General features: G+C 43.4%; 2 protein-coding genes, 1 non-coding gene and 1 pseudogene across 8 annotated transcripts; 1 reads left to right on the top strand and 3 right to left on the bottom strand.

The window, feature by feature from the left end:
* Window positions 1-3,398: 3,398 nt before the first annotated feature.
* ANKK1 (ankyrin repeat and kinase domain containing 1) lies at window positions 3,399-15,647 on the bottom strand. The gene is made up of 8 exons (XM_090265955.1): window positions 15,375-15,647; window positions 9,974-10,268; window positions 8,656-8,807; window positions 8,361-8,410; window positions 7,597-7,752; window positions 6,843-6,961; window positions 6,173-6,209; window positions 3,399-5,456 (listed from the first exon to the last, which is right to left on the bottom strand). The coding sequence occupies exons 1-8, from the start codon at window positions 15,554-15,556 to the stop codon at window positions 4,150-4,152; spliced, it is 2,298 nt and encodes a 765-aa protein (XP_090122081.1). The 5' UTR covers window positions 15,557-15,647; the 3' UTR covers window positions 3,399-4,149.
* On the top strand, window positions 12,727-12,791 carry LOC150018942 (small nucleolar RNA SNORD58). The gene has a single exon (XR_016509480.1). It is a non-coding gene; the product is annotated as a small nucleolar RNA SNORD58 (small nucleolar RNA).
* A 19,032-nt stretch (window positions 15,648-34,679) lies between the features above and the next one.
* TTC12 (tetratricopeptide repeat domain 12) lies at window positions 34,680-82,225 on the bottom strand. Of its 6 annotated transcripts, XM_090265948.1 has the most exons (22): window positions 82,093-82,206; window positions 81,817-81,889; window positions 71,960-72,123; window positions 71,401-71,422; window positions 70,553-70,630; window positions 69,633-69,754; window positions 62,298-62,357; window positions 58,550-58,621; window positions 54,319-54,379; window positions 53,699-53,884; window positions 52,442-52,511; window positions 51,557-51,645; window positions 48,888-49,056; window positions 43,945-44,037; window positions 42,889-42,949; window positions 41,972-42,109; window positions 41,379-41,477; window positions 40,872-40,940; window positions 38,394-38,495; window positions 37,055-37,154; window positions 35,898-36,123; window positions 34,680-34,834 (listed from the first exon to the last, which is right to left on the bottom strand). In XM_090265948.1, the coding sequence occupies exons 2-22, from the start codon at window positions 81,872-81,874 to the stop codon at window positions 34,759-34,761; spliced, it is 2,115 nt and encodes a 704-aa protein (XP_090122074.1). In that variant the 5' UTR covers window positions 81,875-81,889; window positions 82,093-82,206; the 3' UTR covers window positions 34,680-34,758. The 6 variants fall into 6 exon arrangements, with proteins under 6 accessions (XP_090122074.1, XP_090122076.1, XP_090122077.1 ...); XM_090265950.1 differs by lacking the exon at window positions 40,872-40,940 and having other exon boundaries at window positions 82,093-82,223; XM_090265951.1 differs by lacking the exon at window positions 41,972-42,109 and having other exon boundaries at window positions 82,093-82,219.
* An 8,436-nt stretch (window positions 82,226-90,661) lies between these two features.
* Window positions 90,662-91,576, bottom strand: LOC150018939 (serine/threonine-protein kinase MARK2 pseudogene; annotated as a pseudogene).
* Between the last annotated feature and the right edge of the window lie 32,934 nt (window positions 91,577-124,510).

Raw genomic sequence — 124,510 nt, 5'->3', positions numbered from 1 at the left:
GCCCCATCCTACAGCTGTACAGGGGTTGGCAAAAGTAGGCTTACAGTTGTGAGCAAGCAAAACACATAGCCTTGTATTATTATTTATTAATGACTATTATTTTTCCATATGAACAACTGTAAACCTAGTTTTGCCAACCCTTGTATTCATCCTCCCACCCTTCTCTGTGCAGGCTGAGCCCTCACACTGACTTTGCCCATCTGAAGGCAGCGCAAGGTCCAACATCAGCCCTGGACACTCCCCTCCCCGGCTGGATGCACACACGGCCGGCCACCTTGCGTTGCTAAACTAGCCCCACTATCTGCCTCCTGGGGCTCTGGGTAATCCAATCTATGGGTGGTCATTGCAGCTATGTGTCAGTGGGCACGACGCACAGTGGGGCTTCCCCTGCCCTACAGCTGACCTGACTCTAGTTTAGGTGTGTCCTGAGATGTATCAATGTCACACACACCAAGGCCCCTTCCTCCCCTTGATGGGCCAGCAAAGCGAAATAGGCAGTGGCTTTTATGAGCATCCTGAGAAAAGGTTCCCAAAGGTTGGCTTATCGGTGTGCCTTCCAAGAGAAAATCCCTCTGACGTTGGAGAGGCTGTAAGAAACTAACATGCTAAGAGCTCACTGCTTTCCCTCTGGCCGACAGTCATCTGGTTCAGTCATCACCACCAGCCAGTGAGATAAGCATTGATTGTGAGACGATGTGCACCAGGCTCCGCATGTTTCAGCACCCTCGGTCACGCACTGGTGGATGGCACAGCAGGCCTTGCATCCAAGTCAGTCTGTCTGCTTGGTCTGGTCTGTCTTCCAAGCCCCTATCTTTCTACTTCCCAGCCCTCCAGAGCTTCCCTCCCCTGCCTCAGCCCAGCCCGGCAACTATGCTCTGTCCCTTACTTTGCAGCAGCAACCCTGCTGCCATACCCTGACGCAGTAAGCCAGGATGGCACACTGAGAGAGGGCTGCAGGGAATGCAGAAATAAGCAAATGAGGGACATGGCTCATCCTGAGCAGGGCAGGTGCTCTCTGAGCCCCACTGCAGGGGTCGTGGTACAGAGTGACCGTCTCTGGTCAGGCAATCAGAGAAGCTTCGTGGGCACATTGGATCTTGAAGAGTATAGACGGCACTGTGGCTGCTTACATTTAACTTACTGAAATTAAAAATTTGTCTCTTTGGTTGCACGAGCCACATTTCAAGTGCTCAATAGTGCATGGGCCTGGTGACTACCCTCTTGAACAGTTCAGATAAAGAAGGCTTCCATCCTCCCAGAAAATTCTGTTGGGCAGGCTGGTCTAGAATATGGGTTAAGAGTATGGATGCCTTCAACTAACATGAGGGAGGAGGGGTGAGGAGCAGGTGAATGCTCTGTTGGGATACATTGAGTTTAAAAGGTCGCTAGGACCTCCAGGTGTCAATTTGCAGTAGGAAAATGAGGAGTTCCATCCTCCCCGACCCCAGCCTCCCCTAAACAGGGTTTGAAATTTAGCTAGACACCGTTTTTGTTTGTTTGTTTGTTTGTTTTGAATTTCAAGGGCCCCACTAAAATCCAATCCTAAACACCCTTAGAGACCACTAGACGATAGCTACTTAAATGGAATTCAAGGTAGGTGCCATGTGTGTCTGCAAAGGGTGGCTTGAAAAGGACAAGAAGATGCTAACAGGCAGTGAAGGGCTGTGTTGGCCAGAACTGGCCTAAAACCCTATCTCAGTTTCTCTTGGGGGAAGGAAGTACAGAAAGCTGGGGTCTTAGGATCTCAACCTGGACCCTGGGATCTTCAGAGCTGAAATGATTCCTAAAGCTAGTCTTGTCCAAATCTCCATGGGATCCCTGCCACTCATAGGAAAATAGGAGCAAAAGGATCACCTAACTTCTAACTCCTTTCTTCAAGGTCTTCCCTCCGTGGTTCACCCCTAACCACACCCATGGATTGATCTGGGCTCACCTGGCCGTGAATATGGAGTCCACATCCCTGCTCTGGTTCTTTCTCAATCCTAGACTTGGAGTCAGACCCAAACTTCAGGGTGCGAGAAGCAGACAGCACTGTGCCCCTCCCCTTCCTTCTTCCACTCCAACATGATCTAGGAAAGACAGAACTCCCAGGAATATTTTTGTCAGGGAGACAAGAGGAATGGGCCAGGTGGTCCGAAAGGAGGAGGAGGATGGGACAGTCTGCTGAGTGTCCCCCTGCCCCCAGTCCTTAGGATTCCCGACTCATCCAAACCAGGAGAGAAAAAGGCCACCACTCGGGGCTCCTGGCCCGAGACCGTCTTCCGGGGTATGCTGGGAATGGCACAGAGAGAAACCACAGGGCGCCCTCTGGTGGATGTTCTTAGTCCTAGCTGCTCCCCTGCTGACTCCAGGATACTATCCTGGAGATTCTGGTTTAACTGGTGAAAGGTAGAGCCAAGTATTTAATAGGCCCTTCTACCCACCACCACCAAACATGCATGCACACACACACACACACACACCCCTCACCCAGAAGATTCTAATGTACAGTCTTGATGTATAAGCACAACCCAGCTCAATGCTGTTCCCAAGGGTCTCTGTGGTGGCTGTAGGCTGCGGCATGGTGGGGCGAAGTGTCCAGGGCCCACAAGGCTGATGTCACAGGATGAGAGACACAGTGCCACCTGCTCTGCTAAAAATGACTCATGAACTTGGCATGTCCGCGGGGCAACAGGTTTGCTCGGCTTTGTCTCTCTCATCCCACACTGATATAAGGCTGCCCATGCGTGGCTCCGCCCCCAGCCCAGGAGGGTGCCACACAAAGGTGGGTCTGCCAGGTGGCCAGCGGTTGGATGTGGCCATTATTTGGGGCAGAAGATTCCTTTTCTCTGGTGATTACAAAACACCCTTGAGTTGGAGGGGCTGCTCCAGCAGTGTGGAAAGGTAGAGAGGAGCAGGATAGGACCGTGAGGTTACCTGGCCTGCCCCCACTGCAGCCCCCACTCCACCCTCTCCCAGTAGTTGCCAGCCCTGGCAGCACCAGAGAGAGAGAGAGCAGATGCCAGCTGGTCGCTGAGCCAGGGCTCGGTCACACAACATTAGTGTGAGCAGTCCCAGCCTGGTCCCAGCCTGGTCCCAGCCTGCCCCATAACCAGCAGGACAGGACAGGCCAGCTGATGGGTAGCCAGGGTGTGGTCACAGACAGAGATCTAGGCTGCTGCTGGACAGGAAAGCTCCTGCCCTCGGAGCTGCACATGGAGCTCGGATAACCTCTTCACCATCACCACCCCCACCTCCTGCCCGCATCTGCTCCCCACCGCATCCCAGTGTGAGCTCATACACGCGTATCTCACACACACACCACACACACACACGCACACACCGACACCCCATACTAATACTACTGGCCCCAATATCCAACCTAGCTCCACAGGCTAGTACATCTCTAAAGGGGAGACTCACATCCACAGTTTTATTAACTTTGGGGTTTGGACTTAGACATATAACTAGACACAGAAAAGGGTGGGTCGGGGACACCAGCAACTGAGCATCCCACACAGGATCTCTCATGGGCAGTGGGAGCAGCACCTTCCTTCCTCTCCAAGAGACAATGTGGGAGACCCAGGCACTGCGACCAGGGCCACCAGAAAGGTGTGGTCACTGCAACAGCAGAGCGGGCTGGTCGGGGCTTTAAATGAAAGGCAGAATTTCCCGTGAACTTTTAGCTCCTGCACCTTGTGCAAAGCACAGGTGTCTGGTTCTTCTGGCCCCACCCTGTAAGGGGTCGGCTCACACAGACCTGAGCTGGGAGGAAGCTCCTGTCTCCTCTGTGCCTCTGTTTGTCTTCAGAGAGGGTTCCAAGGATGCAAAGGGCCCTGTGAGCCCAGAGGCAACTGGAAAAAAGTGACAGAAGTCTTGGGAGTGAAAAAAGAACTCAGTTTGGGGGCTTGAGGCCAGGTACCAGAGGAGGAGGTGGACAGGCAGCTGCCAGAGATGTACTTGGAGGGGCTGTTGAAAGGACCTGTCCAAGCCAGGGCTCTTCCCCAGCTACAACCCCAGTGTACTTCTCCTGGTCCCCCCATCACCCAGGGGGCCAGTTTCCTGTTTCCTCTCGAGGTCAAAGGGCAGGTAGCAAGTACAGGGAAGACCCTGTCAGAAGCCCAGCTTCACTTCCACCAATCCCTCATCCTTATGGTAGGGAGACCCTGGTCATCTACACTCTGTCTGGTCTCCGGGCTCAGCACTGCCCAGAATGGCTAGTGAGAGCTCCTTGCCCTCTAAGAAGGCGACGACACTCTGCTTTTGGCTCCGAAGGGCCAGCTGCAGGGGTGTGCAGCCTTCTGCATTCTGGACGTCCAACTGGGCACCGGCTTTGACCAGCACTTTGAGGATGGCCATGTTGCTCTTCAGGGCAGCCAGATGGGCAGGTGTCCAGCCCATCTTGTTGCGGGCATGGACATCTGCATGGTGTTCCAGGAGCTTGATGATACTCAGGAAAGTGCCCCTCTGGACCGCCAGGTGGAGGGGTGTCCAGCCTGACTGCTCGGCAGCATTGGGGTCAGCACCACACTGCAGCAGCGCTGCCACTATCACCTCCTCCCCATGGTGGGCAGCCAGGTGCAGGGGAGTCCAGTTCATGCCACCGGGAGTCCCTAAGTCTGCATGGCTCTCAGACAACAGGTGGATGATCTCCAGGTGGCCCTTGTAGGCTGCTAGATGAAGGGGTGTCCAGCCCTGCTGGGTCGGCAGCTCAAGGCTGGCCCCATACCTGAGGAGCATCTTGCAGATAAGGTATCTGCCCCTAGTGGCCGCGATGTGCAGTGGACTGTAGCCATTCTGGTCAAGGGCATCAGGGGTCGCCCCACTCTTCAACAGGTGCTGGATGGCCCTCACTTTGCCTTGCTCTACTGCCAGGTGCAATGGTGTCCTCAGGTTTTTCTGCTGAGCATCTAACTCCGCCCCCTGCCCTGTTAACAGCTTGACCAGGCTGACATGGCCAAAGTAGGCAGCCACGTGGAGAGGGGTTTTGCCCTCAGCCTCACGCAGGTTGGGGTCAGCTTGCCGGGAGACCAGAAGTCGTGCCACATTCTCAAAGTTGTTCTGTGCAGCCAGGTGGAATGGGGTCCACCCCTCAAGCTCCTGGGCATCCACGCGGGCCCCATGATCCAGGAGCAGGCGGGCGGTTCGGTCATCCCCATTCTGAGCTGCAAAGTGCAGTGGAGCCCAGCCGTCCTCATCTGCCAGGTTGGCGTCGGCACCATGTTCCAGGAGCAGGGCACAGAGGTCAGCCTGCTGGTCCTGGGCGGCGATGAGGAGGGGCGTGTAGCCACAGGCTGTTTGGCAGTCCACATCGACCTCGTGGGCCAGCAGCAGTCTCACCTGCTCCTCGCTGCCCTGTGCCACCAGGAAGTGGAGGGGCGTGACCTTGTTCTCACAGATGCACAGCTCCTCATTGCTTGAGGCCAGGCTCCCACTGTCCGAGAGCTGCAGAACCTGTTTCAAGTGGCCTCCTGAGTCTGTTGAGAGAGTGATGGGGTTGAAAAAGGACCTCTGACCTGTCCAGAGGTCTTCCCAGTCATCCCCCTGCCTCCTGGAAGTACCACCCAGGAACAGAAATCATAGAAGTGTCTTTCCTGATTATCACAGATCTCTATGCAGGATCCACTGTCCTAGAGAACTGACTCTGGCAGTTCTTCCCTTAAGAATGAGGCAGAAAGAGGCCTTAGTGCAAATCCTGACCCCACCCCTTAGCATCATGTGACCTTGCCAACCCTCTGACTGTTTGAGCCCCCCACACCCTCATCCTTAAAGGGGACGCAACCAATGCCCACCTCATACTGCCGTTGCGAGGACAAATTATGTAGGTAAGAACTTTCAGAGGAGTGCTTGGCACAAATAAATGCAAGTTGAAAATACATTTATCGAGCTCTATGATCTGAATTCCTGAGGCTGTTAGGACCCACTTTCCTTCTGCTCTGCCCAGTGATACATTAGAATTAAAAGCAACAATTTCCTTAAAAAAAAAAAAAAATTACTGCCAGGCCAACCACCCCCTGCCCTGGGATTCAGATTTAATTAGTTTACGGTGGCCCAGACATTGGTATGCTTTTTTCATCCTCTAATTCCTGGGGAGGAGGGTGAGGCCAGGGAAGCTGGAGAAAGGGTATTGTTTGGTTCCACTTTCTCCTCTGCCGTGAATTCCCCAGATCACACTGTGACAGTCTGAACTCACAGCTGTCTGGTAGCTCCTGGCTGACCTCTTCACTGACCTGGGGAGAGAGAACGGGAAGACACAGGGGTGGGTCAGCAGGGCAGTTCTGGTCCATGTCATCTTCCACACCCTCCCTCTCTCCAGTGCTCTTCATCACCCCACCCTGTCCCAGGAGACCCCCTCCCATGCCATTCCTACCACCAGCTGTGTCTAGAGGAAAACCCTGAGCAGGGAAACTCTGCCAGAAGGAGGTGGCCAGGGCCTTGACTCCCCCTTGGGCCACATGGAAAGCAGGGTGGCTGTGTGGGCTCAGCCGGGAGCCCCACACTAACCACACTGGCTTCCACGTTAGGGAGTAGACAGGCGATCAGAGTGATGGTGCTGCTGCCCGTGGTGGGAAGGCCTGGGAGAGCTGAGGGCTCCCTCCGAAGAGACGGGCTCTGCTTCATTTCACACATTTGAGAGAAGCCATCTCTTTCTCAGGGACTGAGCCACGACTGCCACCAGCCCTTAGAGAGCCTTTGTACAACTTAAGAAAAGGTGTCGCCAAGAGGGCTGCCTGGCTTGGACCACAGAGTGTGGGCAGGGTCCCCAATTCCCCTTCAGCCGTATGGCCTTGTGAAGGCCACACTGGTTCATGCACCTCAGTACCACCGCCTGCCAGAGACCATGCCCCGCCCACCAAACTCACCTCCCAGGGCAGGCAGAGAGATGGTTTGTAGGACACCTTCCTGGCCAGGGCCTCACTCTCGGGGTCTGTCACAGGACTCTGGAGCAGGTATACCAGCATGTCTGTCTTGACTGTGATGTCTGCTCCACAGAGGAGAGAGAGAAAAAGAAGCAACACGCTGACCCAGTCCCTTCCCCATTAGGGATACCCTACGTTTCCTGTGTCTCCCCATTCCTGGGCTCACACACATCCATACATGGGCACTGGGAGGCAGAAAAGATGGGTCCAACTTTGGCTCCATGGGGACACATTTGGCAAGTCACTGACCCTCTGGGGGTCAGTCTTGTTTCATAAAATGAGGAGACGAACTAGGTGACCTGTAAGATGCTCACATTCACACAGACGTGCACGTTTTTGTAGTCCATAAAGGACGGGTAACTTCAAGGGCTACCTGTGCTCATGATCTAATGGTCTGGGAACATCTTACAGTTGAGGACGGTGTAATAACTGGAGGACGTAGAAGCAGCAGAGCCAGGGCTCTCCTCACTTCCCACAGAGGTGCACATCAACTCCCACAGGCCAGCCCTCAGCAGCCCCTGCCCCCACTGACACCCTCCCAGCCCCACGGCACAGGTTCTGCCCCAGTGCCATGCAAGCCTGTCTCTGCGGAGCCCTCAGGAGTGGCCCGGGGCTTCCATCATCTCCTCTCCTGGCCCCTGGCACCCCAGCGACACCCCACTCCCTAGTCCCCGGGCAGGTTAGGCTGGATGAGAACCTGGAAAGCAGGGTCTCTTCTCAGGGTCCTGGTCCCAACAGCACCTCATCAGGTCCACCATCTGCTGGGCCTCCCCTGGCCACTCATCTGAGACAGGCTGTAGGGAGGGCCGCATGCCTGCGGCCACTCGGATGATGATGTTCATCATGTTGAGGTCTGTGAGAGGAGGCCCAGCTGTGCAAGCACCAGGAGGCGGGGGTGGGGGGCGGGGGCGCTGGGCAGTGGATGGGGCTCTGAGGGTCCCCACAGGGTGGTGCACCCAGTAGGGCCTCCATAAATGAATGGGGAGTAAACAGCTAGACTTCAGGCCCATTTTAGGTTCTAAGTCTCTGGTACAGTTTCAGTCATCTCCCAAGCCAAGACCAGTCATGACCCCACCCTACAGACCTTTGCTGTCCAAAGACAGCAGGGCTAACCAACAGGCCTAGCTATGAACTTGAGTTTCAACTTTGTTGGGTTATCCCAGTTTCCTGATTGTTTATTTACCTGGCATTCTAGGCAGCAGGGGTGGGAGTGGGAGGTACAGGAAAGAGGACATTGAACACAGAGGAACTAGAGTCAGAAAAATGGCCTGGCCTGATGTTTGCCCTGCCTTTTACTATAAGATGAGGAAATGAGAAAGTAAGGGGGAGCAGGAAGGAGGCTGCAGATGGAAACCTTTGAAGAGAGGATGGTTCCTGCCAACACAAACCTGCCCCCTTGAACCCTCAGCCCCCCCAACCTTTTCCAGGACCCCATCTGAGGGGACCACCGCCATCTGCTACCTGAATATGGTTTCTTCTGAGTGAGGATCTCCCAGATTACAATCCCGAAGCTGCAGACAGCAGGAAAAAGTGCTCCTTGAGTGACCCCATCGGGGGGGGTCCATGGACCACACAGTCCCAAGCAAATCCTCTCCACCCAGCACCCTTCTCTATACTTCCCTGTCCCACAGGGTGGGCACGGAGGGGCCAAACCTCAGCCCTGTCCTGCCCACCCTTTGGGCCATGGGGTCCAGGCAGGGTGGTTGACAACAAGCTACTTGCTGGGTATGATGATGGAGCCCAGCCTCCCTCTCACCTGTACACATCGTATTTGGGCCCTGGGGCTTTGTTACTCTCCAGAAACATCTCAGGGGGGATATAGCTGAGGGTGCCCCGCAGAGCTGATCTCTCAATGTATTGCATCCGGGTTGACTGTTCCATCCACTTTGATAAGCCAAAGTCCGAAATCTGGGAGGAAGGCAGAGGTGGGGACAGAGGGCAACAGTCTTGCCTCCAGAAATCTGCCGTGGTTTCTCACCCCTCTCCAGTATAGCGTAGTGGTTAAAAGCATGGGCTCTCTCCCAGCTCTACCGTATAATACCTGGATGATCTTGGACACATTACTTACCCTTTCAGAGCCTCAGTTTCCTCATCTATAAAACTGAAAAATATGAGTACTTAACTCACAGTGCTATTATGAACATTAAATGAATAAATTTGCAAAAAGCACTTAGAAAAATGGCTGACACATCGTAAGTACTTGGGAAGTGTTGCCTTTATCTAGGGGGACTATGGATAAAGTTGCTGTCTTGGGTGAGCTTCTGTTCATCCACCTCCATGGACCCTGAAGCATTTACACCATGGATATTTATCCCTCTTTGCTTCCATCCATTGATTCATTCATATGCCAACTAGTCATTCACTGAGTGGCAACCAGGCTGGGCACTGAGGACCAAGAGCAGAAAGGAAAGATGAGCACCTCACACCCATTACTGTCCTAAGTAGTTATTCAGAAACAGAGTATAGTCACTAATAGTTTCACATGTCATTATATACTTAGAGTTGGGGTTAGCAACACGAAGAGACAGAGGTACAATAAGGGTATACAACAGGGGCCTGTGGGGTGGATCAGGGAAAACCTTCCTGAGGAGGTGATTTTTAAGCTGAGAGCTGAAAGATAAGTAGTCTTTTGCTAGATAAAGAGGGGATTGAAGCAACACTGTTCTTTACTGTGGGAACAGAATATGTAGAAGTTGAGGGGCAGAAAAAAAGTGTGTCATGTTTTAGGAACTGAAAAAAAAAAAAAAAGACCATCATGGCCTTTTAGAGGGTCATCTCATTTACACAATCTCTACCTGAAGCACAGAATTGGAATGATAGAGGTTCTTCTACCTGCATTAGAACAGAAGACCGAGAACCAAAGAGGGTTATTGCAGGCATCCTGATACCCTGCTTCATGTACCAAATTTCACTGCTCATCTACCCGTTTTAGGTGCAATTTCTGCCTTCAGTATTTGTCCATGAAGGGAGCTGCTCAAAATTCTTGACAGGCCAGTCAAACAGGTAGCTAACCCTGCTCACCTAGAGGAGACTCCAAAGTAGAAGGGGGTCCAGAGGTTGCCCAGGGCCCTTACCTTGACATGCATGTTGCTGTCCAGAAGAATATTGCCAGGCTTAAGGTCAAGGTGGAGCAGGGGTGGCTTAATGCTGTGGAGGAAGTTCATAGCCAGGCTGGTCTCATGGATGATGCGGAATTTGAGCTGCCAGCAGAGGCTGTGGGTGGGCAGCACCTTCTCCAGGGAGCCGTTGGCCATGAACTCCATCACAATGCCCAGAGGCTGCTTGCACACCCCATAGATGGACACGATGTACTGAAACTTGATCTTCTCCATTTTGGTGGCTTCTTCAATGAGGCAATTCACATCGGAGCTACGGGAGGGGGAGGCAGTGAGAGATGGAAGGAGGTGACTCATTAATACAGGAGCAACTAGCTGAACATACACACTAGGCTTGATGTCAGGCTGTGCAGACCCAGGGAAGTCTTGGGAGCTTGGGAGTTTGAAGAGGAGGAAAAAGAGACAAGAAAGGAGGCCCAGCAGGATGCACGGATTAGGATCTAGATGGCTAGCAGGAAAAAACAAACAAACGGGAAATAAAGGAGTTTGCAAGTTTCAGAATAAGTTCATTCTAATAGAAGTGGCCACAAAATGCCTGTCATTTATTCTGGCCACTTGTCTATATCTCCCCCAGTAGATTGCAAGCCCTGGAAGACCAATATTGTGCCTCCTGCTTTTGTTTTAAAATATTATTTATTCCCATTTTGATTATGAAAGCAATACACATACCTCATAGAAAATCTAAGGAATACAGGGAGTTACAAAGAAAAAAAATAACTTGTCACTAATCTAACCCTCCAGAGTTCACCTCTGTTAATAGTGTAGTACATTCTTTTGTGATACATTTCCAAGGTCTCTGTCTCCCCTCCTTTCTCCCTTTCATTCCTTCATCCTCTCTCACCCTTTCCATCATAGAATGGGCTGGTTTGTGATCTACTTTTTCCTGTTGTGTAGCCTGAGCCTTCCCTACACTGTTATTCTCCTGAAGCAACAGCTGTAATGGCCACGTGGTATCTCATTTTACGGATAAATTATAATTATTCATCTAACTACTCCCCATAGTGTACTGTATTACCACGCACAGCACAATACATCTTTGTTGATTCTAACAGAAGTCTAGACTTAAGGGAAAGCCTTAGAAAATAAGCATTTGCAAACCCTCTGGCTCTTTTCACTGAAAGTGTCCACGGAGCAGTAAACATGCAAATCATTACAGATTGGGGATGGCGGGAAGAGGATTAGGAAGAAAGGACATTTAAAAAATAAAATGATTAGAGAGAAAAATAAAATAAAAGCACAGTATTTGCAAAGCTGTGTTGGCACTGCAGTCACAGGCTGCTGGAAATGTGCTCACAGGGCCTCCTTGGGAAGCCAGCCAGACACTCCTACGTCCAAGAAAAGCCATATGCTCTTCCTCAAATGTGGGCAGGCTGGCTAGTCCAGGTTCTCCTGCTCTTGTCTCTGCTTCTCAACTGTTTCAGAGAGCTCCCCTACATGTCTGCAGTATTTTTTTATCTGTCTCCTTGCTTTCTTTTGAGTTCATAGGAACTGAGACATCTGTCATGAAGTGGGAAAAAGGCCAGGGATCCACGCACACTTAGCCCTGATTTCAAATCCCAGTTTCACCACTTAGTCACTGCATGACCTTGAGCAGGTAAACTCTCTGCACCTCAGTTTCTTAACTTTGAACTGGAATAACAGTAATGGTACTTTAACACCCAGACGTCTTGAAAACACTTGCCATGCTTGTTGTCTTGCTCATTTCCTCATCTCCCACCACTCTTTTCATCTGGTTTCAGGTCTCAAAACTTTGCCCAACAGTTGTTGCTGAGTTTACCAACAACCACATGTTGTTCTAGCTTATGAACAATGTTCAGTTCTCGGTTTACAGGTCAGATCTCTCACTTGTTTTTCTTGAAATATTCACTTACCCCAGCTCTGTGCCCACATTTTCCAGGAATTCTCCCTCTCCTTCTGGCTACTTCCTCTGTGTTTCCTTTGCAGGCTCTTATTCTTTACTTGACCACTAGCCCTAGTCCCAGGGCCTCTCCTTCACCTCTCACTCTGTGCTCTGTCTCGAGGCAATCACAGCATCTCCAATTAGTGAATCTAGAGCTGAACTCTTGATTCTCCCCTAAAACCTGCTCCTCCCTCAGCCTTCCTCATTTCAGTGAATGAGGTCTCCACCTCCCAGTCCTCAAAGGCCTTGATGTCATCCTAAATCCTCTCTTTCTCTCTTTCCCACACCCCACCCCTCAGCCAATCCTGTCAGCTCTACCTTAAAATATAGCAAGAATCTGACCATTTCTCACCACTTCTACTCGTTGGCATCTTGGCCCAAGCCTCCTAATTGGCTTATCTACTTCTCTTCCTTCCCCTCCACCATCTATTCTCAACCCAGTGGCCAGCATGATACTTTTCAAATGTCAGAGCATGCCACTACTCTGCTCAGAACCTTCCAGGGGCTTTCTTCTTAGCCACAGTAAAAGCCTGAGTTCTTACAATGGCCTACAAAGCCCTATATGATCTGCCCCCAGACACAGCAACCTGATTTCATTTCCTGCTAATCACTCCTTTCCTGACTCTGTTTTTGGCAAACTTGCCTCTTGCTGCTCTTCCACCATGTCAAGCATGTTTCCCACCTCAGGACCTTTGCACTTGCTGTTCCCTCTCCCTAAGAGCCACATGGCTTGCTCCTTCCTTGCTTCAAATCTCTACTGAGATGGGACCTACTTAGTAAGGATTTCTAGTCTATATAAAATAGCAACCCTCTGCGGTGATGTCTTTCTTAGGACACCTTTGGATGTACCATGAAAATGAATCAATTCTGAGCAGCAAAAAAAAAAAAAAAAAAAAATAGCAACCCTACCCCAACTCTGGCAATCCTTATCCCCTTATGCACAGACGGACAACAAATTAATATTTCTAGATCAAATGTGTTCTTGGAAGATTAGATTACTCAATTCTTCTTAGGTATTTTAATCAAGAAAATATCAGGTGGCTATAAGTGCTATAGATAAAATTACTTATTTGTGTGTTTGCTTATTTATTTATTTATTTATTGTCTTCCTCCATTAGATGAAGAAATTTTAGTTTCTTCACTTGGTGCTTAAAATGAATGGGTGTTATCCATGTCCCAGCTTTAATTACATATTGACTCACAAATTTTAATATCATTAGCTCAGACCTCTACTCTGAAGTCTACTTGACAGTTCTTCTCAACATGCACAAAACTGAACTCATGATCTTCCTCTCCAAACCTGGGCCTCTTTTCATCTTTCATTTGTTAACTGTCAATAATATAATTCAACAAATATTTATTGAACACCAACTATGTGCCAGATGCTGGAGATACAGTGGTGAACAAAACAGAGACTCTCTTTTCACAAAATAGACATTCTAGTGGACCCTGTTCCTTTGGGCAAGCCACATATCGAGTTAGCCTTGATACTCTCTTCCTCATTGTGGCCCCCATAGCCAATCCAGCATCAATTTGAGTGTATTTTTACCTTGTAAATATGGTGTGATCTATCCCTTTCACTCTTCACAAACACACCAGTCTAGACTCTGATAGTCTCCTGCGTGAATGATGACAACAGTCTCATAACTGGAGCAGCATCCATCTACCCTTCCAGTCCATTCTCCATGCGGCAAATCGGATCAATTCCTCCCTGTCACCACCAACTCCTACTGGATTGCAAATCCTTCATAGCTTTCCATGGCTACCCTTCTCTCAACTCCAGCCACAACAGCCATTTCCACCTTTACTTAGTATTCCCCTCTTGCCACAGGCCCTTTGCACATTCTGTTGTCTCTTCCTGGAAAATTTTCTCCTCTTCACCTACTTAATTCATATTCAGCCTTCACATAAAGCCATTTTCTGATCTCAGTCAAGCAAGCTCTATTAATAAGCTGCCATAGAACTTCAAATCTTCCCTTTCTTATAATACTTCTCACAGGAGCGCAATTACATTCACATATAGGTTAGCTAATTAACATTTTTCTCCCCCCAGGCTGTAAGCTCCAGGAAAACAGGGCCATATCTGTTACATCCATCATTATATGTCAGGGTTCATCTAGCACATAGCCTGACATATTGGTGGAGGGAAATAAGCATTTGTGAAGTGGATGAGTGAATGAGGAAATGGAAGGAGGGTCTGGTGAAATAATACATGTAAAACTCCTAGTATAGTACTCCATACACAGCAGGCATTAATTACCACTAAATCTCTGAGTCCATTCCACTCAGGGAGTTCCCAGGACAAAGGAAGGAAAGTGGCAGAACTTCCTGTCAGTGTCTAACACTGTAATCTTGTCAATATTATCTGTTTCCTTTTGTTCTTTACCTCAAAGGCTATAGATGATTTGCACAACTCCTAGCATAATCCATTTTTACTCCAAAGCAACAGGAGGGTGTTAAGGGAGGAAGGTGGGTGAGTCTGGGGTTTACTCACTTCGCCCTTATTCATGAAGCAGATGGGGGTCTGGGAATTAGAGAAGAGACAGGTTTGAATGTGTAGGACCTGAAGCTATGTCTGGGAACTTGCGTGGTAGACTCAGAGAACATGACAAAGAACATCCAAAATAAGATGCCAATAGGAAATGCTCCCTCCCAGGCTCTCTGGTTGAAAAACCAGAAGCCTAGGGAGAAAGACATGGTTTCTGTGCTCATACTTTGCATCACGGCCACACAAGGGACAACTGCATGGCCAGGACCAGCAAATCTGATGGGAATGAGACTTGAGTCCATCTCAATGAGAAGACAGAGAGAGGTGGACACAGTGGGAAAGAGATGTATGTGGGAGGAGTCAGAGGTGAAAAGAAAGAGAGACTGCAACATTCCAGGCTTGACCTCCCAGCAGGACCTATGTAAGAGCCAGCAAGTGACCTGGACAGGATCTCCATCCCCCAGCCTCCTCCACTCTGCACTGACTGGGCAGGGCCACCTCCGACGGCCATGAGAAGGGGACGAGGTTCCCCACAGTCCATGGAGCATCACTGAGCCAAATGCCACAGCCTCTCAGCCAGCCCAGCCCTGCCTGTTCTGAGATTCTGAGGGTGGGTAGGAGGGTGGCAGAGGGCCACCAAGAGCAGTCCTCACCACCCAGACACCCAGAAAGAAGAAGGTGCTAGAAAGAAGGAGGCAGGACCAGTTTGGGAGGTCAGATGAGACAAAGGCATCTAGGAGATTAGTTCCTGCTCACCTGTGACCTCTGTGGATTCCACAAACAGGTGTGGTGTGCCAACTGCATTTCAGTTACAGAAACACAGACTCCCTGAGCCTGAGGAACTCAGGCCACCGGGTAGAGCTTAGGAACGCCGAGGGGCAATCCTCAGCCTCAACCCCGCCGGCTGCTCCCTCGGGAGCTCCCAGAGCTCAGCTTCTGTGAAAGGAGAAGGGCGGGCGGGAAGGACAGACCTGGAGGCATCTGGCAGGAGGCAGGGGGAGCACTTGATGGCATACTGGGTCCGCCAACGCCTGTGCCGCGCCTGAAACACCTGGCTGAAGCCGCCGCTGGCCACTCGGCACCAGTCGTCTTCGAAGTCGTCCCGGGAGAAGAGGGCGAGGCTGCCCAGACGCTGCTCCACGCCCACGGCCATGGGGACGGGCGGCGGGCGGCCCCTCCAGGCTCTGCGCACTCCCGCAGTGGCCGGGGCTTCCTGCCGCTCGGTCGGGGAGGCTGGGGATGTGGAGGAGAGCAGGCCCTCCCTCCTTCCCACGAGGAGGAGCCGAGCCTAGTCTGCAAGGGCGGGGAAAACCCAGTCCTGAGCCCTGAGGCCGCAGACTGCGAAGCGGGACCCAGGCCTGGGAACAGATTATGTCCCTCCGAGGCACCCCCAAGAGACCTCCTTCCAGCTGCGACGTCCTCCCTCAGTCTCAATCTCTGACCGCCCCTCCCGCCCCCTCTAGCTAGGCATGGTGTTGGGAGGGGAAGTTGTCCTGAAATTGGAAACAGGAGTCTGACAGAGAAGTTGGTCCCATTCAATTTAGACTCAGTGCTAAGGGAAGGCTGATTTATTTATGCATGCAGCTCATGTACTGCGGGTTTGTGAAGGGTTCAGGACAGTTCTAGTGATCGCCATTGTTGAGTGTGGTGGGGGCCTGGGACTCCCTCACGCCACCCCCACCCCCACCCCGTTCCCCCCAGCTCTGCCCCAGCAAATACGAAGTAAAAAAGTTGCAATGGGAATTTTCTGGTCTGAATCTGTTGGCCTGACTGGCTTCATCCTTCTTTTGTTGTTGGGTTTTATTTGTTTGTTTGTTAACTGGTCTTAGTGTGCTAGAAGGGGTCACCAAGAACAGTGGTGAGAGGCAGGGTGTCTCTCTGCAGGGATCCCCCACCTGGCCCTGCTCTCAGCCCCAATCTCAGAGGGATGAGTGCCTGGTTTCCGGTTGACTGTGGGGAGGTGGACTCCTTGGCCCAGTGAGTGGGGGTGGATTGTTGCCAGGGACCAGACATGAGGCTCAGAAAACAGCTGGAACATGATTATTACCAAGCTCCCAGGGAACAGAATGGGTGTGAGAGCAGGGACTCCAGGTGGAGGCTAGAGAGCTTGCTCTTCCCATAACAATTTACATGCCACCTCCAAGATGCATTCTGGTAATCAGAGTAAGGGCTGAAGATTGGCCTGAGACTATTGTCAAAGGGACCAACGATAGCTACTATTAAGCATTAACTTTTCCCAGAATCAGTAGCTACTTTGCTTGTGGTACATACTTCATAGATGTGATCTTATTTAAGTCCACAGTGATGCTATGAGACCGACATCTACCTATTTACAGATGTGGAAACTGGGCTTGAGAACAGTAAGTAGTGAATGGCCGCATAGCTAGTAACCCAGGTCTGTTTGGTTCCTACAGAAAGGGTTAGGCATAGGAGGAGCAAAGGGTAACCTTTTAAGAATATGGGGCAGGGTTGGAGAATAGAGTCATGATCCCTGAAAGAGGCTGCAGGTGATGGAACCTGAATCTGAAACAGCAGACATACCCCATAGACAGTATCAGAGGGAGACCCCAGCTTGCTTTGGCTGCAGCAAGTCAGGGCATGACAACTTACTGCTCCAGGAGCAACCCTGCCCTGGCAATCTCACCCTCTGCCTCCTCCTCTTTGAAGCTTGGAGGATGATAGAGGACTTTACTGTAGGGAGATCAGGAGATCTGCTGGGTGGGTGAGCATGGAGATTGGGAAGATGAACTCCATAAGGGTAGAGATAGAGAGACAGGCAGGACCCAGGTGTGTTACTGTTGGTGTACCTGTTAAAACAAATAAGGTATGGGTTCAGACAGATAAGATGAGGCTTCTGAAGAATCTGGTAAAATAGATATATGCATATACTTATAGCAACTGGAGTCATTAAACTGGGCTCATTCTCTTCTCTCTATCTCCCCTAAGTGGGCCAAGACAAAAGCCTGGTAGTCTTTGGACAAGATATGGGAGAAGTTGTAGGGAGAGGGGACTGTCCCAAGTTTAAGTTCACAGTGGTAAAGAACTGCTAGATCTCTTGTTAATAAGTGGGGTGATGCTTAGGAACTTGAGAAAGAGCAAGATCAACCTAGAGGCTGCTAATTTCTTTCCAGTGGTCTGAGTGCAGAAGTTCCTAGGTTCTGCCTGGCTGGGAAGTCTGCAGCCAGTGAGTAGAGAGGAGAAAGCTGGAGCGGCAAGCTTTACCTTCCCTGCCATTCCTACCCAAGAATGGGAATGGATAGGAATGAATGGGAGCGGGTAAGGATGGTGGGAATAAATGAAGTGGGTCTAGTCTGACCCTGACCCAAACCCACCAAAAAGGGCAAGAAACATGTTTTAGCCATAGGAATTTTGCCCCAAGATGCTCTGAGTCTTTCCTGTTGACCTTTGTCAATGCATTTTATTTTGGCAGCTCAGTGATGGAAATTTTCTGGACTTGGACTTAATAAGTGAATTGTATATGTGTGTGATTGTTTGGGGAAGCCTAAAATTTTCAATCGGCTACGCCCAAACCAGTGTGCTGGTAAAGCAGTTCCACAGTGCTCTGGAAGATGCTGAAAACCAACGTGAGTCTTTCACCAAACCTGAATGGCAAACTCTTTGCATACAGGGAAATTTCCCAATTTGTCCCATTCTCCACTCTGCAAATGTGTCACAGGACACCTGGATATGTTCTGGCAGGTTCCATCCTCTGGTCTGTGTGCTACAGTCAGAGCAAGGTTGGTCATAATGAAGGAATGTTTGCAGAAAACTGGAACATCTGCCCGGGAAGCAAGCCTCTGGCAGAGAGAAGGGATGGCAGGAGGCACTACTAGGGGCAGGGCTTAAATGCAAAACATGTGAGTCAGGTAGACCTGCATTCAAATCTGGTTTTTACCACCTATTAACTGTTCAGCCCGGGCACATCCCCAAATCTCTCTGGGTTTCTCTATCTGCAAAATGGGATTATATTATAATACCTATTCCAAAAGATTGCTGTAAGAATTAACCTTTAAAAACACACTTAAATGAACACTCATAAATAAACAAACAAACAAAATGAACCAACCTAAACCTCACTCATTATCCAAAAATTAATTCGTGGTCTTAAATGTAAAATTAAAAAGTATAAAACTTTAGGAAAAAAGTAGAAGAAAATCTTCTGGACCTAGTTAGGAAAGAGTTCTTAGGCTTAACACCAATAGCACAATTTGTAAAAGGAAAAAAATGGATAACTTTGACGGGCTCATTCATTGTGTGGAAGATCCTGTGAAGAGGATGAAAAGTCAAGCTACAAACAATATAATCAATAAAATGTACTTTTAAAAAGTCAAGCTACAGACATAGAGGAAATATTTGCAAACTAAATATTTGACAACTCAAATTTCTAGAATATATAAAGAACTCATCAGATCAATGGTAAAAAAATACTATTTAATTACAAAAGACATGAACAGACATTTGACTGAAGAGGATATACAACTGGTAAATAAATGCATTAAAAGATGTTAAATAGCATTAGCTATTAAGAAAACGTAAATTGAAATCATAATGAGATAGCACTATACACCCACCAGAATGGCTAGGGATAAAAATAGTGACAATGCCATATGCTGGTGAGGATGCAGAGAAACTGGGCTACTCATGTATTGTTGTTGAGAATGTAAAATGGTACAGTTTGGCAGTTACTTATAAAACTAAATATGCAATTATCATACAATCAAGTAATTGCACTCTTGGGCATCTATCCTAGAGAAATAAATACCTATATTCACACAAAAACCTTAACCCCAATGTTCATAGAAACTTTATTCATAATAACTAAAATCTGGAAACAATTTAGATATCTCTAACAGGTGAACGGTTAAACAAACTGTGGTATAGGTATACCCGTCGGCAGCCGTCCGTCTCGAGAGACGATGGTGTAGCTTCTTAAGAGTCTATCTGCACCGCTGAGAATGGCTGTGCAGTCCGACTCCGGAGTGACACAGTATCTGTCTCCTCCCGTGTTGAATCGACATCTTACGGTGACGCTGGAGTGTCCTCTCCAGTAAAGCTGAAGCTACAGAGCCTGGGCAGGGTGATATGGAGGGTCTGCTGTTGCCCATGCAGCAGACACCCCTCTCTTCGCAGCTGAAGGGTCCAAGGGAAAGACGGAGTCAATACAGCTTGGCTTCAGGTGCGCCGCAGGAGTTGCCGGTGTTGACTACAACGTCAAACCGCCTTAGGGACTCCGGCTCCGGATTTTCTGTCGGGGTTTACTCCCTTAGCCTTTCCCCTGAAGAGGTATGCCGCAAGGCAGCGGAGGTTTTTTGGAGTCAGAGTTTTCCTTCTCTGATGTGCCCTGACTGGAAGATCGAACCAGCGACACTTAGCTCGCAGGCCGACGCTCAATCCACTGAGCCAAACCAGCCAGGGTATACTATGGAGCACTATTCAGCAATAAAGAAGAATGAACTACAGGTACATGTAACAACTTGACTGAATCTCCAAGAAATTATACTGAGTGGGGAAAAAATGCCAATCTCAAAAGGCTATGTACTATGTGACTTCACTTCTATTACATTCTAGAAATGACAAGTTTATAAAGATAAAGAACACATTAGTGCTTATCAGAGGTGGGGGAGGTGACTGTGTTTATAAAAGGGATCCTTGTGATAAAACTGTTTTGTATCTTGATGATGGTGGTGGTCACATGAATTTACACATGTGATAAAATTTCATAGAATTAAACACACACAAATGAGTGCATGTAAAACTGGAGAAATATGAGTAAAGTCCATAGACTGTATCATTGTCAATTTCCTGGCTGTAATATTATGGTATTCTTATATAAGATGTTACCATTGGGGGGAAACTGGGTGAGGGGTACAGAGATCTAAGTATTATGTCTTACAATTGCATATTTATTATAATTACCTTCAAACAAAAAGGTTTTTTAAAATGCATATGAAGCTCTCTTTCTCCTCCTTTAATTTTCTTCTCACCCTTTCTTTCCTTCTCTTCTTCTTCCTCCTCTTCTTTCTCTTTCTTCTCTTCCTCCGCCTCTTCCTAATTTTCCTTCTTCTTCTTCTCCCTACCCCTTCTTCTGCCTTCCTGTTTTTGTTTCTTCCAGGAAATATTACATTCTTAGAAGCAAAACCTCCCCATACAGGGGGAAGGGAGTAATCTAACATGTAGCACAAAAGGTCTTGAGGAGAATGCCTGGTCCTTGTGGACAAAAAAGATCTACTTGCCACTGTTAGAATCACTCCAGGGCTCTTTGTATTCAGGGTACTTCACCAAGGCTCCTGGGACTGTGTTCCAACAGTTGAGATGTGCAGACATGCAGGTGTGGGCTGGGCTGCAAGGCTGGGGGCACCAGGTGTGGCTCCACTCTGCAATAAGATATCCCCAAGGAGCCAGCTGCTAGACTGATGCACCCAGATGGTGAGTGCCTGGCATAGTCATTTGTTTCTACACAATAAGATAGACTTCGTCCTGAATACTCCAGAAAAATAACCACTTTCAAGGTCAAGTGTGGGTGAAAATGGAGGATATCAAGAATGGAGTAACAGCATTTCCAAATTTGATTATCTTTCTCTGATATGGAACACTGGCTTCCCTTTGAAGGGCTTTTGATAAAAACTATCTTAAGTGTTAAGAAACCAGAAATGGGAGTCCTGTGTTTCAGGAAAGACAGTTCTCACTGTGAAAATTATGGCCACAAGTTCTTTGTAGACTTGGACACTTGTGATCTTGAATTGGGTCCATAGCAAAATGAGAACCAAGGGTCCCAAGAATCCTCTCATTTCAAGCAGCTTAGAAAAAATACTTTGCCATGGCCAGGGCTTTAGAGAACCTCAGTCTTTCACTGGGCCTCAGCAGGCTTAGAGCCCATCAATGAACCCAAGAGGTCACGGTCAATACGTTCTCTAGAAGTTACAAAAGGACTGTGAATTTAAATATTACCCTTTGAATTTAATAACAAATTAGGCAGAGAGATGTGAAGAAATATCCTGTGACTCCCTTTAGAGGGGATCATGATGGGAAAACACCCCCAATATGTCAACATTGAGAGTGGTCAGAGCTGTGTATCTGGGGACAAGCCAGCCTCCCACTTTCTCTGGGCCCTTTCTGGAAGAGCTGGGACTAGGGAAGGACTTAAAAACTAAAATGCAGAATAGCAGTCAATAGGGGGGAGGGGAGAGGGAGAGAAGGGGGATAAGTAAGGGAAGGGATTAGTCAAAGAACCCGTATAAAAGACTCATGGACATGGACAACGGGGAGGGATATGATTGCGGGAGAGGGGGTGGGTTGGGTGGGGGAGAGAAATTAGGGGAAAAGGGGACAACTGTAATTGAAAAACCAAAAAAAAAAAAAAAAAAAAAACCAACTAAAATGCAGTTTTCTCAGGTTGTGCAACCAGATGCATCAGAAGCTTGCTAGCTGTGTGAAAAAAAGAGAGGAACTTCTAAGATATACCTGATTTCATGTCTCTTGTATTTTGCTAGTAAAGTTCTTTCTTCCTTCTTTTTTATTTTTTTAGGGGTGGGGAATCAAACTGCTTTCAGCACACTAAAAGAAACCAAGAAAAGATTTTGTCTGTTTGGTTTTCACCATCTGGTGGTTGTGAAGAACACTTCTTTTTTCTTTTTCTTTTTTTAATCAATATTCATTCTCCACCCTAGACCAATTAAGTTCCTGGGAAGGGAGTCCAAGCATCAACATAGAACTCTTAGAGGTCAAAAACCCTCAAATAGACTAGTAGAATGTGGGCTCCTGGATGGATATCATGGTCTGTGATGCTCATTGCTGTATCCTCAGCACTTGGCAGGTAGGAGGGAGCGCACATCATATTTGATAATGACCGACTGACTGAATGAATAAATGAATAGGAACATGAAACTCAGGGGGTAGAGGCTGAATTTTGGCAGTCTCTCCCACCTTTCTGCAGGGTCTTCTTTAGTCTCAGTGAGTTTTTCTCCTCCCTTACAGTTTCCCCTTCTGCCTACACCTCAGAGACAAGCTGCTAAGACCTATGGGCAGTTAACCTTCCTAGAAATTAAGCTTCTGGGACTTCCAAGGACTCCTGTTACCTGGGGGAGATGCCCATCACCACTGACCTCCTCCAGTCAGATTTCTGTGATCATTGACAATGCTTTGTGCAGTTTCTTTCTTTCTTTTTTTTTAACTTTTATTTTATTTTATTTTTAAGAGAGGGGAAAGAAGTGAGAAAGAGAGGGAGAGAAACAGCAATGTGTGGCTGCTTCTTGCATGCCTCACAACTGGGGACCTGGCCCGCAACCCAGGCATGTGCCTTGACTGGGAATCAAACCACGACCGCTTGGTTCACTGACCAGCACTCAATCCACTGAGCAACACCAGCGATGGCTGTATTTTCTGAAAATATGATTCTCTAAGCAAAGAGCTTTCCCAATGAATAAGAAGGAATTGATGGTGAGGCTTTCGAAACCAAAGCAAAAATAAAACCTGTCATTTATTGGATCTTTGCTTGTGCCACTCTATCTGCAGTGATCAACCTGAATTATCTTATTTAATCCAAATCTCTGAAGTAGGTACTATGATTATTCCCATTTTTATAGACTCAGTGGAACTCAGTAACTTAGCTGGTAATTAAATCTCCAGGACTTGAACCTGAGATGGCAGCTACTCCTTACACTGTAATATAGCCAGAAGAGCTTTAATCAAATAAAACATGGGCCTTAGGCAGTGAGGTTCATCTAGGTGTGGTGGTGGGGTCATGGGCCTCAAAACTAGGAGGAAGCAAGAGGCTCACCCACTGTAGGGGGTCAGTGACGTTCCCATCCTCCATCACTCCGGCAGGTGAGCATGAGGGTGGGTGGGCTGAGACTGAAAGCAGAGCTTTGACGGACATTATGCTCATCAGGACTTTGCCTGAGGCTGAAAGGTATCTTTGGAAGCTGTGTCTGTGGAGAAGTCTGTATTAGCTCAATCAAAGCTCAATCAAATTTGACTTCTGCAGAAACTTTAGGATTACTTAGTCACAGTGGACATGGCTCTTTGTCTTTGCTTTTTTTTGCCTGGAAAGAAATTTGTGTATCCCTGTACTGTCGAAAGTCCTTTTCACAAGTAAGAGGGAAGTTATATATGTGCTAGTAACTTTGCAATCAAGTGTAGAAACTTGACACACAGGGTGTCAAGCAGATGGAGCTCTGGACCAGGAAAAGAGATCCCTTTAGATTTCATCCAGCGCTGAGTTATCAACTCTCTCCTGAAGGAATTACTCAGGGATGACCTTGAAGAGGAAGGGCTGGTGGTTGGTCCTGAGAACTGAATCAGGAGCAATTTGAAGAGGAGGAAATGAGTTACTGAGGACAAGAACTGAAGCACTGTCCCCTTCCTGGGGGCATGAAGTGCAAGGGCTGGCTTTTCCTAGAAACAAGACTGATTTAGACAAGAGCCTATGAGTATTTCAAGATGATGGATGTGGAAACGAGAAACCAAAGGATGCTGTAAATCTTTTTTGCCTTGAAACCAGAGAGAGAGAGAGAGAGAGAGAGAGAGAGAGAGAGAGAGAGAGAGAGAGAGAGAGAGAGAGAGAGAGAGAAAAGAAGGAGAGAGAACATTTGCTGGCCTTGTGCAGGAGAGAATCTAGTCTGGTCGCAGAGAATGGAGCTATTTTCAGGTCAGTCCAAAAAAAGTGAAGAAGAGAATCAGAGGACCTCTTCCTGCCCTAGCCTTTGGTGTAGTCCGAATTTCAATCATTTCTCCTCATCTTCTCTTTCTACCCACAGCTCATGCTCATCTCTGCCATTTCTTTCTTTCCAACTTGGGAAAGGAGCAGCTCAGATATCAACCCTCCGAGGAAGGCATCTCTGACCTATGTCCTTTGCTGGGCTAGAGGACTTATCTCTGTATTGCAAACATTGTACTAGGCTCAATGATAAGTGATTTGTTGTGTGTCTGCCTCTCTATCTTCACCAAATATGCTTTGAAAGAAGAGACTGTCTTCTCTGTCTGTATGCCCAGCACCTATCCCAGTGCCTGGCACACAATGAGGACTTAATAAATGGAAGATGTTGCGCATGGTATTTTAGCTGACATGATTACCATTGGGGAGTGGGGGCAGGGCATGGAGTTTAAAATGGGTGAGAGTAAATAGACTTCACTCCAGGCTAGAGTTGTTGAAAGTCCCCTGCTGTCTTTCTCTGCTAAATTTTAATCAAACAAGTGTTTATTAAGCACCTATTATGCATTGGCAGTTTTCTAGGTTGATCAAAATCAACAAAAATCATGGAGTTCACATTTTGGTGGAAAGAGGGGTGGAATGCAAACAATAAACAATATACCCTGATATCTAAATTACAGAGTATAATTATATGTTAGAGTGATATTATGTAGCGGGAAGAAAGGAGTTGGGGGAAGTAGGGCAGAAGCACTTAACATGTACACTGGTACTTTCACTTATGTGAAAGCCCAGTGACAGCCTGAGTCACAGCTGAATCTGGGGGCTCAATGAGTTCAGAGCTTTCCTGAATTCCATCTGTTGGTTCCACTGCTCTCTATTTTGACTCTATTCTCAGTGAAGCCATCCTCAAAGAAGGCAAATCACCAGCACAACTCCAAATTAGCGTCTTATCCTCTGAGTAACCTCAGTAAAAAATAAATAAATAAATAAATAAATAAATAAAATAAAAATAAAGTTCCTTCCCTTTGCTCCAGCACAAGGCTTGGCTGAGCTCTCACTGGCACGCTTCAGGTCACAAGACCACATCTAAACCCATCACCATGGTGAGAGGGATGTGCAATGCTGTGGTTGGCAGGTCTTGGATTCCATGCTCCTTTCTGGAACCAGAGGTAGAACCAGAGGTAGAACCAGCTGCATGCACCTGAATTGTGTGGTTTAATCATAGGGGATGAGTGCTTCCCCAAGAAAAACTGAGGTGTCATTACCAGAACAGAGGGGATGGGTCCTGGCACCCCGGTCTACAAGAAAATAGACGTCAAAGGCCCTCACCTTTGTGAGCTGATCAGTCTGAGGTTGTGGTCTGTCTAGGGCAGGGCTGAGACTCCAGCCCTTGGTCCAGGCTGTTGAAGAGTGCCCTTTGGAAAGAACCCATCAGAACCACCTCATCTCATCTCCTGTTGATGAACACATGACATTTCCTGTCAGCCCTGCAGATAATGATTTCTTTTCTTTGTGACTCTGGTCACAGCAGTGAACAGCCCAGGTGTCTGGAAAGACCTTATTTCAAAAACACCAATTCTTGCTTTAGTTCCTGATATGAACTTCTTATTATTTCACTAGTTTTGAGAGGACAAATAAATAAATAAAGCCACGTATTGCTTTTTTTTTTTTTTTACACAGTACTCTTCATTCTAATCTTTGTAAGTGCACAATTCAGTGGCTTGAATCATTCACAGTACTGTGTTTCCATCAGAATTATCTATATCCAAAACCTTTTCATTATTCCCAATAAACTTTGTAACTATTAAACAATAACATCTCTTTCCCCTCACTTCCCAGCTCCTTATAACCTCTATTCTGCTTTCCATCTCTATGAATGTATGTATTCTAGGTACCTCAGATAAGTGGAATCACGCTGTATTTGTCCTTCTGTGTCTGTCTTATTTCATTAAGCATAATGTTTTCAAGATCTACCATGTTGTAGCATATATCAAAATTTCATTTCTTTTTTATTTTTCTTTTTATTATATTTTTCCTCTTTATTGCTTTTATTTTTTGATGATCCAGAGCCTCAGATGTGTGGTCCACCCAGGACTAGGGCCCTACTCTGATAGAACTTTAATGTCCCCAATGAACACCTGAGGGAAAGATGAGACCAGGTCTAACTTTGGTTGTCAGAAATTAGGCACTGGTGCTCTGAGGAGTTACTGCTTCTACTGATTGGACAAGTGGGGAAGACCAAACTCTAATTGATGTACTTCCAAACTGCTCTTGGAAAAAAGAGTCACAGCTGAGTCCAGCAGAAATAAGGAGTACATGGGAGAGGCTCTGTTTCATCAGATATGATCCCTTGCTTATGAACTGCTGTAATACCAACAGCACACCGTGAAGACTTCTAAGTGTTTCCCTTTGCTTGCAGGACACCAGGCACCTTGCATACCTAGACTTGAATCCCAAGGACTGGGATTCAGAGGACCTCTGGTCTCAGTGGATGTTCCTTGAATCATGGATGTGGGATGCATAGGTCAGGGGCTAAGCCCATGTTAGCTCCAAGAGAAAGTTTTACTGGTGTCTGATTTGTTTTTCACCCTGATAATGTCCTACTACTATTATAATAGAAGTGGGGGAGGAAGTATTACCCGTTTACCCAAAGTCAGTTTATATAGTCTAACACATTGTTTGGCATGTAGTAGGTGCTTGATAGGTATTTATTGAACGAATAAGGAACTTCTAAGAATCAAGCCATCATTTGTTTTTTAAAATATTTTATTTATTTAATTTTTAGAGAGGAGGGGAATGGAAGGGGAAAGAGAGGGAGAGAAACATCAATGTGTGGCTGCTTCTTGCATGCCCCCAACTGGGGACCCAGCCTGCAACCCAGGCCTGTGCCCTGACTGGAAATAGAAACAGCAACCCTTCGGTTCACAGGCCAGTGTTGAATCCACTGAGCCACACCAGCCAGGCCTCAAGCTGTGATTTAAACGACTGGCTGAGGAGCTGCTTGATTCAACAAGAGACCCTGGGCTAGCCTTTTCCCTCCTATCTGAGTGAGGACAGCAGTGGTGGAAAATCTGAGCACCTCCATTTTCACCAAGAAAGTGACCTGGCCTCTGCACGCGCACCTCCACCCCAAGCCTCCATTCATGTGTCTTGTATGGGAAGGTAATCCTTTGCAGCAGGGAGATTTCGTTGTTATCTAACAGACTGTTAATGGATTAGCAAGGCTTTTAGATAAAACCTTAAAGGGGTTAGAGTTTCATTTCTTTTTTCATGCTCAGGGAGCAAGTGACAAGAACTGGCTACTTTGCTGTATGTACATCAGTTGGGACAGCATATTAATGGCAGAAGAGATAGGGCTAGGCAGTGCGCAGTGGGGACCAGGGAAAGGCTGAACTCTGGTCCTGACTCAGCCATGATTTCCTTGGGAAATTGTGGATAAGACACTGCATCTCTCATGGGAAATAATGATACCTACCTGACAGGGCATTGTGCACATGAACTGGAAACAGTGACATGAAAGCCCTTTGAAGAAGTTAAAAGAAGTTTCCTATGTAAGGCTACTATTATCTTGCACAGAAGACAGGCTGCAAGGCTGAGGGCTTTGCCCAAAACACCAGGATTGTCTGGGTGGGGGCTTTGGGTGAAACCCTTTGACTACTTTTGCTCAGAAGAAACCTGAGGGGGGACCATTTCATTCTATGTCCTGTGGATATGATGAGGAACAATCATGGAAGCAGCCACATACTTTTCTGAGGATGGGGATCCAGTGACTTGGATGACAGATAATTCATGACTGAGAGGGATGCTGCCGTCATTAATGGCGACTCACCTACAGGCTCTTGAAGACACTGCCAAGCACAGACTCAAGGATGTACCCTCCCAAATGGCCTGTCCTTGAAGTAAGGTTAGTAAACACCTTCTGTATACACCTAGTTCTCTTTTTCTTGTCCATAAGAGTTTTTACAGAAGAAGTCTTCGAGGTCCTCCAGCTAGAATTTAATTTCTTATTAAAGAGAAAGAAAGACACAGAAGTGAAGTATTTAAAAGTGAAGGGCACCACAGTAGGGTGCCCGAGACAGAATGAGTCATGTGGGCTGAAGAGGACTTCAGCCAAGCACGTGACTGCAGGGATTCAAGGCAGGTCTTCCAGGAGTTGCTGCGCCCCTCCTCGCCTCAGCTCCCTCTCCTGTAAAGGGAGAATAGTAACAGTTCCCACGTCATTAGGCAGGATCTGAATCTTAGTAAGTATTTAATCAAAGGCACCAGCCACATTGATTGTGTTGGGGCTTCGGGGATGTGTAGGATTTAGAGAGGAGAGGGGAGTGGGAGGACAGCAGGAGCTGGAGCATCAGGGTGGGAGCGAGCAGAATGAATGCAGACGTGGGGCAGCTGGTCTAGGAAAAGAGCGCTCGGTGGGAAGCTGCCATTCACAAGGAGGCCTCAGGCTTCCATGAGGTGCTGGAGTGCTGTGGTGACCCACAAGGATGGGGGACCCAGGGTCAGTGCTAATGAGTGGCTAGCTTAGGTGGGGCCAGAATATGACCCTAAAACCAAGTCGGCTTTGAGGTAAGGCTCAGGAGATCACTCTCATGGGTAATGTGCAAAGGCAGGTATGGTTTTATTGATATTTGAGGGGCAATAATAGACATGCTCATTTTTAATTATACTTAAAACTTATGAATCATAGCTCTTACTCCCACTCAGTGCAAGGAATATATATATATTTCTTATGGTAGTTTAAGCTAATGTGAGTGCCTCATCAGCAAAATTTCAGGAAATTAAAAAGCACTCTGCTCTCCCTACCACTTGACCACACACACCCACACGTACATGCACACACAGTACACTCACAGGCAAACACGCAGCAGAGGGGTTTGCCCTTGTCCTTGCCCAGAAGACAGGCTGCCAGGCTGGCAGTTAGAGAAGGTGCCTGAGAAGGGGCGTGGCATAATGGAAGTGGTGTCTAAGAGGGTTATTCTGGCTTCAGTGTGAAGGATGGCTCTGGATACCAGTGAGACAGGGAGACCTGCCTGGGGCTATTTCAGCAATGCAAGTTCACCTAATCACCAAATCCAGTGCCTGCCTTATCCTTATTTCCCCCATTATTAATAATGTAGGGCCAAACTCAGCAGAGTCTAATCTCACTGAATATGGGTCTTAATCCTTTCTGCTTTCCTGTGCATGCCCCCCACCACACCTGGACTCCCACCAGCCACCCTCCCCAGCCCAGCCCAGCCCAGCCCAGCCCTCCAATTCTGCTGGCCAGTCTACATCCTGGGTAATACTGAACTGGGAAGCCCACTTCTCTATCCCCCACCTTTTGGCAAAATCAGACCCTTTCAATTCTGATGAAAAATCCTCATACTTAAGAACTCAGGAAAAGAGCACACATGATGGTCAGCCAGGTGGCACCTACAGAGGCAGTGGACTCCAGCATAATGACAAAAACAGTGGCTGTTGTGTGCCCAGAAGGAGGCTGAGAGTTTTACAGAAATCATCTCATTTAATCCTGATGACAAAATCACGAAGTAGGTATTATGCTCCCCACCCCACCTTACGTAGACAAGGCAACTACAAGGCTCGGTAATATGAGGTGCAGCTGGGCTGTGAGCCCAGGTGTCAGGACACCTGCTTCAAGTTCTGCCACTGCAGTTACTGCTCCTCAGGGGCTGTCTTGAGTCCCAATCCTTCTTCTCTGCCCCCTCTGTCCAGAGGGTTTTGCCACACGGAGGACAGCTCACCTGGCTTTTCAGAGTCTTGATTCCCTTATTTGTAAATTGGGGGGAGGGGGAAGGAGGGTAACGTGGGCAACATATTTTTTAGCATTGCATTTAGCAAATAAAATCAGATGGATTCCAATAAAACAGATGCTGAACTAGATGGTCCCTAAATTATTTTCATTTTGGACATTCTAGAAGCCTTTTTCCTTACCATTCATTCCAATATTTCTGATTATCTTACTGTGCTTTGATCTAGCCTAAATCCCCATTGCACATGAATTCACCCATTTTTCTGTGGAAATTCATCCCTTGGCTGCAGAGAGATGAAGCCTGCAAGTGCATGCATGTGTCTGTGTGGACTCATGGCTCAAGTAAGAAATCTGAATCAGCAGATGGAGCTGCTGAAGATTAAAAGTGCAAATGTGAAGCTGGAGACAGACATGTGATAAGGGGAGTGATGCTCAGGCTGTGCTGAACTGGTGCGTCTGGCAGCCAGCCTCACTCACACTGAGTACCTCCTTCCAGCCCAACACAACGGGAACCCAGCTCCGGACCTAGGCAGACCCCGGACTGGGGGCGGCTGTCACAGCAGATCAGCAGTCTGGTCCCACTGCTGGGCTGGCACCTCTATACTCCCAACCAGGGCTGAGCCTGAGAGCATCCAGAGGAATCTGATCTTGGCCCCAGGGCAGAATCAGACCCAAGGATAACCCATTCTTTTATTTTGCTGTTTTGAAACTGAGATCAAATGTGAGGTCTTGTTTACAAAGAGTCATCCAGCAGGCTTCAGATCACAGAAGCCCAGTGGTTTCCTGGCACACAGCAGCAGGACGGGGGGCTGTCTGAGGTGATGAGACACGGGCCAGCTGTTACCCATGCCTCTTTTCCAGAGTGCTCGGCAGGAGGGGTACCTCCTGCTCCTGGGGTCTGATGAGGAAAGAACTAAAGATATCCTGATGTATGTGTACTTGGAATCAACAGGTTTTCCTGATTTTAAATTGAGGACAAATAGCAAATGACAGGGGAACATCTGTTTGGGGAGGGAACTTTGGGGCACTGATCTTAGCAACTACGGCCCTTGCAGAGGGTCTGGACTCCCGGTCCACGGCACACCACTGCTGATGTAAATGCAGCACCCCAGTCACACAGTTCCTGGCCAGGAGCACTGCCACCCCATTGGTGAGTCCTGGGTGTGCTCAGAACCCAAACTGGTCCAGGCCTGGCACCTTGGAGGGGGTAAGAGAAGACAGGCTTCTGGCGGGCAGTTAGCTGGGTCTTGAGGGACCTCATGTGTGCCACCAGGCACAGGAGAGAGGAAAAGGCAAATGGAACAGGTAAATAACTGCTAGTCTGGAAAAGATGAACTACATAACAGGATGAGCAGATATGTGAGGGTGGGAGGGAGTTCATGGTAATTTCTTGCCTAAAATTAAGTCACTATAAGTAAAGGGCTTCTGTTTTTTCAGTCATCTGTGCCAGGAGCTTTATGTATGTCCTGTCCAACCACAGAACTCCATAGGTAGGGCGAATTGGCTCCCACTTTATAAGAAAGGGAACTGAAACTCAGGAAAATTAGGTAACTTTTCCTCAGGACACATTTAGTAAGTGGAAGGACGTTTTACATGCAGAAGTGACAAATACAGGCTGGGGTCAAATTCTGGCTTTCCTGCTTATAGGCTATGTGACCCTGGGTAAGAGGTATGCATTGTCTTCATGTCTTTATACCTTAGTTTCCTTGCCTGTGAAGTGGAGATGGCACCTACCTCACAGGGCCTTTGGGAGGAGTGAGCAGGACTTATTCTCTCTCTGTAGGCCCTCAGTGGCAGGCCCACAGGGAAGGAAGTGAATCAGATCAGGAAGTAAATTACTGAGCCCTCTGGAGAGTCTGTATTTTCAAGGCATTCAGAAAATGGGAGCTTTTGCTTAAAAAAAAAAAAAAAATCATGGATGATTAAATGTCATCTGGACTCAGGATACTGCCAGGTAGTAAGTACTCTTCTTCACTCAGTTCTTCAAGCCAAGTTCTTGTCCTCACAGATCATTGGGAAAGTGCTTACAATAGCGTCCTGACCTAGTATAGCATGTCCTGCCCCTTCCTGGTATGTTCTCCCAACATTTACACTCAGCCCTGCCTTGCTGCCCTCTAGAACTGCCATCGTCGCATTGCCTAGGACAGCCGGTTGCTATCACTGTCCAACACCTCTGCAGTGGCTTCAGGTTGGTTATTATGTTCCATCGTGGTCACATCCTCCCTAGGACGGGCAACCCCAACTTCTTTGCTGTGGAACCACAGACTGCTTTCTAGAAAGAAGCCGTGACCTGAGGGTGGGAAAGATGGTGCTAGTGGCTCCTGGGACAAAGAGGTGAGCCCCATCTTCAACCTGTAAATGGGTATCTTCTGTGCTGCCTGGGAGCCCTGCACAGTAGCATGTGTTACAGGTAACAAGATTCAGGAGGGTAGGCTCAGCACTGGAGATGAGAACACCAGCATGTAAAACATATCTTCCCACCTGCAAGAGGAGGGAGCTCCTCAGGTGCAACCAGACCCTCCTCCAAAGCGGAGGTTACTGCTCTGGGCAGGCAGGCACTCTGAAGCAAAGAGAATGGTATAATTTGACACTACCCACTCTCTGGGGAAGAGATCCAGGGAGGAGAGCAGCTGAAGACAGGAGGAGGAGGGGCCTGAACTTCAGACCAGAGGTGACAAGCCTGCTGGTTACGTACACAGGCAGCCTTTTCCATTTTTAAAGCTTCACTGAACTCTCTGAAAAGAGCCAATTGTGCAGCCTCTAATTTTCTCTGTGTTCTGTTTAGCATCAAGCCACCTCCCTTTGCAATTAAGTAACCTCTTGAGGTGTGTTTGTTTGCACGATGGGACTAAGCGGGCAGGTCCTAGCCTCTTTACTGTGGCCTGCCATTGGCCTGCCACCCAGGGACAGAGCGACAGCACCATCAGAGAGTACTCCAGCAAGCTTACGGCAGCCCCCACGGATGCACACATCCCACACTGGGCGTCTTAGGGCTATTGGTTTCATTCCAGCTCCCCAAAGGGCCAATTATCTATCTCGGTTTCAGGAACAGAAGTTCTTAATATAAGCTAAGAGCTACCTCACCAGAGAAGAAACATTTCTTTGGGTGTGATGAACAAAATCTCCTAGAATGAGGATTTCCTTTCTTACGTGGTCCAGAAGTTGTCTGGCTCTGACTCCTTAGAGAACATGTGTTTTATCCCTTCCCAGATTTAACCCACCTGACACCCTAGTCAACTCCCTCAACCTTGACATGGAGCCTGATAATATATTTGTTTAGCACTTTTATAATTCCCAAAGCACCATTACCTCTAAAATGTCATCTAATCTTCACAGCAATATAGGAGATTGGTTGGACCAGTATTATTCTAGCTTTTCCAGAAGCAGCTACCAAAGCTCAGAGAGGTTAAGTGACTTGCCTGAAGTCACAGAGCTGCTAGGTAGCAGGGTAGGACCATAGGTCTGAGACTCTTGACATTCACTGCACTGTACAGGCCCTGCCTCCTCCCCTAAAAGGGTCAAGTGTGCATGTACTGAGAAGTGGAAGAGGCATGTCACTTACTGGACTTTTCATTAGGGACTTGGGGTCCAGAGGTGGCCCTGACAGTTTGAGAATGGACCTGGGGCAAGTGCAAGGGAGCAGAGCCTTTAGGGAATGAGTGAGAATGGAAGGTGGATTAGGGAAAGAAATATATTTGTGAGAGTTCAGTGCAGAAATAGATCCCCTCACACACAGAATGGGGTCATCACATCATCATTAGATGGACTGGAGGAGAGCACCAGGTGGCACTTCCAGGAGTGATTCTGCGGACTGTACAGAGCTGCCTGTGGGGGAGCCACCAGCCACCACTGGTCACACTGAATTCCAATGCATGTGCCACAGGGCCAGGCCAGGCCTCAGGAGGCTGCCACCATGGGTGCCACTGCAGCTGTCTCTTACACTCCACAGCTGGAAAACAGATGCCGAGATGCCACAGTTGGAAGCCTGATGTTTTTAGCATGTAGCCAGCAGAAAGCAACAAAAGGGGAAGGGAGGGAATTAGGTTGGCAGAACACAGTTCCCTTCTAGAAGTGTTTCTTACAAGGAATTCTGGGACACATGTCCTTACGTTGGTGAGAGTCCAGCCACTGCAGGTCAGAAGGGACATTACCAGGAGGGTGTGATTGTAGGGACCATTCTGTGTGGTTTCAAGAATTGTAGCCCAAACCGTGAGCCAGGGTCCTGAGAGCCTTGTCAGACTCAACCGGAACACTGGGGAGGGTAGAAGCAGACATGACTCGAAGATCACGCAGGAGGTTCCCGTGGGAATTGGATTTTAAGACTGTATATTATGCTCTAGAGTTTGCTCTGCTTTTCTTATCTCTTTTTTAACTACAAACAGTGTGTAGCAAAGAGTGTGTAAAAGCATTGCACCCGATGTCAGGTGGTGCCAGGATATTTAACAGACCCTGACAAACACTGGTCACTGTGTTCTTTATATTGATATCTGTAATCAGTAACTCATCTGTAACCCAAGCATCTAAAGCTTATTGATGATTCATAAGTTTTGACCTTGTATCTCCCGAATCCCCTACTCAATAAAGGAACCAGGAGAAAGTGTTCAATGCACTTCTCCACTAGAGATTTGCCACCTCTCCTCGCTCCAGACAAAAGAAAGAGTCCTGGGTAAATTTGGTCTCTTATCCATGATCCCGAAACCTCTGCTGGACAGGGAGTTTCCACTGAGCCGGGGCGTTGGAGGTGCACAGCCTTATGTGATGAATGCTGAGCGGGCCATTGTAGTTCCTGCCATAGAAGCCGGCCTGATACCCTCTTTCTTGTTACCAATGAAAATCAACAATAGGCCAGTACTCGGAAAATCAATATTCAGTTAGGACTGGATCTCTTAAAAAGTCTTTATTAGCACAGGAATAACCCAGAGCATACAGTCATACGTTTGCACAGACACCATGTCTCTCAAGAATCCTTGATGTGCTTCATGGTAGAGTTGAGGATTTCTATCCCATGAAGCTCTCTCAGTTGAGTAGTAAACCTGTCATAATCAGAATATAAGCTCCAGGACATATGTGTGCAGACCTGGTGGCCACAGCCGTCTGCCCTCAGGGAGACCTGGCTGGGAGAGTGGAAAGGGGCTGTGGCTGTGGCCCTGGGAGTCCTCAAGGAGGCCCACAACATTCTTGCTGTGAGTGACAGATGGGACAGGCTCATCTGATGGCACCTTGCTCAAGGGGACTTCCCAGCAGCTTGCCGCTTTGAGCTCATGCTAGCTAAAGATCCTTGCTTTCTGTGGAAGACAGATTTTATCCATTCCTTCCATTTGAACAATCAGACAGAACTTGAAAGGCCTTTAGATGTCATTCAGGCCAACCCTCATTCTACAGAGGCGGAATCAGAGGCACAGGCTGTGGAGGAAGGAACCAGGCAGGTCACAGACACCCCTGCCAAGGAAGCCACCCCCTCTGTGCCAGGGCTCCAGCACACAGCCACAGGTGGGCACCTTCCGGGAGAATGAATGACTAGTGCTGAAGTGCATCAGAATAGGACCTGAGCAGGACAGAAGTGTGAGCCAGAGAGAAGCAATGTACACAGTTAAAGCAAAGGTCTCTTGCCCTGGCTTGCTGACCTCTTGTTTTATCTTTCTCCAGCATGAGAATGCTACCTTCACTGGACATTCTCCTATAGGCTGAGGTCCTGGGCAAAACAAAAATGAAGTGAGAGCACTAGCTTTTTTTGGAAGAGTAGAGGAGAGAGAAGGAGGGAGAGAGGAGAAATGGTGTGGGAGGGAGGAAAGGAGAGAAGGAAAGAAAGATGGGGAATGAGGAAGTGGAAGGGAGAGAAGACAAACACAGTGTGGGCACGGAACAAAACCCTGCTGGATAAAAGTCTTCCCTCTCGGGTGGAGCTGGAGGGAGGGCTTCCCCCCAAGACAGCTACTGGGACCCAGTACCTGTCTGTGGGGAAGGGACCAGGGCTCCTAGGGATCCCCACAGGGTTCCGTGGGCCAGAGTCCCAGGAGTCCCAGCCACAACATGATACCCTGGCTGGCCCTGGCCTGCTTGTTCTGAAATGTGACCAACAAGGCCACCCCAGCGTACCTTGGCTCGGCCGTGCACAGCTTCCCCAATGCGATCCCTGCATTCAGCTGCACGGCTGTCTCTTGTGCATCACCGCCCACGATCTTCAACAAGAGCCGCACTACGTCTGTCTTCAGCAGGGAGGATGCCAACTGCGGCACCTCCATGCAGTTCCCCAGGCAGAGGGCAGCGTTGCCCACCAGGATCTCATCCTCGGAGCTGAGCAGTGTCATCAGAATACTGAACTCTGCAGGGAGGGAGGAGAACATGCATCGGTCCCTCCAAATCCCAAATAGGAGGCTGCAAAGGGACATGAGAGACACAAGGAGGAGCCAGTGGATGCTGAGCTCCCCCAGGAGCTCTAAGAGAGAGCATGACACTGCCTCGCTCAGCAAAAAGTTATTTAGTGCCTTCAGTTCCTTGCTGTGTCTCTGACTTACCTCACAGGCTAGGGCAGTGCCTGGCACGATGTGGAGGGTGTGTGGATGAATGCTATGCAGAAACAGGCCTGTCTTCTTTAAAGTCCGTCTTAACCTCTACTCTCCACCTGATAGCTCCTGAGTGGGAGGCCACAGGCCTGCGCCCTGGACTGCAGTGCAAGCAACAGGGCCCAGAAGACAGAGTCCTGCCTGCATGGAGGGGCCCCACTCATTTCCTTCCCGTGCACTCCAGAGGAGGTGTCACGGAGAACATCAGCAGGCTGCCTCGGCTAGGAGCCCTGCCACCAATGACTGCAGCCAATTTCAGTTACTAGACTAAGGCTAGGCTCACACTCCGATTATTCTCCCTGTTCACAAAGTTGAAGCCGTTTCTCCCCCTTCCCCAGGTGAAAGAAGAGAATCCATGTTAGGTCAGTCTAAGCAAAATGCTTTAGAAACAATTTCAATTTAACTTGGTGAGAGGACGTAGCTCCCAATGTCAACCCTGTTATCTGGGAACTGTTCTGCAGCTGGGTCTCCAACCTGGACCTGCTACCTATGCACAGCTGAAGGCTAACTGAGTGCTTTTAGAGCTGGAGGTGAAATGACATCTTACCTTGTAAACACTGCTGAAGTCTGGGTCAGGTTAGTGGCATTATGCTAAGCCTCTCCTCACTGCTCACCTGCAGTTCCCTTTGCAGCTTTGAGGATGGCTTAACCTCTGAGATATGGGCTCTGCTTACTGAACGCATCACTTACTTTTATCCAGTCTTATCACTTCCTCTCGCGCTTCGTGGTAACTATTAGTGCAGATGGCTAGTGTCTTCACAGCATAGTGTGATGCAGTCCGGCCTCCGGTCTAGATTTGTGAATGAAATTAGAAAAATACAATCGATGCTATGTTTGTTCTTGGCTAGAAATCACAGTGAGCAATTGTGATCGTGCTCATGACTTCCTGAACTTCTAAACCAGAGTCCCACTGAGAATGGTGTGTGCTTCCTGATGAGCAGGCCGGATCTCAGCCAGAGGGAGTGTCACTCATGTCCTCTCTAGCACAGCCCACACCCAGTAAGAATGTAGGCCTGTCACGTAAACATGAGTAATTACCTGTGAAAGGCTTTATGAGAAAGGCTGAGAAGAGAAAGATGCTGTTGACTGACTGATCTACCAAAAAGGGAGGGAAGGCCTCCAGTTTGTTTCACCATTTGAGAATGAGGGCTGACTTGCCAAGGCTGTCCTGCCTGCACGGAGAACATCATGAACCTAGATAAGTTTAAGAGGTGACAACTGTCAAATCATAAGCCTTAAAATCACCCAATGCCAGGTCTTTAAAGTGCACATGTGTGAGCATACCATCAGCAGCCTCTGGCAGGTTTGCAAGAATTACACAGAGTGAACAACGGTCATCATCCAAGTAGCAGCCTAAACTCAGACTCACTATCCTGCCCTCTCCATACTGCCCATGACCCAGCAGCAGCTCCAACCACACAACAGAACATGCTTCCTGGCCCCACAAAGCCTGTAGTTTTATGAGTAAGTCTTCCATGGGGTCACGACCCTAACATGAGTGAGTCAACTCACTGGACATATAAACCACAGGCAGCTGAGTAAGTCACCTCGCCCTTCCACATGAGTCTAGTTAACTGTTGCACCTACTTGATTAGATGCACTGCACTCACAGTGCAAGGAAAACTCGAACACCCTTTTGTCACATGGTAACTGCACCCTACATATCTCATAAGTAAAGGTATAGCCAACATTCTCCAGGTAACTGGATAAAGCATCACGAGCAGGAAAATGAACAAGATAAGAGGCCTGAGAAACCCAGACCACCTTTTTCATGACAGAGGCCATACATTTTTAAGTTAGGCTTAAATGATAAGCAGTTTTTATGGATGTATCTAATGAATAGTTTACTTATATACTCAACAATCTTTTGTTGATGTTCAGAGCATAGTCTGGGTGGATAGGCGGAAGAGAATCCCTGTTCAAGTCTAAAACCTAGCAAGAGTGATATAGCAATACCTCAATTCTGTTCCCCCCAAAAAATGTTTCTGGAAATTTCAGAGGCTGTATGTAACCAATGGTATTATTTTACCTTCAGGAATTTAATCATCTTCTTCACCACTCCTGCTCTTAGGGCCTCCTCCACAAGTTTCAGAGAGGAAGAAAGGGTACGGCTAAGAACACCAGCAGCTCTCTGAGGGAAGCAGAAAGTAAAGGATGATTAAGGTCTTTTCAGACATGCTGAAGACCTTTAAAAGTTAACAAGGGTGAGGTAAAAACAATCAGTAATATTGGAAGCAAAATGTGCACCTTGATTTTAAAAATACCTAATGGCCAAGTAAGAGACAGCGAGCACTGTTGTTTTTAGCACAGCTGCGAGGTAGGCAATTCAAAGGGCTGCAGACATTGCCCTGGGCACAGAGGCCCAGCTCACTTCAGCTTTACCCAAGGCCAACCTGTTCACCTCTGGGGTAGGAAGTGCTGCCCTGGATGCTCCGCGGTGCTGACATCAGGCCCTTATTAGATGGCAGACTTCCTGGATTGATCCTCTGGGTCTTGTAGCTTTTCCTCTATCTGTTCTGAATCTTTGTCTATTTTCTGGGAGATTTCCAGTTCTAATTTTTTGAAATAGCAAGCTGTTACTATAGTTTGGTTATAATACTTCTTTGAATTTTTTAAGGATATAAGTAATAGTTATTAATTTTTTCCTATTTCCTAAATCATCTATAGTTTTTTTGGAGTCAATTTTCCTGATTATTTTGGCTTTTCTGTTTATGTGTAGGGCTTTCCCTAAATGCCTGGTGACCCTTAGCTGCCCAGTCACATTTATGAAAGAAGCAATAAAAACATGTTTTGGCATGCTGGGTTTATGGGGAGTCTGTTGGCAAGCAGGTGGAAAGGTGGTATTCACAAATACTAGACAGCAAAAATATTCTCTCTGGCCTTTCAGTTCAAGAAAAGTGCTCAGATTTTATGCATGAGGGATGGCTGCCTGGCTGCTGAGTACAGTCCCCTCATCTCTCACTTCTGCCCTCTGTTGTAGCTGGTAGTTTGAAGTTTTGATCATTTCCAGGATTCTGCAAGACAAACCTGCTACCTTCCCAGCTGTTTTCCTCTCAATCTGTGCTCTATGCTAAGGTTCCTCCAGCTCTGCCTAATTAATTACCACTCTTGCAGCAGTTTTCCATCTTCCAGAAACTACTTACCCATTGGTTTCCTTCTGCCTGTTCACTTTGTCAATGTGGGGGTCCTACTTTTCCCCCCTAATTCCTTTAGTCTCATTTTAATGAGGTCTCCAGAGGGAGAAGGCATAAACTTGTGTTTTAGCATATTATCAACCTTGTTTCCCTAATCTGCTTCCCACAGGTGCTAGAGCATTGCTACAGTTTACAGTACAGATCCCTTTCAGGCTCAAGACAGTAGGGAGAGCACCCTAAGGAAGGATCTAATTCCCCTCTGAAGCTGCTGCCTTGTTCAACACTCTGGCCAGCACCCAGCTGTGCACATGAAGAGCCCTGGGAAAGTCTGGCCAAGAGAGTCCTTAAAGGGTTAGCATATAACTAGCACTGGCCCAGCTTCAGATTTAGACCATCCAGAAAAACCCCAACTACCCAAGAAAATGGTGCCCAGCATTTTTGGGACCATGGATCTTTTTTTAGGATCTGATAAAAGCTATATTGACCCTCACCCATGAACATACACATACACTAAGAATTAACTGAACACCTACCACACATTCCTAAAGCCCAGGTTAAAAACCCTCAGCCTACAATGTCTGAACTGACTTTAGGGAAATTGAGCATGCTAGCTCCACACAGGACATATTTGATCTACTCAGAACCTTTACTATAACCCTAGTATAACCTTTACTATAACCCTATAACCTGCCCTGGATGTGACCCTAATTGTTTTTTTAGGCTTTAGGTCCTGACCTAATAAGTGGAAAATTTGGGGTGATTCCTGATGTGAGTCTGTAACACATCCTGGATGATGGCAAATAGCTTCTTGAACCATATTAACATTCTCCTGATGCACTGTGCTCACCGTTGGCCTTCTCAGTCTTCTTATTCAAATGTCAGAAATAGAAGTAAAAAAGCCATTCCAGCATATATCTCCAAGGAGGCTAAAACCATTATGCATAAACAACCTCCAGGATCATTGGCTTGAAAGTATGAGTTTGGTTTTGTAGATTATGGAAAAAGAGATTCCACATAAAATCACTTAACCTGTTCCATTTGCACAAGGATATCTTGAAATAGGACAAATCATATAAGGTACACTGTATAAGCTATTAAGTTACAGACCAGACAGAAGAGGGCTCCTGAATTCTAGGGGGCTCTAGAATGGGCAATGGGTGGGGGTTACCAAGTCCCATGAAAGGGTAGGCAAATTTGATGTTTATGTCATTACGGGCATCATTCTGAGGAGCATGTCCTCCTCGTACCTCAGAGAGTCAGCAGAATCTCAAAGATACAATGGTTTCGAAAGGGTAAGATGAATTAATATTAAACCAAAACAAAAGGAGAACAACAAGGAAAACTGTTTCTGGATTTCCCTGGGAGAACCTTACTGTCAGGATTCCTCCATCCTGGCTGTTCAGTAGAGACATGCATCTCCTGCTCACCTCCGTGGCCCAAACCTGCAACCATGGGGACAGGGAGAAGGACGTCTGAATGTTCGGGCACTCTGAATCCTCTGTGGAGTTCCCTCAGAGCCCTTGAATATAACTGGCCACTCCCTCCTATTCCCCAACGCTCTTATTTCTTGTGGTGTATGTCTCCTCTGACTACAAGGAAATACCACATTTTATTTCACTTCTTAAATGCAGGACCTAGCACTGTGCTTAGCACACTCTGGACATGTAACACTCAGTTTTCTGAATGAGTACCTGACTGAGAGACTCATCTGTCCCTCACTGAAGCAAAGTGATAGAACATCCACCCAGCTTTCCCCATTCCCACTGCCAGTGTTGGAGTCCATGGGCTTCTTTCTCTTTGTGAAAATGAGAACAGTTCTATGCAACAGAATGTGTTTAGGCTGTCCCAGGGTTCCACGTATGGAGGAAAGAACACTGTACCTCAGAGACAAAGGGGGACTGAAGACACAAGTTCATGAGGAGTCCCAGGAGTGTATATATGACATCTCTGAAGAGGTCCACATCCTCCTCACACCTGGCCTTTGGAAACAAGACAAGGTAACCCATGACCTTTCTGCCTTGCAGCTTTTAAGTCATCTCTTCCCTTTGGCGGTGGTCTCAGGATTACTCACACTCCCTAAATGGTCAATGTAATGAACCTAAGTGACATGGGGAGATGCAAGACCAGACCAGCCTACGAGTTAGTGTTATATAGGAGACGCTCAAGGAGTCTCTTGTGCCTCCACCATGTGACTATGGTTCAGCCTGTTCCTGTGTTTAAACTGAAGGGTGAGCTGCTCAAACAGGTGGTCAAGCCAACTCCGCCAGAAAACCCTTGCACCCTCTCCAGGGTGAATGAACCCTGACGTGGAGGGCCTGTTAAGGCCAGCTACCCATAAAACCTATGGTTACAGAAGGGATAGGCCACTGGGTCCAGCACCTTCAAACAGAATCTTTGGAAAAGCCAGATAATTAAGAAGCCAACACCCCAAAAGCAGATAAAAGACCAGCTTTAAGTAGAAAAGCTAAAATACCATGAGGCCTAAACAGGCATCCCCAAATTCTTCAGAGGCAGACATCTGTCTTCGGGCTGCAGCCTCAGCACTGAGGTTTCCCATGATGGCAATACACTGACTGAGAGCTGAGGTGCTGGTTACCTTGGGGTCTCTCTTCTAAAAGCGAATCAAGAGAAAGCAAATGTGCAGAGAGCAGGCAAGTGATGCCGGCAAAATCTCCATTGACATCCCTTGTTCACCAAAACACCAAGAACCAGGGAGTGGAATGTCACACCAGGGTCTCAGTGGGGTCATGCTGGCAAAAGGGTGGAGGCACACAGGGATAGACCCTGAAGCACCTTGGCCTGGAATAGAGAGGCTTAGGGCTCAATCCCAGGGTTACCACCAAGCAGCTTGGAGACCACAGGCAGTCCCATCCATTCTCAGAGCTTCCATTTCCACATCTGAAATACCGGGCTGTGAATATGCTAAGGTCCCTGAAACGTTTGTGGCTCACTAAGGAGTGGGTACAGTCACAGCACCCTCCCCTAGGAGAACTCTCACATCCCCTTATACTTTCTGTCTCATTAGTTCAAATCACCATACTTGCTCTCCGGACCAGATAACTTTCATTCATGGGACAGGGTTGCACATGGCATTTAGATGAGACTTAGGGTCAGAAGGGGACAGATGAACACTGACAAACTCTCTCCACCTTCGCCTAAGATGCAGAGTCCACCTCCAGCTCTTTCTGCCCCGTAATAAGCCCTGTCCATCTGCCATCTCCACCTGTCCCAACTGCGGTTGTTTGAATAACTAAGAATTGTGTAAATTGCAGCTGTGAATAAATAATTAGTGAACCTGAGAGACAACAGTTCTGGAGTGTAAATTGTGTCTAAACGGCTCTGCTCATGTTTCTGAGTGTCTATCATAGATAAAAATGAGGACTTGCTCACCAGAACACCTGTGAGCACCGGGAGAACACCTGGAAGGTTGGCCTGGAACCAGACTTGGAATCTGTTGAGAAATTATCAGCCATGACTTATTTCTACATGGTAGAAACTGTAAGATAAACACAATGTCTCTGGTAATGGGGTGAACATTCACAAACTCTGGGCCCCTGTGATTTGCAGTGTGCCTGGATGATTCCTTCTGAAACAAAAGAGAATATCCATAGGCAGATAATGTGGGTTTGATTTCTCTAAGCCTGAAGAATTGCTTTTGACATTAAATGACAGACCTCAGACCTCAGATGGCAGAACTTATGCAGAAATTGCTGGTATCTGTAGGCTTCTGCCACACTGACCTGCCACTACCTCTGCCCTCCTCTTGCTCTGAGCCTACGCTGCGTGTCGTGCATCAGGAAACACAGTGCAAGCATGTTTCCTCGTCATAGCCAGGAAGAGGGCCCAGGCACATATATGTCTCTACACACTAGAGCAGCTAGTACGTTCCCAGCCTGTGCCAAGGGCTGTCTAGGAGCACAAGCAGCTCTCTCTTTATGATCATTTCTAAGCAAGATGCCCTAAAGTTAGCGAGGACATTTAAAAAAACAAGATGCACTGAAAAAAAAAAAAAAAGAAACCACTTAAGAATTATGAAAAATGCAAAACCTTACTGTATTCCTTAGCAGCTAAGCAAGAATAAAAGGGGGCATGGTCATCCATAATGCTATTGGCAACCCAAGAGGAGAATACATTTCACTGTGCATTCCCTCTCTCTTACTCACATTTACTCAGTACACATTTGCTAGGCAGTTCCAATTAGGTGTTGATTAAGGGGAAGAAGCTTCTCCAACACACAGTAGGCTTGCTTACTGTGAGAGGTACTGTTTTAAGTGCAATACTGGCTCCAACCCCAATGCGGACTGGGTCCCCCTGCACTCAGAGGGACTGGAATAGGGGTGGCCAACCGCAGCCCCCTGGGAGACATCAGCCCTCCTACTCAGTGAATCTTGTGATGCTTCAACAATAGTTGAAGAAGAAATGTCAATTTCTGTAAATAAAAATTACCCTTCTTCCAGAGCCAAGTCTGTGAGCAGTCCCATGGCTGAGTTGGCCCTCTTATCGGAGAATTCAAGAAATGACACCAGGGCTTCCAACAATCTGCAAAAAATCCATAACAACCTCAGAGTCCACAATCTTCCAACTAATAGCATTTCCAACAAGAAGACCTTGCAAAGAGGCCAGGAAGGAGTCAGCATACAGATGAAATAAGCTGAAGGGGTGACCTTGCCATGCCCTCCTAGGAAGCCCAGCTCCTTGCCCACCCTGATGAAACAGACATTATTCTACAACAGGGAACCCCCCACCCCCCGCCCCAACCTCTAGTCCACTGAGTAGTACCAGTCCGGGCCTTTTAGGAACTGGGCCACACAGCAGGAGGTGAGCTTAAATGTAATCTACTTGAATCATCTCCAAACCATCCCCCCTCACCTTGGTCCCTAGAAAAATTGTCTCCCATGAAACTGGTCCCTGGTGCTAAAAAGGTTGGGGACTGCTGTGCCACAAGAATGGCTCTACCACTTAATGTGAAGTCCCAGGGGGCTGAACAGTTTTAACCAAAATTCACTGATTATCAGATGACAACTTGGAAGGAATCTCTGGTGCTTCTACCATGTGACTCTGGCTTGTCCAACTTCAATCACAGAAATGACATCTAAATGGCATGCTTACTAATCTGCTGATGACTAAAGTAGAAGGGCCACCTAATGAGGGGGAGATGGAATAAAGATTTCACAAGATTTTGACAGGCTACTAAGTATAACAGATGAAATTTAATACAATTAAACTCAACTACTCCACTGAGAGGTGGAAACTCTGTATAAGTAAGAGAATTGGAAGACCTGCTTTATGATTGGTTCATCATATGAAAAAGATTTAAAGGTTATTAGGGTTTGGTGGAGCTGCCAAAAAAAAAAAAAAAAACCAAACCTAATGCAATCTCAGGCTGCCCTAAAAGACTGGCACCAGGATGAAGTAAGAGTCATCTGTCCACCCAAAAGACCCATACTCAGCACCCAGAGTATGCTCAGTGTTGTGCTCAGTACTGGGACACAGTACTAAGCACCTGCTCTCCTACAGTGACATGTGTGTGAGGTGACATGTTAGAAACAGATTTGTGTCAAGTGGGCACAGTCTACTTGGTGGGAGGTGTGGGACGATGGAGATGAAGAAGGCTTCACAGAGCAGATGACATTTCAGTTGTCACTTGAGAGTGTTCTGTTGGGTTTTTGTTCCTTATTCAATCAACAAGGCTTACTGAGCACTGACTACATACCAGGCAATGCGGTAGGTTCTTGGGCTACAATGATGAAAAAAAAGAATGTTCGAGCTCCAAGGAGCTTGTAGGCCAGAGTCAGGCACATGGGTACAAGAATAGAGCATTTCGAGCACAGCGCACAGCAGTCACAAAGATGATGAAGATAAAATAGCAGGGCATACTTGGGGACTGCTAGCAGTTCCTTATAGCTAGTGCTTAGGGTGTGAGGAGAGGATAGGGAACAGCGAGGCCCGAGAGCTGGAGAGCCAGCTGGGTCATGGTGGGCCTCTTATGGCCTGCTGGAAAGTTGTACCTTACCCTGCAGGACCATGTGTCCCCAGTGTGCTTGGTAGAGGACTTACTTGGTTGTGTGTGTGTGTGTGTGTTTAGGGGGAGGCAGGTTCTTGAGCCCCTCTCAGTTTGAGTGGAAGGAGGCTGCATTTAAACAAAGTCCCCAGATGATTCCTAGGTACTATATTTCTCAGTAATTGGAGAATTAGTCTTATAGGCAGTAGTTATTTTAGTGTTTTAAGTAGGGAAATCGTAGAACAGATATGCATGGTAGACAAATCCCTTTGGTGGTATAGCAGAAGCTGGACTGGAGTAAGTAGTTCAGGAGGCAGGGAATTCTCTGGGAGAAAATGAGGATTGACAAGACTAAAGGTTAAGAGACTGAACCAAGGCGGAGGCAGAAAAAGAGGTACAGTGGAGAGGAAAGGTGCTCACAATGACCTAGAAGGAATGATCAGAGATGTTGGAAAGGAGCCAGAAGGAAATGAATGCAGGAGATGTGGAAGAGGTAGGACTGACAATATACCATCATCTTACAGATGTTGGGGGGCATCCAGGAGAGCTCTCAGGAATCTGGCTTAGGCAACTGGGTAGATGAAAAAGCCACTTAGAAGGACAGAAAGTTCAGGTAAAGGGCCTGGTCTTTGGAATTATTAAGTCTATAACATTTGTGGTGCTGAGATGTAGATGTGCAGAGGCAGAGCGTGTTTTCTTCTAGCACTTGTGAGAGAGATACTTATAGGCGATAGCTAAGGCCATGGATGAGAGGAAGGCCGGCGGTAGGATCCTGGGGTCCCTGACTTGGAAGGGTGACAACACAAAGGGGGCTCAAAAAGGAAACCAAGAAGGAAAACCAAGGGGTAGGAGGGCCAGGAAGATGGCACCAATAGGGCCAAATGCCACCAGGCAGTAATGGGAGAAAAAGAAAAGAGCCCATCAGATGAGGCTTTTATATTTAGGCGTGTGGGCTCCAGTCACCTACATCTATGCTACTGGATTTACTTAGCAGCTTTTCCTAGGAGGGGTCTGGAAGTCAAATTACCTGAGGGAAACCAGGATGCCTTACCTGGAAAAGACCAGGTTACCTCAAGCACTGGAAAGTGGGAGAGTTGATGCATTCTGTAGGCCTCCAGTAGACTGAACCAAGGCCTCAGTATAGAGAGGCAGAATTATTCTAGACTGGAATGGGGCAGGAAGTTTGTATTCAGTGAAAGGAGATAATTTTTCATCAACAAAAACCTCCTAGATGGGAGGAACTGCCTTGGGAGATAAGAACCACATCCTTTCATTAGCTGGGGAAAGACCCTCAGTCCATCAGTTATTATAGTGCCCACCCCAATCAAATTGAGAGAAATATAATGAAAATGCTGGACTCTTCCCTGAAGCATCATGCACACCATGCATGTAACTGCTAGGACACCTCAGATGAGACATGAGTGCTGCGTGGGGCTGGGATGGGCGGTTTATAAGGTCTTAGGTAACTTCAAATCCTCAGCTTCCTTAGGAGTATTCTGCAGTGCTCCTGCTGTCACAAATCACTTATTTTACAATTAGTTCAGATTCCTCCTTCACCAATTTATGTCTGTTTTTCTCATTCTTGAAGAGGAATGCTAATAAATGTGAATCATACATAAGAGGAGCTGGCAGTCTGAGGTCATCTTGGTTTTTGTCCTGGGAGACATTAAACAACTAGGTGTCCTCTCCTTGTGACAAAATGCACATACTAACTGGACAAAAGAGAACAGGGTGTCCCATCTTACTCTTTCTCATCTCCTTTTTTGTTAGCACACTTTCTGCTTTGCTGACAAGCAGCTGTCCCTGTAGATAGACCGCACATCAGAGAATAATCTAGTGTAACCAATAAACGCACTTTCATGTCAGTTGAGGACCCTGAGGAGATCAAATGAGTATAAAAGTTATTATTGAGTCCACACCATGTGTCAGGCATGACAGTAGCTGCTTTTCGTTTTGTTTTGTTGGTTTTTTTTTTTTTTTTTTTTTTTGTCTAAAGAGAGTCGGCAGGACTCCACGGGATGATCACAAAGCCACTTCCCAAGACAATGCAAAAATGTAAATGTAAAAAGAAATTCAAAGACAGCTTAGAGGGGAAAGCTTATGATAACTATAGCTATACTTACTCAGAGACCAAAACCAATAAAAAACATGAAGGTCTCAGAGATCAAAACCAATAAAAAACATATGATGAAGGTATTGAGGAAATGACTGCAGACATCTGAACATGAAATGTGCTTTTGAGGATTAACTCTGCCAATGATCCATCTGCCTGCGTGGGCTGAGCTCCAGGGGTTACCACAGCCTTCCTTCTGTATAAGCCACTGGGTTGTGACTGGGCCATGAGCTGGGGAACAGCCACAGCCAAGGCTTAACAAGCCCTTTGTCCTTAGCACACACTGGACCTCCCCATGTACATGGGTCAGGTGCTGGAGGTCTCACTGACAGGGTCTCAGACTTGGCTGCTTGTCTTACTGGGAAAGAGACTGGGGGCTGGGCTTCAGGGCCTGGAGACAGCAGGTGAGGCTCCCTTGGCTGCCTGCTGCAGTTTCTCCTGCCCCTGTGGGAAATGGAGTAATAGCACTTATTTTGCCTATATACCAGGCTGAGAAGAGATAAAATGAGACAATAATGAAAAAAATCAGAAGCCAAATTCCATTTTTTAAATTATGTATGAAGCACTTACAAAGCAAGCTATAATTATTGCTATTGTTTCTATTAGGTTGAATAAACTACATGAAATTGCCAACATGTACCTTTTTTGATATAAAAATGGCAATTTCACACGTTCAAACTAATAATCTTTAGGCTGAAGAGCACTGGGCAGAATCATTGGTTCAGTAATTTAAAAAAAAAAGTTTACTAGAGGGGAGGCACATTCTATTCCTATTGCCTTAAGCCTTGGGAAGCTCTACATGTGACAGTATGTGAGATGTGTGGTATTTATTTATATTCTACAGTGCTCCAGAAAGGGTTTAAGGATATGCAAAATCAGACAGTACTACCTCAAACAGGTATGAATAAGAAAGTAAGGACAGAAACAGAGTTGAGCCCAGACTGAGATGAAAAGGGCAGAATTAGGTGACCTGTTTTGAAGATGGGTTCCCATCTGGTTTGGGGAGTGCTGGTGTTTACACCATCCACAGTAACTGGGAGATAGAAACATGGACAGGACAAGTGAAACTGTCACCAGCACTAGGTTCAGACAGGAGTCTGTCCTGCAGGTCCTCATGAGGGTGTGTTCCTTTTGAAGGCTCTGTCTGTTATTGATACTTAATCAAATCTGATGCCACCTCCTATGCCAGAGATGTGAGAAGGGAGACAGGCCAGTCTCACTTGATAGGTGATGCTCTGAGATGCTGCAGGGAAGATCCCACCAGTAGAGCCCTACCGGGTCAGGTCGAGGTGGCTGATGATCAGGCCCCGGCCGTTCTCCGTCTGGGCGAGCTGCAGCAGCAGGGCCAGGCTCTGCTGCTGGATGGTCAGGACCCCCGAGGCCAAGGAGGAGGGCAGCAGGCTGCCTGAGTCAGGGCATGTCACAAGCAGGCGCTGGTTTTCCTCTGCGAAACACAGGGATTGTTCACCTTGTGCACATCATGACAGCAATTAAACCAACCCAATTCTTTACTCATTTGAGAGATGGGATAATGGAGTGTAAGAGCACAGACTCTCTAGAACCAAACTTCTGAAATGACCAGGGAGATGATCTTAACTATCTATTACTACTGTGTGTTTCTGTTTCCTTATCAGTGAAATGAGGAAGATGACCTACCTAACAGAGCTGTCACAAGGATTAAATGAGTTACTAGAATGGTACTTACAGCCTTAAAGCAGGGACTGGCATGCCTACATTAGCTATTATAATTTTTGTCAAAGGCTCCATGGTATGTGTATCTGGAAATGTGAGGAAAGGGAAATAAATAGGCTGAATTGTGGAATACCTTTAGACCATCAACTTTCCTACAATGGCCAGAGCAATAATTTGAGTTCTTTCTGGAAAACTAGACTGTCACACAGAGAACATTTGTTACTAAAGCATGCCCCCTCCTAGACTATAAGCTGTTTCCTGGGGAGCAGCACTGGATATCCCTCGTTACCTGGGTCCAGGTGTGTGAATTGTTTGAGGGCAGGGAGGGGCACAGCTGGAGTGTGAGGATAAGCTATAAAACACAGTTTACATATATTTTCTTATACTGGAAAGTAGTTCATTATAAACAACTGAAATAACAGAGGGAGAATAAAGCTGAAAATAAAAGTCCCTATCTCTTATATCCCCTCCAGGTAAGCTCATCCCGACAGGAGCTATTATTCAACCCTCGTATGAGTAAAGTTAAAAATATGACATTGCTGGACAAAAGGGGTGGGGCACTGGATAAAAGATGGTAAAAGGATTAACCACAGAACATTTATGCATGCCCCATGGACATGGACAACAGTATGGGGACTGACTGAGGAAGGGGAGAGGGTGGGACTGGGTAGAAATGGGCAAAGGGAGAAAAAGCAGGGACAACTGTAACAGCATAAACAATAAAAAAAAAAAAAAAGAATATGTTGCTGAAAAAAACATGATACATACTGCACTGTACTGTCTTCTCTCTCCCCCTCGACAATATATCACAGACATGTTTCCATGTCCTTACTTTTAAGCAATCCCTTGTGGTTATTGAATTTGATGTACCAAGAGTCATTGATCTGAGACAGCATTTACGTCACAGGCTGTGTCTGACAATGCATTTTCAGATGTTAAAGAAAAATGTGGCCCCAAAGTTCACAGAAAGTAAAGTAGGATACTGGCTGAGGAAGCCGGGACTGTACAGAAGGACAGTACATCCCATCCACATCACCCCAAGCCCTGCCTCCCTCCCTCTTCTGTGGGAGGATTTGTAAAACCACTACCCTGTGGCAGTTCAGCATCCTATAGAGTAACGGGGCACCTAGATAGTAATATTAGCCTGAGCATAATTCCCTTCAGGGAATAAGCCTCTGATTCTCTACTTTTGTAGAACTCAGGATGATTCCACCACTCTACTAAATCAAGAAAAAAATTATATTATTTCATATTTAGCATTTTCTAGTTTATAAACTACATTCACAAGCTTTATCACTGGCTCTTCACAGCCCCGTGAAAAGGAGACATAGCTATTATTATTCTCATTTTCAGTGTTTTGTGTCCAATGTCAGATATTTTCCCATAAAATACATATTTTTAAAAAAATAAGGGAAACAGTTCAATTATTTACACTGAGGTCACAAAAGTGATCAAATTCTATACAAACTTAGTAAACCCCTGCCCTGGACACTGTGGCTCAGTTGGTTGTAGCACTGTCCTGTGAACCGAAGGGTTAAGGGTTTGATTTCAGGTCTGGGCACATGCCTGGGTTGAGGGTTTGGTCCCGGTCAGGGCGCATATGAGAGGCAACTGATTGATGTTTCTCGCATTGATGTTTCCCTTCTTCTTTCTCTCCCTCCCTTCCCTTTTCTGTGGAATCAGTGGGCATGTCCTCAGGTGAAGATAAAAACAACAACAAAAACTTAGTAAACCCCAAAAGATGCTAATAGGTAAAAAGCTAAGAGTTAACAAGGTAAATAAAATCCCTATAACATTTTACTCTTCTAATACACACTAATCAGTGTCACAAGATGCTGTCAGAGATGACTGTAAAGCTCATGATTCTGAAATGGATACTGCAGTCAGAAAAAAAATTAATAATAATAAAATAATAAAGAATATTTTTAGGAAGACAGGAAAGGAAAAACTCTGCCACCCCACTGCCAACATATGAGCAGATGTGATGAGTCTGCAGAGAGCAGGGCAAACGCCCAGGTGATGAGACCACTCACTATACTGACAGTGACCATGGCCATGGTAAGGGTGGCTATAAGGGCACCAGAGACATTATCTGTAGTGCAGGCCTTGTTTCTGATCCATATGCTTTTTCTGAGGGAAGGTCTAGATATCAATTCTTCAGGGCCCGGCCTCTGGGGAAACAACTATGTCTGCCGTGGAGGTCCCACATTAAAGGGCACTGACGATGGTTAACTGTGATGATCCAGGCTTACCGTTCCTGCTGCACACTGCTTGCCAGAGCCTGAGAACGGACACGCACATGGTCTCTTCCACTGCACCTCTTCCTGCTGTGGAAAAGCACCTAGAATGGAGAAGGGAGAACAATATTAAAACTGGAAATCAGTCTTGATCTTCTTTTCAATTGGTTTTATTTCGACAACAGAGTCCTAAGATGTGGGGTTGAGAAAGTAATTTTATCAGCCAGAGCTGCAGGTCACCAGGACCAAAGGCCTGCTAAGCACTGAACTGAGAGCTGCAGGACAAGGATGCAGGCTGAGCAAGTCCAGGCTGCACGCTGGGTGGGTGGGAGCCAGGGGCCATGGGCAATGGCCGCACCAGGACCAGCGAGCGGTGGGCCAGCACCCCATTTAGGGTTCATGGTGCAAACATGTGCTGGCGACTCAAACCCACAGCAGTGTCCTGAGCCTCAGGAACTACGCTAGAATAAGTGAAATACAAAATAAAATAAATTCAACCAACAACCTCCTATCATATGGGTCTTTTTCAGGTGAAATTTTAAATGGGATCAGCCAAGATCCAACTGATCTCATTTCTTGGAATGATCAGCAAATTTCAAAAGGGGAGAACAAACAGCAATCTTGCAACCGGTGGGAAACCAGCAAAAATGACCATTTCTCTGACTTGGAAGTGCTTGGAGAAACCCTGGGAAGTTTCGCTGACTTTTTCTCACTGCAGTTAATTGTGGCATATGTAATTCAAACTACCTGAGGCTCAAGGGGTGTTTACATAGCATCTCTGAGTTGACTGAAGGTGGTATTATCCAGTGAAGTCTCTGCCTGTGTGATCAGTGTCTGATTTCATGATAAACGGTCATCTTTCCTTACTTTGATGCTGGCTGTCCTTACAAACATTCCTACCTTCTTATGACCTCATTCCCACTGATGATACTGAATCCATTATGCATTCTGAATAAAGTTTGTTCTGTGCCTGAAACAAATTCAGAGAAAACCATGTCAGGCTCCTGAACTGTCCAGCTGATGTCTAGCTGTAACAGAGCCAGTTGATAACGACCAGCTGATATGAAATATCAAAGTCACCAAATTATAGTTTGGGCAGACACAAATACCTTTACATTCTGAAACCTGCAGCTGTCATCCACCACCCAGTGCCCTAGGGAAAGGGACATCCTATTCTGAGAAAGAGAGCTGAGACTGGTGGCCTTGCGAGTTATCTGACAACTCATCATTTTATAATCTCCAGGAGCTTCTCAACCTCCAGGAAGAGCTGGCATATCCATCTGTTCTTAAATATTTATTTTGAAGTTGTTTCCAAGCTGTAGAGAGAAGCCTATAATTTCCAAGAAACCACTGAAGGGACTACATGCACACCCTCCATTATACACTAAAGGGAAGTCAGAGACTCCATCTATTTGTACAAAGAACAGCCTGTCACTGAGTCACAAAAATGGTTTAAGCTATGGTATCAATATTTACAAGAACTGGTAACGGAGAACAGTATGGCTCTCATTAGCAGAAGGAGCTGATGTTTGTTCTGAAACAATTTACACTTCCTAAGCAACCATTAAGTATAACTGGGGTGAACCTTACAGTTTATCCTATAAAAATTTCATCTTATACTTCTCTATGCTTGGGGGAGATTTATAGGGGTAGTACAAGGTGTTTGGGGTATACATGGAGTATGTGTGGGGTATGCAAAGGGCATGCAGGTATGTTTAAGATATGTTGAGCATATGTGAGAAGTGAATATGTGTAGTATATGATATGTGTTATGTGTACATACATGATGTGTGTGTGTGTGTGTGGTATATGTGAAATAAGTAGATATGATGTGAGTATGTGGTATATGTGAAATAAGTAGGTATGATGTGAGATATGATGTAAGTATACATGGAATGAATGCATGCTATGTGTTTTGTGTTATATTGTACATGTGTAGTGTTTATTGCATATATGTTGAGTGCATGCATGCCCTGAGGAGAGGATGTTGCTGGAGTGGGCGTATTTTTCTTATGCACCCCCTTTACCTACTACATTATAGTAGGTTTCCAATCAATGTTTGTGGAAGGAAGGCAGTCTTTGTCATGAGGGCAGACCTCTACACTCTCTCCCTTTACACTGATAACATGCATGAGCTCACACACGCCTCTGGCTTACAGTCCTTCATCATTTCAGTCAGAATTTCAATGCCTTCTGCATAGAACAAGGGGTTCTGATCAGGCTTGGAAAGAGTCTCCAAGAGATTCTTGGTCATTATGGCTTTTTTTCCTGAGTCCAGCAATTTATGGGCTTCCTTCTCTTGAAGGTCTGTTTTCTCCTGAAGATCTACTTGATTCAAGTAACCTGGCAAAACAAGGAGGAAAACAAAACACAACAAAACCCTAACATCAACTTTACCACACAAGGAGTAACCTTTTTGAGGCTGGAACATTGAGAGGCATAATGCATTATAATAATTCAAACTCATCTTCAGCAAGGAAAATTTTAGAAATAGTGTACAGTCTGTGTCCAGACCCTTAAAACATCTTGGGGATGCAAGGACAACATTAATCCCTGTCTAGAAGGCTCCAAAAAAGGACGGTGCAGAAAGAAGGCAGGCAAAAATCTGAGTTGGAGGACAGAGGAAAGAGTCACAGGGCAGCTTGTTTAACATAGAGGACTGGCTTGCAGGTATGGTGTGGCTTTGTGGCCAGGTACAGAGAAGGTACGGAGGGGAGCCTAAGGCCAAAGCACAAAGGGAAAGTGGAATTCAAGTGAAGGACATGGAACATTCTCACCTTTCACCTGTGTCTGTAGCTGGGGGTTTATTTCTAAGATCTTCTGAAAACACTCTCTAGACTAGGAAAAACAAAAAACAAAAAACCTTGATAAGTGGTTAGGGGGCAAAGGTGATTATCAGAAAGACACTGGATATCAGAGGGCTTGGCTTCTTCAACATTTCCTCCCAGCATAGGAGGCATAGGAACACAACATGCACTTGACAGTTTGTTTAGGCTTCTCTGGTTCTGTGAGGCAACAGGTATTATTTCAAGACTTATTTTTAAAAATAGTGTTGTTATATAGCCTTTGATGGAAAATATCCAGTCCTAAATCCTTGGGGATCATGTCTGGCTGGGATAGGAATAATCATAAGGTAAATACAAAATCTAGATATGATATTTGCACTGAGGGAGAACAGGAGGCTATCTGTCGGAGGTGCCCACAGGGAGTAAAGAAATAAATAAAGCTTGAGACATTGTTGACAGATACTTGGGAACAGGAAACGAGGAGTGCCTACTTAAAGATACAGGGTTGTAAAGAAAGCTGGGCATGTAAGAGTCAGCTAGAAAACTTGAGAGTAAGGGCTCTCACTGAGGAAATTGTTAGTAAGTTTCTGGAAACAGAAAGAGTTTAGTTCATGGCACATGATGCTGGGTTTAGGGCAGTGCTTCCCTCAGGGATAACAAGAACTGCCCAGAGTATAACACAACCAGGAACTAAGAGAAAAAGCCAGGAAAAAAAGATAGTTCTGAGCTATTGCATAAGGCTTGTCTAGAAGATTAGAATTAAGAAATAAACTGAAGAAAAACATTGCATTAATCAGAGAACAGTGTCACAGGATAGAAGATCCAAATCAAAGATGGTAACTGCTATGGACTAAATGCTTGTGTCCCCTCAAAATTCATGTTAAAACCTGAACCCCAAGGTGATGTAAGTAGAAGGTGGGGCCTTTGGGAGGTGATTAGGTCATGAGGATGGAGCTCTCGTGAACGATATTAGTGCCCCTATTTAAAGGGACCCCAGAGAGCTCTCTCACCCTTCTGGCTGTTTATGAACCAGGAAGCGGGTCCTTACCTGACACCGAATCTGCAGTGTCTTGCTCTTGGACTTCCCTCACTCCAGAACTGTGTGAAATCTATGTCTATGGTTTAAGCCACCTGGTATATGGTATAGCAGCCCAAAAGGACTAAGACAGTGACCTTGTATCAAACTTCTTTTTACCCCTAGATCTAATCTACTAGCAATTTTCATTGACTTCACTGTTGATATATATCCAGAATCTTATCACTTCTCATCACCCTCATCATCGCCAAGCTGGTCCAAACCATCATCACCTCACTTGGATAATTTATTGCAATAGTCTTATAACTACATCTCTGTCCTTTTATACCATGCAAAAATATATTCTCAATATAGCAGAGTGAACCATTAAAATATGACTCAGATCATTTCACTCCTTTATTCAAAACCTTCTAATGGCTCTCAGCTCACTCAAAGAAAAATCCAAGGTCCTCCCAAAGCCTGTAAGGTCCTAGGGGTTCAGTCCCCCACATACTCCATCGCCTTCCTGACCAGCTCTCTTATCACTCTCCTCCTTGCTTGCTCCAGTCTAGCTCTCTCTTTACCTGGACCACTCTGCCATTATACACCCACATATCTTCTTTACTTCACTATCTCCTTTCCTTTAAAAAGGTTCTCCCTGACCACTCTATACCTTTACTGCTTCCTGCTTTAGTTTTTCAATAACACTATCACCACCCAACATACTACACATCTATTTAATTTGGTTTCCATCACCTAGCCACCCCTACCCCAAGAATATGAGTTCAATTAAATCAAGAATTTTTTTTTGTTCATTACTGTATTCTTTTTGACCAGGGTAGTGCCTGGAATATAGAAAGCTTACAATACGTATTTGTTGAGTGAAATAACTGAATGAATAAATGAGTGAATAGAATTTCATAGAGAGGGGAAGATTAACGTTTTTTACTTCTCTATTATTGACTTTATTACAATAAGAATGTATTGATTTTAGAATTAAAAAATACAACAGAGAAAATAATTTTAAAAAAATGTATAATAGGAGTCAATTTCTTTAAAAAGATTTTAAAATTTATTGATTATTGAGAGAGGAAGAGGGGAGGGAAAGAGAGAAAGACAGAGAGAGAGAGAGGAAGGGGGAGAGAGAGAACATGAATTTGTTGTTCCATTTATTTATGCGTTCATTGGCTGATTCTGGTATCTGTCCTGACCAGGGATCAAACTTGCAACCTTGGCATATTGGGACGATGCTCTAGCCAACTGAGCTACCCATCCAGGACAAAGGTAATTTCTTTTTAAAAATCTAATATCATGTAAATTGAAAGATATTCCATGTTCGTGTATTGAAAGACTTAATATTGTTAAGATGGCAATATTCCCCAAACTGATCTACAGGTTCAGTGCAATCTCTGTCAAAATTCCATCTGGCTTCTTCATGGAAATTGACAAGCTGATCCTGAAATTTGTATGGTAACCAAGAAACACAGTATAACTAGAACAATCTTGAAAAGGAAGAACAAAGTTAGAAGACTGTTTACCAATTTAATATTTACTATAAAGCTCTATACAATGTGGTATAGGCATAAGAATAGTCATACAGATCAATAGAACAAAATTGAGGGTCCAGAAATAAACTCGTGTATTTATGACCAATTGATTTTTGACAAGAGTGCCAAAATCATTCAATGGGAGACAGAATAGTCTTTTGAAGAAAAGGTGATGGGATGGCTGGACATTCACATATAAAAGTGTGAAGCTGGATCCCTTTCTTATACCATATACGAAGATTATCTAAAAGTGGATTAGAATTTAAATTTAAGAGCTAAAGCCGTAAAACTTTTAGAAGAAAACATAGAAGTAAGTCTTAGGTTAGCAACAACACCAAAATCATAAGAAACCAAAGAAAAATATAGGTAATTTAGACTTCATCAAAATTAAACATTTTGTACTACTACAAATGACATCATCAAGAAAAGGAAAAGACAACGTAAAGAGTGGTAGAAGTATTTGCAAATCATTTATCCAAAAAGGAACTTGAATCCATAATATCAATATGGCAAAGGATCTGAAGAGACAGTTCTCCTAAAAAGATATGCAAATGGCCAATAAGCACATGAAAAAATGTTCAACATTAATAGCAATTAGGGAAATACAAATCAAAACAATGAGATACCACTTCATACCCATTAGGGTGGCTATAATCAGAAAGACAGATAATAACAAGTATTGTTATTTCTCCAGGATGTGGAGAAATTGGAACCATACACTGCTGGTGGGAATGTAAGAATGGTGCAATCACTTTGGAAAACACTCAGGCAGTTCCTCCAAAGACTAAACATAAGAGTTATCATATGACTCAGCAGTTCTACTCCTAGGTATGGTTTATAATCTTCTCGATTCCACACAAAAACTAGTACATGGATGTTCATAATAGCCCAAAGTGGAAACAATGGAAGTGCTCATCAACTGATGAATAAATGTAATGTGGTTCTCCATACAATGGAACATTATTCAGCAATAAATGGAATGAAGTACTGATACCACAACATGGGTGAATCTTGGAACATTATGCGGCCAGTCACAAAAGACCACATATTGAATAATTCCTTTTAGATGAGAAGTCTAGAGTAGGCAAGTATATAGAAACAGCAGCATATTAGTGGTTGTCTAGGGTTGAGGTTGGGGTGGAGGGATGGAGAGTGACTGCTAATGGGTATAGGGTTTTGGGGGGAAGTGGCAAAAATATTCTAAAATGGATTGCAGTGATGGTTTCACAAGTCTGTGAATATACTAAAAACCAGTGAATTGTAGATTTTCCATAGACGAATTATCTGGTATGTGAATTATATGTCGAAAAAGCTGCTGTTAACAATATATAATACCTTGGTGTGAATACATACCTGCATGATTACTTTTGGGTGATGCGATTACAAGTAAATTTTGTTCCCATCTTTTTGCTTTATCTTTTCTCTTAAGAAATGCTTTCCCCAGGGCTCACGGAACACTGGTAAGGACATTGCAGAGGGGTTTCTACAGCAGGTGGGGCTGTACTGGATGACCCTCAACATCTTTCCCAACTGTAAGATCTAAATATTTACCCTGGAACATACTAAAAGGTGAATTAATAGCTTATCAACTTGGAGGAGAGACAATCTGAAGCACTGATCTGTGATCAAACATGCCACTTACATTCCTTTAAGAACTTACCACACTGTAGTTCTTCATACCCAGGTGGGCTTTTCCCATGTGGAAATACGCTTTTGTGCATTTTTCATCACACTGCATAAAAGAGAATGACTAATCAGACACTACAGAAGATTTGGAGTCATCGGCACTTCCCTAATGGCCTAGCTAATAGAGTTAAGGATGAGCCTTGTTCTCAGAATAGCTTCTAGAGTTGACAACTAAAACTTTTTCATGCATCTGTGAGCAAACTAATTGATGTCTGCAAGGAGCCTGGATACACAAGAAAGCTCTCTATCAAACTGATTAATGATACTTGTGATACTTGTCATTTTTCATTTCCATTTAATGACAGTCAGGAAACCAGAAACCCTTTGCTTAGAAGATCTCTTGACATTGATGGGATATAAGAATTACTTGGTATGTTTACAAAAATTCTGACAGCCAGGCTGAACCCCACATGAATTAAATTGTACTTTGGGGTAGGGCCCAGGCATCAGTATTTTTCTGAACTCTCCAGGTGATGTAAATATACAGCCAAGTTTGAGAACCACTGCTTTATTAAAAGAGAGTACAATTTATTTTGGGTAAATAGCAAAGGTTACTATTACATCTCAGTAGGCCTGGGAAGTTCCTCCCCTGAAATAAACCACAACACATGTACTGGAAGCTTATACTCTTATCATTTAAGGTCAGGAGGGATGTCCCCTTCAAAAGCAGGATTGACACTTAAGGCTGAGACTAAAACATGTGCACAGGCGCTCTGCACCTGCCTGCTCCTAACTGTTATAACTCCAGAGGGAACAACAGGCACAAAAACACAAACCATAATTTAAAACATCCAATTAAGTAATTTTATCAAGGCATTGTGCTGGGTCAGACGCCCTTCAGAGGTTTAAATTTAAAGAGGTTAGGAGTGAAGCTTAGGAGTCTAAAGAGTCCTGGGCAAACCCCTGGTGTGATTCTCATCAGAAGTGCGATGCTGGCTAGGCCACCTGACTTTTCTGATGCTCATTTTCTCCATGTGGAAAGTGAAGATAATTACAGTGTTTATCTCCTTCTCAGGTTGCTGTGAGGAAGAAACCCTTATAAAACATTAGTGCAGTGCTGGTAATATGATATCAGTGGCTGTTGCTGCAGTTATGATAGTAATCCATTTCAGAACAAAAGTGAAAATGTAAAAAGTTTAATAACAATAGAAGAGGTAACAATAATTGTTATTGGAGAACTCTTTATAGATGCATGAATTTTCATAAATATCATTTCCTGATTTGTTGCCAAGTGAATGGCAGTAATAATGGAGATAGTGCATTAAGTGTTTAGTCCTTCCCATCTTGTTCATATAAATTACTTCATACAAACCTTATAACAACTCTGTGAAGCACAGTTTTTATCTCCATTTTACAGATGAGGAAATTAAGGGTTGGAGAGGTTCAAGGTCACATAGATGCTAAGTGGAAGAGCTGGGATTTAAAATCTGGCCATTTGATTCTAGGTCCCAAAGACTTAAAAATTACACAAAATTTCCTTCAGAAAAGTGCTATAGCAGTTCAGTAGAAGGAAGTGCATTCTGAAGAAATATAGCCTAACAAAGGGCATGCAAAGAGGAGGGATCAGAGCTGGATCTTGAATGATAATGGAGTGGTGAATTGTCTCTGCCAATTTAGAAGTGTCAACAATATTAAACTGGCATGAAAGTACTAATACTATTAATAATGGAGTGCCACTGACATTCACTATTGATATATTACTTTTAAACAGAGTGAAACTTTTTAATTCAAACTGATGTAGAGCCAACCACTGTTAAGTTTTTAGAACTCCTTATATATTTTTTTCCATCCTTCCAAGTGTTTACCCAAACATCTTCAACTGGGAGCCTCGCTGGGCATTTAACAAGGTTGGCTGTTGAGTGTCAGCGTTTTTTAATGTCAGCTCTGCTGGGCCTGCTTCGCCTGGGTTTCACTGTTAATTACATTGTGCTTCCATTACCATTTGGGAACAGACCAGTGTGCTATCCTGAATCAGCACGATGGTGTGACTTCCTCTGTGGTCCTTTTCAGGTCAGAAAAGATACTGCTAGAAGCCCCAAGAAGTGATTTCGTTTCTTCCACAGAAGGGAATGAGATCCCTGGCCAGGGACTGTCGGGCTTAAGGTTTCAGTGAAGAGGCTGTTTTAGTAGACGGCTCAGAGAACCAGATTACTGTTAGACCAACATTAGCTGTGTGATCCTGCACAGGCTACTTAACCTCATAGGCTAGGTTTCCATGTCAGAAAAATAAGGATAACAGTGTACTGAACATAATAGAACCGAATGATGTGAGGCTCAAATGAGATAGCTTGTGGCCAGCAAGCAGCAAACAGTGGTCTCTGCAGTTATTGTCAGGATAACTGAGGAAAATGTCATTGTCTTTCTCTTCTCTTACAGAATGATGGTAGAAAAAGAAACCCAATAAAGTGACAAAACAGGTTAGTGGATCTATGCTGGAGCTGTGAAGACCCCGCTGTCATCAGCTTGGGCAGTTCCTGTAACTTAGAGCCTGCTATGATACGATGGAACAAGATTTGCCACCATATGTTCTAAGGGATAAGAATGCAAGCATGCCAGAGGGCAGCTTCGGAGGATCCTAGTGTTTTATAAACCATTATTAGCAAAGGTGAACTTCCAATTCACTCCTGTTTCCCTGGCATATCCTCTCAATAAAAAAATAAGGAAGTAGGTATGGCCAATATGTTGCTGTCAAAATGTGCTCTTGTCTTGGGCCATTCACTCATTCAGCTGGGGTAGGTGTGCCATATGGGGGAAACAAGTCACAGGACGAATCTGCTATGCTCTCCTGGCACTTCAATTTTGCTTTATTATATTATTTTAAATAATATATTAACATATAAAATGAATATATTAAGACAAACAGATAAATTTTATGGAGTGCAATGTAAAATTCACAAGGATTTTTAAGATAAAACACATATCTAAAAAGAAATTTCATGCTCTCTGCTCCTAGACCCTCCAGGGGCTCATGCTCATGCTGTTAACAGCACTCTGGCGAGGAAGTATGAGAAGCACTGTTTTTTGTTTGTTTTTTCAGTTAAAGCCCCCTATGTCACTAACATAGGGAACATGGATTAAGGGCTATTTAAATATTTAGTCATCTGAAATAATGTCCCTAAGAAGTAATCATGACATTTCTTTTTAAAAAAACTCTTCTAATATTTCCACCAAAAGTTCTTATTTGTCCCCACCTTTAATTGTCTATTTTGATAAATTTCAGAGCAAATACCAAGCACAATATTATGCTATCTGCCAGAGGCCTGACTAGTATCCCAGCTGACCAATAGGAATTCTTTCTTCTGAGTAATCCTCTACAAATAGAGGATGCTATAATACATTTCCAAATCATTAGAGCTGGATGGTAAAAGTACAAACTGATGGGCAGAATGACCTTGCAGAAACAGGCCCCATTGGCTCTAGAAAGAAAAGGAGGCATTACCACTATCACGTGAAGCAAAGCATCTAATAACACGATAGCAAAGGATAAGCTGTTGCAACATAAACCTTGAAAAACCAGTATTAACAGCAGCTTCTCTGGAGGACTAAGAAGTAGGTATTTTACGTATATTATCATAAGCCTCAAAACAATTCTACTGTATCCATTTTATAGATGAAGAGACCGAGGCTCTGCCTGCAGCGCCTACACCCTTTCCCACCATGACTGAAGGATCTGGCCCAAGCAAGCCCAACTTGATCACATGGAAAAGGAAATATCTTCTTACCTTCAGAGCCCAGTCACAATCCACTACTGCCTTCTGGTAGTCCCCAAGTTTCATAAAAGCCTGTAATGACACAAATAGTTGATATTTACATACAACTCTGTAGCAAGCAGTCTTCAGCTCACACAGAAAGAGCAGTCCAATGGTGATGAGAAGTAACTTGTCCCTTCTGGTATCAGTCAGGGTCCCAGCTGGACACAGAGAGCATACTCATGCTCAGATAACAAGGAAAGTTTAATAAAGGGACTATTTACAATGGGAGGGCAGGGCTTAGGGACACCAGCAGGAATGTTCCAGAACACCAGGGCTAGCAACAGTGAACAGGCATCACCATTGCTAGAACTGCAGGGGCAGAAGGAGGAGCAATGAACAGAACAGGAGAGGGCAGCTTTATGAAAAGTGCTGCCTAATAGATGCTGAGGCCTTTATTACAGCCAAAGCTGGGAGAATAAATACCCCTATGTCATTGTCCTCCTTCCTTCTGACCTCATGGGCTGAACTCAAATGGAAGCTACAAAGGAGGGAAGTTAAGGGGCTGGTTCACAGAGTTCATTCCTCAGGGCACAGAGGAGGGCAGAGAAGGATCTGGAGGGGTAAAAGATAATACACAGCATACTAACCACATCTACAAAGGAAGAGCTAGCTTCTAGAGTCTACACCCATGTGAATATCCCAGGAGGAAACCAAATGATAAAGGAAATAAAAAGATAATAACAAGCGTTGGTGAGAATGTAAGAAAACTGGAGCACTCATACACAGCTGGTAGGAATGTAAGATGATGCAACCACTCTGGAAGACAATCTAGCAGTGCCTCAAAAGATTAAATGTACGGTTACCATATGATCTAGCAATGCTCCTCCTGAGTATATATCCAAGAGGACTGTAAACATATGTTCACAAAAAAAGCCTGTACACAGATGTTCATAATAGCATTATTCACAATAGTCAAAAAGCAGAAACAATCCAAATCCCATCAACTTATGAATATATAAAATATGGTCTTTTCATACAATAGTATATTATTCAGAAATAAAAAGGAATGAAGTACTGATACATATTACAACATTGATGGACCTTGAAAAGAATATGCTAAACTTAAGAAGCCAAACACGATAGGTAAAATACTATGTGATTTCACTTATATAAAAATGCCCCAAATTAGCAGATGTATAGGGATAGAAGGTACAGCAAGTCCTCGAATAACATAGTTTTGTTCAGTGTCATTTTGTTATTATATAGGTGAGTTGCCACAGGAACTTATTTATATCAATTACTCTACGGTAAATTGGTTTCATTATATGTCATGTTGCTTAAAGTTGCAGAAACTGGACTCACTGTAAATCAGTAGTTGCCTAGGGCTAGAAGTGGGGTTGGGGGTGAGCTGCTTAAAGGGTTTCTTTTTGGAATAATGAAAATGTTCTAAACTTGATTGTGGTGATGGTTGCACAACTCTTTGAATACACTAAAAATCACTGAATTCTAAACTTTAAATGGGTGAATTGTATGGCAATTATATTTCAATAAAGATGTTACCAAAAAATGATAAAGTTCCTCTTTCCTCATGAGCACAGCAGGAAGAAAGAGACACAGGAAATGAGCTGACATTTAATAGACCATCACTACGAGCCCTTGGTACTTTCTTGGGATCCCCTAGAATTGGGGAAAATCTGGAAAATCAAGAATTGACTCTGAATTCTGTGATCCACTCAAACTAAACCAAATTTAGTTCACTTATAGTTTCAAAGATTTAGTAGCATGTAAACAGATGAGAGGCTGTTTAACAGCAAGCACAATGGCTATTGTGTCCTCCGTATTAATTACTAGACACAACAGGTAGTCTATAAATTCTTATCAAGTTTCACTAAGTAGACTTTAAGTGCTCTTCTTTTTGGAAAGTTCCTTAGCAGCAATGATCACCCCATTATAAGAAAGGAAAACCAGCCACCAGGAGAATAAGTGATTTTCCAGAGTCCTATCAGTCACCACTAGTAGAGCCAATACTCCATGTAGGTTTCCCCATAATCAAGACTGAACCTGGGAACTGTCATATTCTTATCAATAAATCTGATGAGATATTTACATGGTCAAGCCAATTATGGGGTCAGTGTTATAACTCATAGGGAATGCCAGCATTCAAACCAAAGTGAGGAGAGAGCAAGCGACAGCCAGCTAATGAATTCCCGCAGTGCACCTCCTTGCATCCCTAGAAGAGAGGCTGCTATGTAGTGCTTTCATTAACTTGGATTCCGTACTAATAGAAGTTGATGACTCCAGGCTTTCTGTTCTATAAAGCACTATCCTTTCCTCCAGGGTTTGGGGTTGCCTTTGAAATTCACAGGATGTGAAAAGTAAGCTAGAATCCTTCTAGACATCTGTAGCCATGATTTCATGACATTGCTATTCAGGATACATACAGACTCTGAAAAGGTCTAAATGGGCTTAAACAATTTCTCTACTATCCTTTACTTCTTCTTTTCTTTGTTCCTTTTGTTCTTATTTATTTTCTAAAATATTTTATTTTTTTCACTTTTTTTAAAATTTATTTTTTTGTTGTTTTTCTATTACAGTTGTCCGATTTCCCCCCTTCACTCTCCCTTGCTCCACCCACCTCTCCCCCGCCACAGTCAATCCCTATTTAGGTGTCCATGTCCATGGGTCATTCATATTTGGTCCTAACACATTTTTCTTTAAAGTATATTTTATTGTCACAATTTCTTTTCCCTTTGTTCCCCTCTTCCCAGTACCCACCTTCCCTCCAGCAATCCCCACCCCCCTTAGTTCATGTCCATGGGTCATGCATATAAGTTCTTTGGCTTCACCCTTTCCTATATTATTCTTAACTTCCCCCTGTCTATTTCATACCAACCAATTATGTTTCTTAATCCCTGCACCATTTCCCCATTTCTCCCCCTTCCCCCTCCCAGTTGATAACCCTCCAAATTATCCCCATATCTATGATTCTGTTCCTATTCTGGTTTGCCTAGTTGGATTTTGTTTTTAATTTTTAGATCTAGTTGTTGATAGTTGTGAGTTTGTTGACATTTTAATGTTCATAGTTTGAATCTTCTTTTTCTTAAATAAGTCCATTTAACATTTCATATAATAAGGGTTTGGTAATGATGAACTCCTTTAGCTTTATCTTGTCTGGGAAGCACTTCATTTGCCCTTCCATTCTAAATGACAGCTTTGCTGGATAGAGTAGTCTTGGTTGTAGTTCCTTGCTTTTAATCACATTGAATACTTCTTGCCAGTCCCTTCTTGCCTGCAAAGTTTCTTTTGAGAAATCAGCTGATAGTCTTATAGGCACCCTTTTGTAGGTAACTCTCTGCTTTTCTCTTGATGCTTTTTAGATTCTTTCTTTATCTTTCACCTTTGGCATTTTAATTATGATGTGTCTTGGTGTGGTCCTTTTTGAGTCTAGCTTGTTTGGGACTCTCTGCACTTCCTGGACTTTTATGTCTATTTCCTTCACCAAATTTGGGAAGTTTTCTTTCATTATTTTTTCATGTAAGCTTTCAATTTCTTGCTCTTCCTCTTCTCCTTCTGGCACCCCTATGATTCAGATATTGGCACATTTAAAAAGTTGTCCCAGAAGTTCTGAAGCCTCTTCTCATTTTTCAATTCTTGTTTCCTCATTCTGTACTGGTTGACTGTATTTTTCTTCCTTATGTTTCATATCATTGATTTGAACCCTGGTTTCCTTCCCTTGACCATTGGCTTTGTGTGGATTTTCCTTTGTTTCACTTAGCATAGCCTTCACTTCTTCCCCTATGCATTTGCCATACTTAAGCATATCTGTCAAGTCTGTGAACATCTTTATCACCAGTGTTTTGAACTCTGTGTCTGTTAGGTTGGCTATCTCCTCTTCGCTTAATTCTCCCACTGGAACCTTGATCTGTTCCCCATTTTGGGCAATACTTCTCTGTCTCCTCATCTTGACAGGATCCTGTGTTTGTTTGCCTCTGTGTCTTAGGTAGGGCTGTCACACCTGTTATGTTGTAAGGGACGGAGCCTTGGGTATTGGTCGGTACAGGGTGACCCATTTCACCACGTTGTGGTGCTGTATGTGGGGGAGGGACCTGAGAGGAAACAATGCCACCTGCTTAGCACTCACCCCTTTTTCTGGCACTTCTCCCACTTCCTGTATGGGGCTGGTGCCCCTCTAGCTGCTGCCCTGTCCATTGTTCCCAGAGTGGGTGGGTCTGCGGATATTCTAAGACTGTGGGAGCCCTTTAAACAAGCGAACTCTGCTGAGAGACTGGCAGTTTCTTCCTCCACCCCAACGCCCACTAGTTTTCACAGTCAGAAGCAATGAGGCTTTATTGCCCCCAGCACTGGAACCATGAGCTGCGTGGTCTGGTCTGGTGCTGGAAGCGCTCTGCTCGTGACCCTTTCTACTTTTTAAGACATGTGACTGCACTTTCCACTGGCCTGTCACTGCCACTGCTACTGCCACACCATGTCTTCTCTGCCCCTCCTACCTGTCTAGATGAGTGTTTCTTCTTTATATCTTTGTTTGTTGAACTTCTATGCAGCTCGATTTTCTGGAACTCCTGGGTGTCTCTAGTTTTGAGATTGTTGTATTGCTTCTCAGTTGTGGAGGGAAACACAATGTATATATCTAGGACTCCATCTTGGCCAGAAGTCCTCCTTTTGTTCTTTTTTAAAGCCTGAACTCAACACTCTATAACTTCCCCATTCTCTTGCTTTCCCACATTTTAAGAACTACTTTTTTCCAAAGTGTCCTGGGTAAAAAGTTTCTTCCGCCATGGTCACGAAGCCTCTGCTGGACAGAGCAACTTCCAACTGAGCCTAGGATGTGTGTGGCACCTCCGCCATAAAAGCTGCTGCCTCTTTTCCTTTTTTCTTTTTTTTGAAGATAGCACTATGTTTTTTTTTTTACAATTGTATGTATGTATGTATTTATTTTACCCTGGCTGGTTTGGCTCCGTGGATTGAGCGTCGGCCTGTGAGCTAGGTGTCGCTGGTTCGATCTTCCAGTCAGGGCACATCAGAGAAGGAAAACTCTGACTCCAAAAAACCTCCGCTGCCTTGCGGCATACCTCTTCAGGGGAAAGGCTAAGGGAGTAAACCCCGACAGAAAATCCGGAGCCGGAGTCCCTAAGGCGATTTGACGTTGTAGTCAACACCGGCAACTCCTGCGGCGCACCTGAAGCCAAGCTGTATTGACTCCATCTTTCCCTTGGATCCTTCAGCTGCGAAGAGAGGGGTGGGGTCTGCTGCATGGGCAACAGCAGACCCTCCATATCACCCTGCCCAGGCTCTGTAGCTTCAGCTTCACTGGAGAGGACACTCCAGCGTCATCGCAAGATGTCGATTCAACACGGGAGGAGACAGATACCGTGTCACTCCCGAGTCGGACTGCACAGCCATTCTCGGCGGTGCAGATAGACTCTTAAGAAGCTACACCATCGTCTCTCGAGACGGACGGCTGCCGATGATGATGATGATGATGATGACGATGATGATATCTAAATTACACCAGCAATCTATTGATCATAACATTAGCTCCAGGAGAAAAACAAAGTTATGAAAGGTTAGGTTTTTCTCTCTAGCAAAAAGAAACAATCTACTCACAGGGTCCCTATTAAGTGTTTTCTAACACTGCATGCAAACAGGGAAGGCATTTTAAAATGAATCAATGATTTAAATGATTTGTAATACCAGGCAGCACCTTTTGCATTTGTCTCCAAATAAGCTTTCTCAGGGGAAGCTAGGAGGAATTTCTTCCCCAAAGCTTTCATTGCTTTCATGTATTTTTATCTACAATCATTCTTAATGTGATTCTCCAGAACTAATTAAAGTGCTGTTTAAACTTGAGTACTGTAAAAATGTAACAATTTAGATAATTTAGCTATCTAATTTAGATAAATCAGAGTACAGACCACCCAAATAAGACATGTCTGAATTATATAACATTTTAAAAGCTATTCAATTTTACTGCTTTCGGATAACTTCAGAGTAACAAGACTGAACAAGAATCAGTAGGTAGATGTTTCAGAATCCAAATTTAGTAATAAATAAAAAGGAACTATAATTATTATATTAATTGTTTGCATTTAAGTGTTTCTTTTAAAGTGTCAACAGAAACTCAATTCCCTTAAGTGGACTTATTATGCCTCTAGTGTTATGTAACTCAACAAGGATTTATTGACATCTGCTATAAAAAAACATTAGGGGAAAAGTATATGCCAGTTCTTGCCCTCAAAAAGTTTATGATCTTGTTAGGGTGACAAAATGTACGCTGCTAGATCAACCTTTGGCTGTTTTCATTTACCAACTGCTTCTTTATAACAACGTTTCTCCACAAATGGGATGAGGTAAGTGATATCTCAACTCTAGTCTGACTTCAACTGCTGAACTAATGAGGTTATACTGTGCATGGATTTATCGATCATTAAATCGCAGTCACTTTCCAAACTTTTTGGCCTCCTAAGGCCTCAACATACCACAGCAGGACATTCTTAACCTTGAGTTACAGAAATTGGGGCTGATGAGGGCTCTTCCTCTTGTGAATGACACGGCATCAAGTCCTCTCACATGGCTCCTGCTGACACATGATGACAATTGGATGATCATGTCCGTGCATCTGTCAGCTTTCCAGGCCTGAGCAACAGAGTTCTACCACACACAAACTCAAGCACATTTTGAAGATAAGGTCATAGGTGACATTTTTGTTTCGACTGAGAACTATCAACCTTGTCCCTTCATTAGGTAGTAGATAATAAACATCTGGGTGATAGTTTCTACCTGGCATTTCAGGAAACTGAGCTCACCTGTGATATAAAATGGAGGCATCAGGGATTTTAGAAACTCATAGTTGGTTCTAGGCCTATCAGCTATCCAGCCTACCCCAGTCACAGAATCTTAATCCAAGAGGGATTGAGACAATGAGTAAGAAATTAACAGGAGAGTAGCCCTCAGGAGTTTAGACTACAATGAAAAAGGAGGCTGGAGAAATCCAGTGGTCATTTCATTCTACTAGTTTTCTCCTTTATACACATGGAAAAGTGCCTGCTTATCGTCAGCGATGCTCTGGAGCTGACTTATCCTAAGGAGGGAACTGAGTATGTGTAGCTCTTCCCAAGTCCTCCTTCAATGATTTCAAGTTCGTAGCTTGAAATTGGATGATGGGGAGAGTATTTTCACCATGGAAATTGGCAAATGCTCCATACCAATCAGCTTCCCCCACACGCCAACCAGAGCCAGTCATTGTCACACCACTGGTACCATCTAGTCGCCTCTTTTTCTGGTTTCACAAATTCAGTGGCTCTGTTCCCTGAGAAAACCCTGTGGACACATTCTTGGCTCACTGACCTGGGCTCGGTTGGTGTACAGCACTTTCATGTCCTTCAGCTTCTCCAAACCCTCGCTATAGCAGAGGACGGCCATCTCATAATCACCTCTGACAAATGCTTCATTCCCCTTTTCTTTCAGGGCTATGAGAATAAAAGTCATACAGGTGAGCTCTCCCCACACACTGGAAAATTCTTTTAAAAATGCCCCTGATTTTCCAACTCTACTTTGAAGGTCATAGCTTGCATCAACCCAAAGGGGACCTGTCACTTATTTCTCTCTGCAGATATTTCAAGATTGGTTACTTTTAAGATATTTTTCTCCAAATTCACCCCAAGTCTTCTAAGCTGCTTCTCAGAAAAAAGTAAATGTTTCTGCCTCAAAGATGAGAACCACTCCAAGCTTGCCACAGAGACCAAGTTTAAACAGTCAATGTTTCATAAAAAGGGTCAAACAACTAAATTTCTAGCAAGTATGGTATCATTCAGACCTGCAGCTCACACGCCCCCTGGGTGGTATAAAATCAATACTGAAAGCGTTCTCTGTCATGTACGTCCCCTGCCACAAACACAACTTGTCTTTCTTTTCATTTCTCCTTTCCCTTCTTATATCTTTGTTTTCTTGTTTCACTTCTTCACCTGTGCCTCAGTCTAACTAGAGGTACCTCACTCCCATCCCTCCCTACATTCCTTGGCACTACTCAATCTGACCTGCTAAGTCTATGCACGTGATTTAGAAAGAGGCTGGACTGTAGAGGTTGACTGACAGCTCTGTTCTGCTCCCTGTCCATTGCATCAGGGAGAGGAGGTTTATGCCTGGCCTACACCCACCATGAACCCACCCATGGGAATACTGATGTCCTCAAACATCAGCAGAAAGACTCGTGTGCTTGTTCTAGCACAGATCATCCCAGCTATTCAAAAGTGAAGACTGACAATTACCATCTGCTAAGACTCTGTTTTCCTTTCTTCTTTTGGCACGTTCCTTTGCATCCTTCTCCACAGATGCCAAGAAGGCCTCTGGCAGCAGAGTAATTTTAAATATTAAAAAGACAAATCCCATAATATAATCAGTTATCGCATATTCAGAAAAAAGCTACTTTAAAGCTTTAGAGTCACATTTCTCATGCATACACATGCAGGCACACACACAAGACTAAAATGACATGTTCTTAATTTGACATAGTAATCTGTGTAATATATTATTATACATGATGGCTATGTCTATGCTTTAAATTTGAATTTTACTTTTAAAAAGAGTTTTTCCCTGAAGACTGACTTTTTTGTTCCACTTAGCATAATGAACTTCTGAACTGAGCAACACAGAAACTATCTGGATTCCTTGAGCAGCTAAGAGTAAACTGGAAAATACAGAAGAACTGAATTCAGTTTACACAAAAGATTGACAAGGAGAAAAGAGAGAAAAGCTTCTGAGAGCTGTACCCTCTGACCACCAGTAACAGAATTGGGTCATCAGTAGGTTTTTGTTCATGGGCTTTATAAACCCATAAACTATAATCTGAGGGTCTGGGCTACAGTTGAGAAACACTGATTCTGCCTGGGCCAGGTAGCTCAGTTGGTTGGAGAGTCATCCTGATACACCAAGGCTCTGGGTTTGATCCTAAATCAGGGCACATACAAGAAGCAACCAATGAATGCAGGAGTAAGTGGAACAAATCAATGTCTCTCTCTCTCTCTCTCTAAAATAAATAAATTAAAATAAATAAACATACAAACACTAATCCTAAAAAATAATGCACGTTGGCAAGAGAGATGGTGGGTGTCCTTACCTGAGTTTATTTCATCTGCATTCTGCAGGGCACAGGTTATAAAAACAAAGAAACAAATGTCAACAACAATTCTGATTTATAAGTATACAAACCGAGAAGTCATCAATTACATGTGGGGAGTAGAATCATTTCCTTTAACCATCACTACCGAAGGGCCCCAAATTCAGGGGACCTGCTTATGGACACAGTTGTCATGGGGCTAAGTCTGCAGAAACAAGGGTGAGCCGATCAAGGAACCCCAACTGTGGCTCTATGAGTTGGAAATATGAGCTAGTAGAATATACCCTAACCGTGCAGCTTAAATAGTCACAAACTTAGTGGGTGGGGAGGTCAAATTTTCATTAAAACAAACCCCAAAGAGTTGTTTAAAGATGACCCAGAGGAGCAAGAAAATAAATCAGAGTTTATACTTCCTTGTGGAAAATAAATCTACTTACTCTAAAATTATCAAAACTATTTCAGCCTCACTAGACAGTTTTGAGATTAAACTACTACTTCCTCTGCTTCAGTGCAGACCCCCTCACTGTATCTATATAAGCTCATAATAGAAAAAGGAAACCTTCGTAGGAACTTGTGGAGGACTGATCATGGTCTTGTTCAAGGTGGTCCTGCATCCATCCTCCTCTTGGTCTTCTTCTGTGAACAGTAGTCTCTTTTCTGTCTTGAGAATAGCTTTCTCTTGTACAACTGGGTCATCAGAATTCATCTCCTGGATTAAACTGGCTAGAGAACAAATCAGACATGATCATTCAAACACAGTCTTCAATAGGAAAGATTGTTCACCAGAAAGAACGGTGTAGAGCATGCATAGGAAAAAACTTCCATTTTTCCAGTTTTATAGAGATATAATTGACATATAACATTGTTTAAGTTTGAGGAATACAATATAATGATTTGATACATATTGTGAAATGATTCCCATAATAAGGTTAGTTAATACATCCATCTCCTCATATAATTATTGTGTGTGTGCATGTGCGTGTGTGTGTGCGTGCGTGTGTGTGTTGAGAACATTTGAGATCTACTCTTTTAGTAACTTTCAACTCTATATTACAGTATTGTTAACTGTAGTCACTATGATGTACATTAAATCCCCAGAACATATTTATCTTATAACTGGGATTTCATACTCTTTAACCAGTATCTCCCCATTTCTTAAAGAAGGTTCTGAATAGAAAACAAAAATTAGAGTTATAGAACTGAGAGAAAAAAATTAAGAACAGGATTTGTTTTGCCTGGAAAAAGCTGTGGAGAATTTAGCCATGGCCTTCAAGGAATAGAATTTTAAGCCATTTATTTAATTCAACAACAATTTATAGAGAACTTATTATGAGTTAAGAAGTATGCAGGATGCTATAGAAAACAATGATGAATAAAAAAGGTTCTTATTTTTAAAGAATTTACAATCTTGTGTAGGAGACAACAGGTAAATAAAAGCAACTCTGAGATTACAAAACAACAGCCCTTAATCCTACCCTCATCTCTCTTCACTTTTCTGCCCACCCAGCATAGATCCCATGGTATATCACTTGGCTCCCACGCCACCTGCCAGACAAAACTCTTAACTCTAAATAAACTCAACTCTCCACTTCTCTAGACCTTTATTAGGGATGCTGGGTACTGATAAAGACAGATGGATGCCTAGGGGAAGTGGTCCTAACTCAACTGGACTGTCAATGACTCCCAGCAATCCTGTGTTATCCTTGTAGAATTCTAACAGCAATTTCTATGTGTGTGTTTTGCCCACACCAGCTGGATATCCTACAATTTAACTCAGTTCTGACACTACCCACCTGGAGACAGAAGCAGATTCCACAGATTAAGGACTCAGTCATACAGGACTGTAATAGAGGGGTTAGGCCAAATCACAGAAGAAGGCAGGGGGCAGGGGAGAAAAGCCCAAGGCAGAATTGAAGATTAAAAATGGCTCGCCCTCGCCCTCCCTGTGAAGGGTGGGAGGGGGCACTGGAGGAGGGAGTCCAGCAGCCAGGCAGAGCACACCTGACTAGAGACTTTGCCTCCTTATGCAAAGGCAAACATGGCCAACACTGGCCCTCATTGGTTGGAAAGCTAGACACTCTTGTTACAGAGTGGGGCCCCCCAGAAAACCCCAGAGCCTGTGGCTTGGAGGATGGGGGAAGGGAAACAGCTTTCAGGATGCCTTTGCATATCTCTGGCTGGTACCTAGGGTCTTAATTATGTAAATGGCTTTGGTTCTTCCACAGCTCAGAGGAATAATGAGCAGTTAATAAGCAAGGCCTGTGGAAAGTTCTGTGAATGGTCAGAACCAGTTGCCACGCCTACGGCCTCACAGGCCACAGTTAGGGATTTAAGGAGAGGGCAGCAGACATTTGAGGAGGAAGAAAAGAAGAGAGTTCCACGCTGCTGGGAGAGGAGAATTAGGCGGTTTACAAAGAGAAAGGGAGAGAAAGAGAATCACGCAGTATTGCAGAGAGGTAGAGGAGAGATTCATGCTTTCTTTGCAAGGAAGCTGGAAACTCCACAGATTTAAATCCGCATAATCTTTAAATAAACAATCCTTTTTCTTTTCACCAAACTCTGGTGTTGAGAGTTATGCTTCTGGTGGCAGGCAATCAGGCCCCTCATAACTGAACACCCCGTGGGGTTCTGTAACACTCTCACTGGCTTATGGAGCACATGAGATTCTGGAAGAGGACTTTTAATCAGAAGGCAGACAGAAGCCTCTCTCTTCCTTTGCCCTGCATGGGCAGGAACACCAGACACTGCTTGGGGTTTAGGCCCTGCACGGTCGGTAGCCAGCTCCCGGAGGTAGAGGCCCTCCCTGGGATGTGTGCCTCTCCGTGCTCCAGCCTTTGGGATGCTACGGCCCAGTGCAGCATGGCACATGGGTCCTGGACTGCTTCTACTCTCTCACCCTGAGAGCAGCACATGTAGGCATGTGCTGGGAAGTTCCCTGGGGATGGAGCTTCCACTGTACAGCCATCTGGAGTGATGTGGGAGAGCACCCAGACCCTGAGAAAGAGAGCTGCTGCAATATGATGCTAACTCTCGCACCAGAGAGAGAGCGAGCCTTGAAGCTGGAGAGACAGAGACCCATTTAGTAACAACCCTGGGCTACAAATAAGCAATAATTGCGAACTTCTGGACATGGATTTGGACTTCAATCTCCCTGGAGGTGACCGGTTTCCTGTGCTTTGTGAGAGAGGTTGGCTCAGGTCAGGTCAGGGCAAGAATGCTCCCAGCCCCCTCAAATTAGGAACCCTGTTAATAAAAACCTGTTTCCTTCCCCACAAATCTGTTATACATGGTGACAAACAGACGGACCCCATGCTGCCTGGTTACAGGACTGCCCATGCCCCCCAACCCCCACACTTCAGTGCCAGTCAAAAGCCCAGGTTGTCACCTGTGCTTTTAACCAAATAGCTATAGATTGCTGGTTCCCACACCACCTCCTCCAATTTGATTAATTTGCTAGAGCTGCTTACAGAACTCAGAAAAACATTTACTAGATTACCAGGAACAGCCAGATGGAAGAGATTCATAGGGCAAGGTATTTGGGAAGAGGATGCAGAGCTTCCAAGCCTCCTGAATGCTCCACCCTTCCCTAAGCTCCAGGTGTTCACCAGCCTTAAAGCTCTCCAAACCCTGCCCTTTTGGTTTTTATGGCCGTGTTACTAAATAGACATGATTGAGTAAACCATTGGCCATCAGGAATCAACTCATGCTCCAACCCCTCTCCCCTCCTCACATGGTGGGACTTAAGTTCCAACTCTCCACTCACAGAATTGATTCCCCTGGCAACAAGACCCACCCTTAGGATACAAAAGTAACTTATTAACATAAATTCAGGTGTGGATGCAAGGGGTTTGTTATGAATATCAAGATACCTTTACCTGTCTTATCACTTAGGAAATTCCAAGGGTTTTAGGAACTCTGTGCCAGGAACAGGGATGAAGAAAAAGTATTTCTTATCGAATCACAATATCACACTTAGGCAAGTCATCCTATCATTCTCCCAAGGACTTTAAAAATTGTCTCAAAACTAAACCTGACTATTTCAAACAGATGATCTTGCTTATTAATACAGACAGGAAAGAGATGCGATCAGAAAGGAACTCCAACTTCCTGTCACCAAAACTACAAATTGCCTACATCTATTATACATCCATTCTTCCTGCTACAAGGAAAAAGTATCCCACCTTCCTATGAAGTTAATCTCTCGTCTGCTCACCATACCATTACCCTGTTTTGCATGAACAGGAACCTTGCATCACCAATTAATTATGCCCTTCCCACAATAGTTTCAACCTCTCTCATTCTTCCAGCTTCTTCCCATTGGTATTTATACGCTTTCAGTCTCTCCCAAGGCCCTATCTTCTCCCCTTCTCAACTAAACTACTTAAAGGCATTTTCCTGTTCTCAGTTCTTCATTTCCACTGACAATTCAAGGTAATTTTTCACATTTTTTTAGTTGTCAAATATCTCAAACAAATATAATAGACATTTTGTTTCCATACCATCTTTAAGTTAATAAGTGTCCTTCTTCAGCATGTTTTTTTAGCATGTTGAAATACTTAGTATTTTGTATCATTAAGCTTTTGCTGCATAACAACCCCCCAAAAAACTTAGTGCTTAAAACAACTACCATTTATTTAGCTTTATTTGGCTCCCAATTCTCTAAGTCAGCAACCTGAGCTAGGCTTAGCTGGCCAGGTCTTCTGGTTTCAGCTGGGCTCAGGCATGCTCATGGCCAGCTGTCAGTTATCTGAGTGGCTCTCTCCTAAAAGTTGGCTAGCTGTTGGCTTCAGCACTGGAAGCAATGAGGCAAAATGGGTTTCATTTTCTGGCAGGGGTGCCCAAGAGTGGCATGAAAGCAAACCCTATCACACATATACAGTAGCCCCTCTCTATATCGCGGTCTCACTATATCACAGGATTTTTAAAAATACTATATTTAATTATTTGTCGCAGATTTTTTTGCTATATTGCGGGATTTGGCGGTACTGTATACGTATGTTGTTAAAAGTTACGTAGGTTTAAGAGTATAGAATATGTTTAACAACATAGTGTTTATAAAAATGTGGAAAAGGTTAATAAGGGACTGAAGGGACTGGGAATGGTTTATATGTGTGTGGGAAGGGTTTATAAAACCCTAAAATATATATAAATACTAAAATAAATGTAAGGTTCCTACTTCGCGGATCTTCACCTATCGCGGGGTGGGGGGGTGGAACTAGAACGTAATACCCGTGATAAGTGAGGGAATACTGTACTTTTCAAGCTTCAACCCATGTCATACTTACAAACACCCCTTTGGCCAAAGCAAGTCACATGGCCAGCCCAGGTTCAAGAGATGGAGAAACAGGCTCTACTCTTGATGGGAAGAAAGGAATTTGTTACCATTTTTGCGGTCTACTAGGGTACTTATGTATGTGTTACTGATACCAGTAGACAGTCTGTCCAGACAGCTGGGAGTGGGCTGAGGGCAGGAAATAGGAAGGGTCACCAGGGGAAATGGAGCTAGCCCATGGGGATGGAATCTGGGAGTAGCTTCTGCACCGAGCCATGCTCCTAAGGCACCAGGGCATGGTGTGCAGCCAGACAATACCTTCACAAACCGCCCAAGACCATGGCAAAGACATTGAGTTTTGCAGCATTTCCACATTGCATTGAGTGCATGTTCCCATTGCCCCCAGGCAAGATGGTGGCAGGAGGAAGTTCTTACACCGAGCACATTAAAAACTAGCAAGATAATTGGATAAGAGGGAAAAAGCCCTCCTACCCACTTCCAGTACCAGATTGGGGGTAGGACCAGGCATATGTGCAATAGAGGTTAAATGGTGGCAGGAAAGGTTCTGGACCAAATAGGACTGTCAGTCTAGCCAGGGGAAAGAAGGGATTAGTTGGGAGGTGGACCCACCAGAAACATTAGGAAGTTCAGGAAATTAATTTGTCATTCTGAGAAAGCACCTGGTCTGTCCCACACCCAAAACTAATATAAACCCAGGAGAACAAAGGAATCTCTCTCTTGTTCATGGCTCACTGCTCAGGACCTGCACTTGGGCGATGTGCTGGCCTGTCCTCTCCATGGGCCACATGACCTTGGCAGTTGCACGACCCGTGGCCTTCAGGTGGGAGTCCCACTCTCTTGCTGACCTGGTGGAGCATTTGCCGGTGCCTTCATGCGCTCTCTGGCCGGGGAGCATGGGACCTTGTGTCCCTAGAAGCTGCATGGCCAATGGCAGCACTGGCTCCACATGAAGCCTCCAGGGAAAGCCTGAAACCAGACAGAAGCTGGGAACAAGCTAAGCTACCTGGATGACCACTTAGCAGCTGCCTTGGGTTCTGAAAGATAGTACCTTAAAGTTGGAGCAGGAATTCTGGACATTGCCTTTGGTTTTGGTCTTGCTGAATACAACTGAGTTTTGTCTGGGTTTTGTGGAGATTAGATTTGAGACAGGGAGTCCCCCATTCTCCCAGATGATTCATCATTAGAATAAAACCCTTTTTCCTTTTTCACCAGCCTCTGCCTCTAGAATTTGTTTTTTGGTGGTGGCAGGCAGCTGAATCCCACTTTGGTTTGGTAACATTATCAGTCCAAAAGCTCATGTTCCTGATACCTTAAAAGGCCAATATTCAAAACATTAGAGTTTGAAGTAAGGAAAAGTTTATTGATCAAGATGTCCAGCTGAGAATATGGGGGCCTTATAGGTTCCTTAAATCCATTTTCTGCAAGCCCAAAGTTCAGGCTTCTTTTAAATCAAGGGAAGGAAAAAATGGGAGGGACAAAAGGTGACTGATGATCCCAGACATCTGGACATCCACAGGGATCTGGGGAAAAGCACAAAACCTTTAAATCCCTTTGTTCCCCAGACGATCTGAGTCCAGTCTTCAGGCTCCTGCAAATCTTTGATAAAGACATTATTTTGTATGTATTTCCCTACTTCTTCAGGAGATGTACTTTCTGGCAAGGGACTGTTCTTCCAAAAATTCAAGCCTCAAGCAGAATTCTTCTAATGAGTGGCACTTCTATAGAAAACGCTATTTGCCTGAAGGCCATGGGTACAATGCAGGTTAGAATTAAGACAGTGTCAGAGACTGAGCATTTCACTGTTACATATGTTGTGTGCATTTAATCATCTTCAAGTGGTTTTAGAAAATGTATTCTTTTGCAACATATAGTTCCAGTTGATTCAGTTAAATCATTGTATATATCATAGTTAATCCATTTCCTTACTGATGGACATTCAGTTATTTTGTAATTTAATTTTTTGCTACAGGAAATACTAAATTGAATATCTGTATACATATTCCCTTTTGTATATATGTAACACATTTTTCAGGATATGGCTGTATCAATTTTTATTCCTACAGTCTACAATAGTTCCCATTACTCCACATCCTTTCTCACATTCGCTATTATCAAACTTTCAAAGTGTTGCCACTCTCATGGATGGAAATATCTCATTAATGTTTTCATTTGTATTTTCAGGAATATGACTGGGATTGAGCATCTTTTTATTAGTTTGTAGGACATTTGGATTTCCTTTTCTGTGAACTGCCTGCTCCTATTCTTGGCCAATTTTCTACTGGGTTGTCTTTTTCTTATTGATTTCTTTATATATTCTGAACTGATGATATATATTTGCAAACATCTTGTCCTTGTGTATGCTTTGTCTTTTCATCTGTTTTAAGAATTGTTGAAGAGAATTTCTTTTTAATTTTAATATGTTAAGTGCGCCAATGTTGTTAATAATTTATGACTTCTACGTAATTTAAGGTTACAAAAATACTAGATTGTGTTGTCTTCTAAAAGTTTTAAAGTTTTGTTTTTCTCATTAAGGTAATTAATCCACTGGGAGTTGAATTTTGTGTAGGGCACCAGCACCGTTTGTTGAAGAGCCCTAGCCTTCCCCACTGATGTGTGGTGCCATCCATGTTACATGAATGAAACTGCATGTATGAATCTGCTCTAGGATCTTCATTTCACTCTATTGGATTACTTGACTTCCCTAGTACCAAACTTCCATGCATAATTACTATTGCCTTATAATAAACTTTGACCATCTGGTAGAAAGAGCTATCCCACCTTCTTATTTTTCTGTGAAATTGTCTTGATGATTCTTTTACTTATTTCTTGATTATTCTTAGCTTTTTTCTCTTCCATGTAAATTCTGGAACCAGCTTGTTTATTTCTCAACAAGCTACTTTTAGGATTTTGATCTAAATTTTACTTAATGTAAATAATAATTTAAGGAGAACCATGATCTTGGATTTCTAGCTTCAAGAACTGTGACAGGATATATGTTGTACAGCAGCCCAAAACAGACTAACAAACCTTTTCAAACTGAGTTAAAGTCTCCTGCACTTTGCAAGTCTTTGTATCGTACATCACACTTGAAATTACTTTAGTGTCTGCTTTCCCCACTGGAATGTAGATATCATGAAGGAAGGTAATTCTTGTTTATTGCTTCTGTGCTCTCCAGTGCTTAGCAATATTTGATTCACAGCAAAAACCCAAGAAATGAATGTACAGAATCATACACATGGCTACAGAAATTGAATTATAAATGAAATCAAATTAGAAATTCAGTTCCCCAGTAGCACTAGCCACATTTCAAATGCTCAGTAGCCAAATGTGGTTACTGGTTATCACAGTGGACAGTGTAGGTCATACAACAGTCTGTCATCAAGGAAGATTTATTGGGCAGTACCTGAAGGAACTCTGAGTATGAATGAAAGTTAGCCAGGTAAAGGAAGATGGGGAGGCAGAGGGAATGACAAACATATCTTGCAGAATATGAACCATCAGGATACGTTTAGAGAACTAAAAGCATATTGTTGCTGCACAACTGTGCGTTAGAAAGTGGTGAGAGGTAAGAAGAGGTCACGGGAGGACTTAAGTCCTGATGAGAACTTGAAATGTATTGTGACTGTCGAGAGAATCCAAGCAGAGAAGTGTCTGGGTCAGATTTGCATTTTAGATACATTACTCTGTGGGGAGTGTAAACCTGAAGGCAGGAAAAACAATCAGAGGGTTGTTGAAATAGTCTGAGTAAGAGAACCAGGACAAAGGGAGGGCTGGGAGGAGGATGGAGCTGGAGAAAGCAGCCAAACTTGATGGCTGAGTGACAGTCGGACTGAGAGATGGGAGGAGTCCAATGTAACTTGTAAATTTCTGAATGGTGAAGCCACCTACTGAGACCAGAATGAAGGTGAAGGTGGGAGAAGCAGGCTTTTTTTGCAAGGAGGATTGAGGGGAAAGAGGTAACTCAATTTTGGAAGCATTGAGTTTACAGTTTTGTGGAGGATACAGTGGATATGGCAGTTAGCTCAGAAAAGACTGCTGGGTGGCAATTGAGATGAGAGGGTCATCAATGAACAGATGGTAGTTAAAACCATATGCTTGGACAACATTACCTGAAAAGAAAGATGAGCAGTGGGCCAAGGCCAGAACTCCACAGAACAACATTTAGGGGTATGGAGAGGAGAGGCCCATGATGAAGCCAAGGACATTATGAATGTATCATTTATCAAGTTACCCAAACTATTTTTTTAAAAGATTTACTTATTTTTAGAGAGAGGGGAAAGGAGGGAGAAAGAGAGGGAGAGAGACATCAGTGTGTGGTTGTCTCTTGTGTGCCCCCAACCGGGGACCTGGCCCGCAACCCAGGCATGTGCCCTGACTGGGAATTGATCCCATGACCCTTCGGTTTGCAGGCCAGCACTCAATCCACTGAGTCACACCAGCCAGAGCCCAAACTAATTTTTAAAACTATATTATTCTTTGGACTCATAGAACCTTCCAGAGCAGTGATTTCAACATATGTCTACTGGATTTGTAAGGTTCATTTGTTTGCTTATTTCTATCCTCAAACAAGCTCCTTGACTGCGTTGGAATCACTTGAATGTGGTCTGTGGGATCCAAGTATGTCCTCTGAGGTTCCACTTCTTAGCTTGGGAAAGGGGGATCTTCTTGCCTAGAGAAAGAGAGACAGGGGCATGCTAACCATGAGCCATCAATCCCAAAGGAAAGACATTTGATTTTGCCTCTGCAGCTCAAAAACAGAAACAGTTCTACTCTAAAAGAAGAGGGATTCCAGACTGATCAACAGGGTACCTGAGTGACCTTGATGGGTACAGCGAGGCTCATTAGCTACAGCTCCTTTTAACCTGATTCTACAAGAAAGATGACAAAATATGGCAAAAGGCAAAATCTGGCTGTCAGCCTGAATTCCAGTAGAATGTTAACAACTTCTCTGATACCGATTAACAGCCAGAAAATACTACCCCCAGGCTCCGATATTACTTTTTCATACTCTTTCTGTTTAATTTCAATTACATTTTTTCTTAAGAGTCATAGCCTGTCAGGCAAATGAGAAAAAACTTAATTGAAAGTAGAATTTAATTTGTTTATGATTCACTGGTACTTACTGATTTCATCCACATTTTTAAGAAATTTCTGCAGGTCTTTCTCCTGATTGTCAGCCATTGTGTACCAGAATCCCTGAGGAGGCAGCATAAATGATGAAAATTAATAATAATGAAACACTAAACAGAATTCGTCAGGCTCATTAGCTTTCTAAGACAAAGAGCCAAGTGATTATTTTTAAGACAGATTTGTGTTTATAGATATCATGAATAATAACAGTGGAGTGATCTATTTTACTGTTGTTAAGGTCAAGGGACACTCAGTTTTTGGGGTGATACCTCCAGAAAGCTGCCAGTCCTCCCTCTACTAGGGAAACCACTCTGCAAAATGGTCCTCCAAAGACAACATCAAGTGCTGTGTTTCAGGAACCTGGTGGGAAGACCAGGAGAGTAGTTGACAGGCCTCCAGACATAGAGGAAGATGCTAATGCTTGACTTTGTTCACGACAGATTGGCTCAGCCAGAAGCGTGGGCTTGCCTGTGTGACAGGTAACCAGAGATAGGACAATTTGCATCTAAATGTCCAAAACTGTAAAATGGCTTGTTTCTGAGGAGTAGAGAAACTACAAATTGGCTGAAGATATTAGAACTTGATGGCACCATGCACCGGTTTCTCTTATCTTGTCCAGGGACTTTAGATTTATTATCTCCCAGTTGTTTCTGAGTGCAAAGGTGCACGGTGTGCCCAGTGGTTCCCACAGACAATAAAAAATCTTTCAAAAACTTGTTAAATATATAGATTCCTCAGCCTTAGCTCCAGAGCTCCTTGGTCAGTGAACCTGAGTTAGTACTCAGAAATGGACATTTTAAACACTCGCCAGCTGATTCTGATTTACAGATAGGTTTTGCAGTCATATAATGCATCTGTAACTGGGAATTTGAAATCTGCCACAAACAAAATGCTATTTTATTTCCGAGATTCCACCCATTACAAGCTGAGAAACCTCAGCTCAGGTCACAACCTCTCTGAGCCTCAGTCCTCATTCATTCCATGCAAATGTAATACAAACCGTGAGGGCTATCCTGGGGGTTAATTAAAGCTCCAGGCACCTGCTCCGGGTGGTAAAAGGGAAACACCCTTATTTATAAAACAAAAGAGTGTGGATGCGTGGCTTAAATGAAAGATCGTTATGCTTCTTCCCAGCTCTTAAGTGTTAGACCCCACGGAACTGAGGCCTACTGAAGTGAGTGAAGTAGCCCAAGGTTAAAAGCGGCAGAAGGAGGGCTCAGAACTTCGCCGGCAGACGCCAGCCCCTGTGCTCCCAGCGTAGGCATCGAAGGGCGCGCACTGCCTGCACAAAGAATCCCCTACAGCAGGAGGCCAGGGCAGGGTGATATGTCTGGCGCTCCAAATGTCATAGGAGCTGCGACCGCGGGGAGATGTGCATGAGGGAGCCCTATTATTAGTTAGTCCCAGACACCCCTCCCAGCCCCGCGCGGAAGGGCAGGGCCGACGGCACCGTTGCTTGGCAACCCTCCGTGGCGTCCCTCAGTACCCCGTACTCCCTGCCCTGGAGGTCCCAGGCCGCAGGCAACACCGTCCCATCTGCTGGGGCCCAGACTAGCGTTCTCTTTTAGGCTCTAAGAGTCAGATCAGGACCAGGTACCAGGGCACACTCCAGGCCATCCTCTGCACTGACCTCAAGCGCTCTTGGTTGAACAGGAAATGGCGACTGTGCGCTGTTGACGACTGACCTCCGCTGGGGCTGGGCGTGGCCAGGCACAAGGGGTCCCTTACAGGCGTGGCCAGGGGCAAGAGGCTGGGGAGTTGGGGGTAGCGTGGCCCTGAGCTTAGCCTGGTTACCCTCGCGCTTTAGTTCCGGTGTGTGTCGCTAAATTCATGGCGAGCTGGAGGTCCTGTATTCCTAATGGGGACCCGGGAAAGGGCAGAAAGAAAAGAAGCTTCGAGTGACCTGTCCTAGTCCCTAAATTAGCGCCAGGTTTTCGCCTCCTTTTCTTCTAAAGAGTGGAGAGGGATGGGGAGTCTCCCTTTCATTAGCTTAATATATTCATGGCTGGGCCCAAATCGCCAGTTTTCTTGGTAGAGAAAGGTTTGAGTGTGAATCCGGTTTTGCTCATTAGTAAATGTGAGACCTTAGGAGAGTTATGTAACCTCTCTAATCTTCAGTTTTCTCATTGTTATCCAGGGAATCAGGATTTAGAGCAGAATGAGATGTTAAAACACATGCACCCACCCTTAAAGAGATTCCAGTCTTTTTTTTTTTTTTAAACAAAAGTTCAGTATTATGTGCTGGATTAAAAAGAGAGGAAAGCAGGTTTAGGGGAAAGTCTCAGTTTGAGCTTAAGCTGATGTTAAGAAACACTTGGGACTTCTTGGCAAATTTGTGAGTGCTTTACAGAAACCTGTTTTGTAGGGACTGAGGAGTCCCTGGGAATAGAGCTTACCATGAGGGGAGAAGGGACCAGGCATGGGACCCCTCCAGATCCAGCTAGATCCAGCACTGATTTTGAGTATAGCCTGTTCACCCTGTCATGTGGCTAGGTCCTGTAAGACACATGTCTGAGCCCTATGGTGATGGGGCAGTTGACTGAAAGCTCTGCAAAGGTGTTGGTGCACATGCAGTCCTGCCTGGATATTTGGACCTCTGATATTTCAAAGTGATCAATCTGTCAAGTAGGTGAGTAGGTGAGTGGATAAAAACAACTGTGGTACATTTACACAATGGACTACTACACACAGTAGTAAAAAAAAAAAAAAGGAATTCTCACCTTTTTTGACAGCATAGATGGAACTGGAGACTATTATCCTAAGTGAAATAAGCCAGTCAGTGAAAGATAAATACCTTAGGATCTCATAAGAGGAATCTAATGAACAAAATAAACTAATGAGCAAAATAGAACCAGAGGTATAAAAGCATGGAACAGACTGACAGCTGTAAGAGGGGTGAGGGGAGGTGGGGACTGGTTGAAAGAAGGCCAAGGGATTAGTCAAAGAACATATATGAAGGACCCATGGACATGGGTAAGGGTGTGGGGATTGACTGTGGGAGTGGGGGGTGGGCTGAATGGAGGGGGGCAAAGGGGGAAAATTGGGACAACTGTAATAGCATAAACAATAAAATATTTAAATTTTAAAAAATCTTAAAAAATGTAAGAGTACCTAGTAAGCCCTGGGTAGTCACTGGGCTGTGTGCAAAAATTTCAGTTTTCCTCCTTTCAAGTACAAGATAGAATCTCACTTCCCTGTGCCAGGTAACTTGCTGTGTTCAATGCTGTATAGAAAGAAGTTAAGTGGGCAGACTTTAAGAACCAATGTATGACTCACTGTACAAGCTAGCCCTTCCCATTGCCCCAGCAACCAGATGATGGAGGTTGTGTTAGCCTGAGTCCCCAGGTGAGGGTACATGGACCAGAGGTGCCTGTCTACCTTTGATGGACATGCAGCATGAATGAGCAATAGAACTTTCTTGCTATAATTCACAACAGTTTTTGGACCTGCTTGTTACACAGCATAACAGCCCTTCATGTCTAATATGTTCTTTCAGACCTTTGTTCTGCACCCAATACAGTGACAAAACCTAAGGACCTTGTGCACAAGTGTAAATAAATTATGATCACTAAGATTTATATTTTAAGTGTCAGTGTTTGTATTTTCATATTAAAACACATAAAGGAAAACACTTTTAAAATGTGGGACTTGTATTTCAAATATATTTCTCCTAGAGAAACTTTATAAATCATACTTTCACAACTGCTCTTGCACCAATCCAAATCCCTTGTGTGGTACTGAAATGTTACTTTTTTATTATGTCCTCAATAAAAATTGAAGAACACTTTGTCACCTTCCACTGTATAGTAAATCTGAGACTTGGAGATTATTATAAGCCACCTCTCCTCTCTTTATTCTGCTCTACCTTTCCCCCCTTTTTTGTTTTTGTTTTCCTGTGTGTGTGTGTTCTTTGTTCTGCTCCCCCTTTTGTATAAACAATCCTAGCATTTTGCTTTTTGTCATCATTCATACTTTATCAGCTCAGGAGAGATAAAGGAGAAGAAATATACCTCTCCCCCCCCCCCAAGACAACTGCATGAGGAATAAAGGGATCATACTTTTGCTTGCTGGAAGTAAAGGATGCAGACAAGGTCCACCTGGAGCCAGGAGCCACACAGACTGTGGAGAAGGCCTGCTGGACAAAACCCCTCATCATGGCTGCTGGTATTGCAATTCGTTAGATAACCTTGTCTTCAAGATTTAGAAGGGGAGAAAGCTGAAGGAATATGCTGCCATTTCTTCCCTTCCTAAAGATAATTCAAAAATTGCATTTGATTCTCCCCCTAAATGTATCCTTCTATTATTTTTTTTTTTTAAGGCAGTTAAAATTCTTGCTTCTTGGACCCATCCTTTGCTCTTTTAGTTCCCACTTTATTATGGGTGAAGAAATTATTTCAGGAAATAGTTACAGATTTAGTCTGTGTGTCCACAGGGGGCAAGGAGGCTTTCTTGGAATCTCTGTACAGTTAATAACACCATACTTATTAACAACAGCAATAACAAGAGTGATAGTAACACTCTCTGAGCTGCTATGTACCAGGCATCACACTCAATCTTTTTAAGCATTATCAAACTGAAGTTTCTCAACAGCCTTACAAGGTCTCACACTCATTGCAGCCAAATAAATAAATAAATAGAAAAAGAAAAAAGAAAAAAAAAATGCAACCAGGGAGGTTATGTAAACTTACCTGAGGCTGAGTCAAGATGTGAACCCTGGTCTGATGGTCTCTTAGCGTATACTATCCCATTTCATCACACTGCCCCCCATGTGTCACCCTGCCCTGAGAGTTCTGTTTTCAACTCCTACTATCCGTGACCATCCCAGGGGCCTCTGGCTTTACTTTGGCCTCATGGGTGTATAAACCTCTATTCAGGGAGTCTCCATCTGCTTCACAGTCTGGTCCAAAACTCCAAGGGTGATGGATACATCTTTTCTATAGCGAAAGGGCCATGTCCCTCACTCCATTAAGAAAGACAGATGACTCCAATAATGCTTTCCTTTGGAGCCTTTCTGTGGATCACAGGACTTTTTATCTGAAGAGGAAAAGGGAGTTGAGCCTTTAGTGCCAGGTGGAAACTGTGCCCCGACTCCCAACACTACCTGGTATGGAGTAACACTGCCACCATGTGGGAAAGCCAGCCACACTTACACAACTGTGGGGGCAGAGCAGTCAGCCCGCTGTGCAGGCATTTACTTAATGTTTGTTGAGCACCTACTGTTGTCACATACCTGGCTGGGCTTCTGCTGCTGCTGCTGCTATTTCTTCTTAGATAGTGAGTTAAATGATGCCAGGAGTCTAGGCTCTAGTGAATGTTTAACATTTATATATCCTTTATTTGGGGCACTTTCACCTAGGGGTGACTCATACTACTCAGAAACTATAATGATGCATCAGCTTTGTGCAGTGGTTTTTTTTTTTGTTGTTGTTTTTTTGTTGTTGTTGTTGTTTGCCTCCAGTGTTTTGGGGACAAGAGGATACACAGGGAAATATAAAACTCCAGAGTTACTTACTGTCCTAATATGGGCTCCATCTCAGCTCTTATGAAAGAATGGGGATATGTGTTTCTTGCAAATCCGTACCATAGAAACTTAGAAAATAGAGAAAAAAAAATCATTTAGGATTTTTTATCTTGACACCATCACTATTAGCATTTTGGTGTATTTTCCTTCTGTTTTATTTTCTGCATTTTTTTTTTTTTTTTTGCAATGATGTAACAATGCTGGAAAAACTCTTATGTAACCACATGCAGGCTTGGAAGAAAAGTTTGGGATGGAGATAGACATGTGAGGTTACCAGCACATTTCTAGCATCCTGTAGCAGTGGGATACCTATAGGCAATCATACACACATGCATGAATGTTTCTCTTAAGCCAACTTTAATTGTGAGAAGTAGAGAGGACTGGACTTTGAATCAGAGCTGTATTTAAATTCCAGTTCTGCCATTTAACATCTGTTCAGGGTTCTCCAGAAAAATAGAACCCATAGGAGAATGATATATAATATAGATGGAGATGAGATTATAGATATGAAGAGAGAGAAAAGGGATTTGTTAAGCAACCGGCTCACACAGTTGTAGGGGTCTGCAAGTCCAGAATCCACAGGACAGATGAGCAGGCTGGAAATTCCAGTAGAAGTTGAAGCTGCAGTCTTGATGCAGAATTTGTTCTTCTTCACAAAACCTCAGGTTTTGTTTGAAGGCCTTCACCTGATTGGATGAGGATACTATCTTTAACTGTTTTGGCTCTCTAGAAATGTTATAGGAAAGAAGTGAGCCAAGGAGAGGCTGCTGTCAACTCCCTAGAAAGTCAGGGGAAAGGCGCCTTGGGGACAGGTTCAGAGTGTTAGCGTGGGATGGGCTGCTGCTGCTCATTGCTCCCCTGGTTGCAAGTCTTATGGGGTCCCTTAGAGTTTAGGTCATAATAAGATTCTTGGTCTCAAATAACATAATCAGAACTCAGGTTATGTTCCCATTTTGGCCCTGTTTTTCTCTGCTGGCTTCATTTCCCATCAGTCTTGTTCTTCCCACATCATACAAGTTCCAGATACCTAGCATCCTCTCATCCTTGCAACCTCAATGGAAAGGGAGCCTTTCTTTCCTATGCATTCCAGAAAAATCTCAGAGTTTATTTTCATTGGCTTAATTGGGTAATCTACCCATATATAAATAATCATGGCCTGGGACAGGATATACTGACTGGCCAGGTGTGGTTTCATGACCACCCCTACAGCTGGGGTCAGCCCTATCCAATCCATATGGACGGAAAGTGAGGAAGGGTAGATTCTCCCAAAGGAAAGCCAGGGTGCCCGTGTCATTAAGAAGGGAAAGGCAGGCTGAGCAAGAGAAAATACCTCCACTGAAATTTATTGCTTGGCTGTCTAATGCTCAATACACTATTTTCCCAAGTAATAATTTAAAAAACACTCCCCTCTATATCACTGAAAACTCACTCACTCTGCTCAAAGGGAGACAGTCCAAAGCCAACTCATTATTGGATGTAAAAGCTCCAGATCTGGGATCTCTGAGTGGTGTGTGCTTCCTAGGCTAAAGTCCAGGTGTGTGTCCTCACGGTCCTGCAACTGGTAGTCAAAGGGTAAATATAATCAGGCCTCTATGCTCAACATGTAACAATGGTGGGAAACTTGGGTAACTGCAATGGAAAATTCTCACTAATAAAATGTGAGCCCTTTGTGGTCACTGGTTCACACAATACATCCCATCCTGTAGTTTGGGAATGGGAAGTTGTCCCTGCCTGGAAAATGGAGTGTGATCCTTGACCAGCCAATCCAGCTGTCCCCAGCCACATTCACTGAAGGCTATCCCTTGTACTCTGCTCCTTGACCTCACTTAAGAAGAGCATTGGAGGACCTTTCCTCCCTGAGGTCTGTGTACCACATTCGCAGCTCATTGGCTATCAGTACAATGTGGACGGGGTGGGTATGCGGACAGAGATCTAGAGTTAGCCAGGAGCTTCAGCAATAACAAGCCTTTATTTTTTCCAGTCTTGAAATTTCTCTAGCACAACAACTCCCTTAAAACATTAACAGGGCTTTTACCCTTTCTGAACAATTCAGTGCTAAAGCCATTAGAGGTGGGCTATCTACAGTGGCCTGAAACAGTTTCTGAGCCCACGCAGGATAAGGAAAATGCATTCTGGAGAAGAGGCAGTCAGAAGCAGTGAATCAGCACTGAGTGAGCAAGGTGTGTGGTGTCAGAGTTTGTGGTCTGGGAGGGCATTCTGGCAGAGGGAGGGGCCAGTGCAGGGTATGAGAGTCTGTGCAGAGTGAAGAGGATATGGTGGGGAGCAACCTGGTCTGAAAAGTGTGTCTCCACAGGGAAGTGGCCTGACTTAGAGTGGGGTGTTAAAGTCCAAGCAGGATGAGGCAGGTGGTCTGAAATAGTGAGCTGCTCTTGAAAATGGTAGAGAAAGGTATGAGTGTGGGTGTGTGCATGCTCACGTGTGTGTGTCCACTGAAAAGATCTGAAATGAGCAGCACTTTTTGCCTCCCGACATTCCATTCTACACTCCTTGGCGGCCACGTTACATCGATGTCATGCAAACCAGTCATTAGTGGCTGGATTTTTTCTGGACAGACTTCATATTCCCTGTGCTGTACTTTATATCCCCGTGACTATTCTGGAACTACAAAGATGTACTTAATTCCTTCACTTTTTTTCACACAAATCCCTACCCTTCCTATGTGGCAACTGCCAAAATGTTCTCTATATCTGAGTTTGTTTCTATTATGCTTATTCATTTATTTTGTTTTTAAGATTCCACACATACCTGAAATCATATAGCGTTTGTCTTTCCCTGTCTGACTTACTTCACTCAGCATAATACCCTCTAGGTCCATTCATGTGGCAGATAGCAAGGTTTCATTCTTTTTTTTTATAGCTGAGTCATATTCCATTGCATTCATGCACCACTTCTTCTTTATCCATTTATCTATTGATGCATGCTTACATTGTTTCCTCATCTTGGTTATTGTAAATAACGCTGCAGTGAACATATGGATGCATATGTCTTTTTGATTTAGTATTTTTGGTTTCTTTGGATAAATACCCAGTAATGGAATAGCTATTTCCTTTTTCGTCTGTTGTTATAGCCTTTGTTATAAAGTCTAGCTTGTCTGGTAAAAGCATTGCTCCTCCAGCTTTGTTTGTTTGTCTGTTTCCATTTTCATGAAATATCCTTTATATCCCTTTACTTTTAGTTTGTGTGTGTCTTTTCATCTGAAGTGTGTCTCTTGGAGGCAGGGGAGGGGCCCCTCATCTTGCTGGTTGAGGATTTGAGGACCAGGTACGTTCCCATGACCCTATCGTATTTCTTCTGTGTCAACGACTTTTGAATCTCCTGCTTCGTAAACCCGTGTCATTCATTGTGTCAGCCACCTGGGGGTCAAGGTCGCCCCAGGGCGGCTCCCTGCAGGGCCTTAGTTCCTCCCCCTGGCCCATGGTGACCCATGGGTCTTGTAGTATGTCTTCCAGGGTTGACCTTCTCCAGGGGCTGAGGGTCAGTAATTTTCGTAAAAGATCTTGACCTTCTTTGGGTAGGGAGCATGGCACCTGGAACTTCCCACTCAGGATCTTCTTCTTCACCTTGCCAAATAGGTTCCCCTTAAATGGCAAATCCCCCACCAGAATCCTATACAAAACTACCCCCAGGCTCCAGACATCAACCTTCGGGCCATCATAGATGTGACCCTGGATGATCTCTGGGGCCATATAGTCTGGGGTGCCACACACAGTTGTCAGCTTATAGTTTGAATAGTACCTGGCAAAGCCAAAGTCCGCTATTTGGAGGTTTCTCTCACCATCTAGCAGTATGTTTTCTGGCTTCAGGTTGCGGTGGACGATCTTCTTCTGGTGGCAGTACTGGACCGCCGATAGGAGCTGCCGGAACATGGGTCGGGCTGCTGCCTCAGTCCTGGGGCCACAATATTCTAGATAGTCTTGTAAGCTCCCTCCGCTCATGTGCTCCATGAACAGATAACATTTCTTTTTGGTGGCAATCACCTCAAATAGCTGCGTGATATTTGGGTGATTTAAGTGCTTATGACAAAAAACTTCTTGAAAATATTCAGTTACCTTGCACTGACAAACGGCTCTGACAGCCACCTCTGTCCCCGTTGGCACGTGCAGGGCCAACCACACCCTGGCATAGGAGCCTTTGCCAATGGCGTGGAGGAGCCTGTAATCACCAATCAAGCGCTCCTGAAGGCCAGCGGTGGCTGCAAGGTAATTAGCCATGCTAACTTCAAAATAAGAACAGAAACAAAACAAAAACTAAAAAGAAACAAATGAAAAAGATGAAATAAGTAAATAAAAAGTGAAACAAAAAGAAAAAAAATAAAAAATTTTTAAAAAAGGAAGATAATAAAGGAAAAGAAACAAAATGGAAAAAAATGGGGAAACAAATACAGTAAGAAAAAGAAAACACTCTCACAAAGTAATGGCAAGAACAAAGCTCGCAAGTCCAAGTCCAACGGGTCACCACAATCAGCTTCCTGGGCTCTAAGGGACAAAATCTCAGCACCGCCAGGGCTGTATATGTAGGGTGGGCTTGCCGTTGCATCACAATGGTTGGCGCCTGTGAGGTCATAGCAGGGCGTGGACCACGCATGGCTGGGGATAAACTACTGTGGTTTTCTCCCTTTTTGCTCTCACAGACCTTTGGCTGTGGAATTTTAAGAAGGGACCCCTTCCCACCCAATGAGCTTCCTGTTTATGTGGGATATTAAAGATTAACATTGACTTTCTTAGAAATAAAAATCTGTAAGTTGCAAAAAGAAAAGAAAATGAAAAGTCTCTGTCTCATGCTCCAGGTCACAGTTCAAATATCAACTGCTGAGAGAAAAACTTCCTGACCCGCTCATTCCTACCCGCCTCACCCAACCTACCACGCTTGTCATCCTCACAGCACTGACTGCAGGCAGCTGGGTCTCATTCACTGTCCGACCTTGCTGTGAAGGCAGGAGCATGCCTGTAGTCTTCCCTGTGTCTAACACGGTGAGTGGCAACAAGATAAGTATTTAATAAATAGAAGAGTTCCGGGTAACAAAAGACTATATGGCCAACTACTTATTTAATCAAAGTGATTCATAAAAAAAATATTTTAAAAAGTCATGTTCTGTCTTCACTCAGCTTTAGGAACAGATAGGATAGGAAAGAGGAGAGCTGAAGTCTGGATTTCAGGTATGTGCGTGCCTGGTGAGCCTGAGGAGGGGCCACCTGGAAGGAGCCTTGCTCTAAAGATTCAAGAAGATGATCTGTTCCTCCCTCCAGTGCTACTTGCTAGGGGTGCACTGAGTTTGGATCCGCAGTGAGGCTGCAACGTAGCTTTACACTTGGAACATCCGTTTCCGGATTACACAAAGGACGTCTCAGGTAACCCCGAGTAGGCCATTGAGGTAAATTTCTGCGTTACTGAAATGAACCAGCTCTGTGGAGAGACGTGATGATGAGGCTGGTTAATTTACATTTGTCAACACACTCGGAAACCTCTGGACGGGAGGACTTCTCCAGAGGTACAGAGGGTGAGGTGGCACGTTGGCTCCAATTCTACCCTTTTATGGTGGCACGGAGGGAGCAGGCAGGTTTGAGGACACTTAGGGGGAGCCTTTGGGTTGTTACATTCAGACTGATCCTCAAGAAACCTCCCTACTTTCAGTATAGGGAGTGTTTTAATCACATGTATAACTTATTCTAGGAATTATTTTCCTTGAATACTTCTCTGTGAAAGTCTCAGCTTTGTGGTAAAGGGACTCTTTAGAGGAATTTGCCTGTGAGCTTTTCCCTCCCCAGCACTTCAGTTTGTGACTTCTTACCTTATATCAGTGCTACTTGGCTCCTAAGCATGTCAGTCTGTATTGCTGAGCTGACTGGGACCCAACGGATGGTCATTTCATCAATTATAGACAGATGTTTACAAGTTACAGTCAGAAATTAGAATAAGCTCAGAAAGGAGAAAAAGGAGAACATTTCAAAGAAAGCTGATAGTCAGTGAGTTAATTATATCCATTTATAAAACTGGTGTTAGTAGTTATTTAAGAAATAATACCAACAAAATAGAACATTTTCTTAAAAAAACGATTTTATTGATTTATTTTTAGAGAGAGTGGGAGGGAGGGAGGGAGAGAAGAAGAGAAACATGGATGTGTGAGAGATACATCAATTGGTTGCCTCCCACACTCCCCCAAGTGGGGACCTGGCCTGCAACCCAGGCATGTGCCCTGACTGGGAATGGAGCCAGTGGTTCTTTGGTTCACAGGCCGGTACTCAATCCACTGAGCCACAGCAGCCAGGGCAAAATAGGACATTTTCTGACCTCTTTCAGCAAGGTTAATACAGACCCCAAGATGTCAAACTGTCAAGGCCAAACCAAGCTCTGGGTAAATCCAATTTGAGGTCTCTATAGGCTAGAGTGTTCAATCAGTGAATGAGGTGCAAGTTAAGGGGCTTTTAACATAACAAACAAATTCATGGATTGGTCCCATTTAACCTTGCGACTCAGGGATAAGCTAACCGTATGCAGTATAGCCCACTCCAGCGAGGCTGAAGGGAGTCCTTTTGGACATGTTTTACTGACGGACCGTGTGCCCAGGTTGTAGGCCCTGATGCTCGGTGCCATCTCCCAGAAGTGCCTTTTGGAAAGATTGCCCTATGAGCTTGCACTAATTTCAAGGCCTTTGTAAGTTCTTAGCAGTGAGTTGCCTTATTAAGGCAAGTCCCCACATTCCCTCATCTAAGCTCACAGGATAGGCTTCTGGTCACAATTTTAGCAGGGGACAATCGATATATACCCAAAAGAATTGATCTTAAGTTAAGCAATACCAAAGGAAAGACTTTAGGCCAAGGTCGATAAAAAGAGTCAACTGATTTTACCAGTTGAATTTCACCTATCTTGTCAGTTTGTTCTATAAAATGAGAGTACTGGGGATGATAAGCACAATGAAAATGCTGCAGTACCAGCCAAGGTTGCAGGTCTCAGGTAGAATTTGTCTAGTAAAACGGGTTCCCCAGTCCCTATGGGACTCTGTGGGAGTTTTCCAAGTAGTAACAATCAGACTTTCTAGGAGTATTTTAGTAACTGCTATGCTGTAGCCCTACCCAATGAAAATACATATGGATCATCATTAATACATTTTTATCCTTTGAGGTGCAATTGAATTGAAATCCACTTTCCAAACATCAGATGAGCCTAATTAGGTTTAGTTCCCCCCTTTCTAAAGACAGAGTCCCTAATTTTTATTATGCATGTGATCATTCACAGAAGGCCATTGGCTTCCATTGGACTCCAAAAGAAATATCCAGTTTGGGGTGTGGTAAAAAAGGACACGTTATTCTGTGAAAGTAGCTCAATTGTGACACAGCATGACTATGACACACCTCAGTTGAGATAGCAGGTTGTGAACACAGCACTGCTGTTAGGCAACCTTTGGGCCAGGAGGCCCTGGGACGAGGTGCCCTGAGGCCAGACCACTTCCTCAGTTAGACAGTGACCCCAAACGCTCTGGCCTGCTCTGCTCTGCCCTGCCCTGCACTGGGGTTCCCCATTCTGCTCCAGTGAGACATCCTCAGTGTTTTAGCTCCAGCCTGGGAAATGTAATCCTCAGCCTTTGATGAAGGGTAAATGCGTGCTCAGAGTCAGAGGGGAACTGACTTATGGAGATAGAAGTCCCCATTTCTGGTCTCTGACTGGTCCATCCTCACACAAATGAGGATTCCAAATCCTGGCGGTTTGATTAGTCCAAAGGGCACTGTCCTGGTTGGTCATAATGGAGCCACTCTGATTGATCAATAAAGAAGCTGATGGGGAAATAGCTGCATAGGTCTGAATAGATGGGGGAAGTGTCAGCCCTAGTGGTTGAAATAGGACTCCAGGCAGGCCTTTATAAAGGCCGGCTCCAAGGGCAGAAACACACCTGGGCAGACAGTGCAGGGCCCGCCTTTCCCAGAAGTGCACTTTGTGTGAAGGGGCCCTGGGTAGAATGGCTGCTAGCTTGTGTTTTCGTCATTTGTTTTTGTTGTATTTCTTTTAACTTGAACCCAGTTAACCCACCTTCTCTAGGCATCATCTTTTTCAGGCTCCACAAAGGTCATGTCAGACTGTCACTTAAAAGCACAGGGAGCACAAGGAAGTTATCTGTTCCCTATCAGCCTCATTTTTATATGTAAAATGGGAATGGTCTGACCTGTTGATTTTGCACTGTTAATGCAAAATCCCACATGAACGACTTTGAAATTTGTCAGGTCTACAACATGAAATGCATTCATCAACAGAGGCAAAACGTAGCCAACATGACCACCTATTTGATGATGAGAGAATAGGGTTTTCTCTCTCCACCTAATCTTTTTCTTCCTACCTCTACCCAATTATTTAACAGATATTTACAGAGGGCCTAGTGTGTGCCAGACACTATTAGTGCTAAGAATATGGTGGAAACTAGTCAGATGAGATACCTTGTGGGGCAGAGAGGGGGGAGACACTCAATGAATGTGTAAGTAAATAAACAAGCAATTTCAAGGGTGAGGAGGACTGAGGCCATAATAATGATTACAGAACTTCCCGAGGAGAGAGCATGAGGGCCGCAATCTGAATGATCACGCACAGTCTCTGGTGCAGAAGAAAAACAGTTGCAAGACTATTCCAGAAAGAGACAACAGAAACAACAGCAAGTTCCTAAGGCCAGAATGATCATGGCATGTTCAGGGCACAGAAATAAGGCCCCTCCAGAAGAGGTATAATGACTGAAGAGGAGGGTTTTACAAGGCAAGGCGGGCACGCAGGACGTGGAGGGAGAGTCTGGGAGACTGTGGTGAGGAACTTAGATTTTATTCTGAATTCAGCGGAAAGCCATGGGATAGTTTTCAGTAGGAAAGTGGCTTAATCTGACCTGCATGATCAGAATCTTTGATAAGATCAAGTAAAGGGGGCCCTGGCTGCTGTGGCTCAGTGGATTGAGCATCGACCTGCAAGTCAAGTGTTGCTGGTTCGATTCCCAGTCCGGGCACATGAATAAGTTGCATGTCAGATCCCCAGTTGGGGGTGCGAGTGAGAGGCAACCACACAGTGATGTTTCTCTCCCTCTCTTTCTCCTTTCCCCTCTCTCTAAAAATAAATAAATAAATAAACAAACAAATAAATAAATAAAAATTATTTAAAAAAAAAAGATCAAGTAAAGGGGGAGAGTCTTTGTTAACATTATAATACTGATTTTTTTTTTTTCCCAAGAGAGACAGGAGATATTTAACTTTAGAAAGGTTTTCCACAGTGGAGACTCACAGACATCTCAAACTCAACCTGTGTCAAATTGAGATTTCTCTCCAGCAGTCTTCCTTCTTTCAGAAATGGTCACTATACGCTTCCATCCTTGACTCATCTGATTCATCAGCAAAGCCTGAGCCCACTTCTCACCTTCTTCATGCTACTTCCATGGCCCAAGTCCGACGCATCCCCTGCCCGGACCACTGCCCTGGCCTCCTCACCATTTCCCTGCTTTCCACCCTGTCTCTCTTAGGTCTGTTTTCAACGCAGCTGCCAGAGGGAGCCTGTTCAAATAAAAGTCAGGTGATATTATTTTTCTGTCCAAACCCTCCATTGTTCCCTTACTTCAGAGTCAAGGTCAGAGTCCTCACAATACCTAGGAGGCTTGAAAACATCTTGCACACTTTCCTCTCATCCCACATTTCCTGATGGTTTTCTGCTCACCTACTCTGCTCCTTGACCGCTCCCACCTGCTCCCACCTGAGGCGTCTGCTCTTCCAGGCCCCAGTGAACACAATATATTCTCTAGATACACATAAGCCCTTCTCTTTCACCTCTTTTAGGATTTTGAGGAAATTCAAATTCTTGATTGAGGTAGTAAGTTTATTGTTTGTAAAGAACAACATTTTCTTTTAATGAATACTTAATAGATATAGCTCAATGCAAAATTTGGCTTATTTTTATCCTAATGACTTCTGCAAGATAGCTACGATTTATTCATTGAGTAAATGGACATAGTCTGATGATTTCTTAATGCTATCTGGATTATAGTTAGTGCCTTTTTGATAATGCACTCCAAGGCATAAATTTACAAATCCCTCTTTGTAGTGAAGAATTCATATTAAATGACGCTTCTCTATAAACATAATGATAGGAAATGGAGGATTTAACCAACTGATATGAGGCCTGATTAAGACTAGCTCTGCCCCAATGATCCCTGGGATGCAGTATCCTCATTAGTACATCATCCCCTTCAGCTGCTTTCCCATTGTCCTTGGGATGGAGGCCAGAATCTTTACAATGGCCCCATAGTCTGGACCCTGCATGTCTCTCAATCCCATTTGAGGCCTCACTTCCTCTTTGCCCCCTGCCTTCCACACATTCTAGACCTCTTTAACGAATACATCTTTCTTCCTCTTATCTTATGACTTGTGGTGCTCATGGCTGTCTTTTAGCCTGAATGCTCTACGTCCTCCTACAGGAATTGTGGTAACTACTACACTTTAAGTCCCACAGCAACCATCACTTTCTTCAAGGACATTTTCCCTGACTTCTTTCAAAGGTGAAATACTCCATCTGCTTCTTATATACTCTTATAATAACATAGTCCTTCCCTTAAAAGTGTCCATCATAGTTGTGACTTGACATGGATTAATTTGAATCTTTATTTTTTATCTCACGGAACTGGACAAGGACAAAAACTCTGTGCATGTTTGCTCTCTAAACCCCAGTATCCCGCACAGCGCCACATCCATTTAACCCTTTGAGTGCCAACGTCGCTGTGAGCAATGCTGACAAATTTTCCCAAAAGTGCCAGCAGCGCTCCTAGCGACTATTTTTTCAATGGGTAGAAATGTAAATAACAATGGAATGATTCATATTTTATGTTTTTTTTCTCTTTTTTTGTACCTCAGGTTATATTCGATATAATTTTTTCTCATGTTGATCCAAATTTCGAATTATGCATGGCACTCAAAGGGTTAAGACACTCAGTAATTACTTATTACATAAGTAAATGGAGGAACAGGTATTAAAATAAATAAATAAACAAAAATCACAATTTGGGTTTCTAACGGTCTCAGTCACCTTTTAACAGAATATCATCATCATCCCATATCCAGAGCTTTTTAATCTTATCATTTCCAGGCTCCCAATATGATGACACATCCACAAAATACTAATGCATAATTCACAGGTGATTTTCAGCTTTCAATGAGCTTTCACTTTCATTTCTACATTTCACTCAATTTACTGATAAAGAATCTGGAACTCAAAATGCCACATAGTTAACAAGACACAAAGTTAAGGCTAAAATTCTAACTACACCAAAGCTCCCTCAAAATATAAAAAGGGAAAGGTGAGGAACTGGAAATTGGGTACAATTCCAAAGGCCCAGGGGAAATATATCTAAACAGAGGTAGCTCTACAACTTCAAACATAAACAAAGATTTAATTCATTAAAAGGGATTATTTCGTTAAAGTTGGGGGGATATATCTGGTATGAAAGTGTAAAATTTGGACTTCCGGCCAAGATGGAGGCTTAGACGGACACGCTAGGCCTCCCTCTACAACTAGAGAGGAATACAACTACTTCAAAACAAAGGATAACTAGAAATTCCAGAAAATAAAACTACACGGAAGCCCAACATATGAAGTTATAAACCAGCAGTGCCATTTGGGCAGGTAAGAGTTAAAGAGGGCAGCGCTGTTTGCGGTCGCACCTGAGACAGCGGGGCGGGGAGGCGAAAAATCCCGGCAGCAGTCAAGCCCCTGGCAGTGCGTGACCCCAGCGCTGGGGAGAGCAGCCACCGCATCGCCTTGAACAGTGAGGCCCAGGGGGGCGGGAGGACGGATCCCGGTCTCCTAGCTGAATAACTGTGTGAATCCATCTTGGACCCCCGCCCCCAAAGAAAGCACCACAGGGCTGCGAAATAGGTCGCGGACAGGCAGGCGCCGGTCGCTGATTTGTGACGCGTACACAGGCACTGCCCCCTACAGCCGGCCCAAGAAAACAAAACGCATCTGTCAAAATGAGGCAGACAACTATAGAAATCCCGGTGACACAGCTCACCAGACTACAGACAGAGAACCTGACAGATGAACAGATAAGAAACCTGTCAGAGGCTCAGTTCTGGGCCACTGTTATCAGGTGGCTTACAGAATTCACAAAAGAGCAGGAAAAAGATAAGAAAGAAGCGAAAAACATTCATAACGAAAGGAACAAAACCACATACGAGACAGATGGTGAGGATAAAAAATCCAGAGTTCATTTCAACAAACTGGAATATGGAGAAGGAACAAGCAGTCAACCAATGCAGAGAGAGGAAATGGGAAGCAACAATGAGAGGATCAGAAACCTCTGGGACAGCTATAAAAGGCCCAACATAAGAATCATTGGTTTGCCAGAGAGTGAGGAAGATGAACTAGAACTTGAAAAATTGAGTGAAAATATAATAAAGGAGAACTTCCCAGACTTGGGGAAGGGAATAGACTTGCAGGTCCAGGAAGCAAGGAGAGTTCCCAAGAGACTGGACCCAGGGAGAACCACTCCAAGACACATTATAATCAAAATGTCAAAAATTAAAGATAAAGAGAGAATCTTAAAAGCAGCAAGAGAGAAGAAAAGAATTATGTACAAAGGGGTCCCAATTAGACTATCAGCTGACTTCTCAAGGGAGACCCTACAGGCAAGAAGGGACTGGCAAGAAATATTCAAAGTAATGAAAATCCAAAACCTACAACCACGAATACTCTATCCAGCGAAATTGTCATTCAGAATAGAAGGACAGAGAAAGTGTTTCCAGGACAAAATAAAACTGAAAGAGTTCATTAGATCCAAACCACTGTTATATGAGATGTTAAAGGGACTGGTTTAAAAAACAGAAGCTAGGGAGATGAAACAAAGGCAAACTAAACAGGCAACGAGAGTGGAAAAGGAACTGTGGGTACGGGAAGCATATTGGGGGGAGGTCAACAGGGAGGGGGAGTGGGGAGAGGGAGGGAGATGATATAGAAATTGGGGATCATGATAGGAGGGAATGGAATAGACGGAGAGAGGTTGGGAGGAACTGTATGCACAACTAATGGACATAATCTAAAAGGGGGGGACAACTAGAGGGAGGGGGGCCACCGGGTGGAGGGGAGCAGAGGGAAGGGAAATTGGCACAAATGTAATATTTTAATCAATAAAACACATTAAATCTGAAAAAAAAAAAGAAAGTGTAAAATTTCAATCATTCCAGTTCACGGCTTAGATACCAATCTTAACTAATTTTTTTATGTATCTATTTTGTGCTTATTCGTTATACCGTATAAGCACCAACTTACCAGAGACTCTGCTATTCTCTATTTGTCTACAATGCAATTTAGCACATCATTTAGTGGCTCTCAATGTTTCCTATGTATACATTTAGTCTCAAGACTAAAATAGGAATAGATAGGAGCTATGTCTTAGAACAACTCAGTGCCCTGTACTTAGGGTCTTAAGGATCATTTGAGCCAACCACCTCTTTTAACAGAATTCACTGGGCACTAGTAAATATCAGAAGAGATGATTAAGAAGCTGAGCAGAGATTTTGCGAGTGTTGAGTTAGAAAGACAAAAATTGGAGTACTGAGGACTCCAAGGAAGGGAAGTCCTGGAAATTCCCCATGCTTTGGTTTGGATACCCAAAAAAGAGCAATACACCATACATAAATAAATCTTTACAATGGCAAAGTCCTGCTTCAGATCATCCCATCTTCAAATTTAGGTTAAGGTTATCCAGGATTTCTAGAGGCCCTAGCTTCCTGCTAGAAGGAAAAATACATCCTCTCTTGAGGAAGTCCATCTTAGATCTCACTTTACCTGACATTATTTTTCAAATACAGTTTCTGGAATTCAGTAAGAAAACAACAAAGCAGAAGGAGAAATAATACAAAGGGACCATAAACAGAAAAACAAATACAGTGTAAACAAACTCACATTGGATGCAGATAATAAAGTCATGAGACACAGAATGTTTAATATGTTTAAAGAGGTAGTAGGCACAATTGAAAAGTTGGACAGGGAGCTGGAAACTATTAAAAAGAACCAAGCTGAAAAATACATAACTGAAAAATATAATAATCAAAATGAAGAACCCCAAGGCTTCTTTTTTTTCTCACTGATATAATTTTATTTATTTATTTATTTATATCCTTTTTCTATTACAGTTGTCCCACATTTTTCTTCATTGCTTCCCCCCACCCCACCCACTGTCAGTCCTCACTCCATTGTCCATGTCCGTGGGTCATTTATACATGTTCCTTGACTAGACACTTTCTCTTTTCACCTCCCTTTTCTCCCTCCTCCCTCCCCTCTTGTCACTGTTAGTCTGCTCCTTGTTTACATGCCTCTGGTACAGTTTTGCTCATTTGTTTGTGTTGTTCATTAATTTTCTGTATTAGGTGATATCATATGGTATTTCTCTTTTGTTGCCTGGCTTATTTCACTAAGCGTAATTCTCTCTACTTCCATCCATGAGGATGCAAATGGTAGGACTTCCTTCTTTCTTTCTGCTGCACAGTATTACATTGTGTAAATGTACCAGTTTTTGATTCACTCATCTACAGATGGGCACTTAAGTTATTTTCAGCACTTGACTATTGTAAATAGCGCTGCTATGAAAATGTGTCGATAGGTTCACTTGAATTGGTGTTTCAGGATTCTTCGGGTATAATCCTAGCAATGGAATTGCTGGTTCAAAAGGCAGTTCCATTTTTAGCTTTTTGGGGAAATTCCATACTCTTTTCCACAGTAACTGCACCAGTCTGCATTCCCACCAATAGTGCACTAGGGTTCCCTTTTCTCCACATCCTCGCCAGCACAAGTTGTTTGTTGATTTATTGATGATGACCATTCTGACCAGTGTGAGGTGGTATCTCATTGTGGTTTTAATTTGCATCTCTCTGATGGTTAGTGATGTTGAGCATTCTTTTATATGCCTATGGACCATCTGTATGTCTTCTTTGCAGAAGTGTCTGTTCAGGTCCTTTGCCCATTTTTTAATTGGTTTGTCTGTCTTCTTGGTATTGAGTTGTATAAGTTCTTTACATATTTTGGAGATCAATCCCTTGTCTGAGGTATCATTGGCAAATATGTTTTCCCATATGGTTGGTTCCCTTTTCATCTTGCTGATGTTTTCTTTTGCTGAGCAGAAACTCTTTAGTTTGATGTAGTCCCATTTGTTTATTATTTCCCTTGCCTTAGGAGATATATTGGCAAAATATTGCTACTTAGTATATCTGAAATTTTTCTCCATGTTTTCCTCCAAAACTGTTATGGTGTCACAACTTACATTTAAGTCTTTTTTTCATCTTGAGTTTATTCTGGTGTGTGGTGTAAGTTGGTGGTCTAGTTTCATTTTTTTGCATGTCCCTGTTTAGTTCTCCCAGCACCATTTATTGAAAAGGCTCTTTTCACTTCATTTTATGTTCCTTCCCCCTTTGTCAAATATTAGTGACCATATAGACCTGGGTTTATTTCTGGGCTCTCTGTTCTGTTCCATTGATCTATATGTCTGTTCTTATGTCAGTAGCAGACTGTTTTGATTACAGTGGCTTTGTAGTATAGTTTGATATCAGGTATTGTGAGTCCTCCTACTGTGTTCTTTTTCCTCAAGACTGCTGTGGCTATTCAGGGTCTTTTGGGGTTCCATATGAATTTTTGAACTATTTGTTCTAGGTCTGTGAAATATGTCATTGGTATTTTAATAGGGATTACATTGAATTTATGAATTGCTTTGGGTAATATGGATGTTTTTATGATGTTGATTCTTCCCATCCATGAACATGATATATGCTTCCATTCTTTGTATCTTCATTAATTTCTTTCTTCAGTGTTCTGTAGTTTCCCAAGTATAGGTTTTTTACCTCCTTGGTTAAGTTTATTTCTAGGTACTTTATTTTTCTTGTTGCTATAGTAAATGAGATTTTTTTTTTTTTTTTTAGTTTCTATCTCTGATATTTTATTGTTGGTGTATAGAAATCCCTTCAATTTCTGAATATTGACTTTGTACCCTGCTATTTTGCCAAATTCACTTATTAGGTTTAGTAGTTTTTTTGTGGAGTCTACAGGGTTTTCTATGTACACTATCATGTCATCTGCAAATAATGACAGTTTTACTTCCTCTTTTCCAGTTTGGATGCCTTTTATTTCTTTTTCTTAACTGATTGCTGTGGCTAGAACTTCCAAGACTATGTTGAATAGGAGTGGAGAGAGTGGACATCTTTGTCTTGCTCCTGACCTCAGGGGGAATGCTTTCAGATTTTGCCCATTGAGTATGATGTTGGCTTCAGGTTTCTCATATATGGCCTTTATTATGTTGAGGTATGCTCCTTTTATTCCCATTTTGCTGAGTGTTTTCATTATAAACAGGTGTTGTACTTTATCAAATCCTTTTTCAGCACCTATTGATATGATTATGTGATTTTTGTCTTTCATTTTGTTTATGTGGTGTATTACTTTTACTGATCTGCAAATATCAAACCATCCTTGCATCCCTGGGATGAATCCCACTTGATTATGGTGTACAATCTTTTTAATATGTTGTTGGACCCGGTTTGCCGATATTTTGTTGAGGATTTTAGCATCTATGTTCATCAGTGATATTGGCCTGTAGTTTTCTTTCTTTGTTGTGTCTTTACCTGGTTTTGGAGTTAGGGTAATACTGGCCTCATAGAAAGAGCTTGGGAGTTTTCTCTCTTCTTGGATTTTTTGGAATAGTTTGAGAAGGATAGGAGTTAGTTCTTCCCTAAATATTTTCTAAAATTCACTTGTGAAACCATCTGGTCCAGGGCTTTTTGTTCCAGGAATTTTTTGATTACTGCTTCAATTTCACTAGTTGTTATCAGTCAATTCAGGCTTTCTGATTTTCTTGATTCAGTTTTGGAAGATTATGTTTCCAGAAATTTGTCCATTTCATCCAGGTTGTAAAATTTGTTGTCATAGTGTTGTTTGTATAGAACATAGTATTTATGTTTATGATTTTAAAAGTTTGCTTGGTTATGAGTAAATTAGAGAAGAAAGAAAAATTGTAGGTAAGAAGAATTATTGATGATACATCTTATCTTACTTGTCTTCATTCCTAATGCCTTACATGGTGCCCTCTACATGGTAGTTCTTAATAAAAATTTTTTGAGTGGGAAATATTGGCTAGACATTAAAATGAATAAAGAGTTAGAGGTAGAAGAGTAAAATGAAATATGCACTGCATATGTGTCTAATGTATTAATATTAATAATCTGCTACCCATTATTGAAAGTTTTATATGCCCTAAGTACTCTGGTAAGTACTAAATAGACACTCACTTATTTTCCTGTAGCTGTTCTATGAGATAGATACTATTATTGTCCTACTTTATAGGTGAGAGAAGTAGTCAAACTTCAGTTCTTGAATGTTTCCCATCTCAAACAATTCAGTACTCTACCAAGTTCGTGGAAGAAAATGTCTTAATGTCTTGGTTGTAGAACAAAACTTTAGTTCTTGACCCAACAATCCTTTTATGCTGATACCTGTATGATCAGTCATGCATCTCTCAGGCGGCAAACAAAGGGGATTCACTTTTCAAACAAGTCTCTAAAGTCTTCTGGAATAAATTAGGTTTGAGAACTGAGATTCCACTGTATCATATAGAGAAATTAACTTATGCATTCAAGATAAATTGCCCCACTGTACCATTTTGTTTTTCTGAAAATAAACTTCAACAAATTTCTAGTTCTAAAATAAATGTCACTACCTTGCTTGTTGTGTAAGTCAGGCTAGGCTAGGTTATGTTGCTGTAACAGAACTCCAAACTTTTTATGACTTAACAAAAATGTATGCCTCCTATTGTATTCCCATTGGGATGAGCATTCTTTTGGATACTGAGGGACTGATGGCAGATTTCTGTTGATATATGCTCTCATAATCATTGTACCAGTGGAAAAAATCCTGGAAGGAGTTGTGCCAGCAAGTCCTGGGCATGTCTCTTCTTTTCACAATTTATTGGCCAGAACAGGTTTTATTGCTGCACTTAACCACAGGTTGGGGAGGCAGAAAGAATTGACTTTCGGGTACCCAGAAGAAGCTGACATACTCAATTAGTCACTGACCCACCCACCCATACATCTACACAGAATTCGTTCAATTCCTCTTACATGTCAGTACTGGGCTAGGTCTTAGGGAGACAGAGATAATTACATCCTGGAGGACCTTACATTGTATTTGTGACCATTCCAATGTATAGCACATACTCAAACTTATAATTGAAAAATATGGAAAAGCACTGATAAATTTAAAATGCATTGGCATATATATGGTAGCAACTCACAGATTGCTTCAAAGAATATTCTTGCAGTGAGGCTGGTTTACTTAATGTTTTTTGGCTCTTATCATCATCATAGTTCACTGAATTGATGTATATGTACATTGAAGCACATCATAAAAAAAGAATTTGTTTATTCATACTGTCATTCAGTAATTAAAAATAATTGTTTTTCCTGCTTTAAAAAGAAAATCTCACTTGAGGATATGTTTATTCATTTTAGAGAGAGAGAAACATCAATCTGTTGCCTCTTGTATGCTCCCGGACTGGGGATGGAACCCAAAACCTGAGTATGTGCTCTGACCGGGAATGGAATCCACAGCCTTTTGGTGTATAGAATGACACTCCAACCAACTGAGCCACTTGGCCAGGGCTTGCCTGTCATTTCTCTTTAGTAATTAAAGATGCAAAATTGATACAGACTTCTATAAAAAATCTTAAGTTTGCTTTGTAAGTATTGGTTAATTGTTCATCAAAAAGGCAAATTCCGCATTGCCATTCTATATGTTACTGGGAAGTTTGTAAAAGTCTTCTTATGGTTCACAATTTAAGAAAAGTCCTAGCCCCAGCTGGTGTGGTTCATTGGGTTCAGTGTCATCTCACAGGCTGAAAGGTCACCAGTTCGATTCCTGGTCAGGACACATGTCTGGGTTGTGGGCCAGGTCCTCGGAAGGGGGCATGCAAGAGACAGCCAATCTATGTTACCCTCATACATTGATGTTTTTCTCTCTCTTTCTCCCTCCCTCCTTCTCTCTCTAAAAATAAAATATTTAAGGGAAAAAAAGAAAAGAAAAGCCCTATAGTTTATGAGCAGTGAGTGAATAAACATTTATTGGTTTTCTAATCTGGGCCTGGTTATATGCTAAGCCCTTTTTTACATATCTGTTTTCAATTATCATAACCACTTAAAAACAGATGTTATAATTGAGGGACATAGAGGATGTCTTAACCAAGTCATTAAGGGACAGTAGTGTGAATTACATTTTAATATATGATCTTTCATTCAACTGACATCTAACCAGTGGCAACAAAATTGATGTCTCTGCACCTATTTATATTACACATTCAGCCTCTATAATAATCCTGTGAGGTAGGTATAGCATCATTTTAAGAGATGAAACTACTGAAATTTAGAATGATCGAAGGAGGAAACATCCAAAATTTCCCTCTTGTAAATGTCCTCATTTCTCATTCCCAGATTGTAGATGATTTGTGGTCTATCCATAAAATGAAATGCTATTATATTAGCCCAGTAGAAATGATGGACTTGAAGTGTATCTGACATTGTGGGGAAATGTTTGTGATTTGTTGATGAAAAAGCAAAATAGGAGGCTGAAGCTAGTGTGCTTCCAAATTCATTTACTCCATTTTTACTGTGTCTACTGTGTGTTAGGCACTGGGGGAAGAATATTCAAGGCATGAAGAAGAGCAAGTAAAAATAATTCCAAGGTGGGTGTGTACTAGGCAAGAGCAACTTCAAGGATGTTAAGTATGGCTGGAGGGACATGCCCAAGGGAGAGAGTAGTAGGGAATGAGGACAGTGAGGAGGAGAGAGAATGTAAATACTCCTCTAAGAGAGAAGGAAAGTAAGTGGGCTAGGGAAATAGAGTTTGATTGCAAGTCTGCTTTGAATCTCATGCAAGTTAGTAAGACCATTAGACATGGCTGTATGTTTCTCCAGCTACATTCAGTTTCTTGGGTATGGGTGTGGAGTTGGTGGTGAGTTCTTTTAAACCAGGATTGCCCTTTTGCCAAATGACTAAAACAAAGTGAGAATAGATATGGGGACTGAGGGTATATGCAAGGGAATGATTATGCTCATGGACCATGGAATTTAAAGCAAGTAAAGAGGGACATGAGAACAAGTTGAGGTGTTACAGAACCCCACCAGTGCTGTTCTGAAATAGCTGTGTGGTCTGATTGCTTGCTGCCAAGCGTGTCTCCCAGTGCAAAAATCTGGTGAAAAAGGAAAGGGGTTGTTTATTTAAAGGTTATACAGATTTAGAATAATGGCAAATTTCTGCCTTTAAAATCACCCCAGAACACATAGTCCTGCCTCCCTTTGCTATGTTTTGAGTCTCTGAAAGTTCTCAGTCACTTACAAAATTCTCTCTGGTGGCAGCCCTCTTCCCTTCGGGATGGCATGGCTATTAACTTATCATGGTTATACCATGTTATTTTAAGCTCCAACCATCCACTTCTCCTGGCAATCAAGGATTGTGGGGGTGCTCCTATTTTCAGGGGACTTATGCTCTGCACCTCATTACAGAGGGACAGTGAAAAGGTGGATTATGTGAGGTTGAAAGATTTGAGGAATCGTAGTAGTAGAGGGAGTGAGGTGAAAATATATGAAATAGCAGAATGTTTGAAATTGAGTTTATGACAGGATTGCAGTTACTGGGAGTGATGAGATATAGGGTTCGACCATGGATTAGTAGTAGGTTGAAGACAAGGTCATTGAATAAAAAGGACCTAAGGGCCTAGGATATTGAAATCAAGAATTTTAAAGGCATTATGTTGGCATGACAGTGAACATAGAACTAAAATCTTCAGGGAATGAGGGAAAGTGAACCAGGGCACAAGAGATGATCGTAGCAAGAGGGGTAGTAGGGTGGTACAGTTTTATGACATAATATTTAAAGGAAGTGAGTTAGGGAAGAGGGTTGGGGGAAGAATTAGGAACAAGGAGAATAACCTATTCGGACTTTCAGGCCCAGTGGTGGGAGAGGTTTGAGAGAGAAAAATCATCTATCACTCGAGAGGGTCAAATGTATTTAAAAATATATTCATAGCTGCACGGAGAAAGAGTAGATGAAAATATACTAAAATATTAACTGAGTGATGCTTTATTTTGTTTTGTACAATTCTGCATTTTTCAAATTATGTATAATGAACCTATATCATTTTATAATCCACTTTTTTTTTTAAGATTTTATTTATTCATTTCTAGAAAAAGGGGAATGGTGGAAGAGAGAGAGGGAGAGAAACATCGATGTGTGAGAAAAACATCAATTGGTTGCCTCTTGCATGCTCCCAACCGGGAACCTGTCTCACAACCCTGGCATGTGCCCTGACTGGTAATCAAACTGGTGACCTTTCTGTTCGCAGGCTGGCGCTCTACCCACTGAGCCTCACCAGCCAGGGCTATAATCCATTTTTTAAAAAGTGTTATTAAAGAGGCAGTTGACATGTCCAGGCTCACATAGGCAGTATGTGGTAGCATTTAGAAGTGCTCCAGAACCCAGACTCCATCTAGTGCTGTAAATACTCAGACTACTCTTGTTTCTCCTTTGTTTTCTAGCCATGGCTGCTTTTAGTTTACATTGTTGCTTTGACCCATTTCTGTAAGGATAATCATAATAGTAATAATAATATTTATTGAGCTTTTACGACTTCCGGCCAAGATGGAGGCTTAGACGGACGCGCTAGGTCTCCCTCTACAACTAGAGAGGAATACAACTACTTCAAAACAAAGGATAATAGAAATTCCAGAAAATAAAACTACACGGAAGCCCAACATATGAAGTTATAAACCAGCGGTGCCATTTGGGCAGATAAGAGTTAAAGAGGGCAGCGCTGTTTGCGGTTGCACCCGGGACAGAGGCGGGGCGGCGAGGAATCCCGGCTGCGGTCAAGCGCCTGGCGGTGCGCGACCCCGGCGCTGGGGAAAGCAGCCACCGCATCGCCTTGAACAGTGAGGCCCAGGGGGGCGGGAGGACGGATCCCGGTCTCCTAGCTGAATAACTGTGTGAATCCATCTTGGACCCCCGCCCCCAAAGAAAGCACCACAGGGCTGCGAAATAGGTCGCAGACAGGCGCCGGTCGCTGAATTGTGACGCGTACACAGGCACTGCCCCCTACAGCCGGCCCAAGAAAACAAAACGCATCTGTCAAAATGAGGCAGACAACTATAGAAATCCCGGTGGCACAGCTCACCAGGCAACAGACAGAGAACCTGACAGATGAACAGATAAGAAACCTGTCAGAGGCTCAGTTCTGGGCCATTGTTATCAGGTGGCTTACAGAATTCACAAAAGAGCAGGAAAAAGATAAGAAAGAAGCGAAAAACATTCATAACGAAAGGAACAAAACCACATACGAGACAGATGGTGAGGATAAAAAATCCAGAGTTCATTTCAACAAACTGGAATATGGAGAAGGAACAAGCAGTCAACCAATGCAGAGAGAGGAAATGGGAAGCAACAATGAGAGGATCAGAAACCTCTGGGACAGCTATAAAAGGCCCAACATAAGAATCATTGGTTTGCCAGAGAGTGAGGAAGATGAACTAGAACTTGAAAAATTGAGTGAAAATATAATAAAGGAGAACTTCCCAGACTTGGGGAAGGGAATAGACTTGCAGGTCCAGGAAGCAAGGAGAGTTCCCAAGAGACTGGACCCAGGGAGAACCACTCCAAGACACATTATAATCAAAATGTCAAAAATTAAAGATAAAGAGAGAATCTTAAAAGCAGCAAGAGAGAAGAAAAGAATTATGTACAAAGGGGTCCCAATTAGACTATCAGCTGACTTCTCAAGGGAGACCCTACAGGCAAGAAGGGACTGGCAAGAAATATTCAAAGTAATGAAAATCCAAAACCTACAACCACGAATACTCTATCCAGCGAAATTGTCATTCAGAATAGAAGGACAGAGAAAGTGTTTCCAGGACAAAATAAAACTGAAAGAGTTCATTAGATCCAAACCACTGTTATATGAGGTGTTAAAGGGACTGGTTTAAAAAACAGAAGCTAGGGAGATGAAACAAAGGCAAACTAAACAGGCAACGAGAGTGGAAAAGGAACTGTGGGTATGGGAAGCATATTGGGGGGAGGTCAACAGGGAGGGGGAGTGGGGAGAGGAAGGGAGATGATATAGGAATTGGGGATCATGGTAGGAGGGAATGGAATAGACTAAGAGAGGTTGGGAGGAACTGTATGCACAACTAATGGACATAATCTAAAAGGGGGGACAACTGGAGGGAGGGGGGCCACCGGGTGGAGGGGAGCAGAGGGAAGGGAAATTGGCACAATTGTAATATTTTAATCAATAAAACACATTAAATCTGAAAAAAAAATTTATTGAGCTTTTACTATGTACTAGGTAGTATCCTAAATTCTTTATGTCTATTAGCTCATGAATTCTCCCAGTGACCTTATGAACTTTTGGCTCTGCTCTCCCTAATTTATAGACAGAGTCAGTTACATAAAGATTGACCTTTGTTAGGGAAAAAACACCGTCCTAGTGCCACGAACTGCTTTTAGTTAATAAATTTTAATTTCAGACCATTCTTTGTGGTTACTTTAGGTCTATGAGTTTATAAGGCTGCCTTACAGGCCTCTCCAGAGCTTGTCAGGTTAATATGTGGCCTGTTTTGTTCTACAAGAAGATGAAGATTATGTGGAAGTTTGTTCAGAAGATTGAGATACTGAGCAAGATATTTCTAGTGAAGAAAGTGAAGACAAATTAGACATGAATGAAGAGTATTTTTTTGGAAAGGATAAAGAATCAAAATGGAGAAAAAAATCCAATAAGAAGGCAAATTAGAAAACAGTTGCAGAATATTTTGTGTCAACTTCCATTAGTTTGGCCAAATGCAAAAAATGGCAAGACATGTGCCTAGCACACCTTCTTACAAAGAAGCCTTTTTTTTCTTTTTTTTTTTTTCTTTCCTAATATGGAACATTGAAAAATTAATCCCTGCCTTTTGTCATCTAGTAGTTATGGACTGAATGATGTCTTTTAACCCTTTTCGCCAAATCTGTTGCCCCCAGAATACAACAAGGACGCCAGCCTGTTAAACCAAGCATGCCGTTGTCCGGGGACAGCCAACTGACCTGGAGTCTGCACGATCCTTCCCCATGTGGGAAGGCCACCCTCCCCTCCACACCCCCACTCTTATTAGGGTTTTCTGGACCCAAGGGTAGGTAGGACGACGACCATGTCCAGCTTGAAGCAGCTAGAGGAGCTTGAGACCTTCGCCCATTGTCCTTTACAAGATTACAAAGGGTCCTAATATTTGAGAGGGGGGGGGGATAGTTAATTTTTACGAACCGGGGGTATGGACTTGGGGGGGAGTGCTGGGGGAGGGGAGCAAGGGGAAGAAAACTGGAACTGTTGTAACAATATAATCAATAAAAAACATTTAAAAAATGGCAAGACAGAACTTGAAACTTGGAACTGCTTTATCATAAATGATATTTTAAATCTTATTATATATAAATAAATATATCATTTTTTCTCAAGCCAGTTTTCATGAGAAAGAGATGCTGAATGAATAGACAAAACCAAATCGAAAGCATTTTTAGGCCCCTTATATCTAGCTGTTTACATCGCAGCAATCAGCTAAATTTGCAGGCTTTATGGGCTGCAGATACGGCTCCCTCGACAAGCAGAAAAAGAAAAAATGTGTTAGGTGCTATGCATCCAAAATGAGTCACTTATCCAAATATTTTTGCAAAACTATTGTTGTGAAAAGTATTTATGCCTTGAGCATAGCAATGTTGTTTGAGATGATGACTGATAACAAATGTTTTGCAAAGCCAACTATTAAAGATTTTGATTAATTAATGTTGAAGACACTTTTTGGTTGTATTTTTAGCAATATCCATTTTTTTCTTCATGTTTTATATTTCTTGAATAATTTCTAGATTGTAACAAAATAAATTAAAAATCATGTATTTTATTATATAAATATAATAAATGGAAGTTTTCTGTGTTTTGAATTTTTTTTTCACATTTCAACACATACTAGTAATGAATGTATCTCTCAAATACATGCGACCTACACTGTAATTTTTTTTGACTGTGACCACTGCAGGGTTATGAGTATTGACTTCACAAATGTTTGTTGAATCTATGTGTTTTCCCCTCATTCTTTCCCTGGTTCCCTACACATTGAGATTAGGAAGGTGTGTGTGTGTGTGTGTGTGTGTGTGTGTGTGTGTAGGGGAAGAATATGAAAATTTGATTTCCAATTGTCTAAAATCCTTAGCGGAACAAGGTAGATTGTCACATAAATAAAAACAGTCTTGCTTGTTCTCATTCTCTTATTTTAATGATCTGGAAACTGTGGCTACTTGTCTGTGCTGACCCTTCTTGTAAATATTTACAGAGAAAAGAGTCATGAGACAGAGGGCAGCAGTTCCTGTTTTTTGTTTTTTTGTTTGTTTTGTGCATGAATGAAGACTAAGGGAAGGTGAAGAATAAATATGTTAGTAAAATGTCTTCTTAAAGGCTACTACTGTGGTAATTATGTACTGTCCATATTTGTTAGAGAACTAAAGTAAAAGCAGCTGTTTTTATGATTTTGATTTTTCATGTACATGCCAGTTCCAAGTTGCCTGTGGTCCTGCAACTGGAGAGGTCATGATGTTCTCTTTTTTGCTGCTCATATTATGAGAACTACCCACATGGGTTAGTAAAAGTGAGATTTGTTAGTCACATTTCTTTAGGAGCTTTCTCAGAGTTGTTTTGCCATTTGGTTATATGATAAAATGAGGAATCATTCTATTATAGCAGATATGATATTTTACATTTATTTAGTAAGGCAGCATAGTTATGTATTTATTCAGCATGTATTTATCAGAGTCTTCCTGTGTGCGGTACACTGTGTTACAAGCTGGGATACGTGGGAAACAAAGACCTTATGAAGATTACAGTTTCGTGGGAAAGAGGATAGTGACGAGTAGTTATAAGTGTGATATGTGCTTTGGGGAAGTAGTTTGTTGCGGGATCTACAGTGGAGTCCTCAGTTTCAGGTATTAGGGAATCTGCTAGGTAACAATAGTGTTAAAGCAGGAAACAGAAAGCTGAGTAGGAACCAGCTAGGAGAAGAGAGATGATCGAAATTTCTGTCCAGGCAGAGGGCAGATCATGTATAAGATCCTAAGTTAAGAGAGAGCAGGTCATGTTGGAGGAACTGAAAGGAGGTCAGTAAGACTGAGTGAGCCAGAGATAAGTGGGCATGAGATGGGCCCTCAGCACAGGTCAGTGTTGTCACTTTTTCCATTTACACACTTGTGGTATGGATATCCCTTTTCTGAAGCCTTCATTGACTTTAAGAACATAACTTGATGTTGAAGTAGCATGGGGTGGAGCATGCTCTGTTGACCAGAGTAGATGCATTCACCTTGTGACAGGTACTGCGTAAGTGCTCTTAATATATTTACCTTTCATTCTTCAGGGAGGTATTACATCTTTTTTATAAAGGGGTAAAAGATTCAAAGGTTAAATATTATGTTTATGATCACATAGCTCCTAAGTGATGGCAATAGCACCAGGATTTAAACAGAGCTCTATTGATAGCAGAGCCTTTGCTCCATGTTGCCTCTGTACTAGTTATATTTTTGGGATAGACAGAAGTTTTATAATTCATGGCCTGATTTTGAGATAGTTGTAGAAGCCACTTTTATTAAGGAAATTCAGATTAGACAAATATAAAGTTGAAGAATCTCAACTATTCCTCTAACACCAGGTTGGGTAATTTGGGAGAGCAAAAAACATCATAGTGGAGGTTTCCAAAACACAGAACTTTGTTCTCACATTGACTTTGTGTTACGAAAGAAGAGCTTTAAATGAATGGCACCTCCGTTAGCAGTCAAAAGGAACTGTGACACCTCCTAAGATAAAACAGACTGAGATATTTTGGGGTGGCTCTATACATTCAAGAGTAAAGGGTGTAAAGGGACCTCCACTGGTGATCACAAGGCATTCTCCAAGGGAATAAAGGAGGAGACTGAATTGGTGAGGCAGGAATGAGGTTATTGCCTTAGAACCTTGTCCCATTAAGCTTGGTGCTCAGTATAGTTTACCTTAATTCTGTTAGTGCATCCTTTATTTTAAGCTTTCTCAACAGTCTGTGTACAGAATTTGGCTTGGAATAAGTTAGATAAAGTTCATTCTGCTGAATGGACTAGCCATTGCCATATATTCATATTTCACTCCACTTGCAGAGGTCCTTGCATGTCCTCCTCCTCCTGTTCAGTAATTCAAAAGGGAAGAGGTCACCTGTTTGGCACTCTGCTTTTGAAAGCCTACCAGTCCCTGGATTAGGAATCAAGTCCAACTTACTGTATCTAGGTATTGTTTTCTTTAAGAGTCTGGATACTGGTCGCATCATTTAACACTGTTTCAAATAACTATACTAGTCTTTTTTTAAATAAAGTGTTATCATTTTAAAGGACATTAGACTGAAAATTAAAGCTAATCTCTTTAACTTCTTTGATGAGAAACCTGGTTGTTGAACCATGTTTATAATGATATTGGTCTGCCATCTGAGAGAAAATTAGTCCCTTGAGATGTGGATTTATAATATTCAGCATATGAAGTGATCAAAGTGTTATCACGGATTATTTTAAAATTCTTTGTAAATAAGGTATTCAAAGCAATCATGTTTTATTTCTGCAATATGTGCCTTTCCTCAGAGCTACGTAATTTATACAGCGATGAATGAATACTAAAGGTATATTGCGCTGTCAAGCACTGGTGATTGGTAACTAGACAGAAAGTCAAAGCAAAAGCATATCACATACCAGACCACATCATATTTGGTTTGTAAGAGGCCCTCACTGTCACTAAGTCACTGCCTTGTCGTTGGTTCCAAGATAGCTCCAACTTTTTTATAAATGTTGATTTTCAAGGTCATGGTTTTTTGAGTGAACATTCAGAACAAATTGTTAGTTTTATATCATAATTTCTTCCTCATAAGTGGCAATATTAAGCATATAACATTATTGTGTATGTTTGTGTGAGTGGCAGTGGTTTCAGACTTGGGAGGTGCAGGCTCATAATATGCTGCAAAAATATATTAGTAATATATCAAGCCCTCACTTACATGCTTTGCTGGGCACTTGCACACATGTATTATCCAACTTCATCATCACAAGAACCCCTGGGACAGCTGTAATTTTTTCATTGTACATATAAGAAAATAAGCTAAAGACATGAAATAACTTGTTCAAGTTTAATAGCTCTAATAAATGGCAGAAGTGGCACTCAATCTCAGATCTATCTTCAATACTCTTCTCTTTTCACTATCCCGCAGAGCATTTGTGGTTTTCAGGAGGAAAAAACAAACTTTTTGAAAGATCCCCTTGGTACTGGTTAAATTTTATTATTGCAAAAGTGTGTGTGTTTGTGTGTGTAGTTAAGCCTTGACACAATTTGCATTTTGATAAGTTTTCATGATGGTATATAACTAGTATGCTTGGCCAGCATCATTGTGATTTAATAACCTAATTTAAACAAAGAATTACAACCCAAACGATGGCTCTTATTCACTAGATAGTAAAGTAAGGAAGTACTTGTTATTATTTGTCGGTGAATTTTTATTTTTATACAGTTTGAACCATAGGTCACGCTGCAGACACTGTCTGTTAAACTGTCAGAAACCTCTGTCACTTCCTGAGCATTGGTGGCTTTTTCCTTTAAGGTAGCAGCTCATATAATAATTCTGGAAAGCAGTGGTTATGCCATTTTGGTATCCAATACTTCCTTTCTCTTGAACAATTGGCTTTACTGACAATGGCCAGTGTAGCCCCTACAAGCCAAAACTTTTGCCTTTTTTATGTAGTCTAGTTTCTAGGAAATGACCACACTTTAAAGAGAAGGAATTCATATTTGCCAAATATCCCTCTGATCTCCTCAAGAACTGCAACGTTGGGCCTCATTCATCTGTGGATCTGGGAGACCACAGCATCAAACTCTGCACATTTGGAGTGACACCGCATGTCATGTCCTATCTAGTCCCAAAGATTAAATGCAAAGGGCCTATTGCTTTTACTTATATACCCCCAGTGCTTTAGTTCATCTCTGAAGAACGGGATTGTAATGCGAAAAGTGGGTATTGGCTGAGATGCCAGCTGAGTTACTTGCCACAACATGGATCATGGCTTTTAAAGATTTCCAGAAGGGCTTTGTGCAATCAAATTCTATAGCTTTTATTACTATATATTAATAGAAATTTATAGTTGTTTATCTGTAGTCTCTGTTCCAGGTAACCTTATTTCTCCATTTCACATCCTAGCCAAATATATACATCCATTTGCTTTCCCCTTGATCTTCCTGAAAATATTTCTTCTTTAAATACTTCTTTGATCTTCAAGGTGCTTGGCCTGTTTAGTGCTTGCTTGTTCCCTTCTGTTAAGAAATGTCCCCCTCCACCTGAAACCTATATAATTTTATTAACCAATGTCACCCCAATAAATTCAATAAAGAAAAGAAAAAGAAACATCCCCCTCCAGGTAGCCCTTTATTGTTAATTGGAAAAGCAGTGAGGTTCCATTGTGCTTTTGCTTCTGCTTCACACACCGTTTAATTCACTGTCTTTGCTTATCCACTCCATCTTTGCTTACACACATCTAACAGGTGCAGGCAACTCTGGTTAATTTGCGGATTCCATGTGCTTTATTTTTACATTTGAAACTGACTGACCCCATACCTCCTGGTGTATCTTGACTACTGTCTCACTCCTTGCTCAGCTAGTGTAGACTTAGACAGTGTAAATTAATTTTAAGATCAGTCTTTAAAAACATAATCAGAGAAGTGTATCTGCTAGAAAAAAGAATCTAATGTTTATTACATATTGTTATAATACATGCAGGCATCACACATTGGTCCTCTCATTGCTTTGTACACACTATACTGGGATGTGGCTCATACAGCGCTGGTACCTCTCTGCTTGGAATGGTTTGTCTTCCTTTCTCTGCCTGGCAAACTCCTGTTCATCCTGTATTGCTCAGGTCTTGTTTCACTTCCTCTGTGAAACTTTATGGGACTTATTTGCTTCTCTCCCACAGGCCAGTTAATTAACTTCTACCCTCTTTCCCCCTTTGTGCCTCCCATTGCACTTTATAGAAGTTTCTGTGCCATTACTCCTGATTTCAATGATTTGTTTATATGTTGGTATGTCCATTCGACTGTGGGTAGCCTGAGTGCTGGGACCACACCCATCAATGTGTCCTCAGTGTAAACCCTCAGCAACTGTTTGGATAACTGGCTCAAGCTGAAGTGATTACTCCCTTTTCTGAATTCTGTTAGCACTTGGCTTTTATTATATTTTTGCCTAATATTACCAATATGGCATAGATATTGCCCAGTCAGAACAGAAGCTGGTTATAGAGCTGAGGCCTCCTGACACACCATAGGTTAGTTCTTTAGGTCTGGAGAAGTGTTTGGGCAGTGGGGCAGGTGGCCATATAGAGGGAGCAGGCATCACTCAAGGTGCTAAGGTAAGTATTTGCCAGCTGGTATGGAAGTATTTTAAGAACTGGCTGAGTATCAGCCTTGGTTCTTCCAGGTAGTAAGTACCTTAAGAATAGGATGCTGTTTTTACTGCTTATGATTCCTCATATAGATACCTAAATGCAACTCAGTTATAGGTGTTCAAAGCAAGTGGAACTTTTATAACAAATATTGTTATTATAGAACACTCCCTTTTAAAATTCTTCTGATTTTTTCACATTACTGTGTGGTCTGTGAGAAAGATGATGCTTACTAAGAAGAGCTCCTGGTAACTAACTGTTCAAATTTAAAAGCAGAGCCTGGCAGTCATTTCTAAACACAAACTTCTCAGACAAACTGCACTTCACAGAGAGGCCTGCATTGAACTGCCTACCTGCACTGTATTTTTGCCATCTCCACCAACTCATAAAGGAGTTCCTGGAACTGTATTACAACCAATAAGACTTACATTTTTCTTAATCTAATCAAGGCTGTGCAACTATATCCCCCTCAGCATCTTTACTGACTAATTAGATTGGCGCCATTCTGAACAATCAGGACAGTGCCTTTTGGACTAATCAAACTGCGATGATTTGGAGGCCTCATTTACATGAGGAAGGACCAGTCAGGGACCAGGGGTGGGGACTTACTGTACAAGCCAGCTCACCCCTGGCTTGAGGTATGCACTTTCCACTGTTTCTTCAGCTGGAGCTGAAACACTGAAGATGTCTCACTGGAGCGGACTGTGGCAGGGGAGAGGGAAGCAGAGGAAGCAGAATAGAGCTGTCTAGCCGGAGAGAGGCCTTGTCCCAAGGCCTCCCCAGAGCCTTGCTGTTCCCGCACCCATGCTGTATCAAAATTGAGCTGTTTGCACTGCATGAAGTTTCCTTCTCTACACCCCAAATTGGAGATTCCTCTTGGCACTGAATTGGTACCAACGACCATCACTGGAAAACTGTTAATGGCACTATCTTGTCCTGGTTACCCAGGATAAGTACTTTGGAATTATCTGATTTCCTCACCTTTACCTCCATACCAAAATACAATCAATCACCAAGACCTTTTCATGATTCCTTCCTAGTTTCTGTCTCTTCCTTTATATTCCTGGCTTACCACTTTGTACAGGCTCATATAATTCCAAGTTAAACTATTACACTAACCTCTTCAGTGTCTCTTCTTCAAGCCTCAGTCCAGACCAGATGCTACAATGGTTTTTTCTCCTCTTTCCCAGTGCAGGCTTTAGAGGGCCCTGCGTAAACGCCACCTCCTCAGGGAAACCTTTGCCACTGACCCAGCCTTGCTCGAGCTATACTTCTCTGAGCTCCCCTAGTATTTATTGTCTGTAGCATTCATTTGGCTACATTGTACTCAGCTTTGTGAAGTGGTTCTTGATGCGTGAACTGTAATTACCATATTTTTCACACTATAAGATGCATCTGACCATAAGATGCACCTAGGTTTAGGGGAGGAAAACAAGAAAAAAAAAAAAACTCTGAACCAAATGGTGTACTAAAATATTTAATAAAATATAGCAATAATATTTCAGGCATTTAAAGTGAACAGAAGTCAACAGCAGTATTAAGAACTATCACCACTGTCATTAACAAATGAGGAGAGACTTTAAGTTTAAAGTCCCCTATAGTTTTCTGGGAACCCCAAGAACTCATCATCGGTAGCATCAGAATTTATGAAGCTCAATTGCTCACAGTCACTGATATCACTTTCTGTGCTATCTTCATACTGACCAGATGCCCTGAGATTCAGCAGTAAAGTGGGACATTTAAGCCTCCTCAGGGGTTTCGCGTTGACCCACCGCTTTCTATTCTAACAGCTGGTGCTACTGCTGACAGGTCAGGTAATACGCATCATAGTCTGTGACGCAATATTCACTCCATAAGACGCACAGACATTTTTCCTCCACTTTTGGGGAAAAACAAGTGTGTCTTATGGAGCAAAAAGTACAGTAGGTCTTGCTGTGTGACTTAACAGGTACTCATCCCTCAGATTGAAGGCATACATGCTCTAGAATTAATATACCCACAGTGGCATATGGTGCAGGATATTTAGGTTTTTATAAGTTCCCGATGGATATAATTTAAATTTTGTAGCTAGGTTAATGAATAGTATGCAATTTTGCTAAAGAGAAATGGTGATCGTGACCCACTACATTTAGTTTATAATGCACTAATGGATCACTACCTCCATTTATAAACTAGTCTAGATTATGCAGGCCTTATAAAGATGAATGCTTCTTCTGTAATGGAGAGGTAAGGCCTGGAAGCAAAAATCTTTACTACGGTGAGTTGTGAAGTATTGCAGGAGAGGTATATAGCATGAGAGTTCAGAGGAGGGAGAATTGCATGGTGAAAACTCCTTCCTGTTGTAGGAAGATAATTCTGTTTCAGGGAGAAGGGACTTGGGTATCTCTTAGCAGTCACAGGTTTTCTCTTGATAGTTAAATCATTTGTTTTTGAGGGTTTTTTGTTTGTTTTGGCCAGGGCTGGTGGGAATAATATACATTTATTTTCTCTGTATTTTTTCACTGTTTTGTTTTCCTTCTTGGTGTTTATGTGCTTGCAATAATAGCAGGGCTTGTAATTGAGTTTTCCTGACTTGGATTGTATTTCTAAACACTAATGAGCAAAACAGGATATTGTAAGGGAGAAGATTTATTTCTTCTTTAATATTCATCCATATTGGGGATGAACAAAAAAGACTTTTAAAAGTGGGGGCCTCTAAGAGGTACTATGGTATGGGATAGAAACATTATCACTTGTGAATAGTTGTAATTACCTTCTCATTGTAGGCTGCCTGGATTATAGTTTTAAAGTGAGGCAATATCCTATAGTAAGTAATGTTGACAAACAGTTATTTTTTAATTATTTTATTTTTCAATTACCATTGATATACAATATTATATTAGGGCAGACCATTATTATTACTCTTGAATAATTTTCCTTAGAATGTGCTGATTATTTTTCATTGATTTAAAAAATTTATTTTTAAATGAAATGAGCCTTTGAAACAAAACTTTTCTTGGTTACATTCTTTGTGGCAGCTCATTTCCTTTATAGAAGATCATTTATATAAAGGCTGTCTTACATTATTTTTACTGCCTTAATAAGAACAGTATTGTACCTGGGGAAAATTTATCATCAAACTTCTTTAAGGTTCCCTAGGGTCATATGCCAAATGTAAAAATATCCATATAGTTGTAATGTACTTTTGTGTGTGTGTATGTTTTAGTACCACAAGATAAAGTCATTGGCCAGTCATCAGAGGTCAGTTGGTATAATTCAATAAATTTTGAGCCTTTACTGTGGTCAGGGATTTGTACTCATACTACCTTGAATCCTTGCAACCTTGTAAGGAAAATATTAGTATGTACGGTAATTCCTTTTCACAAATGAAGCAACTGAGGTTCAGATATGTGAAAAAAATGTGCTGGAATTCACCTAACTTGAAACCAGCACAATCAGAATTTTAACCTAGAGCTGTCCGGCTACAAAGCTGGGTGTTTCCACTGGAGAAGGAGCACTTTTCTCTGGACCTGGGATTTTTTTTTTTTTTTTTTTTTGCTCTACTGAGAGGACAGTGAGTGCTTGAATGAACACTTGGATTGGTGGATGATGAAGTAGGAGTATTCTGTAATGACGTGAGGGAGGAGGATATTCTAGGCAAGAGGAAATTCACATGCGTCAAGACTGGAGGCTTGAGAAAGCATATCATGTCCAGAAGCTTCTGAATTACGAGGTTGGAAAAGAGATTGATAGGGTCCTGGTATGGCATTAGTAGTGTCTCTGAGTTTGCCTTCACTGCAGCCTCCTGTACCAGTACTTAAGTGGGTTACATCTTCTCTTTGCTCCGTAGCAAACACCCTGTGCTCACCCGCATTCACAATGTGCATCCTTTGTGTGGAAACAGTTTCTTTGCTTGCTTGTTTCCACTAGACTGTGACCTTTTTGACTGCAAAGACTGTGCCTTTTATCCTTGTATCCATTGTAGCCAGGCACATGTCTTTGGCCCTTGAGAAGTGGTGAAAGGATGAAAGGCCTTGTCCTTGCTAAGGAGAATCAATATTAATCATAGTCACTTATTCAACGATTATAAACTAGGGTGCCACAAGAGTCACACCGGTGTGCTGTAAGAATTTTAAAAATATGCAATACCGGACTATTTAGTCAGGGGTGCTGACCTCTTTTCCCTTAGATTGTCAGATAAAAAAATGACAACAGCCAACGCCACGACAGCTGTCTGGTGTAAATGAAAAAAAAATTATACCTATTTTTTGTTAGTTCGGCAAAAAGTGTATTTTTGGTGTGGCACAGAATTTTAGTAATTAGGTTACGTGTGCCGTGAGATGAAAAAAGGTTGAAGATCTGTGTGTCTACCACTCTTCTACTCTCTCAATGTTGAGTTGGATTTTAACTTGATAATTTTAGGATCTGTTCCTATTTTCTGAGGTTAACACACCTGGTGGGAAGAAAAATCTCACAGGTGTCATATTATACTTCTTAATTCAACTCAAAATTCTGATGGAACAAGTCCTGTGCCCATTGTGCTTTGTGCTATAGGGGTTCAGACATGAGCAAGAAAGGGAAGGCTATACAGCACGGTGGGAAAATGCAGCCTCTCCACTTCACTAGGGTTCCTGTGAAGAACAGAGGAGGGACTGTATATTTACAGCCCGTAGTGCAGCCCTTGCATTATTCACAGAGGCAGGGGGAATAATGCACTTGGTTTGATCACTATATTCTAACATCTTATATGGGGCTACTTTAGTGTTACGTATACTATACGTATATAGAAGATTTATGTAGATAATTAGTGCAAAGCTATACAATGTAGGGCAAAAGTAGGTTTACAGTTGTTTGTATGAAAAACAATACAATAATTAATAAATAATAATATAAGAATAAACTGTATTTTGCATACTCACAACTGTAAACCTCCTTTTGCCCCACCCTGTATTTTAAAAGTGCTTATGATAGAACTAAAATTACTGGAAGTCCAAAGAAGGCAGAAAGGCCAAGGAATGCTTCACGTAGGACGAGGCACTGAGTAACATAACATCCCCTGGACATTTTCACACAGTTGACATACCTAGCTAGGAGGCTGTGGAGATTAAAGGCTTAGTTAGGTCTACCTCTGTTATTCTCTGCCAGAATCAAACCTGCACAGCTACAGTTTCTAAGCATTTCTTTATGTGTGTATTTGCTTGTTTGTTGTCTGTTTTTGTCATTAGCTTATTGCACTATGACAGCAGTGACCACATTCAGCTTGTCCACTGTTGTATGTCTGGCATTTATCCCAACATAGGCATTCAAGAAATACTTGAATAAATGAATGAATGGGTATAATCACTGACTCATTTCTCTGTACATCCTATTAGCTCTGGGCAGTTGCTGTACAGGATGGTGACACAGTGGCAAAGGCACCTGAAAGTAGTCAAAGCAGCAACTTGGTCGTGTTTGAACTTACTGTCATTGTCCTGAGTTTTTTGGTTTTAGCTGAGGATATCCTCTTCCTTTCTTCTATCTTTCTTACAGTGGCCTTATCATTTAGACTGGATGAATGTTGAAAATAATGAGTAGTCTATAGAGTATATATTTTAAGTCAATGATAAAAAGTCTCTAGAGGCCATTGTATAGTGAAACTGTGACTGGAAATTTGATGTTGGAGTTTCCCAAGAGGAAAAGGCTGAGGCAGGTACTTTTTTCAGTTGCTTCCTTTTGTGGATACTCTTCATATGGGATCTTGGTTAAGTTTAATTTTCCAGAATGCTCAAAGCCTCTAAAGTCATGTATTAGTCAATAATCTCTGAAAAGAGAACACTGTAGGTTTTGTTTCAGTGGTTCTCAGTGCGACTCACAGAAGGTCCTCCATGATAAAGGAGATGCATTTTAGCGTTATGTTGCAATATCTTGTTTGTATGTAAGACTTTTTTCTTTTTTTAAAGTAGTTTATAAATTTAACATTGGTAACCAAGTGAAGGTTGTGTTCCTGATATCTTGTCTCACCAGAGGGATACCGGCACTATAAACTTGAGCACTAGTAGATTCTCACTTTGTACAGTTTCTTTAAATAACACTTGAAGGAAAAAGGTGGAAATAGAATCTACTTTGTTAACTTCCATTAAATGCCAGGGAGAGTATGATGGTCTTGGAACTCTTTCGCCAGTTATGTGGGGCTGTAACTCTTGAAATGCTCACAGTGCCAGTGTAAAATCGATGATGAAAGGATAGTAGTTGCTACTGTTCAAAAGACTGTGTCTGTTGATTGCTATTATTTGAGTACGGCTGAGGTCATAAATTGGGCCCTTGTTCATTGTGATCTTTCCAGGGTGTCTCATGAATTTGGAAAGTGAGCATCGTTTAAGTGTTATATTGAATATATGTAGCAACTGAAGAGAGACTTGGGTTTGAAACCTGGCTTATTAGTCTTGCCATCATCTCTCACCTGGACCTTCCAGTAACTTTCTGTTTATTCTTTCTCCCTTTCTATATCATCTCTTTCTTCCTTTCTTTATCATCTCTTCCTCCAGGTTATCCTCCACAGACCAACAAAGTGGTCTCTTCAAACATAAATCAGAATAAGTTTGAAAACCTTTTAAAGCTTCCCATTGCTCTTAATATTAACTTTAAACCTGCCG

This window comes from Furipterus horrens, unplaced genomic scaffold (genome assembly GCF_987537825.1).
Source record: "Furipterus horrens unplaced genomic scaffold, mFurHor1.1.pri manual_scaffold_2, whole genome shotgun sequence".
Taxonomy (NCBI): domain Eukaryota; kingdom Metazoa; phylum Chordata; class Mammalia; order Chiroptera; family Furipteridae; genus Furipterus; species Furipterus horrens.
Note: the sequence above shows the minus strand (reverse complement) of the source record. Positions and strands in the feature narration are given on the sequence as shown.

What these genes read in the sequence shown, in the direction of transcription:
- TTC12 (XM_090265948.1), bottom strand. Translation starts at nt 81,874, where the DNA reads ATGGCTGACAATCAGGAGAAAGACCTGCAGAAATTTCTTAAAAATGTG. An exon ending in GGGAATGAGGTCATAAGAAG is followed by an intron (nt 51,646 to 52,441) that starts GTAGGAATGTTT and finishes TCTCCATTCTAG; the next exon opens with GTGCTTTTCCACAGCAGGAA. An exon ending in CGGTGCTCACAGGTGTTCTG is followed by an intron (nt 42,110 to 42,888) that starts GTGAGCAAGTCC and finishes ATTCGCTTTTAG; the next exon opens with AAGAGAGACCCCAAGGTAAC.
- ANKK1 (XM_090265955.1), bottom strand. Translation starts at nt 15,556, where the DNA reads ATGGCCGTGGGCGTGGAGCAGCGTCTGGGCAGCCTCGCCCTCTTCTCC. An exon ending in ACAGCAACATGCATGTCAAG is followed by an intron (nt 8,808 to 9,973) that starts GTAAGGGCCCTG and finishes CCTTCCTCCCAG; the next exon opens with ATTTCGGACTTTGGCTTATC. An exon ending in CTCTCTGCCTGCCCTGGGAG is followed by an intron (nt 6,210 to 6,842) that starts GTGAGTTTGGTG and finishes CTCTCTCCCCAG; the next exon opens with GTCAGTGAAGAGGTCAGCCA.